The sequence below is a fragment of the Aulonocara sp. 'chitande type north' Nkhata Bay genome, linkage group LG18 (assembly GCF_057382095.1).
Source record: "Aulonocara sp. 'chitande type north' Nkhata Bay isolate Kocher_YH1m ecotype deep benthic linkage group LG18, A_spYH_male_GT1.1, whole genome shotgun sequence".
Classification (NCBI taxonomy): Eukaryota; Metazoa; Chordata; class Actinopteri; order Cichliformes; family Cichlidae; genus Aulonocara; species Aulonocara sp. 'chitande type north' Nkhata Bay.
In genome coordinates, this window is record NC_141361.1 from 14,438,657 (window position 1) to 14,573,381 (window position 134,725).

Sequence of the window (134,725 nt, forward strand, 5' to 3'; positions counted from 1 at the left end):
AAGCTGATAGGAGAACATGTAGCATTTATGTTCTATCATTCATTTGATCCTCTAACTTATTTGTGTGCATAGAATGGTAGTAAAAATGTCACAAAGCTGAAAACAGGCGTACTTATGAGTACACAAACAAGCTTAGTCACACAGATGAACTGTATATGTATGGAAGTAGAAGTATTGTCACAGTGCATTAGTATATTCCACAGAAGCTCAATAATCAGAATAATGCTTGGAATGCTTAAAATAAATGAAATCATACCTTTCCACTATAACTGTTCATGTTGTTCTCCACCTTTTCCTGAAGCAGACGATACCCTTATACTGCAGAATTAACCTGAGTGTCCCAGTCCTGGACCATTTTTTCAACCAGGAGGATCCCAGGCCTGATTTTCAGCTATGGAGGGAGTCTCTGGCAGTGTTGCTAAATCACCTGAACCAGGATCGGCCGCGTGGTTGGGGTGCCACAATTGAGACCCTGGTGTTCATATTCTGGTTGGCAAGTGGAGCATACTACAGGGTGGTTGCAAGAGTGTTTGGGATGCCTCGTTCTGCTGTCCACACCATTGTTCACTGCGTAACAGAAGAAGTGGTGGCCATTTGACACCAGGTCATCCACCTCCCAAAGACACTAGAGGACCTGGAGGTAGTGTCCCGTGGGTTTGCAGGGCTGGCACGTCACAGAGCCTTTCTGAAAGCGGTGGGTGCAATCGACGGCTGCCACATCCGCATCAAGTGTCCAAGCGGCCCTGATGGTCAGTGCTATAGAAACAGAAAACTGTTTCCATCTATCATCTTGCAGGCAGTTTGTGACCATCAGGGCTGCTTCATCGACACATACGTGGGCTGGCCTGGGTTGGTGCTCGATTCCAGGGTGCTCCACCACCGCCCACTGTACAGACAGTCAGTCTACCCTCCTCCAGGGCATTTCATCCTCGCAGATGGAGGGTACCCATGCCTCCAATGTCTTCTTCCCCTCTTCACTCCCAACAAGAGGCTAGTCCAAGGTGTAGGAGCCCAGCGCTTTAACAGCCACCATTCCAGGGCACACTCCATTATAGAGCGTGCTTTTGGAATGATGAAAACAAGGTTCAGGGCCATCTTCCTGCAAGCGCTGGAGGTGCACCACACCTTTGTACCTCACATAAGTGACCACCCAATACCATGTGAATATTCCAATCTATAATGTTTGAGCTAAAATAGTGTTTTGTTGTGAAATCAGTTTCACCCCAGTTCTTTTTATTCCTCGGGCATCCAGAGACGGCACCGGACTCAGTAGTCATTTTCACAAAAACTTGCATGTATGTGGCGGCTGGTTTAGATGCAGTCAGTAGTGCTCCTCCAACAGTAGTAGTGCTGTCAAATTGTCTGCTACAGAATTGCAAGTATTATACTAGTAGTAATATAGCATCCACCGTCTTCTGCTTGCATATCTCTGACATCTTAGTGGTGTGGCAGCTGTAGATTGAGCTGGCCCTGCAAACCCTGTGGATGGAAAATGCAGTGGACAGTGGGAGGAAGCATCCTAAAGCTCTCTTTGCAGGCCACCCTGTGTGATTCTCCACTTGCCGACCAGAAAAGACAAACCGCAGGTCTCAGTTGCAGCACTCCATCATGTCTGATCTGTCTTCAGCAGATCGAGCAACACTGCCAGAGACTTCCTGTAATTTGCTGGAGTTGTAGAAGAAACGGTCCAGGAACAGGTCACTCAGGTTAATCCTGTATGAACAAATATAAATAGCTGCAAATATTTTAGACCTACAATACTGTTGACGCACTACACGTTCTTTTTTTTTGTTGTTGTTCCTGATCATTTTGGAATCAAACGTTCCAAAATGGAGAAGAGCCTGTCGCTTCGCTCCCTGCTCTCCTGTGCCCGTCTCTCCTTGACGTCACTTTAGTGCTGCATGTCCTCTTTGATGAGGTTGCGCAGCTCTTCATCCTGATCCCTCCTCCTCTTCCTCCCTGTAGTTGGTGGATGACTGTCTTCCTCATCAGTGTCAGGTTCCGCTAGGTTTTGGTCACCCACTGCTGTGCTTGGCCCTGGAGTGTCCTTGGGGAGGGAGGAAATTAGGACAGGAGGCCTAATGGAAGGCCTCTGTCCTATCACCTCATCCCATGAGGGCAAATCAGGGCCAAGTAGCAGCAGTGGGCTTCCCACTGACTCCCTCTCCTGACCCTGGATACTTGCAATCCTAAGGGCAGAGGAAATACAAAATGACAGTTGACAAATGACACCATAACAACTCTTAGTGAATGTACATTCACTAACTTGTCTCTTCACCACTTATCTTCTTGATAATGACATACTTTGTACTTTGCCTTTAGGTTATCCCACTTTTTTCTTGCCTGCAAGGGGGTGACTTTACCCTGCCGGCCCATCTTCTCCAGTATAGTCCTGATCACACCCGAAAAATAAGAGAAGACAGAAACCTTGGCAACTATGTTGATCCCAAAATCCAAACATTTTCACGGCAGAACACCAGAGGAATACCGTCTGGACATCACAGGTTCTGTACAGCATGAGGGTTAATGAAACCATACTCATAAACATAATGTTAATTTTTATGGGGGTTATTTACATTACGCAATAACCATAGACATGTGCCCAAAGCCTAACAACACAACCGCTATACAGGTTCAACTTTGGTACCACCAGATTTTCAAATACTTACATTTGAATGTGAATTCCTCTCCCGCTGTCACGCCCGATTGGTCCGCCATTGTTCTGCTAAAAAATTCTTCTTCTGGTTCGGAATTTATGCAACAGATGGCCTGCAATGACTCCTGGGATATAGTGGGACATGAAGGATACATCGGACCATCCTTCAAATTCGGGGAGTATCTTTGGGAAGATAAACCCCCACGTATCAGCTTAAAAACACTACAAAACACCAAGGATAAAGGAGGATTAGATCTGCCTAACTTTAATCACTATTTTTTAGCCAACAGGCTTCAGTTTATCTCTAGATGGTTTAAACACACCCTCTTAGATGAACCTTGGATAGAGAACAGGCACTATCTAATAATCTAGAAATTTCAGACCTACCATTTATCAGCTCAAACATCAAACGACATGAATGCTTTAAAAGCATCAACATCAGCTCTTCTCTGACAGCATGGTGGGAGTTTCTAAAAATGACAGAGTCTTCATTAATCCCATGCAAACATACACCTATCTGGAACAATCCGGACATATTTCAAAACAATAATATGATAAACTTTCCAGATTGGAGTTGCAAAGGAATTAAATACTTGGAACATATATTGGAAGGAACAAACTTTATTTGGTTTGACAGACTAGTTACACAATATGGGATCAACAAGAAACGATTTTTGGAATATCAACAAATTAAATCCATAGTAAAAAAGAAATGTAATCCCAGTGAAGCTGAATTACAAACACCACCAAGTGTGGTACAATTTTTTAATCTAAAACCCCCCAAATTATTGTCTAAAATATACAGAACACTTTCTAAAATAGATGAATCAATATCCCTTCCTATTGCAAAATGGGAAGCAGATTTATCGATCAGAGATTTATCGATCAGTTAAGACCAAAACCTTTGGTCTCAGATATGCTTAAAAACCTTTCAGTGGATTAGAAATCCTAGTTTGCAATTAATGCAATACAAAATATTACATAGAGTGCACTATACTGGTCATAGGATGTTCAAGATGGGCTGGATGCCTTCCAACAACTGCTCACACTGTCTAGCAAATACACCGGACAATTACATCCACGCTCCTTGGTTCTGTCCACCAGTTCAGAAGTTTTGGCGTGAAATATGTGAAGACTTATCAAAGTGTCTGAAATGTAACATTCCAGCCTCCCCTTTAGTATGCTTGCTGGGCAACTTGGATGAGGTCACTGCAGAAATAAAAACAGCCCACGTTGTTTTTACGGCCCTATGCATTGCCAAAAAAATGGTCCTCATTAACTGGAAAAATAAAAATAATCTTAATTCTAACCAATATAAAAACCATCTAATAGATCACATTAGTCTTGATACAGCCTCTGCCATCACATTTGATCAATCCCTTTGGGCTCCTTTGATCAGCTTCATCACCTAGTGGGGGTGGGGGGTCATGGTTTGGTCCTGCCTTCGCTATTGTGGTTGATATGGGGGTAGGGACGGCCTTAGGGCATCTGGGGAGTCCCTAGGGATGTTTTCCCTGGAGGGACTAACCCGGGGGATGTGGCCATGACCTGGTTAGCGGCTCTGGGGGCTCTTAGATGGTGTTTTCCTTGTGGCTGCGTACAGCGGAGATGGGGGAGGGTCTGTGCTGGGGGACGTTAGTTACTGGCCTGGTAGCCTGACTGCCCCTGGGTGGGTCCGGGACGGGCGTGGAGGCTTGGGGGTCTGGGGGTGCTCTGCCCCCCAGTCTGGTGTGCTGGCTGGGCCTTGGAGGCTTGGGTCCTGGCTGTTGTGTCGCCAGAGCTGTCGGCGGGTGGGTGCAGGGGGGCTTAGCCCCAGTGCAGGGGACCTCTGGTGCATCGGCCCAACTAGGGGGCTCTCTAACTGGTGGGGAGGCTGTTATATCTTTGCAGGTGGTCTCCTCTCTACAGGAGCTCACTCTGCAGGTGGGGGGAGAGATATAGGAGAGATAGAGAATGAACTCAACCTGGGTGTCTATTGTCTTGTGTAGTTTGGGAGATGATTGGATGATGGGGTGGGTGCAGTTTTCTCTGGGGTGGTGTCGGGTAGGCTCCCCCGGACTCTGTGGGGCTGGGCGGTGCTGCTGCTGCGGGCCCCGGTCCGGATGGGCCTGGGCCCCCTTTCCCTGGTGGGTTCCAGAGTGTGGGGGTGCCTACTGGGGTCAGCGGGGGAGCTGGCCCCAGGGAGGGGCTGCTTGCCCCTCCCTTTCTTCCCTCACCATGCTCAGCTGCCTCCCTATTCCCGCTCTACCACACCCACCCACTCACGCAGGGTTTGGGGTGCAGGTATGTCACCAGGGTGCAGGGGAGGCACTCCCCCTCTGTCCCCTTCTGGCCGCCTGTGCCTCAATTTTATTCTGCAACCTAGACATCCACATTACTCACACTCTCACATAACACATACATATAGGGCCTTGGGGGTAGGCACGTTTTACAACATCCAGAGGATGGTCGGTGTACTCCAACCCACCTCTGGCGCTGGTGCCCTACCCTCAATTTTAAATGTGTTTAGACACTAAGGGTCTTCGGGAAGAGCCGTGCTGCTCTCTGAGAGGAAGCAGGAACCATGCTCTCCTGTGTTTTAAATGCACTTTAGAACAGCACACAGCAACGCTACATATGAGCGGGCGGAGGGAGGTTTGGGGTCTTCACTCACCCCGGTTCTGTTAGCCGTCAGGGCTGGGGGGCTGGGAGGAGGTGCTGGCCGTCAGACTGGGGTCTGGGATGCGGATAAGGAGGTGGTCCGCTTGCCTCCACCCCAGAGAGAAGGGTTACATCTCCTGGGTCTAGGTGCGGCTTGCCCCTCTCGGGGCGGGGGTACCTGGACCTGGGATATAGAGTATGTTTGGGGAGTGCGACTGTCTGTGCAGTGTCTATTTGTGTCTGTCTACACGTTGGGTGAGTGCCGAGTATTTGGTTGTGTATATGGGGGGTGGGAATGCACGTTTGTGTCCACGCCTGTTCGTCTGTGTCTATATGTCAGGTTGGGTCTTAGACTCAACCTCTCTGGGTAGATCTCAGGCCCTCCAAAGTACGGAGGCCTATCTCCCCTCACCACACTCCCTGCCGGTGGCTGATGCCCTCAGACATTGGTGTGTTGGTGGTTCTTGTTGACTGGGGCTGGGCGCTCACGTATGTACCGGCTCACTCCTGGTGGCCGATTGGCGGGGCCTGGCACCTGTGGCCCTGCTGGGCCCCTTCCGGGGGGTGGGGTGCCCTCAGGCCTCTGGGCCTGAAGCTCGGTCCTCTCTGGCACAGCTGGCTGCCGGCAGAACCCGCGGGCACGCCACTCCAACCCCCTCTGGCCTCTGCTCCGTAGCTGCAGGGTGACCTCTCGTTTGGTGCTCTACTCAGCTCTTCCCAGGAGGGTGGCACGGTTCCCCCCCTTTGGTGGTCCTCCTCGAGTCCTCGTACTCTGGGGCCTCTGGATGTCTGAGGCCTGAATCTCCTCCATACCTGCTTCATGCCCTGGGGGACGGGACTATGGCTCCCCACACTCCCTAGCAGATTGTTACATGGAGAAACCTTTGGAATACAAGCATGCTGATCCACACAGGTGTGCACACAGGTGTACACACGGCTGTTCAAAGACGCGGACTACACCTTTCGTGGCTGCTGCCTCAAAGCACATTGTGCACTGTCTGTCTTGCGGGCTGCACAATAGCGTTTAATATTTAGTATCTACTGTTATCTACTCCTAGCTAGTTTATTGTGCTTTATTTATTATGTTGCTCTTTTTTGTTTGTTTTCTCTTCTGTTTTTTTCTCTCCATACAGGTGATCCAGGTGTTTTGTCTGTGAAGGTTCTCAGTCATCCAGGTCATCGTAGTCAAAGGAGCTTGCAAAGAAAAGCGTCTGGACTTCTTTAAGTTGCTTGAAGACGTTTCACCTCTCATCCGAGAAGCTTCTTCAGTTCTAAGGTCAAATGGTGGAGAGTCCCAGATATAAACCTAGTGGGAGTAACCCCCCACAGAGGGACAAAAGGACCCCCTGATGATCCTCTAATCGCCTGAGCCAAGGTGTGAAATTGGGTGTGGGTCCCAATCAGCCAGAGTTTCGGGTGTGTTCATTGTGAAACCTGGCCCCACCTTATCATGCGAATTCCTGAGGTCAGATGGCCCAGGATGTGAGTGGGCGTTAAGGCGTCTGGGAGTCAGCCACTTATAACATTGCTAAACACCTTGCTACCATACTTGCTCCTCTCGTGGGGAACACCCCACACCACATCAAGAACTCCACCGACTTCACCGACAAGGTCCAGAAACTTACCCTGGATCCAGATGAAACCATGGTGTCCTTTGATGTAGTCTCTCTCTTCACTTGCATACCCACCACGGAGGCCGTGGAGACTGTCAGAAAACGACTACAAGAAGACAGCTCCTTGGAGGACAGGACCAACTTCACACCAGATCAGATCTGCACACTGTTAGACCTCTGCCTCACCACTACATATTTCAAGTACAACGAAGGCTTTTACAGACAAAAACATGGCTGTGCCATGGGCTCCCCCGTGTCACCTATTGTAGCCAACCTTTACATGGAGGAAGTGGAAAGGAAGGCTCTTGGCTCTTTCAAAGGAAGAGTACCCAGCCACTGGTACAGATATGTGGACAACACCTGGGTCAAAATCAAGACACAAGAAGTGGAATCCTTCACTGCGCACATTAACGCCGTGGATAAAAACATCAAGTTCACCAGGGAAGACACAAAGGACAACTGTTTGCCTTTCCTGGACTGCGCTGTGCACATTGAAGAGAACGGCAAACTCAACATCGAAGTTTACCGGAAGCCCACACATACGGACCAGTACCTCCTCTTTGACTCCCATCACCCTCTGGAACACAAACTTGGAGTAATTAGGACCCTACACCACCGGGCAGAACATGTTCCCTCTAAGCCTGAAGGAAAAAAGAAGGAACACATACATGTAAAGGAAGCACTCAAAACGTGCGGCTATCCTAAATGGGCGTTCTTAAAGTCAGCAAAGAGGCACAGAAAAGAAGACCAGGGAGGATAAGAAGGACAGACGCAACAACATTGTCATCCCCTATGTAGCCGGTGTATCAGAGAAACTCAGGAGAGTTTTCTCCAAGCATGACATCCCGGTGCATTTCAGACCCAGCAACACGCTCAGACAGAAACTGGTTCACCCAAAAGACAAAACGCCAAAACACAAACTTAACAACGTGGTGTATGCTGTACAGTGCAGTGAGGAATGCTCAGACCTCTACATTGGAGAGACCAAACAGCCACTTCACAAGCGCATGGCACAACACAGAAGAGCCACCTCCACAGGACAAGACTCAGCAGTCCATCTGCATCTTAAGGATAAAGGACACTCTTTCGAGGATGCCAATGTTCACATTTTGGACAGAGAGGACAGATGGTTTGAAAGAGGAGTGAAAGAAGCCATCTATGTCCACTGTGAGCGACCATCTTTGAAAAGAGGCGGGGGTTTACGACACCAACTGTCTGCCATCTATAATCCAGTTTTGAGATCCCTTCCCAGACGCCTTAACGCCCACTCACATCCTGGGCCATCTGACCTCAGGAATTCGCATGATAAGGTGGGGCCAGGTTTCACAATGAACACACCCGAAACTCTGGCTGATTGGGACCCACACCCAATTTCACACCTAGGCTCAGGCGATTAGAGGATCATCAGGGGGTCCTTTTGTCCCTCTGTGGGGGGATACTCCCACTAGGTTTATATCTGGGACTCTCCACCATTTGACCTTAGAACTGAAGAAGCTTCTCGGATGAGAGGTGAAACGTCTTCAAGCAACTTAAAGAAGTCCAGACGCTTTTCTTTGCAAGCTCCTTTGATCCAGGTGTTTTGTTTGTTTTTCTTTCTTTCTTCCCCCCTTTCTCACCGTCTCTTCTCCCCTCTGTTTTTCTTTCTCCCTCTCCCTCTCTTTCTTTCTTTCATTCTTTCTCCCTGTCCTGTCCCCCAGTCATGTCTGTCCCATTTGTAGCAATCGAAAATAAAATAAATACATAATTATAATAAAGGACAATCAAATGGACCAATATGGCAAGGCCATGATGATCCACTTGGTAAAATAAATCTGCTTGGCATCTTTCTTGGCCTTAAGACAACAATTCTGATGGCTAAAGATCCAAACGGGACAACACACACACAAAAAAAAAATTCGGGGAAAAGTAGGACAGCCTTCATCACATCGCTGTGACGTCATTGCCTCCAAATACGTCCTTCGGAACATCCTTCCACTGAATTCGGACACAGCTGTGGTCTCCTCGCCTGAGTCTGCTCCTGGGATCCACACACCCACACACAGCCTGCCCCCGCAAACCACTACAATATTTGGTTTTTGAAAGACTTAAGAAACATAAATATCAACCATAACACAATGTTCACAGAAACAACTTCCAAGGAATGTTGTGGAATTAAGATAAGATAACCTTTATTAGTCCCACACGTGGGAAATTTGTTTTGTCACAGCAGGTAGTGGACAGTGCAAAAGTTATGACGCAAAAATTTGAATACAATAAGAATAAATACAGTACACAGCTGTACAGAATAGAATAAAATAATATACTATATACAGTAGAATAAAATAGAATAAAAATATACAATAAGATAAAAATAGAATACGAATGCTATATACAACTGAGTAAAAATACAACGATGCCAGAAAAGATTATTGCACTTAGTGTTATTGCACATGTGTGGATGTGTGTGTTTGTTCAGTTAAAGTCTTTGTTGTGGAGTCTGACAGCAGTGGGGAGGAAAGACCTGCGAAATCTCTCCGTCCCACACCGTGGGTGCCGCAGTCTCCCACTGAAGGAGCTGCTCAGTGCTGTCACAGTCTGCTGCATGGGGTGGGAGATGTTGTCCAACAGGGATGACAGCTTAGCCGCCATTTTCCTGTCACTCACCACCTCCACTGGGTCCAGAGGGCATCCTAGAACAGAGCTGGCCCTTCGGATCAGCTTGTTCAGTCTCTTCCTGTCCCCAGCAGAGATGCTGCCGCCCCAGCAGACCACACCATAAAAGATAGCAGAAGCCACCACAGAGTCATAGAAGGTCTTCAGGAGTGGGCCCTCCACCCCAAACGACCTGAGTCTCCGCAGCAGGTACAGCCTGCTCTGCCCTTTCCTGTAGAGGGCGTCTGAGTTATGAGTCCAGTCCAGTCTGTTGTTCAGATGAACACCAAGGTAACTGTAGCTGTCCACAGCCTCAATGTCCATACCCTGGATGTTCAGTGGTTGCAGTGGAGAATGCTTGTGCCTGCGGAAGTCTACCACCAGCTCCTTGGTTTTACTGGCATTGATCTGGAGGTAGTTCAGCTGGCACCAGTCCACAAAGTCTTGAGTCAGTCCTCTGTACTCCTTGTCGTCCCCATCAGTGATGAGGCCGACTATTGCAGAGTCATCAGAGAACTTCTGCAGGAAGCACTGGGTGGAATTGTGGGAGAAGTCTGCAGTGTAGATGGTGAAGAGGAACGGAGCCAGAACCGTTCCCTGTGGGGCCCCCATACTGCAGACGACCCTGTCCAACACACAGCCCTGAGTCCTCACATACTGTGGTCGGTCGGTGAGGTAGTCCAAAATCCAGGTAGTGAGGTGATGGTCCACTCCTGAGTTCTCCAGCTTGTCCTTCAGAACCGAGGGAAGAATGGTGTTGAAGGCACTGGAGAAATCAAAGAACATGATTCTCACAGTGCTTCCAGCGGTCTTCAGGTGAGCGAGGGAACGATGTAGGAGGTGAATGACGGCATCATCCGCTCCAATGCCAGGCTGGTAGGCAAACTGAAGTGGGTCCAGTGATGAGCTTGTTAGGCGCCGAAGCTGAGCCAGGACCAACCGCTCCAGGGTCTTCATCAGGTGGGATGTCAGAGCCACCGGCCTATAGCTGTTGAGGTCCTTGGGGCGTGAAGTCTTTGGGACTGGTTCAAGGTTCAAGGTTCTTTATTTGTCACATGCATAGTTATACAAGTATAACACACAGTGAAATGTAGCCTGACACGCTCCTCGACATGTGCAACAAAATTGGGGGGGGGGGGGTGTAGAGGAAGAACAATATATATATATATATAGTATATACAGTGGGGCAAAAAAGTATTTAGTCAGCCACCGATTGTGCAAGTTCCCCCACTTAAAATGATGACAGAGGTCAGTAATTTGCACCAGAGGTACACTTCAACTGTGAGAGACAGAATGTGAAAAAAAAATCCATGAATTCACATGGTAGGATTTGTAAAGAATTTATTCGTAAATTAGGGTGGAAAATAAGTATTTGGTCACCTCAAACAAGGAAAATCTATGGCTCTCACAGACCTGTAACGTCTTCTGTAAGAAGCTTTTCTGTCCCCCACTCGTTACCTGTATGAATGGCACCTGTTTGAACTCATCATCTGTATAAAAGACACCTGTCCACAGCCTCAAACAGTCAGACTCCAAACTCCGCCATGGCCAAGACCAAAGAGCTTTCGAAGGACACCAGGAAAAGTATTGTAGACCTGCACCAGACTGGGAAGAGTGAATCTACAATGTGTGTGCAAACCTGGTAAAGACCTATAGTAAACGTTTGACCTCTGTTATTGCCAACAAAGGTTATGTTACAAAGTACTGGGTTGTATTTTTGTTATTGACCAAATACTTATTTTCCACCCTAATTTACGAATAAATTCTTTACAAATCCTACCATGTGGATTCATGGATTTTTTTTTCACATTCTGTCTCTCACAGTTGCAGTGTACCTCTGGTACAAATTACTGACCTCTGTCATCATTTTAAGTGGGGGAACTTGCACAATCGGTGGCTGACTAAATACTTTTTTGCCCCACTGTACATTGGGTGAATGTGCAGTAGTAGCAGTAAGCAGGTGAATTCTGTACATTAATATGAATAGACATCTGACTATTTTACAGGATAGACAATATAAACATATTTAAAATGAAAGGAATTGAAATGTACATTGTGCCTTGGTTTAGTGTCTGGAAGAGTCCTGTCTCAGTCAATTATAGATGATGTGAGAGGGCGGGTGTGTGTGTTTAGGGCCCGGATGGCTTGGGGATAGAAGCTCCTCTTGAGTCTCTCTGTCCTTACCCGGAAGATGCGGAACCTTCTACCAGATTGCAGAAGTTGGAACAGTTTGTTGCCAGGATGGGATGGGTCCTTCAGTATCTGCGCTGCTCTAGTCCGGCATCTCCTGGTGTAGGTGTCCTGAAGCGGGGGGAGAGCAATCCTGCAGCAGCGTTCTGCTGTACGGATCACTCTCTGGAGAGCTTTTTGGTCCTTCACACAGCTGTTCCCAAACCACGATGTCATGTTCTGTGTGAGGATGCTCTCCACAGCGCCTGTATAGAAAATCCTGAGGATCTTTGGAGAGACCCTGAACTTCCTCAGTTGTCGTAGGTGATACAGGCGCTGCCTAGCCTTTTTGGTCTGGACCTGAATGTGGGCAGCCCATGTCAGGTCTGAGGAGATGTGGACACCAAGATACTTGAAGGACTGCACCCTCTCCACTGGAGCTCCATTGATGATAATGGGCTTGTAGTCTCTGTGCTGACCCCTTCTGAAGTCCACCACCAGCTCCTTTTCTTGTTTTTTACCTATTTTTTGCTCTGGTTTTCATCCCAAAATCCTCTAGTCTTATAGTTTACGACAGCGGATCACTTGTAAACATCGGTGCCAAGGTTGCACATCTAATCTTGGACACTTTTAAACCTGACCCTTCCTGGCCGTCAGAGATTCTACGCGGCGCGGAGAACAACAAAGGACGGGCCACTCATCCGAGGCGCAGAACAAAGAAGCGCTGGGGGAAACGCGCTGGTATTAGGAACAGACTGAGACAGCAGGCGCATCGCGCACCACTGCCCAGTATCCTACTGGCCAATGTACAATCCATGGAGAACAAGCTCGACGACCTAAGAGCAAGAGTCACCTTCCAACGTGACATGAGGGACTGCAACATTCTGTGCTTCACGGAGACATGGCTGACCCCCACCGTGCCGGACCAGGCCGTAACTCCGTCGGATTCATTCTTTGTGCTCCGCGCTGACAGAACGGCAGAGTCGAACAAAACCAAAGGTGGGGGAGTGTGTTTCATGGTAAACAGAAAGTGGTGTGATGTCAGGAGCATTTCTACTCTCTCCAGCGGCTGTTCGCCACATCTGGAGTTCCTGAGCATTAAGTGCCGCCCTTTCTATCTGCCCCGTGAGTTCACCTCGGTCATCGCCACGGCGGTCTACATCCCACCCCAAGCGGACACAGGTATGGCTTTGTCCGAATTACATGATGAGCGAGGACTGGAACAACACAGGAGGTTTTCCAGAGCTGTGGGACTCTTCCCAACCTCAGGATCAGGTTGAAGAGGTGCTCCATCACCCCACACAGTTGGTCCGCGCAGGACCTGACGACCCTCGAGCTGATGCCATCTGGACCCGCTGCCTTCTTGCCATTAATCCTCCTCAGTTCCCGCCTAACCTGGGTGGTTGAGAGAGACAGGCTGGAGCCTTGTGTTGAGTGTGTATTGGATGCTGTTGTTGGGGGTGGGGAGGAGTGAGCAGGGTGAATAGAGGAGGTGTGAAGTGTCTGAGGTGTCAGAGGTGGAACAGCAGCAGTGGGGGTGGGTGAGTCTGCAGCCGATGTTGGAGACTGTCTCATGGTTGAATCAAATCTGTTGAATTATTCACAGTAACAGGAAGCAAACATAGTTCCTCATATCTGACAGTGAGCTTCCCCTGTGGTGTCATTATGGTTCATTTGTGCCAGCTGTTCCCCATGTGTCTCCATTTCCCCTGATAACCTCATGTGTGTATTTAAGTCCTGTGTTCCACCCCTCATGTCATGCCAGGTTTTAGGACTCTGTGCAGGTCATGTTTATGTTGCTTGTTCATGTATAAGTTCAAAGTTCCTTTATGTTCCTTCACAAAGTCCTGTTCATAGTTCTCACAGTCCCCTTGTCATTGTCTTCCTAGTTTTCATAGTTAAGTCTCAGTTTTCTGAGTTTTCAGTGTTCCCCGGTTTAGGTTCCAGTTTAGTTTTGCCTCTGTGCTTACTGCCTTGTTTTGTTGACCAGATTATCAGCCGAAATAAAAGGCTCCCTTTTTGTTCAAGTTAGTTGTGGTCTCCTCGCCTGAGTCTGCTCCTGGGTTCCACTCACTCCGCAAACCATTACAATATTTGGTTTTTGAAAGACTTAGGAAACATAAATATCAACCATAACACAATGTTCACAGAAACAACTTCCAAGGAATGTTGTGGAATTATTCACAGTAACAGGAAGCAAACATAGTTCCTCATATCTGACATATTATTCAAATCACTCCACTCCTGAACGTGAACAGATATAAACCCTGGGATAAACTCTCTAGTTTCACTTCCATTGGACATTGCTGGGGTGACTGTTTTTCCACCTTCAAAATCTTTATTTGAAGGTAATTTAAAGATTTTACTCAGTGGAAGGTCTTCTAGAAAATTCTGTGTAAGTTATAGCCCAAAGAATATTCATAGAGGATTTTCAAGAAATTATTTTTTTGTTTCTGTTGTTTAATTGTTTTTTGTAAATCTAACATGTTTGTTTTCTTTTTTCCATATTGTTTCAGTGACTGCCAATTTTTTCTCCCTTCATTAATACTTGATAACATACTGATTTCTCCTATATATTCCATAGGTCTTAAGGCTCACAGACTGAATGGTGTTATATTTTCATTGCACTGTGCTTTTGCCCAGTGACTTGATAATTGCTTCTGGTATTTGAAAGCTGTAGGATTGTCATATCTGACAGGACATTTTTCTTTGCTTAGGCAGAGTTCGACCTTCCAAGTTCAACTGGCTGGAGTGGAGGATTAATCATTTTAGTCTGACTGTAAGTATTTTAAAGTATTTTAACAGAAAAGTACAACTATAAATATTATATATATATATATATATATATATATATATATATATATATATATATATATATATATATATATATATTATAAATACAATTTTATTTATATAGCGCCAAATCACAATAGCAGTCAAGGTGCTTCTAATGTAAAGAGTCTAAAATAATACTAATAATAGAACCCCCAACAATCAGACAACCCTGAATTTATTGTCTGATTGTTGGGGGTTGTATGGGCAAACATGTGGCAACACTGGGAAGGAAAAACTCCCTTTTTACAGGAAGAAACCTCTTGCATAAGCCCAGAACAGGCCTGGTTCTGCTGGTTCTGCTATTAGTATGATCTGGTGAAGAGTGGAGATCTGCGCTGCTCCTAAAACTGCTGTGCTTGGTTAACAGAACAAGCTGCACGTGAGGAAAGGCAGGCTCGAATCCTGAATTCGCTGCCCAGAGGCGGGCAGCTCTTTCTGCAGGGAAGAATAGCCAAACCGCAATTGCCGACACCCGAGGACATGACATCAACCTTCTGATAAGTAGATGACCTACTCTATCTCCTAATCTTCAGCTACCCCAACACTTGGTGAGTGAAAAAGGGTGAGAGAAGGAAATATGCTCAGTGCATCATGAGATGCCTCGAAGCCTAAACATAACTAAGGGTGGATTAAGGATTACCTGATCCACCCCTAACTGTAAGCTTTGCTAAAAAGGAAAATCTTACGCCTAATCTTAAAAACAGAGAGGGTGCCTGTCTGAAATGGATAAATAACTGGATAAATATTCTAGGAACCACATTAGTTGATTGTTGGAATTTTCGCTTTAGGATTGTAGAGTGTAAACTACATTTGTGAATTAGTGCTGTATAAATAAAGCTGAATCAAATTGAATTGAAAGCCTTTCTGTTAAGAGATGTACTCTAAAACACTTCTTCAGTAGAGAATCAGAGAAGAGAAACACGCAGAATTTCTTGCTAGCAAGGGCAGCCTCCAGAACTGAGACTCGCACTGAGAAACTGCCCCGGTCTTTATTTATACTTCAGTGTGTGTGTGTGTGTGTGTGTGTGTGTGTGTGTGTGTGTGTATGTGTGTGTGTGACCCCATAAACCAGTCCAGCAGTTCATCTAAAGAAAAAGCACTTAGACTAGAACAGATATAGCTACGTTAATCCTACCGTAAAACAATAAGACAAGGTACGACCTCTCCCATGCTCCTAGGATGTGGGGGTGAACGCCAGAACACCCTGGAATGTTACAGACCTCCTAGGATGAGACATTCTTTCAATTTGCCACCAACTATATACACTTCTAAACACAAATGATTACATGCAGTATTCTACCATATGCAAACTTATATCATTAAAAGACTATACTGACTACTAAGTACAATTTTCCATTGACACTTTCACATATTGGTAAAGAGACAGACAGTTTAATTGTGGAATCGATAGTCAGCTGTTGCACTTTGAGTAACATCCCCATGCCCCAACTTGACTAAGAAACTGCTGCTATTTTGTAGGTGCAGCCACTGGACATGCTATCAGAGTGTGGTTATGCTGACAAATTACACAAACATAATAAATTGTAAAATCTCAGAAAAGTTATCAAAAGTGTTGTCAAATCTTGCAGTTTTCACTTTAAAAACAGCTGTCAGGTAAAGATGCGTGGCAGGCAGAGTAGGACCCAATTGCAGGACTCGGAGACAAAGGATAAACTAAAGGAAGCCCCTTTATCACCTTTATTTAGAAACTAAATTTAAAAAAATAAACAATTTCAGACAAGGAAAAAAACTGGAGCTAAGAACTAATGAAATAGGAAACCTGGAAATTATGAGGACAAAAACCCACAGAACTCTTGGAAACACACAGCAAGAGGGAGAATGCAACACAAGGAGACTTAGAAGATTTATATATACACAGGTTGATGAGGGAATAGGCAACAGATGGGTACACACCTGAAACTCATCACAGACTTAAAAGTCAAGGAAAGGAAAACTGAACATACCATAACATAAACTGAACATTACATACGGGACAAGGGACTAATTAAACAGAAAGTAACAAACACTGCGAACAGGACTTAGATATATAAACTTTAGGAGCTAAACAGTCACACTACTGAGTAAACACGGAGACAAGGCTGGCTTCCAAAGGAGACACTGAAGGAAAGACACAGAGAATACACAAAGGGAACTAACATAATCAAACAAGAACACATGAATCAGAAAAATAGATAACAAAACTCAGAGACACAAGGAAACTAGAACATAAACAGAAAACTATGGCTCGCTAACACAGAACTCATCTTTACCCAGAATGAACCTGAAGACCTTTAGAACAGGAACACAGAATTATAATACAAAGATATAAAATGAGAAAAAAAACCCAAACATGCCCAAAAATCAAATCCCTGGCTCAATGACACAGGGCACATGGAATGAACTGTTTGTTTACATCATGATAAGATGAACTAAAAGTATTTCTCTTTTCCACTCATTAGACAGCCACAACACATAGCAAAGACTTCTAGTCTTAAATTAGGTTTAATACATGTATTACAAGTTGAAGTTGTAACATAATAAAAAAAAGCATGTGTCAAGAGATGTATTCTAAAGACACTTCTTCAGCTAAGAGTCAGAGACTGGAAACACACACGCTGCAGGTTTTACTTGCAAGGGCAGTCACAGAGTGCTCACACGAGAGTGGGGAACAGAACAAGTCCTGTAGTGAACAACAGTTTGAGTCATAAAAAGGTCATCATGCAGTATTCTATCATATATAAACTTATATCATTAAAAGATTATATTGACTACTAAGTACAATTTTCCATTGACAGCATGTATGGTATTTCACACCCCTAATATTATAGATATTAACATATCAAAACATAAACTTCAGAGAGTTCAAGGCAATTGATTATTTTGGAATGAAGTGAACACTTTCAATCCTTTTTTTTCTGCCTGTAAGGGCCCGGAACAACTTACTCACCCTAACCTCTACCACCTAACCCTGAAGAGAATCAACTTTTTTTTAAGGGTATTAGCTATTAACTGTATTTATATACTTCAGGGTTCTTTTCACATTTCTTGAAACCTCCACCTATTTTCTCAGAACCTTAAACACAAATCCAAAAATTTTAACTGCATTCACAAAACCCCAGACTTTTCAGCTGAAATCAAACAATTATCTCAAAATCTGTTATTCTGTGTTCAAAACCAAACAATGTGTTCACATCATAAACACAGTAAGTAAAAGTATATTCACCACAAAACATTTGTTAGACACTACATCAAATAATTCAAGACACAGCATCCAGGGCATGTGGGCATAGTTATTGTAAGTGTATTTACAGTTTTTTCTGATTGCTTAAGCACATTTTTTGTAACTATTGGCTAATTTTGCAAAACTCTTCACACAAATAAGAAAACCTGTCACCCAATAATCAAAACATTGTAGTTCTCTTGCAAAAGCAAACACAGCTAGATTAACTCTTCACACCTTCGTAAAAATGGTGTTTCCGTATCAAACAGTACACACAAGCCATCATCTACTAAGCACACAATGCGCCAACTGCACACTGATGGTATGAATACAAAACACATCTGGCTTTTGCTTTCTCTGTGCACAAGGTAGGCTATGTCAGTTTGAGCTCATACTTCTGTCATAGATCCATAAGCATAGAGGGATCCAAACTTCAAGTACATCAAAACAAACACAAGTGTCTATTTCCAAGTATAGGATTATTTGCAATCGCCATAATGACTATATGGGTTACGTGGTCTGCAGTGAACATGCTTCCTCTGCCCCCAGCATCTGGTCATCTAGCAATTCTGTAAAGTAACAATTTCAGTATTTTTACATCAGTGGTATTGGTGTGTTTCTCATTGGCATATGGCAGTGCTACAAATCTTTGTGCGAAGTGACTGTACTAACCGATTCTCATTTCAAGATGTCCTTATGGTACTTGCTACAGTGTAGCGGCTCAAGTTAGGCTGGACCCGTTGGCCAGCTACCCTCAGGGTCATTCCACGGTTGATTACGTGGTCCACTATTGTAGCTCTGATGTCATCAGCAATTCTATTTCTTACTCTTCCTACCCTTCCTCTCCCCCCTCCTCATCTTCCTCTCCCTCCTCCTCGTCTTCCTCTTGCTCCTCCTTGTCCTTGTCATCCTCTTCATCCTACTTCTTCACCTCCACGTCCTCTTCCTCGGCCTCCTCTACTTCTCACTCTTTCTGCTCCCTCCATTGTACTCCGCACACACAGCTTACCTGTATTATAGTGCTTAGGCTGATTGCAAAGTGAACGAATTATCTAAAGAAGTTTTCACATGTGAAAGTGTGCCAGACAGTTGGCAAATTAGTGTTAATGATAGCCATACATGTGTATACTTTTGCTAGGAGTGTGTTGGAAATTTGGTAATTGAGTGTTGTGCAGTGAATTGTGCCTACAGTTTTGCAAAGTGTGTGTTACAAAATTGCAAACTGAGTGCAAAGCAGTTTTTGTGCTTTTAGTTTTGCAAACTCAGTGAGTGGTTTTGCTATAAGTCTGAATAGTTTTAGAGATTGTGCTACAGGAATCACAGTTAGGGTTTAAGCATTCAGAAAAAACTGTAACAAAAGAATTAGAATGTAGATAACAAAAATAACATGAAATATATATTTCACATCCAGCCGTAATATCCTGTAGACCACCAAGAAATGTCAGGAGATGTGTAGTGTTATATGTCCACAGGTTTGCATGATGTTGCAGAACCCCTGCCAGTGTTTACAGTTTTGCAATACACGTGTGAAATGTGTTTAGTGACTGAGCATGTGTTTATGGGTTTGATAAAAAGAGTGGATGAGTTTTGCAAATCGTCTCTAAATGGCTTAACCGTGTTTAAGGTTTGGCTAACAGAGTGTTTGATTCGAAAAATAAGTTTAGGCCACTAAGAATTTGGTTTAGAGAATGGGGTTTAGTGTTTTAGCAATTCAGAAAAACTCTAATAACCACAAAACATGTTTGGCAAGATATAACTGAAATAATCTAGGGTTACTGGATAAAACAAAGCGGAGTCTGTGATCATTTAATCACTCTTTTTTTCTTATCTTTCAGATAACTGCAACTTGTCTGCTGAAGTCATCAAAATGGGGAACCAGGTCCCAACAGAAAGTAACATGGGCAATAATCTTAAATGCTGCAAATGTTATCGAGTCTTGCCTTCATGCAAATCATTTGATGACCTTTACAAAACTGAGGTTCATGGTCGAGTCGTATATGTGTTCAATAGAGGTGAATACTACAGACCAGTTGGTCACGATGATGCATATGAGTGTGAATATTGCTTTAATAAGCCAATCAGAGATCAAGAGCAAATGAGGAGAAGAGAGGAGGAGAGAAGAAGAGAGGAGGGGAGGAGAAGAGAGGAGGAGAGGAGAAGAGAGGAGGAGAGGAGAAGAGGAGAGGAGAGGAGAAGAGAGGAGGAGAGGAGAAGAGAAGAGGAGAGGAGAAGAGGAGAAGAAGAAAGGGAGAGAAGAGAGGAAAGGAGGAGAGAGGAGGAGAGGAGAAGAGAGGAGGAGAGGAGAAGAGAGGAGGAGAGGAAGAAAGAAAAACTGAATCAAAGACTACAAGAATCTCACCAACGAGCCAAAGAGCAGCTTGAGAAACAATTGAGCAGCTACATTTCTCAGGAATATGAAACCAAGCGAGATGCTCTAATATGGCATCTGGATGACTTTGAAGCTAACTATAAATCAGGTAGTGGCAGTGATGAGCTTCTTGAAATTCTTTCTACAAAATGCAGTGTTGAGGTTTTGAGTCTCAGTCTGACTCAGCTCACAGCTGATCAGCTCAGTGAGATCCTTTCAGTCCTGGACAAACTTCTGTTTGATGAGTGGATTAATGCTCCTCCATCCATTAGCACTCTGCAGCACACTCAGGTGTTCATCACAGAGCTCTGTGCTCTGTCTCTGGAAATATCTGAAGAAGTTTCCCTACAAAGCATCTCCAATCATATGCAGTCCCATTTGGGATCCATCAGCCAATCAGCAAGTGGTGTTTTTGAGAGTTTCCTCTTGACTCAAGCCCTGTATCTGAACTTGATGCACCTTTTCAATGACAGCGGAAGATCTGATAGTGATGCCGGCTTCATAGCCAAAAAATGGGCAAAATATGAGATTTCCACTGAGAACCTCTTTATAATTGAGTTTCTGAGCACCCTTACATCATCACTGCAAAGTACAATTGGAAGAGCCTCTGTGTTCACTTTTAAGATGGAAATCCAGTGTTTAAAGCTTCTCTTATCCACACTCACAGATCTAAATGGAAAAGAAGCCCACTCAAAATCTACTGAAATGCTCCTCAAACTTGTGCAAAGAAACCAATGGACTCCAATGGAGGCAGTCACTCTGCTTAAAGCACTGTCACAGAAATATGCAGATGATGATTCCATAACTCAAATCCTTACCTTGGTACAAGTGTATGACATACCACCAGACTGGATAGATGACTGTGGGCACTCTCTAATCCAGCTCCTTGAATCTGCTGCTCCTGAGCGATTTTGTCAGGATTTCCAAAAGACTCTAAGAGGAAATGATGAGAACAGTGTAACTGCAGTTTTAGCAGAAGTAAAAATGTTGTGGAATTTGGATGACTCTGTCATTGAAATGATAAAAAACATTAACACTGGTGTCCTGAAATATACAGAAAATGTACCAAAAGAAGAAACTTTTATGAAAGATTCATTTAAATGTGAATCTTTGAATGCAGACAACATACAGAAATGTCTGTGTCAGCTCTGCAAAGCAGTGTTCAACATAAAAGGCTGGTGGCCCACAGTGAGGCAGGTGGTGCGGTGGTGTGGACTGGTGCTGACTCAGAAAAGTGGAGTGGTACAACTGGTTGGTGTGGAAGAAGACCCATGTGTTACAGCCATGTTTGCAGCCATGCAAGTCTGCATGGGAAACAAATTGGACATTGTGCTGAGCTCTGATCTTCACTCAGAGGAGCAAACAAAGGAGTGGTCTGACTTCTACAAGCACCTTGACATTTCAATCAACACAAACATGAAGAAGACTGACCCATCATTCCAGGATGTCTATGAAGCAGACATTGTTTATGGTACAATGGATGATTTTGTGTCAGATTATGTTCAACATGGCATACAGGCAATGGAAACAGGGCATACACCATTTAGTCGTGGATTTATTATTGAAAAACAAAGTCTCAGTGCTCTGCATGCTCTGGAACTTTCAAGACTCAAAGACGATGACTCCCTGGTGTTTGCTGCGGAGGTCCTGCAGAACCTCATGAGTAAATTTCACAGTGAAGATGTGGGACTGATACACATGTTTATTAAGGCCCTTTTTCAGGTCCTTCACAGTACCCTAAACAAAGACACAATCACTGACAATAAAATCATCACAATCTCAAAGAAAATCACCAGAAAGGAACTGCTTTTTAATGAGATCTTCATTTTGACCTTTCTGGAGAATCTGATGAAAAGTTTTGTTAGTGAAACAGAAGCTGTTAAAAACATGACAGATCCTGCAGGCAAGTGGTGTTTGGAGATTTTATTTGCCTGTGTGGAACAATTTCAAGACTCAAAAAAAAAAAAAACCAAAGGAGTTTTTGAGATGGTTTCAAATCTTGGGGAACAAAGACTTTGGTCACCAGTAGAGGCCTTAAACGTTCTTGAAGCATTAACTATACACCATCATGATAAAAGCTGTATTTCCATCATGAAGATTTTACATTTGGTGGAAACATATCAGGTTTCTTCCAAGTGGAAAGATGAAAACAATAAATCTCTCCTTGAGCTCATAGATTCATGCACAACTAAGAATCTGATCCAGCATCTAGAAAAGAGCCTTAAAGATGAGAAAACTGAAAGCATTGACAACCTTTTTTATGAAATACGGCAGATGAAAGAAATTGACGAACAAACACTGAGTAAATCATACAACACAGTAACTCATGTAACAAACCTCATCGAAACTGGTGAAATTAAAAAACAGAGAGATATACGGCGAGCTAGGACTCTGAGTCACAGCATGGAGACAGAGGACCTTCAGGAAGTTCTTGCAGTCTTATGCAATGCTGTACACCTCCACAAAGATGAAAGGAAGTGGTTTCCCAGGGCAACTCAGATGATAAGCTGGTGCCTGTTGGCCTTGTCTGACACTGGGAAGCTCCTGGAGATGGGAACTGGAGAAGGAAAGTCTTGTGTCATAGCGATGTTTGCAGTGCTGCGTGTGCTTAGAGGTGAAAAGGTGGATGTGGTGTCCAGCTCTTCTGTGTTATGCCAAAGAGATGCTGAAGAATGGGCAGAATTTTACAAATACTTTGGCATTACAGTCGACACAAACACAAATAAAAATGAGGATAAAGATCGGAAAGAATGCTATCAGAAGGACGTGGTGTATGGAACCATTGAAGCCTTTGCTGCTGATCACCTTCGCCAAATATTTGAGATGAAGGATGTGAGGCCTGATCGTAACTTTCAGTGCATCATTATCGATGAAGTGGACTCACTGCTGCTGGATCAGGGAGTGCAGCTGACATACCTGTCCAGCCCCATGGTCTCCATGCAGCACCTGAACATTATTCTCACCATGATCTGGAGCCACGTCAGTCAGTATGGCTTCCTATCTACAGGACATCAGACATTTGTACGAGGTCCTCCTGCTTCATTCTTCAAGGCCATCTATGACTCAATGAACACAGAAGACACTGAAATTAGTGATCCAATGGACATTTTAACTATTGCTGAAGAATCCAACATTGTGCCAAAAGGATTTTCAGACGATATCTACAAGAGTGAAAACCATGAAATTCTCAGTAAACTGAAAACAGTGAGTCAGGATGCTATGGTTGACTTTTTCAAAGAAATTGAGGACTATGTGCCTTACGGCTTTACTGTTTACACGCTAGATGACAAGGGACTGCTCTGTCTTCAAAAGTGCAGTTCATACAATGACCTGGACATCCCAGAGCTTTCATTTCTTGTCTTGGAGGAAGGATTGTGTTGTCCTCTCTATAAGTCAGAAGAAGTTCTTGTCAAGCCCATTGCAGAATTGATCTCTGAGAGTATTCAGTACACCCCATGTGAAAACAATAAAGACAAAATCAGCATTCCTGGATTCTTGAAGACTCTGGTGGAGAAGAAAGTCTCAGTGTGGGTTCAGAATGCCTTTCTGGCAATGTTACTGAAACAAGGACAAGAATATGTTGTAGAAAATGACAACGTCTGTCCAGTGGACTTCAGATCCACTGGTATTGTTGAACTGAATAAGAAATGGGGTGATGGTCTGCAGCAGTTTGTGGAGATTAAACACCAAGTCAAACTGAGCACAATTTCAACAGTGACAAACTACATTTCCAACGTTTCGTTTTTTGAGAAATACCAGGGGAAAATATACGGAACAACAGGAACACTGGGGAGCAAAGCAGACATTCAGTTTTTGCAGGACCTGTATCCAAATCTCTCTGTGTGCAAAATACCAACATTCAACAGGAAAAAGTTATTTGAGGTCAAAGGTACTCTGAAAAAAACAGCTGAAGAATGGAAATCTGAAATAAAAGATGTGGTCATGGCTCAGATTTCCCCAAATTCATACAGAGAAGGAAGAGCAGCGTTGGTGATCTGTGAAACTATCAACAAAGCCAAAGAGATCTACGAAGAGCTGAAGAGCTGCATCCCAAATAAAAAATTGATTCTTTACTGCCGCAGTGACAGAGACAGTTTGAGTAAAATAGACAAGGAGCTGCTTCCTGGTGATGTCATTGTTGCCACAAACCTTGCCGGCCGTGGCACAGACATTAAAGTGTCCACAGAGGTGAACAATAATGGAGGGTTATTTGTGATCCTCTCTTTCCTTGCTGAGAACACAAGAGTGGAACTCCAGGCTTTTGGAAGAACTGCACGCAAAGGTAAACCTGGATCTGCTCAGATAATCATTTCCACTGAACACCTGCAGCCATCTTTCAGCACAGTGTCCTCTCTGGAGGAAGCCAAGAGCACAAGAGACAGACTTGCAGCAGAAAAGATAAAACACATGATGAACGATGTTGCTGAGATGAAACTGCGGGAGGACCTGTTTTCAGAATACTGTGAAACACTTCAAGATATTTATGACACCACTGATGGAGACGAGGAAAGAGCTGTTGTTGCCATCATGAATGAGTTCTGGGGGATTTGGCTGCAAACTAAATCAGAAGAAATTGATCAGTTGAAGAGAAATGAACTGCAAGAGAGTCTGAAAGCTGATTTGTCAAAGGCAAAAAGTCAGTCTGAAAGTCAGACTTCACCAAGTTCCAGCATTTATCACTATATCAAGTTTGGAAATATTGCACTGGATGAAAAAAAGTGGGATATTGCAGCCAGACTGTTTGAAAAAGCTACAGCAGAGGATGAAAGCTGGGCAGCTGTAGCTTTTTACAATCATGCATATTGTACTATACAACAAAAGAAATCAGATTACCTCACTAAGGCCATAGATGATCTAACAAAGGCACAGGAATCTTTGAAGTTTCTTAATGAGGAACTAATAGTCTGTCTTCAGTTTGTAAAAATGTCCTCTGCAGACTCAGCCAACAGCAACACAACCAGCCTGGAAAAACAGTTATCAACCAGGTCCACAATGTATAGTTACTTTGAAAAAAACATTACTGAGGCCATCCAAAAGTTACGAGAAATAAGAGAGAAAGGGAGGGATGCAATGGCCCCAAAATCCCCAATGTTCTCACTATTTTCAGATGCTGATAAAGATCTCCAAGATGAAGCTTACAATCTCTACAGACGAGGTCTGAAATATGTATTTTCTGTGGAAGAAAAGCCTCGTTTCTCATGGGAAGGTCTGCTGGTGTTCTTTCTTGGAGTTTTACAGATTGTTGGAGGAGCACTGCTCACTGCATTTACATTTGGAACATTTGCTGAAGTTGGAATGGGACTGATTATTGAGGGAATATCAGACTGCATCACTGGCATTGAGGCCATGGTGACAGGAGAATTCAGCTGGAAGTCATGGGCTATAGAAAAAGCCATTTCTATTGGTGTCTCTCTCATTGGGTTCGGAGTTGGAAAGCTGATTTCAAAGGGCTTCAAATGTTTTAAATCCTTAGTTAAATTTGGCAAACAGCTTAAGTCAATGCCAAAATTTCTCTCTAGACAAGCTAAAGATGGCTTCAGTGTTGTTTTAAAGACAAATATGAAGAATGCAGTAAAACACACAGGTAAACAAATTGCAGAAGAACTCATCACCTTTGGATTGGGAAAGGCAGAAGATGAAATAATTAAAACAATATTAGAAGAAATCAAAAACAAGGTGAAAGAGAGAACTGATCACGAAGTGAAATTAAAAATAGAAAAAGAGCCTCCATCTTCATTAGTAGACCTCATTATTCTTTCACACCTTGAGGACAAAAAACAACTTCATGATCTCCTGAATGACGAGAGAAGAAAGGAAGAGCTGCTGGCCGTTTTCACAGACTTAAGCAAAACTGCAATACAGCCATTCCATGAAGACCTCAGCTGGCAGAACAAACTGAATTCATCCCTCTACAAAGTGATTGAAAAAGCTAAATCACACACTGGAGGAACAGCAAAAACAATTCTGACAGTTATACAAGGTGTCCACATGGTCACACTGGCAGGAGAAGCCATCAGTGCAGTGCTCAGCCTGTCAGACAACTTTTTTTCAAATTTTCACGAACAGCTGAAAATATTTAAAGAAAAGCAACGAAAATCAGAGACTGTGAATGTAAGTGATCTGTCTGCAGAAGACATTAAACTGCTGAAAGATTTCAAGCAGGATTTAGGCAGCACCATCAGTACGTTATTGGCTGATGCTTTGGTGGAAGTTTTCCACCAGACGTTCTCCAGTCACATTGTTTCTATTGTTAAAGACAAGGCAAATGGTGTTATTGGTAAATATGTGAGAAAGGGTTTAAAGAGTGAAAGAACAGAGGAAAAGCTCAGAGCTGGACAGGACAACAGATACATTGCATACATGCCAAAACACCCAAATTCTAACCTAAAAGTTGAAGGAGAGGCAGGTCAGCGCTCACGATCACATGCTGAAAAGATCAAGAACTCCACGACTGCAGGCACCATCCTTGATATCAGAGTCCTGTCAGAAGCCACTGGCACTAAAGTTGTCATCCTAACAGAGGACAGCAATGGAAGACTTACCAAAATGCAGGAGCTGAGCCCAGACACTCGACATGCCAATCAAACTGTGACCCTGATCTACAGACCAAAGAGTGACCAATACCCCGATGGCCATTATGATGTGCACATCAATAACCAGACAGTGAGCATAGACAACAAAGGCAAGAGCTGTTTGTTTCATGCTTGGGCACGTGGAATGAAACCACAAGCCAGTGAAGAAGAGATCACTGTGGAAGCAAATCGTCTTCGATCTGTGGAGGCTGATGCTCTCCTCAGTTACCCAGGCCAATGGGAGCCTTTCATCAAGCGGAAAGAATTAACTAAAACGATCAGGGGAGGGGACTGGTACATGTTAGAGGGAGCTGGAAAAGTCATAAAAGAAACCAAAAAGTTACGTCAGAAATTAGTTGGCCAAGTAGAAAAATACAAAGATTGGCAAACACATGCAAAAAAAAATAAAGGAACTGGAAAGTTCATCAATGCAGATCACCAGCCACCAGTCAGTAGCATATTGAAGGCCAGAAAATTGAACCAGAATAGCAGATTAGCAGAAGCCATGCTTGAAGTGGCAACAAACTCATCTACTGGGAACATTTCTGATGTACACAAATATCATGGCCGTGAACTTCCAACAGTTTATGTGCCTGCAGAAGTACATCGTGAATTTCCCAGTACAAAATCACAAGCCTTCAGAGACCTTTTGACTAGAGCCATAAGTAGTAATGATGTTGTGGGTACTTTCAAGCTGACAATCCTTGGTTCAATGCCAAGATTCTGGTTGGATAGTAGCAGGAACTTCAAAAACTTCCAGAATACAAATATAAGCAAAAGCAGACTTAAAGATTTTGAAAAAAGTTTTCCACACCACAGTGAAAAGATGGTAAAGGAATGGTCTGACCAGCTTAAAAACAAAGGTGTTATGACAGATGACCATCTAACTACTATTAATAATTGGATCGCTAACCAGGGCTACAAAGATCAAAACGATCCACACAGGAAAGATGTTGCCAACCTCCTCTGATGAAAAGGTAACATCAAATTTTACATCATATTATTTGTGATTCATAATGAAAGGGATGGGAGGTACCTGGAGTAGCATGCATTGTGGTAAGCATCTGACCAGAGTGGATTTCTGTTTTCTTTTCAGTTTGCGAGAGAAGAGAATGTGACTCTTACAAGCAAATGAAGTACAGTGAAAACCTGGAGATCTTCCACCTGCCTAATCATCATTATCAGATATCTCTGTACCTTTGGTTTAATTTTAACTTAATTTTTGTGCTTATCACAGAAAAAAAAAAGAAAGTCCTAACTGCTTGTTTAGCCATTATAGCTTAATGTAGATTGCTTATGACAGGTTTTGTTTTTTGTTGCGCACAAAGAGCACACTAAAATGATGCAACAAAGTCTTTCTTGTAGTAAATTACTAATCACTCTGAAAGGCTTCTAAATCATCCACAGAGTACCTGAGTGCCCCCTATTGTTTTTAAGAGACAAACTACACATGTGTCATATTACAGTTTTTCTCAAATGCTAAAACACATGTCACAAACGTTACCACCAGGTCCCCCAATGTCCAAACAGAACACCCTTCTCTAAAGCTACATAAACACAACCACACCTTCCCACTGCAAAACTCAAACTCCCACACCAAGAGAGCAGCTCGAAGCTGTCAAAACTGTAAACACTATACACAGCATTACACACTACAGCAAAACAATTGAAAACACAATGCTCAATTTGTGAGAAGGTTCTTTGTTTCATAACTGCCAATGCATATTTTTATAAACTGTACAGTAATGGATCGTCATAGAACCCTGCAGAGGATTAGGCATTTAGATTTGTGAGTTTCACATGAAGACTATAAATCTATAAAAACATCCTGCATGTACGTACACTACTGTAATACAACTCAATGCAAAAACAGAATCTATCGCACACAACAGTACTCTCGGAAACATGATCAGGGTGTGAAGTCTTTTTTATTGTCTACACGGTCTTTTTACAGTATTACACACAGTCACTGTGCGGCATCATGTCGCCGAGCTGCATTGGGCCACATCACCTCATCCACATCACAGGCTATATTGTCCCTTGCTAGGCACCGCGGGAAAAACGCCCTGGAATGGCGAATCCATCCCTGGAAGGCCTCCACTGGGATGTCAGCACAGGCCAGCTCCATTGCCCGTACGAGGTTCTCTCTTGTGTATGGCTGTCTGTCATAAACCTTCCATCTCCATGATGAGAAGAACTCCTCTATAGGGTTCAGGAAAGGGGAGTAGGGTGGCAGACAGACGTTTAAAAAGTAGTCACTGTTGGTGGTGAACCACTCTCTGATTTGGTGTGTTTTGTGGAAGCGGACGTTGTCCCAAATGATCACATACATGTGATGTGCTAGCCTAGGATGGTGTTGTTGACGGTCCAGGAGGATGTCTTTTAGCTCCTCTAGGAAGGTGAGGAGACGTTGGGTGTTGTAAGACCCAAGGACAGCATGCCAGTGGACAAGCCCCTCCGTACCCATAGCTGCACAAAGAGTAATATTACCCCCCCCCCGTTGGCCAGGAACCTCAGTGATGGCTCTTTGGAAAATGATGTTACGGCCTCTTCGCCTTCGTTTCTGGAGGTTGAAGCCAGCCTCATCCAGGAAGAGGTACTCATGGGGTCTGGCCATCGCGTCCAACTGCATTATCCTCTGTGAACATGGAAAAGCGTACAGGTGTTCAGAACGGTCAATCAGGTAGCACAGGAGTCTAATGCAGTTGTTCTCACGGACCATATCTGCAATGAGGGTTTCTTGTGCCGCTGTGAATATGGCAACCCTCCCACCTCTATGTGGCATTCTTTCAGCTCTAAAGAAAGAAACACGTGTTGTCAATTGACTGATTTATATGTAAAACTACATGTAAAGTAACAGACCACTTTCACAGGCCTGTAAAACTGTAGTGTGACAAAGAAAGCAATAGCGTACTATACCTATTGTGTTGTCTAAATGCCTTGATAATGGTGGCCACGGTGAACCTACTCAGGTTTGGATGTACTCTTCGTCCCGCTTCAGCCATTGTCATGCCATGGACAATGACATGATCAATTACTGTTGCTCGCATATCATCTGTTATGATGGTGCGAGGTTGTCTTCTTCTCTTGTTGGCCTCCTTCTCTTCCTCCTCTACTCCAAACTCCTCTTCTTAGGCCTTCACCTCTTCCTCCTCTACTCCAAACTCCTCTTCTTAGGCCTTCACCTCTTCCTCCTCTACTCCAAACTCCTCTTCTTAGGCCTTCACCTCTTCCTCCTCTACTCCAAACTCCTCTTCTTAGGCCTGCAGCTCTTTGGCCTGCAGCTCTTTGGCCTGCAGCTAGTGATGGTCCGCTTGAAGCTGAAGCTCCGGTGCGTGTGTCAAAAAAATCAACACACTGCTTCAGAAGCACTGTGTCGAAGCTTGATTCGTTTGGCCAGAGCCACGTGATCAGTGACGTCCGAAGCTTCATTTAGAACCTAACTGCTTCAGTATGTGATTCAATGGTTTATAAGGAAGCGAATCATTCGCGGGATTTGTGGAGTGTTTTGATGGTGACAGATAGCGAACCACTGATCATTCCACTGAGAGATTTGGAGCCAGCGAGGAATAGAGGAGGTTCTGTTGTGTGGGAGAATTTTGAGTTGATTTTTGTCAATCGGGTGGGTTTTCCAGCTTTGTGTTCTGGCCGTTTGCTTTTGTTTTGTGCGTGTTTATTATATCTGAAAACGGGAAAAAGGTCAAATGTCAAAAATCTGCTTCCATAATATAAATATCATTAAATAACTTTAGAAAAACTTCCACTTGATTCTTTACATGTAATGTTGTAAAAATATATATTTTATTGTTTAATTAATCTGAAAATGTTAGTCTGCCAAATGTGCAGCAATTGAATTTATTTATTCTCTTTATCTGATCGTTTGTGGGGCCCAGGTAGACTGTATAACTGCATCTCTACCAGTTTCTCTGCACTCCAGCCTCTTCTGTTCCATGTGAAGGGATGTTCCTTAAGGCAGGAGAAATTATCTCCACGAAAAGGAACAGGTTCGGCCATCGCACACTAGAACAAATTCTCTTTTTAAATAAAAATGAAAAAGGGTTACCTTAAATGCATCATGTTTTTAATTTGCAAGTTCATAAGCATTTTCCTTTTCCATTTCACAATCAATTCTACCCCCAGGTCAAAAATATGTCTGGGGAAATTTCCCTAATATAATAGCTATTATTTATAAATACACCCCTCCGGCGATTAATTGCATACCTGCATGGAGGAAAGACCTCACAGCAGAAGCATACTCCATAATGTGTTTTACATTATTATATGTATATATATGTAACGTGGTATTTTTCAATTATTGTATTTACCAACATCAAGAAGTCCCAAGCAAAGAAAGACCACACCATGGTGCATAACAAGGAGAGTTTACTGGTCAAAACTATTTATTAAACAAATAAAACACATTTTCTTAACCACCAAAAACTACACGTTCCAAGCAACACAGCGGCGGCCCAATATCAGACAGAATTCCACTCAGTAGAGTGGGCAATCATAATGAAGCGGTTGGTTTTATTTTGTGGATTCAAGCTGCTCTTCATATTTTTGGCCACCAGATGTCACCAGAGAGGACTGTGTTGAAAAGCTTCGAGTAATGAACCGTTTTTCAACACAAGCTTCAGTGCTTCAGAAAGCTTCATTTGGCCATCACTACCTGCAGCTCTTTGGCCTGCAGCTCTTTGGCCTGCAGCTCTTTGGCCTGCAGCTCTTTGGCCTGCAGCTCTTTGGCCTGCAGCTCTTTGGCCTGCAGCTCTTCTCCTTCCGCACGCTCAAATGCCTTCATCCATTGTGATTGTTTGGCATCTTCACCAAACTATGCTTTTATAGGTGGGGTCACATCATTAGCAACAGGTGTCTTCAATTTTGAGTCGTTGTGTGTAGTGACTGACGCCAGGTGTGTTCCCTGTGTTCAAAGATTGGTGACTGTGGCAAGCATTTTGCATCACATGGGCTTTCATTTGAGAATATGAGCAGAGTTGTTTTGCAACATGTGTTTTAGCAAGGAAAAACGTGTTTAGATTTATGAGTACAGAGGGTTGTGTTTTGTGAATTGTGTCTTCATGTGACATGTGTTTATGGTACTGGAATATGGTGGCTACATTTAGTAAATGTGTTTAGACTACTGGTCATTTGGGTTACAGGATTGGCTTTTGTGTTTTAACATTTGAGAAAAACTGTAAGGTTTAGCAGCTTGATTTTCTTTTTTGTTGGTTGGAGCACAAGGTGACAGCTGGAGTAATTCTGCAGAGCCTGACTGTGAAAGGAGCTCTGGAGATAAAGAAACTGCTTTTGATGAATCACAGAAGCTACAGGAAAAAAAACCTGCATGTAGTTCACTGTCAGCAGCATCCTATTCGTTATCATGCAAACGGTGTATAATTTTTGTTTAATTCAGTGTAACTATGAAGGTGGTAGTGGGGGGGTTAACAGTGAAATTATAAAATATATTATCTCTATGGAAATGTTTTTACACAATAGTGGACAATAAAACTGCAGGTAAATGTACCAATACGATATTACATACTTTAAAAGTTTATCTAAATATATTTAAAACATATTGGTGAAAACGGCCTATAAACATAATTGGCCACTGTTATGAACATTCTGAAATAAATAGAATTACACACAAGCTGGTTGTCTTTGTGAGTTTTTAATTTGTCTTTGCAAAGTGGTCAGAGCAACAATACAAATTTAATCAAGATTCAATCAACCAGGTTCATTCAAAGTCATCACTCTGTGTCATATGGAAACCATGTTGCTGTTTTTAGATGGAATAGGCACCGTTAGTGTGAAGCAACTAAGAAACAAATGTCAGGTTTACGGAAAATTGAACCCAAACACAGGGCTTCCTGATTACTCAGTTAAATTTTCAGTCTATTTCATTTCATTATTTATTTGTGTTCTATCCATATCCTGGCTGTGGGTGGGATTCAGGGGCCTCTTCCTGTAATTGAATCTAATGGCATGCTAGGTTCGAGTCTCTCTCTGATCTCTGCCTTCACCCGGGGCGGGGGGTGGTGTTGTGTCAAAGCCCCCCAATGGTTGTTTCCCATTCGTCAGGTTAAAGCCGGCCTCCCCCACTCTCTCACTGGCCGATGTTAGGGCCTTCCTCTCTTTTAATTACTATATTGGCCATAAGTCTGTTAGGGTGCCTGGCTCATTGACCCAGTGTTTTGTGTTTTTGGTTCTTTGATTTTGTTTATTTCATTATATTCTAGCTTTGTCTTATGGGTTATAGGATTATTCTTAGTTTAGATTCTCTGTGTGGGTTTTCTTAGACTTTTAGTGTTTTGGTTTTCTTTCTGTGATCCATAGTTGCTGCCTCCTCTGTCTGCTGTATCCCCGTGTCAAGTGCGAGTTTCTGTGTTATGTTTTCTGTTTTACTTTGAAAGAGCTGCTGGCCGTTTTCACAGAGTTAAGCAAAACTGCAATACAGCCATTCCATGAAGACCTCAGCTGGCAGAACAAACTGAATTCATCCCTCTACACAGTGATTGAAAAAACTAAATCACACACTGGAGGAACAGCAAAAGCAATTCTGGAAAAGTCATAAAAGAAAGCAAAAAGTTACATCAGGAAGAAGTTGGAAAAGTGAAATTATGCAAAGAATGGAAAACATATGCAATAAAAAAATAAAGGAATTGGGCATTTCATCAATGCAGATCACCAGCCACCAGTCAGTAGCATATTGATGGCCAGAAAATTGAACCAGAATAGCAGATTAGCAGAAGCCATGCTTGAAATGGCAACAAACTCAATTACTGGGAACATTTCTGATGTACACAAATATCATGGCGGTGAACGCCCAATCATTTACGTGCCTAAAGAAATACATTGTGAATTTCCCAGTACAACATCACAAACACACTTGGCCAACACAATAAGTAAAGATGATATTGTGGGAACCTTCAAGCTGACGATCCTTGGTGCAATGCCAACATTCTGGTTGGATAGTGAAAAGGACTTGAAAAACTTTCAGAACAACCCAATGAGTAAAACCAGGCTTGACACCTTCGAAAACAGTTTTCAGAAACACAGCACAGAGGTGGTAAAGACATGGTTTTCTCTGCTTCAAAACAAAGGTGTCATGAGAAATGACCATCTAACTACCATTACTGAGTGGATCAATAACCAGGGCTACAACAATCTAAATGATCCACACAGGAATAAAGTCACCAACCTCCTGTGAAGAAAAGGTAAAATTACATTTAATATGATAATTTAAAAAAACTAACATATTTTCATCATTTACATATGATTCCTAATGAAAAGGAGGAGTAGAATGGCATAAATTTGAGTGTATTTGTGTTTTCTTAACATTTCAGTTTCTAAGGCCTGAGATTGTGACTCTTACAAGCAAATCAAGAGTGGAAATTATGGAGATCTTTCACCTACCAGATCACAAAGCTCTCTGTGTTGTGAAGAAAATTATTTTCTTGATGTTTTGATCTTATACTATACTATAATACTAATACTATAATACTATATTTTCCCATCTACTGGTCATTGTAGAAAAAAAGGGATAAGTAATAACTGCCAGCAACCAGCTAACATTTGTCACCTTTGAACTCATGTTCAATGAAATTAGCAGCTGATCATGTAAGTTCTGATTCCTCAGCCAGAGAACAAAGAGCACACTAAGAATGCTGTAGCAATCTGTTTCTTGGATTACAGTAATGATTATTATATAGCCTTCTGAATTCATGAACTCCAGAGTACCAGAGTGCCCTCTAGTGTTCAGAAAGGCAAACTACACGCCTTGTACTGAAGATCTGTTTATTTTTCTTTTCTGCTACGATGCTTCTGCAATAAAGAAAGTGATTGCTAGATGACACAAACGCTAAAAAGTGAAAACCTGTATGTAGCTCCGGAGAAAGTGGAAAATAATGAATACTATAGAGTTCGATCTAATATAGGAAAATCATGTTATATTAAATGAGCTAATACAGGTAAATTAGTAAGTGGAAGTGTAACGGGCTAAAACTTATCATCTGGATCATTAGCTGGAGAGCTCGTGACTGACTGCAGAGGTGGGCTTTGTTAAATAGGTCTCATAAAAGCCCAAACACATATCGAATGACCGGGATCCTTTTAACAAAGATCGTTCCACTTGATGGATCCTTCTTACATAAAGTAATCTTGAGACATTCAGATCCACCAGGCTGTGCCCAAATATTTCTGTTTATTGCTGAACTCTGCTTTGTTTCTCCAGCATCGTGTGCATTACAGTAAAAGTGTAGCTATGCTATATAACTATATTAATGGCTGTATATCTGTATATGTTTGTTGCTAAATTCTACTTTACAGCTCAACAAATCAAGATCAGAATATACAATGAAAAAAAGCACAGTGGCACATGAGATGATGTGCTCTAACACCTGTACTTGAGTAAATTCACTTTGATTTTGCAATATATTCTTTATGGTATTTTATGCAATGCTGTTTCATTATGACCTGAAAAACGTGTTGATGCTTGAAATTTTTCTGTCATCATAAAAGTTTTCTCAAAACTACAGTGACTTCCTGTTTTCATCCGTTAGGTGGTGCAGGTTACTAGGGGCATAAACTGCAGTAAATATCAATACTATTTGGGGTTTATTTTGTTTGTGTTTTTACACAACAGACTATAAAACAGCCATTGTCAAATGATTTGAAATCTTATGACATATATATGATGGTAGCTTACTGAGTCTAAGTGAATGCAACTCAATTATTCCCCACTAGATGGCGGTGCATCATGGACACAAACATGTAGACGAGATCAAGGAAACTGCGGCACCTGTGTGACTTTATGCTAGGCTCTCAACACAAGCAGGAGCACCCTGGGTGTTGCTTTGCTGTATTATAAAATAGCTATTACAGATATATTAGCATAATTACATTAAATTATTGATAAACTTACTAAAAATAAACCCATGAACTCAGAGTATATATATATATATGACATCAAATAAATGGATATATCTCAAATACTATTGTCTTTAACTGAAGAAGCTGTATAATATTAACATGTTCAATTAGGCATTAATATGATAAAACTTAAACAACAACTGCTTTTAATTACAGTAATGCAATGCCTATTAGCCTAACAATACTCTTTGTTTATAGGCACTTTATAAAAACTCATCTCTTTCCTATATAAAAAAAAAAGCACACTTAAAGTATTGCTAAGTAAAAAAATGCAATTCACACTCCTGGTCAGGATTTATCATTAAACTGCTACAGATCAGTTTAACTCCAACCAGTAAACCCACAGAGCAGAAATCTTTCTGATTAAGGATTTCAATTTTGACACACGTTTAAGCAAGCAGAACAAAAACACATTTTTAGTCATTTAGAAATCTGCACCAATTCTTGGAAATGCAGCAGTCTTCTAAACTAGAATTCCCAAAGAGACTTGGTGTAGCAATGAATGAGACATTTATAGTTTACGCTTTTAATTCAAGAATGCAGTTCCCAAAGATAAGACAAATTCCAATGGATGATACAGTGAAGAAACCCCCCCCACTACCAGTAATGTGACTGTATTATGACAAAAGACAAAGACACTTTGTAACTTCAAAGATACAGGAGGAAAGTTAAAGGAGAACAGGTTTCGTAAAATGTAACCAACAATATAAATGGCATGATTAGGTTTGAAACTGAACAGGTCACCGTGCATTACTATTTCCAAACATAGAAAGGGTTTCCTTTTTTCTTGGTTGTTTAAGCTGTGAAATCAATACTTTTATTGAAGGGATAAATCTACTCAGAAAAAAAAAATTACTAAAAGGTGTTATATGTGTTTTGACAGGGATTACCACATTACTTTAAAAACGCTTGAACAATATGAAAATTTCCTAAAAAGGACTGATATCCAACACGCTTTGAAATGTTACTTTGTTTTTTGGCGTGCTATCGTGTGCCCTTTGTGTTGAGTAATAGGTAAGATGCAGATAAACAGGTAACTTAAAAATTTAACAGGCAAGTGGCAGAAAATAAGGCTAAATAAATCCTCAAATTTCACTTAGCATCCAAGACTGCATTAAATTGTCATTTTCAGGTTACCAATATAAACTGGCCAGATTCAGCAATCATATCCTTTAATACTGATTTTTTTTCGTCCAATGCCAGTTTAAATTCATCTGAAACCTATTAAACAGGCTTTTTTTGGCAAAGACTTTCTACATAAAGTGAGATGAGATCAATATTGCTCATATGCGTTTGGTAAATATGAGCCTACTGTTTAAAAGGTCAGTAAAGTCATTTACCAACACCTCTAGATCACTAATTAGTTAGATTTTCAGTGCTGTTACACAGAGTTTTAAATAACAAAAACAAAAAATAAAACCCAGAATCTATTGGTCACTTCAGTGGAGAGATTGAGCATGGTCAAAGAAAGAAACAACTGAAATAATTTTATTTAAAATTCACAAGATAAAGCACTGGCCTTGGTGGATTTTGATTTCTTTGAACAGAGACATTGCTGAATTCTGGTCTTAAGCTGGGTTTTTCATATTTATTGAACAGAGAAAAGTATTACCGATGTCATCCAACTTCCAGCAAGAAAGCTACCAGCATTTCCCCAAATTATTTTACTACTACTTCAAATTTTAGAGACTTCACAATCATCTCACTACCTTAAGACGCTTATTTGCCTGTTCTCATTTGTCTCAAATACATCTACACAAGATGTATTTGAGACAAATTCTTTCTACAATAATCAGGGTTTGAGAATGATAATGACAGCACCTTTGATCAAACTATTAAATGTGGATGGAAAGGATGAGGAAGAAAAAAAATGAATAGTAACACTCAATTTAAACCCTCAGAATTTCAGAAGCTCCACTTCGAAGATAAGAGTGGAATTTGCAGGGATCCGGGGTGGACATCCTCTGCTGCCATACGCGTAGTCCGGAGAGCAGGTCAGCTTGGCCACCTGGCCCAGGCTCATCTGTGGAGGAGATGAAGACCAAGTTAGATAGGTGAGTGAAATGAACAAAGTTTACTTTGTTTTAAAAGCCCTCCCAGTGATTGATACAGCTTTGAAGATGTGTTAAAAAGAAAAGAAAAAAAAATTACACAAGTGAATATAGTTCATTAGACGTTTCACGCTGGCTTAAATGAGTGAAGCCATATGAGACAGCAACAAACAACAACAAATACTAGGCCTGAAGGCCCCAGATGAAAGTTGCCTGTATTTTCTGTTACTGTAACATGCAGCATGAACAGTTTCACTGTGTGTGCAGCAGCTGCAGTTTGCATGACTGATTGCTCTGCACTGCCTGTTTGCACCTTGCACTTTTTAGTGCTTTACTACTGTGCAGCAAGTAGTGGGCGAGTGATTGCGGAAAAGGCAGTGTCTTCCTTGCAAATTTCAGGCAACAGCAGCAAGCTGCTGGCAACCAAACCGATCGCAAAGTGGGTTTTTTTTCTGTGTAGAAGATTGTGTTTGTATTTTGAAATATTTAAACTTATACACCTCATAACCACAGTAGTATTTTGGCCTTTGTGCACTTCATGACTAAGTTAATAAGAAACATGAAATAAAAAGCAAAAAACAACCAATCCTAATTACGATCTTTGACATACCTTTATGATACAATTTTACCTCATAATCTAGCCAAGCAATGAAATCTCTGGTATTTTTGGCAGACCATTACTTTATTAAAAATAAAATCCTTTTGAAATGAAAATGTAAACTAAAATAAGTATGCAAATATTAAATAAAAATCTATATGATAAAACATAAGCTCTAAAAAGCAGTACTGAAATAACAGAATTAAAATGGCTTGCTAGCAAACATCAGATAAAATGGCTCAGAGTGTAAAATGTAGATAATGGATGGCCTGGTTTCTGCTCATATTTGCAGCCTCTGATAATAAAAGGCAGAAACATCTTAACAGATTCATTTGTGACTTACAATAATCTTACACATAAACACTAAAGTAAGCCACAGTGATATTTTTTTGTTATTTTTGAGGGGGAAATGACTCGGAGCTATTGCCAAAACGAAGGCACCGAACGTATCTTCATGTGTTTAACATAACATTGATCAGTGTGCCCCTTCAAAGCTCCACTTACCTTAGCTACACCTTCATCCCAACCACGGATGACTTCACCTGCGCCCAGTTTGAACTGGAAGGGTGATCCTCGGTCCCTGGAGGAGTCGAACTTCTTGCCGTTTGTCAGGGTGCCTGTCGGAAAGCACCCCCAAATTAATAAAGTCAAAGCCTGATAGCCTCTGCGAAGCCAAACGATACAAATTAAAAGATTCGAGTGACTGTCATGTTGTATTCACACACAGGGTGACTGGGTAAAAATGTACTGCTGAGGGTACACGGTGCAGCTTAGTTTGAGCAGGAATTGTTCGACATCTTAGGACGCCGGAAGCTGCCGTCAGGATGCGGCTAGAATATCTCACATTAGCACAAATCCTTAGAATAAAGACACACGTTACCCTAGCGATAGTTTGCAGTTTCTCGCATTTTATTTATTGTAGGTATTACGAGGCAATCTTAAAGGTGGGAAGGAATTACAGAGAGGGTGTCTTTAGAGTCCGGCTATCCGCCCCCTCATTTCCAGGCGCTAAACTATGCTACGCTAAATTAAGCTAAGCTAAGCAGTGCTAGCTACAGAATTAGCTTGCTGCCACCAATCAAATTCTCATTTAATTGTCCGCAGGTCCACGAAATGAGAAATTATGCTTATTACAAACCCAGTTTATACTAATACATATTTATTTTTTCACCTCGAAGTAAATGAATAAATGGTCAAAAAGAGGCGAGGCTTACCGACATAGTGAACTGAAACTGTCGATCCTTTCTCCGGAAAATTCTTTCCTGAAGAAAGAAAACGAAGGTTGATATACACCCAAAGGCAAATATAGTTTTAAACGGACGGAATAATTGGAACCAAAGAGGGGAGGACAAAAAAAGCTTTACCGTCTCCTGGTCTGAGGGTTTCGACGTCTACTCCCATTGTTCTTTCAGCACAGTTCTCCCTCTGTCTGTCTTCCTGGTACTCTCTGATTGTGAGCTCGTTCAATGAAGCCGTCGAGTATAACGTCCCAAGTGGTTTGGTGGGCTAAAAGCCGTAAAAAAAAAACGCGGCTGTCTTCAACTGCTGCTCGATGTATGCCACGGTGGGAATAAATAAGGAGCCTTAAAGCCAATCTTTGGCTTTAAAAATGCAGTTTACTGATTTTTTCCCGACCTAGTGGGTTCGTTGAGCGGACACAGGGGCGTAGTAGTGACATTCTCAAACCCAAGCAGGGGCCCCATGAAGATCCAGTTTTCTTTTTTTTTTGAGTAATCAAATAAATGAATCACAATGGGAAAAAAAAGGGCCTTCGATGTTCTAGAAGACATTTTTTTTCTCTTGCACACACAGATTATTACGTTATGCAGACAGGTAATTTTGAAAGCAGGTGTTTCCAGGATTTTTAAAAACTGAGTAGTAAAGGATGTGCCTGCAGAAGACCAGAGTACTTCAGTCATCATCCTAAAAATTAAATATTTTTCTTTTTCTTTCTTTTTTTGTGGTAAAAGTATTTTACTTGACTTGGATGGGTTTCTCATTTTGGATAGGCAAAAATAAATTAGGATGCGCCTTGAAATAACAGAACTGAATGTTTTTAAGTTTAATTCTGTTGAACAACCTCTGGAACATGAAGTGCAGCTACTGATCAGTGTGAAATGGATTGTTGTAATTAGTCAGAATTAGCCTATGTTAACTTAATAAATTATACCTTCTATATTTGTTTTTAGAAAAGAAAACAAATGAATTCTTTTTTTATTTTGATAATTGAATATTTCCCATGGACAATCAGGATGGACACAGTTGTTAAAGTGGGTGAACTCAGGACCAAACATCATTCTTGAAAATATGCATCCTCCATAAGGAAAGCCTTTTACATGTAGCACTTCAAACACTTCAAGTGTATTTTGATGCTAATATAACCATAGAAAACATGTGGAATGGAGACCGCTGCACCACTGTATATTAGCTTGACACTGTAGTAAACCTCAGTAATGTGGTCAGAAACTGAGCCGCTACCCTGAATCTCTTGTGGGCCAAAAAACAAATGTTATAAACTGTGGTCCCCTTTTCTGGACTTTTTTTGAAAGGCCCACGACTATTGTTCCTGATTTTTGTTTGTTTGTTTTATGTTTGGTTGTGTGTTTTTCTTTGTTGTTTAATGGTCGAGGAGAGAACTAGAATGTAGAAATTCTGAAAGTGCTTTGTATTATACATTGCACTTTGTCTAATAAAAAGACTTGAAAGAAGCTGCTGCTTTTGGACATCATAAGATCCTTTATAGAAAAAGTGCCCTTACACAATGACAGGAAAATGTATAGTTTCCTAAAATAAGAATACTATAAGTTTTTGCAAAGGTTTTACCTCAGCACAGGCAGAAGCTAGAGTATTTTTTCTTCAATGTATTTTTCACTGATTCACTTTGATTTAGTCTCGACTTGCTGGCAGCAGCTTTACTTCTTGCACCTGATAGCCATTTCCCCTGTTTTAGTTTTTCCTGTTACAAGTGAATGCTAAAGATGGGAAAATGGTTCAGAAAACCAAGAGTAATGCTTCATTTTTAAATACAATGGTTGTCTTCTTTTAGTGTTGTTTTGTTTTTTTATGTGAATAATTTAAAAGGCAAAAGATTGTTATGCCAACCTGCAGTATCTTCAGGGCCCACCAGGGGGATGCATCCTACACTTAAGGAATTACTGATTATGTTCTCTCCTGAGAAAAGTCCCACATGCACATTCCAACGTAATTTACTTGATTTCATGAAATTAACATCTATTCAATAAAGAGAAAATCCTTTCGATTTTACTTATTTTATTTACTTTGACAGAAAAACATCTGTCCTAAGCGTCAGTCGATGAAGTGGTGGCCTCCCTTGCTTGCGGCGATGGATCATAAATCTTGTTAAAGAAGGAGAAGTCAGATTCAGTGCCATGTTGCGTGCCCTGAAAAGAAACATATTTAAATAATCTGATAAAAAAAAACAAAAAAAAAAAACAGGATTCCTGTTACCACATCATGTTTACTTACATCTATTCTGCAGTCATACAGGTCAAACATTGAGTTCTGGTTAATCGCATCGTCATCGTTCACAAATAGCTGCTGATTCCTGACCACAAAGTACAAATGTTATTGAACATCAAAAACGAGCAATCATTAATGTGCACCTGATGTTGAATCCCTAATCACTGTTGTTAAATTTACATTTTATTATGATTTTGGTTCAGCATAACAAGGACGATGAAGATGATGATCCCAGCAAGAACAATTAGCCCAACTGCAAGGCCGACAATCATACCTGCACACAAAGAGAACCATGATGAATGCACATTCAAACAGATGACTGTTTTTCCAATATTTAATTTTCTGAAAGACGAAGCTGACAGTATTCAAAGATGTTCTTCTTATCAGTGAAGGCAGATAAAAGCACATAAATGAGCAGCACTGTCTGGTCATTGTTTAGTCAAATACACACTGTCCGGTGGAGGTAAACATATGGGCTCAAAATGGGGTCATAAATATTTTGTACTTGTAAATCGGTTTTGTACTTGTAAAAAAGATTTGTATGTGTAAAAAAAATTTGTGCATGCGTAAAAAAGATTTGTATGTGTAAAAAAGATTTGTGCGTGTGTAAAAAAGATTTGTGTGTGGACTTAGCCCAAAAAGACCCCTGCAAGTTACAAGTACGAATTTTGACCCTATTTTTCTTCCTTTAAGCTGATTGGTCAATGTCATGTCAATCACAAATTAAACAATCCAATCAGAGAACAGATGGGTTTGACTGTCGGAGGGGCATTTTTTTTGAACTGCAGGTCCTTGAAGGGTAATCTCTATATAAATATCCGATAGCAGTTAGGTCCCCTTACTTTCAGCAGCTGTTGAAAGGATTAAGTTGTGGTATATCAGTGGTTAGAAATACCATTATTACTTTAGGATTAGTTTAACACAACGTCAGGGCTGACCCGGGACCATTGCTGTGAGTCACAGCGCGCAGCATAAAAGTCCTTTCACATCAGACGCATCGGATGTGCTGCTAATGCTAATTGCTAACTAAAAGCAAAGGATCCAGAATTTGTTGCTGGCTGCTGGGCTCTGTGGGTTTTTGCAGCAGCTCTACCTGCACTAGATGCACCTGCTCCTTGTCGTTTTTATCTCTGACTTTATGTGAACTACAAGAGTTTGTGGAGGTTTTTTGCTGGTTCTTCAAAAGTTCAATAAAAACATGTATGCTAATCCATAACGAAGAAAGCTTTGTAATGAAGACTGTCATTTCCAAAACACTGGCCCGCCCCCCCCCGCATCCGCAGCGCTGTCCGCAGCACTGTTGAAAAGGCTGTGGAAGTCCCTGAAATTAAACACGTAGTCCTGTGACACAAAAATCACCACAGACTGTTTTCCTTCGTGGTGATGAAGGTAAACGCTGGGTTGGCATGTAAAAGGGCATTTATTCCCTTCAAAGACCTGCAGTTCAAAAAAAGCGCCCCTCTGAGAGCCAAACCCATCTGTTCTCTGATTGGATTGTTACATTTGTGATTGACATGACATTCACCAATCAGATGAAAGGAAGAAAAATAGGGTCAAAATTCGTACTTGTAACTTGTAGGGTTTTTTTGGCTAAGTCCACACACAAATCTTTTTCACGCACACACAAATCTTTTTCACGCACACACAAATCTTTTTCACGCACACACAAATCTTTTTCACGCACACACAAATCTTTTTCACGCACACACAAATCTTTTTCACGCACACACAAATCTTTTTCACAAGTACAAAACCGATTTACAAGTACAAAATATTTATGACTACATTTTGAGCCCATATAGATCGCAACACAGACACTAAGAAACACAGGGCTTAAATACTCAGAGGGAGCAATCAGGAAATGAGTAACAGGAGGGAAACACAGCTGGGGCAAATCAGAACTGACGAGACCAAAGAAGCGTAAACTGAACACACTGAGAAAAGACAGAGACCTTCAAAGTAAAACAGGAAACACATAACACAGACTGAACAAAGACACAGACTCACATGCAGGCACTACAAAGGGAACAGAGACGTGGGACCAGGGCAGACACAAACACTGACTGAACACGGGGATATAGGAACTTAGGATACACATAGACGCGAACTAGACAAGAGGATGCAGGTGATAGGGGAGACAGAGCCATTAAAGAAGACAGAGACATAAACCATAAGACAGAACTCAAAGAAACCAAAGACTAGAAAGTATACATAATATAATAAACTCAAAAACCCTGGGTCAACGACCCAGGCATCCTAACACTAACTTCAAGCTGCCAAAATCAAATGATAAATATTCGTGACCCATTTAAAGTATCTTGATTTGAACAATTGGGAGTAAACCTTGCTTGGCAGTCTGTGCTATAAAGTGCAAAAGAAGAAAAAAAAAGAGACAGTGTCTGCCCCAAATATTAATGCAAGTAGGTGTTTTGCTATGGTCATTTGGGATCATATGTAAACCCACAAATAATTTGTCATTTTTTACATAAGAAAAGCATTTTTCCACAGTACAAGAAATTATTTTCTTCTAGTTTTCTATGAAAAAAATAGTAAGATGTATTCATGAAGTTACAGTTACCCTTATTGTCAGAGTGATCAATGGAAGGCTCTGTGTAGCAGCTGCCTGGGATGATGGTGATATCATCAAGAGCAACATCCCCACCTGCCATCCTGCCTCGCTGATACACAAACACAAACTGTGGCAAGGAAAGAGAGAGAAGTTTAAAGGTTACATAAATATCTAAAAAAAACCATGAAGCAGACTGTAGCGAGGCAATGTAGCTGTCAAATATATACTGCTGCCCACCTCTCAGCTCACACAACTGTGTACAAATCACATAAGAAGAATATTACTTCCATGCAAAAACAAAATTATGATCCAGACTGCTTAAATTAAAGGGATTGGTATATCACTGTATGGGTGTATATGAGTGCTCAATTCCATGAATGAAGTCGGTGAGTCGCAGGTTTAACAAAAGAACTGACAAACAATCTGTAATTTAAATGTAAATAAAGTCTTAAAGCCCATAAATACAAGTGCATTTACAGCATGTATGCCATCGCCTATAAATTCAAACGTTTGCTCCTGACATCTGTCAAAATTCCCAGACAATGAAGGCTTTGAGAGAAAGTGAAATACTCAGCCACAAATTATATAAATCCTCAGTAAACCCATTCAAATACATAATCTCTTAAGTGCTGCTTTTAGTTTAATATTTCAGTGTTTTGTTAATGCTGAGGTTCATGAAGGGTTTGCATAAAAATCCTTGTCAGACCTTCTCTGCATAACTGAAATTAACATTTTGTCCATCCATAAGTAAAATTATCATTAAATATTATAAAGAACCAACTGAGAAGAACTGTTACGCATCAAAGAGCAAAGTTAAAACACGAGGAGCAATCAGGTCATCAAATGTTCATCGACTGATAACGACAAAAGCAGTGCAATACACACGTCCACGTCGTGACGCTGAATAAGATGAAACTGAATAAGTCATAATTTTAAATATATATCATAAGAATATAATATTACAACTGTAAGTGTTAAAACAAATAAATCAAACGTAGTGATAATGCAGCATTAATTTATATAGCAATTACTCTCACCTAGCACTCAAAGCCTTTTTTTTTAACAGAAACATTTTCATGTGATGTGGGGCCCTGGGATCCACATCTGAAAAGCACATAGTTTAAATCCTGAGTCACCAGGACCTGGGTTTGTTTACGTCCATAGGTACAAAGTGGGTAACCACTGTACAACCCATACCCCTATTATTATTATATGTATATATTTTTTTAAAATGGAGTAATTTTAGACTTCTAAAGTCAACTCCTGCCTTTGTTGACAGTCATCATAAAAATTGGCTAATGGGCTTTATCAAAAAGCAGTCATAAGAGTTTTTGTTCCAAATGTGTTACTTGTGTCCATCTGTGAATCATTTCTCTGTAATGGTAAGTAATCTGTAATGTAATCTGCTGCAATATAAAATCAACATTTCATTTTTCACTTTTATATTTTGTGTATTTCTCCACATGAAACTTATCACAAGCTCAGTAATACCCAAAATGCTTCATCATGCGTGACAGACACATTTGCCATCTGCCACTTTTCTCCCTTGTTTCCTGTTTCAGTCCACTTCAATAGGCCCACTTCATCACCACCAGCCTGCATTTTCCTGCAAGACAGGATGACACCCATTTATTTTATGTAATGCAGAAAATTTCATTCGTATAATAATATTGTTTAATATTAATGATCTTCAGACAGAAGTATTTACCTGTTATTTATATAGACACGGAGAGTCCCAACATGGTTTCCAAACATGTGGTACCAGAATGTGAGACAGTGCCCTCGTGTGGAGGGCTGTAAAACATCACTGACCAGGAAGGATGAGACTCCCCACTCACCCACAAAACTGTCCACGTAAACATAGTGACCTGATGGAAACACAGCAAGCACATTCAGATTAACAATAGCAGCCAGTGTCATAAAGAACTGTGATTTCAAACAAGCATGCATATCAAAATAATGAACGACAAAAGAATTTCCCTCAGGATAAATAAAGTTCCTCTTATCTTATCTTATCTTATCTTATCAGATGGTATACTTCCTTTAGGCCAAACACAGTCTACCGATGACAAATTATTCTATATAATCAATTCTGTCTCTATGCGGAACCTTATTGGCGAATAAAACTGCTACAATTAATATTTATATTCTATTTAGAATTAATCTAATTCATCTTTTTATATATCTGGAGTCTATCATAGACTCAGGCAAGTAAGAACTCCTCCAGGTTCCTCCAGGACCAAAGGAGACCCAAAAGAGACGTAAAAAAAAAAGTGAATGTTAGATTCAAGAACATCAGGTTAATGCAAACATTGAATAAACTTAGCTCTATATTTTCTGCTTGTGTAAAAAGTGACCTCCTGCTAACAGTTTTGTCGTCTGGTTTACAGCTTGCTTCTGCATTAGGCACCGAGCCAAGTGTTTCATGCATGAAATTTCAAACAGTCAGCGCTCATTTGCTATTTCTCACGAGCCAATAATTGTAAAGTGCTTTATTCGCACAATGATTCTTTATGAATGCTGCTTGAGTTACTCATGCTGTACAGGGAGTGCAGAATTATTAGGCAAATGAGTATTTTGTCCACATCATTCTCTTCATGCATGTTGTCTTACTCCAAGCTGTATAGGCTCAAAAGCCTACTACCAATTAAGCATATTAGGTGATGTGCATCTCTGTAATGAGAAGGGGTGTGGTCTAATGACATCAACACCCTATATCAGGTGTGCATAATTATTAGGCAACTTCCTTTCCTTTGGCAAAATGGGTCAAAAGAAGGACTTGACAGGCTCAGAAAAGTCAAAAATAGTGAGATATCTTGCAGAGGGATGCAGCAGTCTCAAAATTGCAAAGCTTCTGAAGCGTGATCATTGAACAATTAAGCGTTTCATTCAAAATAGTCAACAGGGTCGCAAGAAGCGTGTGGAAAAACCAAGGCGCAAAATAACTGCCCATGAACTGAGAAAAGTCAAGCGTGCAGCTGCCAAGATGCCACTTGCCACCAGTTTGGCCATATTTCAGAGCTGCAACATCACTGGAGTGCCCAAAAGCACAAGGTGTGCAATACTCAGAGACATGGCCAAGGTAAGAAAGGCTGAAAGACGACTACCACTAAACAAGACACACAAGCTGAAACGTCAAGACTGGGCCAAGAAATATCTCAAGACTGATTTTTCTAAGGTTTTATGGACTGATGAAATGAGAGTGAGTCTTGATGGGCCAGATGGATGGGCCCGTGGCTGGATTGGTAAAGGGCAGAGAGCTCCAGTCCAACTCAGACGCCAGCAAGGTGGAGGTGGAGTACTGGTTTGGGCTGGTATCATCAAAGATGAGCTTGTGGGGCCTTTTCGGGTTGAGGATGGAGTCAAGCTCAACTCCCAGTCCTGCAGCCAGTTTCTGGAAGACACCTTCTTCAAGCAGTGGTACAGGAAGAAGTCTGCATCCTTCAAGAAAAACATGATTTTCATGCAGGACAATGCTCCATCACACGCGTCCAAGTACTCCACAGCGTGGCTGGCAAGAAAGGGTATAAAAGAAGAAAAACTAATGACATGGCCACCTTGTTCACCTGATCTGAACCCCATTGAGAACCTGTGGTCCATCATCAAATGTGAGATTTACAAGGAGGGAAAACAGTACACCTCTCTGAACAGTGTGTGGGAGGCTGTGGTTGCTGCTGCACGCAATGTTGATGGTGAACAGATCAAAACACTGACAGAATCCATGGATGGCAGGCTTTTGAGTGTCCTTGCAAAGAAAGGTGGCTATATTGGTCGCTGATTTGTTTTTGTTTTGTTTTTGAATGTCAGAAATGTATATTTGTGAATGTGGAGATGTTACATTGGTTTCACTGGTAAAAATAAATAATTGAAATGAGTATATATTTGTTTTTTGTTAAGTTGCCTAATAATTATGCACAGTAATAGTCACCTGCACACACAGATATCCCCCTAAAATAGCTAAAACTAAAAACAAACTAAAAACTACTTCCAAAAACATTCAGCTTTGATATTAATGAGTTTTTTGGGTTCATTGAGAACATGGTTGTTGTTCAATAATAAAATTATTCCTCAAAAATACAACTTGCCTAATAATTCTGCACTCCCTGTATAACTGAACTCATGGCCAGAGATGGGCAGTAACGCGTTACTTGTAATTCGATTACTTTTTTCAGGTAACGAGTAAAGTAAGGGATTACTATCGCAAAAACGGTAATTAGATTACCGTTACTTTCCCGTAAGCACGCTGTGTTACTGCGTTACTAAAACCGTGATTTTTTTTGCGAGAATGTTTCATGACAGTGACGTAAGCGAGTGCGACGTTCGTGACAACAGCTGTGTGCAGATCAACAAAGGATAATATATCGATTGTGGGAGAGAGTATGAGTGTGCAGCGTTTAAAGCGTGGAAGTACTGACCTTACTTTGAGTTTGATTCCGTAAAAAGTGACAAAAACATTAGTGTCCGTTGTGCGTGGGAAGAAAACTTCTTTTTACAGCGAGAAAAAAAACCCCTAAACTTCCAAGCAAGCACCGAGTGCGCAACCACGTAATGGGAAATTCACAGAGAAACTCGCGGATTCTTCCACTGACCGCTGTGGCACACCTGCACCAGGGTAAACCTCCGCCTACCGCAGTCCTGCTTTACAGGTGAAAATAGAGCAACAGGGCTGCTAGTCTTTGATTTTATTTATTTTCTACTGTGTTTCACTTGCATCTATTTGAAAGACTGAGTGTAAACACAAAAAAATATTTTATTTTATGTTCTGGAATGTGCAGAAAATAGGTTTAAATGTTAAACAAATTTCTTCCAGTCAGAGAATTTTACATATAATTAAATTTTTGCTTGATGCATAAAGTTAAAAGATTAAAACTAATAAAACAAGTTTTAAAAAGGGACTTTTCCATTTGATTACATTTTGTATGATGGATTATGCAAAAAAAAGTAGAATTGGGCTGAAAGAGCTATTGCTTTATCACCTATTCAGGTTGTAAATCGTGCTTTTAAAAAGTAACGAAGTAACTAAGTAATTAATTACTTTTGAAAATAAGTAATCAGTAAAGTAACGGGATTTTTTGGGGAAGTAATCAGTAATTAGTTACTGATTACATTTTTCAAGTAACTTGACCAACACTGCTCATGGCAATTGTGTTTTTTGTGCATCTGTAAAGTCTACTTTTTGTCTCTATCCGGTATAGTTACTACCTTGTGTGGAATTAGTAGTGTGATCCACACTGGGTCCTGTATGTGGGTTCGGGGAACCACCACTGCCATGGAGCCAGTCTCCCTGGTCGACTCCTTCACCCAGGTTGCTCCAGCTACACATTGTGTCCTCAAAGTCACAAAATCCACGAGGAGGACACTGATTATCAGTCAGCTGTACATCATCAATAGCCATGTCCCCCTCCTGTGTAGGGCCGGCCTTCACACCTTCCACCACAATCTGAGACACAAAGCATGTACACCAGATTTTAAAAAATCTTAGTGGAAGAGTTATTTTAGTGTTTTTTTTAAATATTTTTGTATCATTTCCATGACACTGCACTGTTGTACACTCAAAGTAGTGTTACCAATTAATGTGCCATAATTTTTGTCTGCCCAAGAAAATAAACTCTCACAGTAATATGTGTTTATGCAGTTTTATGTGATCAGGTTTTGAAATATTGGTCTTCTGTTTTTTGTAGATTACTCTAATTCACCACATTATTACCAGGAAACACTTTAGTGTTTTCGGAGAACAATTAGTGCATGCGTTTCAACTCCATTTTACAAAAACAACTCTTTTTTCTACACAACACAAAGATTAAATGAAAATATGACACCTCTTACATTATTTTGAATATTTACAGATGTTGTTTAAACACAGTCAAATTAAGCAGCATATGAAAACAACATAAAGGAAATGGCTTACAAATATATACAGTTGTAGTAATGAAAAAAAAAACACTCCCAGAGTTTACTTGTGTAACAATACCACAATGTAGTGGAAGTGAAAGTACAGTGTCATCAAAAAAAAAGAACAACCTCAGTGGTGAGTAATAATACTGATTATGGGGACATAATGACCCACAGCAGGGTTAAACCTGTATTAAAATGTACTAATATTTTATAATTACTGAATTAACAGAAAAGCATTAACTATGTTTTATATTAGAATAAGTGTGTGTGTGAAAAATTAAAAATGTATTTAGACACTGTACTGCTTTTTTGTTGTTGTCTGTGCATCTATTTGTTCACACGTGTTTATTTATGTAACTGTTTTTGTGCCTCTGATCAAGGCACTGGTTTACAGCTGGAGCGCTGCCCTCTGCTTCTGTATGTACTGAATACACAAAACTAATTTTCTCACTGGACTAAATAACTTATTTATGACTTAAATTGCTCTGTTCACTAGTTTGGATGGATCTTTGTGACTCACTCTGTAAGGATGAAGCCGAGGCAGAAGAGAAGCCCGAGCGAACCTCCACAGAAGGCCCTGGTCTCCTGTCTGAGAGAAAATCAGAGCTTCCTTCCCATCTTCACTTTGCTGGTAAACATTTAGTGTCCCCATTCCTTTGCCATACATGTGGTACCACAGCTGCACGCAAGATCCTTTGTCTGAAGGACAAAAAAAATCACATCTGAATCCCCTGAACTGTTTTGGCCCTGTTTGAACGCGGGCCCCTGTCTGCATTATATAAAAATACTGCTGAGTCTCTCACCCGCTGGGTACAGAGGTGAAAACATTGCAGCTTTCTGGCCAGCTCGGTCAGTAGACGATGAAGGCAGGTAGAAGTAGTGACCCGTAGGTGTGCTGGTGGTGTGATCGCTCTCCGGTCCTGTGTAAGGGTTGTGAGTATATCCCTGATGTCTGATCCACTCAGAATCACTGGCTGCTTGCTGCTCCCAGTTACAGCTCCCATCCTCAAAGTCACACAAATCTGTACAACATTATTACATTTTAACTTAATCTGAGGACATTAGACATGACAGTTTTTGATTAACACTGTAATATCTGTTGCAGTTAATTAGCTCCCTGTGCCTTGGATAAGACTAGTTCTGCTGCAGTTTCAGTGAGCTGCTAAACTATTTTGTATTTTGGTCAGAGAGCTCCTGTTTGAACTCTAATAGAGCAAATGAATGAAATTGGAGTCTAAACTTAAGTAAACATCTCTTTGGAGCCAAGGGGTGGATGTTGGGATGATGGAAGTTTGAAACATCAGAGAGAGATGCAGCTGACAGAGAATGAAATAGAAATTTGGCAGCTTCCTCACAAATTTTGGAGGGCTTGTTTTGGTATCTGGGGAGAGGAGAGTGTGAGGCAGGGCAACTTGAAATGCCCATGTGAAGTACCTGGTATGTTTTTATACACTTATTGCATCATTTTTTAAATGAATACTTGCAAAATGACTATTACGCCCCCATTTAGCATTTTATTTGATCTATACAGTTAGTAAACTGAAAAGGAACAATATAATTACTTAACATGTGTGGCAAAAAATAGCAAATAACAGACATTAATGTGGTTGCTTGGAATTTTTATCATTTTCAGCTCCATTACCAGAAACAGGACATGCTCCAGGACTCAAGGAGATGTCATCAATGGCTATGTCTCCAGCCTCTCCCCCCACTGCTGCCTCCAGAACAACCTGGTGGACTTTCTGCAGGTTCACATGGCTCTGAACCTGCAGCCACTCATCTCCTTGGTTTCCTGATTTTTGCCACACCTACAGGAAAGACAGAATGTTGATTCACTCATCCCAATAAGGATGTGAGGAGGATTTTTGCAACACAGTGTTATGCACTGTCTGTTAAGGTTCTCAGTGTTATGCACTGAAAGTGTGCATCTTGCATTCATTATGCCATGCATTAATGTGATTTTGCAATCAGCATTTCACAAGAATGTGAAAAGTATAATAACACAGAGAAAAACACAGTGGAAACAGCCGCAAATATTTCTCAATCGGCCACACAGACGTTTTTTTCCCTTTTTTTTCCTGCAGTAAAGGGAAGTAACGTGTCCAGACTAAAACGGCATGACTAACAAAAAGAAAAAAAAAAACCTAAGTGGCCTTCTTAAGGCCTCTGCCATATTTTTTGGCGTTCACTGGATAAAATAAATTGAGAAAATGACTAATTTCATGCATATTTTTACCAGAGTTTTCTCTAAGGGATCAGATGTTTGCAGGAACATCTTGAGGGAACCCACAGTGGCTCCAAACATGTGGTACCAAAATGAAAAACAGTATCCTTTTTCACCAGCAGGTGGAAGCAGTGAAGACTTCAGCTGGGCTGAATCACCCTTTATGCTCGGTGAGGAACTCTCGATGTAAAGGTATTTCCCTGTGAAACAAAAACAAGACAACTTCAAGGTCTCAACCTTTTAATAAAAATAAATTTGCAACTTATGTCCTAAGCTTGCATATGTGGCATGTGAGGAGTGATGCTCCACTTTCACATTGTGTCACACTGAGCCATAAAAGGTTTAAAGAGAGAATTTTAGAAACCAAAATTTGATAAATGCTAAAGGTAAAAAGAAATAGACATTTTGTAAGACTATAATTTTATGTATCATGCCACTGCTTCAAGCAATACAATACTATTTCTTTTTGGTTATATAGTCCCAAAAACTAAGCTAATGTTTATAACAATTTATGAAAACTCCCCAGTTAATCAATTTTAAGCTTTAACTGTGGAATTAAGATGCACCATCTTGCAGTTAGTCTTGCAGGATTTGTCTTTTATGTGCATTCTGCCATTTTGTGATGGACATTACTCAGTCTGTCCTGTTCACTCAGTTCTACTTGTTATAATGTCAACAGTCAATTTACATTAATGGTCTCTTGTGGTTACAGTGGCTGATGCTCAGCAAAGGTTACAAAGGCCAGCCTTGATGGACACAAGGCATCTGGCACTTGCATAAATATACAGACTAGCATAATGAAAATTTAGCATGAGGTAAAAGGACCTTTGCTGCTGGTGTGGTCTCCTGCAGGCCCGGTGTTAGAGGTTTGAGTGGGACCTGCCCCGCTAAGCCAGTCCAGCTGATCCTCAGCCCCCTGAACCCAAGCACACAGACCATCTTCAAAAGAACAGCCAAAGGACGCCAGAGCTGAGAAGGGAAGGAAAACAAAAATAATCCTGGAAGTCTGAACATGGCACAAAAATGGATATAAAATGATACATGCACCACACTCATTCCCCTACCTCTCATGTCATATATTCACTAACAGTCACTTTGAATTAACTTTATTTACCTGGAGGTTGGTAGGATTTTTCACAGTTTAGGAAAGAGATATCATCCACAGCAACAACATGAGAAGCAGCTGCATTATTCATGCCACTGAACAAAACCTGGTGACAAAAATGGTCAGGCACTTTTTAATGATTAGTATTTATTATTTATTATTATATGAAACTCATTTGTTCTCATTGCTTCCTGTGTACATTTTTCATTGTTGAGAGGAGGCAAAATCAAACACCTTATAAGGCTGCTGGTGCAGGCCGAGAGGCAGATGCTCCGGGCTCCAATGAGAGACGGTGCTGTGACTACGTGACCACAAGATTGCTTCACTCACTCCAGCTTGCTGCATAAGCACTCTGAGTGACCCAGCGCTCTCTGCACTGATGTGGAAGTGAAACCTGTGTGTAGGAAAGAAGGAAGGAAGACGCAGAGAGAGCGTTGGATTGGGAAGACACTTGCATGGTAGAAAGAGGGGAGGGGAGCTTTGAAGCATTGAGCAATTCATACACGGACATATCCATCAAATATATCCATCAAAATAACCAGGTTTAACGCGATCATTTGTCTGCGCATCACTGCTTACCGAATCTGGCAGTAGGGGGACGAAGGAGACAGCGGGGGACTCTGGAGTTGAGCTTCACTCTGTGTAGACCCCTTACTGAAATTAACTCTCATGTAGTAGCCTGAGAATAACAGACACGTGGTGATTAAACACGCTGTGAAGTGAAGCTATGACAATAACATCAATGAACTACTCAATAACAGCCACCTGTGTCTGCAGTGTGATCAGTGGGTGGCTCAGTGTTGTTACTGGCTCGCTGCCTCTGCCACTTGCTCTGTCCATCGCTAACATCAGTCCATCGGCACTGATCATTCTCAAATGTGCACGGACCTGAAGGGTTCAAATCAAGAGATGTAACACTGCTGTGGAAATCACTCGCTCGAGAGAAGTAAACCGCTTTTAAAAGATTTTGTGTTGTATGCAGGTGCGTCAGTCAAAGGAATTTCTGCTGATAAAACAGTCACAATATTCATGGTCATCACGGCCAAAGAAAAAACAGGTGCTGGGCCCAAACACAAGCCTCAAAAGAAAGAAGAGCATAACTGATCCAGTTTTCTCCTGTTAAAGGCATACAATTGGTTTTGGTGGCAATTACAGTGCTGTGAAAACGTTTTGCCCCCTTCCTGAGTTCAAAAGGCAGTTTTGATGATTTCATTTATTAAGGGAATAAAAGCTATGCAAACCTACTAGTCTCCCATATATGAAAAGTACTCACCCCTTAAACCTAATAATTGTAAGTCACCACCCTCGGCAGCGAAGTGTTTGCGATAACTGGCAATGAATCGTTCACATTGCTGTGGAGGAATTTTGACCCACTCTTCTTTGCAGAATTGTTATAATTCAACCACATTGGAGGGTTTTCTAGCACAAACAGCCTATTTAGGGTTATGTCAAAGCACTGAAATTGTCATCAAGGCTTACAAATCACAACACTGCATAAGTGTGCGAGGACTTAAATTTCTTCTTTCATTGGCGCTGAAATTGCACATGACCTGTTTGGGGATAAGTGTGCAACTCATTTCTATGCAGAGTCCATCTGTATCTGATTTCTTGCGCTTATGAAAACTTTCCCAACTATTCCAGTGCTTCTTTTTTATACAGCACGGCTTAAAAAAAAATGAATATTTGGCATAAAAAAAAGCCTGAGAATAAAACTATCTTTATACAGTGGATAAACACTGTAAGTAAGAGTGAAATTTCATAATACTGTTTGGTAATATTTACTCTACCATATTTACTGTCAAAATGTAAAAACACTAATAATGAAATTCAGCAGCACCACAACATGCAGGCTTTAAAATGGGATGAATAAACCATTTTAACCATTGCAAAGGAGGAATTATTTTAAGGACTGTCGCAGTAGGCAACATTAGCATTTAGAGGACTACAGAAGTGTATTTTATGGCAGCGTTACTGTTTTAAATGACCTCTGCAACTAGCCACATTCAGGAAAAACAGTGATTAAATGGATTTTTGCCACAACTTTGATAATAACACTTTTTTCAAGACAAACTTGAATACAATATGCAGCTCTCACCACAGCCGGCTTCGTCTTCCCCCTGCGGGCAGTCTAGATGATAGTCACATTGTAAGGTAGCCAGAATACACACTTTTCCCTGTGACTGCCAGCAAAAAAACTCATTATCCTGCATCAGGAAAAAAAAGAGACAAATACCCACTGTGTATTTAGACTTGTTTATAATTTATGTTTCCTAAGTTTGCTATCACAGAAATAAAGTCAGATTCTGCAGCTTACCTGACAGGGGTTTATTGGTGCAGTAGAGGTCAAGTGTGGAGAAGTGGGTGTGTTAGAGGTTGATGGTGGGGCAGAGGTTGACGACAGGTCAGGTAGCTCGCTGTTGTTGGGGTCAAATACACAATCCCTGGAGAAAGATACATCGTCCAGTGCAACCAGACCTCTGAGACCGTCGCCGAGCTCATACCTAAAGACAATCTGAGGATAAAACAGAGATTAGACTGTGGCCTTTTAGCTATTATTCTGCCAGGGAACTGCTCTGATACAACACATAATTATATTGTACATATAAGAAGTATTCATTCGTCTACAGATACTTTTATGCAAAGGCCTCAACAGTCTTCTTGGTCTTATAATTTCAATAATGTCTGTAAGCTTCAGGGATTTAAGGCTATTATTTAAGTTGATGTCTAACAGCATTTATACACATGAGGCAGTGGCTGCCATTCAATTAACTGCTTGTGTCCTCACTAACCTTGCTGCTGGTTGCGGAGGACAACGTAACCTCGGCTCTCTGCCAGCTGTAGCTTTGTGATGCTTCCCTGGTCCATAAAACTCTGTCGTCACTACCGGACCGTAGAGTCCTGGACTGTGCAGTCAGTCGGCCTGAAGCATCATTCAGGCTGAAGTAGAAGAATCTCACCTGAAAGTATTACAACAGTACCGTGAGCATAAAAAGAACGGGCTGACGACAGGATGGTGTTTGCTAAAGAATTCTTGTAGACTCAGCAACCTGCAGGAGTAGTTAATACTTTACTGCAATTACTCAAGATAAGAATCAGAAAGGTAATAAAAATATGTGTAGATAAGCATTGTTAATTACTGTAGTATAATTACAGAAGTGTTCAGCAGTTTTATTTGTACTGTGCCCCATAAGTGCTTCATATAGATGCTATTAAATACATCAAAGGTTATTATTATTATCTCCTGCAGTTTGTCAATCTGTCAAGATTTTGCCCCCATCAGCTATTACTATTATCTGTATTAATGAAACCACTGCAGCTTATTAAAAGCTTATTAACTGCCTGCTTTTTCTCCCCATTTGACATTTTGGTGATTTTTTTTATTTTTTAGCTTTTATGGAACTTTATGACATGACTTGTCAGTACCCTAAAAAACACAAGGTGGTGTTTTTCTGTAAACAACACTTTAATTTACATACAGTAAACTCACTTTGCAATTAAAGCTGGGCAATAAAGTTTTGGACAGAATCTCTGATGCCTCGCCACTTGCACTCAGGTGAGTTCCAGGTATAATGTAGTGACCTGTTTGGATAAGACGGAATTAAAAACTAAAATAAATCATAGCATTACTGATTCAAAGCAAAGTTAATTCAGACTTTAACTCTTAGACCTGCATCAGAATTTTGTGTGTGGTCCCTGTGAGGTCCGTGGTGGGGCCAGGCGTCCTCTCCTTTGTGATATGTCCACTCAGCTCCGGGTGTGTCCACATCGCTTGCTGCCCAGGAACACAGGCCGTGTTCGAAGCTGCAGCGCTCCAACACACCTTGTAGCTCTACGTGATTAGCAGATAAAGAAAGAAGTGAATAATTAAAAAAATAAATGTAATTAATACAAAAATTCAGTTTCCAAGTACAAAATCTACCACAGAGCATTTTTTCTTTTCTCACCACAGTTGTTTTCATCAGACCAGTCCCCACAATCATCGCTGAAGTCACAGACATGGTTGGTGTCCACACACACGCTGTTGTTGCATGTGAACACACCCTCAGGACACTGAGGGTGTGGCTCTAATAATAATTTTTAAAAAGATAAAAAATAAATGTCCAGAAGGGACAAAATAGTAAAGAGGACATCAGAGCGCACAGGGTGAGCAGGTAGCCTACCAGGCAAGCTGCAGTTGGTGAAGTCCACATCATCAATAGCGATGTATCCGGGTATATCGAAGGTCCTGGAGGCCTCAAACAGGATGGTGAAGTCCTGAGGTATTCTGCCAATCGTTACTTCACCGTGTTGCCATGAATCTCCGTGGTTACCAGATAACCACCACAGCCTGGTGGTCCTGGATCCCTCCTTCAGTAGCACGTTCAGCTCTTCTGCATCTGTTGATTGATTGTTGCAAAGGTTGGAATAAATTTTTTGAATTGTATTATTTATTTATTTATTTATTTGCTGAAGACATAGATCCTATAAACATACCCTCCCCATACATGTTGTAGAAGAAGTGCAGTATGCAGGTGGTGCTGGCCTGTTTCATAAGGGGACTCTGGAGGGTAGCAGGGCTCATTTGATCACCCTGGTTAGGTTCCACTGCCATGTACCAACCTGGACACATCAGATCAGAACCTACTTAAAACTGCTGATTGTCTACACTTATCTCAGTGTGAAACTGCATAAACACAAGTGTTGCTAAGACTTTCCAAATTGTACAAAAAGACAAAAGCCGGCTGAGATTGTAAGAAGAGTCCAGGTTTAGGAAAAGTAATCTGAGACAGTTTGATTTGACGCTTGGTGTAAATGTATTATTATATCTTTAGTGTGTGTATTTGGCCTTGCCTAGATTAGTGCCCAGAGTGTGGTCCACGGGTGGTCCTGTATTCCCAGTAACGTTCCTTCCTCTCATCCACCGACACTGGCCAACACTGATGTCCTCCCAGTTACATGTGCCATTCTCAAACGAGCAACCCGCAAACCCCAAATCTGTTTCATTAACTGTGTCAAAAAGAAAACAAAATATTTTGTGTAACTTGATTTACTAAGAAAAAAGGGAATGCAACAAAAAAAAAAGAATAGCTGTACCTTGACAGAGGCCTGGTGTGAGAAAAATGTCATCAATGGCAATGAATCCTCTGCTAGTCTCTGCCTTGATCAGCAGCTGTTTTTGAGAGAGCATGTAAATATGTATATAATATTCCTGGGTTCTAATGTAACAGCTAAATCTGTTTGCAATACCTGGAAAGGTTTGGATGTCTCTACAGACTGAGAGAACTTGCCCCAGCGGCTCTCACTGCTGTTACTGTGGAACATCAGATCCTCGTCTGACGGCCCTGAATGTATGAACACCTGCAAAGTCCCGGAGTCGCTGATGGACAACAGGAAAATTGTTTTAGTTGAGAGAAAAAAAAGAGAGATTCTTGTTAAAAACAAGAAATATACACTTTTCATTTCCAAAACTAATAATGGCATCTTTCTGCTACAGGGTTAAAAGGCTGCTGGTTTCACTGTTGGTAGTGCAACTCTTTTTGGAACAAACTGAACTCTGCCACAGAATATTCTCAGTCTTGCACAAAGTAAAGCAGGTGATTCACGAATACATGACATTTGTGCACACTTCTTGAGGAAGTCAGTGAGGAAACTACACAAGATAAACAGGATAAAGTGCAACCTGATTTTTTTTTGCTGACCTGTTGTCCATGTGGTACCATAAAGTGAGACAGGATGTGGTGTCTTTAAGTTGGATCCATTCAGACACTACCTGTGCAACACTGCTGTGACTTTGGTTTGGTGACGAGCTCAACAGGAACCGACCTCCATGCAAAAAGAAAACAAAATTCACACAATAAATAAATACAGTTAATATTTAATGCTGCTCCTTTTGCTGTTTTAACAATTCAAACTTGGGGTACACCAGCATAAACGTTAAAAGATTAAACATATTATTTTCTAATGATATTAATGCAGTTGTTAAGGTTTAGATATTTATAAATAGAGAGCATCTAGAATTTAGAAACATTACATCTAGTCAGGGAGGAGGTTAGGTCAGCAACAGGACATAAGTCAGGGATAAAAAAAAGAGAAGTATGTTTCAAGTAACTATGTTATGTCAGTTAAAAATTAACTTCAGTTCACATAGATCAGGTTGCAACATCAACAGGTTGCAACATCAGCAGTTTTTGATTATAATTAACTAAGTTTCGGATGATTCACACCATCTGTCACATTTTGAAACTTCAAACAAAGACAAAATGTTCACTGGGAACTGAAATCCACACCATTGGTTGACTTTCTGAGTGTTTAGCTTTAGCTATTTGTAAGGCAGATAAGAGCAGTAAGGGTGAGCTTAAACTGTAACGCTAGTGTCAGCTAGAAGACATTTAAGTAGTGCAGAGCTGATGGGAATCCCAAGAGTCACCACTTTAATATTATACATAAAATATGTAAGCAAATAAAAAATGTTGGTCAGTGCAGTTTTAAGGATTTAAATGTATTTTAAATAAGTCTGAATACTGTCTATGCCAATGCGGATATCAATGAAAAACTGAGCTGTCAGCCACTAGAGTTTGAACCAAAATAAATTCTTTCTAAACCAAGAGTGGTTTCTTGATTGTTTTATTCAATATGCACAAATATGCAAAATGTGCATGCAAATCTCCCTAAAAGGCTCAAAAAGCTGATATCATCAGACTAAAATGCAATGGAGGTCATATAAATCCTTGTAAGTCCTGTACCAAGTCTTGCAAGACGATGGAAAACCAACCCAACATGTAAGAATCTTTATCCAAATGTATCAAAGAGAACTGTTGGCTTATCTAGTTTTTTTTTCCCTGTATATCACATTTTTGTGGCTAAAACCTTGACTCAGTAATCCTTGTTTAAGGCCATACCCTCCGGGGTTTGAGTGGTGTGGTCTGTTGGTGGACCGTGGAAGCCTCCTCTGGCCAGCACCCAGTCATGTCCATCTTCTTGGAGGATGTTGACCCAGGTGCATTGTCCAGACTCAAAGTCACAGCTACCCAGAGGACTACAGGCTCCGTCCCTCACAGAAAAGTCATCAATTTTCACTGTGGTATTCGTGCCATGCACATGAACAGCCTTAAACACCACCTGATCAAGCAACACAGCTGTTTTAGGTAGAATTCCCACAGAAGATAAAGAAAAATACAAAATGAAACATACTGGAAGAATAAGACTGTCTGATTGTCAGAAAAGAAAACAAATGCTTTTACATTGAATTTTGTAGGTGATGACACCATGACCTCTGCCACCTCCCAGCCTGCAGAGAGCCCTCCAGTCTGCTGCCAGAGGACATCACCAACTTCTGCACTTTGTCTTATATGGATAGCGAGGTTGCTAGAGGAGTCTGTGGGTAACCAGTACCTAAAAATAGTACATTTACATTAAATGTACAGTAATATGTGCACCAGTCTTCAACCTCCAATTGTAAATCTGTGATGGATCTTTGAACTCACCAGAAGCGCACACACATTTCTTTAACTGAAGGTAAATCTGGTGTGAACAGCTCAGCGATCTCATCCTGTGTAGAATTTGATGTTACCATCATGTAGAAACCTATAAAAACAAAATTTGTTTTGTGACAAAAATGCAAAGACGACTGTTGACTGGGACATTTCTGAGAAACGATGACTAAAATCTGAGGCAGAGAACAATGCTGCTACTTTCAGACAATTTGTTGAACTTATGACTGATTGTGAAAATCAGCTTATGGCAATTTATAACATTCCTGCTTCAGTGGTAAAATATTGTATTGTATTATATTGTCTGTAACAGCCGTCTAAGCTTTAGCTGCCATCTAAAAGGTGTCAAACACTGCAGAGGATTAGCTAAAAGAAGAGCCTACACCTCGATAATCCTGCAGGCCTGTTAAGTAACAGAATCCTTTTTTTAAACAGAGTTGTATGAAATATTAGATATAACACATCAAATACAGATGATTGGATTGAGTAATAAAGCTATGCAGTATTTTCGCATTAAAACAATGTGTTACATTATGCAACATACTCCTTCTTGATAATTATTTTACAAGATGATGAGTCGCATTTTTATTGTGACTTATTATTGTAGAGCTCTGATCCACAAGTTGATATCAAGGGACAAACTTAGGACTTACAATATATTACCATTATAGTTACAGCATAAATATTGTCCTGTAGGAGTGAGACCATGACTGCTCAGCTCTGTTAATCCCACATTGTGCAGTGGCACTGTGGCACAGTTCAGCACTCACCATTCTCAGTTCCATATGTGTGATCCACATGATGCTTTGTTCCTTTTCTGCGAATCCAGCGACCCAAATGACTCACATCATTCTCAAAGCCACACAAGTCCGAGTCAAACCCACACACATCTAAATGGTGTTTAAAACAAAAAGGTTGCAAAGTTTTATTTTATTTATTTATTTGATATTGATTTGATGTTATTTGACGATAACTGGGAGTACTGAGTTAATGTTTACATACCGTGATTACTGCAGGCCCCCTCTTTAACTTTAACATCATCAATAGCAATGAATCCTTGACTGCTGGTGTCTCTTTGACCACTAAACACAATCTGTGAATTAAGGATGATGCAAAGTTTAATGCTGCCAAAGTGCTACATTAAATGTTTCTGAATTAGAGACATTTCTATTCAGAGTCAGAAGCTAAAAAATTACTTGAAAATTGACTGACATTTTTATGGCAAGGTGAGGTTTACCTGTACTATGTCATTCATGCTGAGGGTTACTTTCGCATTCATCCACTCTGGATTCTGCGTTCCCCGACGAGTCCAAACTAAGAGTTCAGATGATTGCTAGAAAAAATTATGTAAAGGAATGTGAAGAAATCTGAAGATGATATAAAGCACAGCCTGAAACTGAAGGTTCAGTTGTGTTAAAAAGGTTACATACTGTTTGAACCAGCAGATCCAGGTTTGACACTGAAGGCCCGAGCATGTGATACCAGAAATCAACACAGATTGGTGACGCACGAGTAATGACAGGAACAGAGATGACTGCTTTTTCACCATTCTTAGATCCAAATCCATTAATAAGTAGAAAGAAACCTTGATAGAGAGGGGAAAATGGATGAAGATGAGAATAAAAGGCCGGGCTGTTGTGAAAACAGGAGAATACTGTATAGGCAGGGTGGAGTGGATGGAGATGGGTGTCAGAGGTGACAGAAACATACCAACAAGAGAGAAAGGAAATCTTTACAAGTTGGTTGTGAGATGTATGATGTAATCATGTATGGTTTGAGATGGTGACCCTGACAAGAAGACAGGAGGCTGAGTTGAAGGTACCAAGATTTTCACTGGGAGTGATACACGAGATTAGAAATATGTACATCAGATGGACGGCTCAGGTTGATCAGCTTGGAGAAAAACCTAGAGAGGCAAGGCTGACATGATTTGGACATTTGCAGAACAGGGATAGTGGATATAGTGACCGAATGGTGTTGAATATGGAGCTTCTAAACAGGAGAATAACAGAAAGAGAAGTAGTGATGTAGTGAAGGATGACATGCAGAAGGTTGATGTGACAGGTGAGGATGGTAAGGACAGGGTGAGTTGAAGGCAGATGAGACACTGTTGTGACCTCTACAAGGAACAGCCAAAAAAAGAAGAAGAAGAAAGAAAGAAAGACTTTCTCTAGAAAAACAAGACAAAGGATAACTGGGTATCAAAGTTGTTCATTATTTTTCAGCTAAGGTGTATCACTAGACTTCTGTTATAAATGCACTGCCTCTGTGCTTATATTACTGTCAATAATGAATACCTTCATTATTCCCAACAGTATGATCATACTGAGGTCCATCCCATGGTTGCTCAACTGGAAGTCCAATACTGAGAGTCCAGTTCAAATCATGATTGGCCTCCTGGACCCAGTTACACAGACCTGTTTTTACAAGAGAGTATTCAAACACGATATAAGTACATGAGCAGGAAAGAAAAAATTGACATACTCAAATTGAGAAAAATGCATGTAGGAGTGGTTACACATTCATATCTATAATATTTTAAAATGTTATAGATAGATCATATATAGTTATAGTTATATAACTATATATGTTATAGATCATATATAGTGATGGATATAGCCAATGCATACTTAGCGAAGTCGTGTTATGAAGCCCGGTGTTTTGAACTGGGCATGAAGGAGATGGGATACCAATAATACCAACAAATATTGTAAATTCATTTATATTTCTTTATTGTTCATTGAGCTAAGTTGTGTCCATATATTTCAAAGTCACTGATGATTAAAAGAAAAACACAATGGCAATGATTATGAGCTTTTAGTTGTGGAAAAAGCTCTTAAAGGTAATTTTATGTCTAACATTTTCATTATCATGACCATGATTTGTAAGCTCTAATGCCAGTAATCATAAGAACTTGAATGGCATTTCATTTTGTAGCATACTATTAACAAATGAAGCTATTTCTGCTAAATTTCTGGTAAATTTTGCACTTTTACCTTCTTCAAAGGTGCAGTCCATGGCAGAGGCAGGAGCGCTGGTCATGGTGGTGGTTGGGTATGGTGTAGTGGTTGGAATGAGGTCATCACAAGACATGTTCCTGATTATGTGAACGTCATCCAGGGAAAAGCTGTCATCTGTTGAGGCGGGACACCTGGCTTGCAAAATAATCTGCGATAAAGAACAATAGAAGTTTAAAACTCTGCGCTGATTTATCATTGGTCAATATTTTCATGAGAAAATCAACATCAAAATGATGCAATTCTTACCTGGTGAGGGCCTGATGCGCTATAATCCACCCTGTCTCTGATCCAATTGTTATTAGAAAATCCACTTGTATTCCACACAGCACGCAGTCCAGCAGGCTCATTGACAAACACCGTCAGTGTAATGGCTGAAGGCTCTGGGTCATCAAGAGAATAATTAAGTGTTATTTCTTTGTTTATACTATGTTTGTTATTAGAGGTTCTCTGTTTGGTTCTTAGTTATGTTTACTATTTATGTATAAGTTATTTAAAGTTTTATTATTATTTTAGTATTTGGAGCCTTTATTTGTTTCTTAATTGTGGAGTTTATTAGTTCCCTTACTAGTTTCCCTTTGTTTCATTCTCCTGTGCTATCCCTTCTGTTGAGGAGATGCTTAACAGAGGAGTTATTTCTTTGTCTCTGCATTCATTACTGGTTATACTTTATTAATTAGTTAACTGGTTATACTTTATTAATTAGTTAACTCTTGTGCCTGGTTTTGGGTTTTGCTCCCTCCCCTGCTGTCTTGACTATTTGCAGCTGTGACTTGTTACTTTGGTATTTCCACCCCTTATGTGTATAAACAGTCTTTCCTCTCAGTTTTTTTTCTAGAGTTGGTTGAACAACTTCAGTGTGCTGTTTTTGACTTTAACTTCAGCCTCAATAAATGGCTCTGCCTCACTTGTCTGTATCGGATCCAAGCCTCAATAATCAACATGTGACAATTTATTTAGGGGTTTAAATAACGACAGCAATTTAATTTTCTAACACAAAGCACCACTAATGATAAGACTTTTGTTTGGGTCTTTTAATGAATGTAAGTGAAGGTTCAACTGCATGCTAATTTTCACACAAATGCTTTTGCTACTTCAATTTATAGCTGCTAGTAGTTACATTGATGCTATTATTTTGTATCCACATGTTACTACAGTAGATTCACTGATCTCTTGACAGGTTGAAATAAATTTTCCACTTACAATGTCAATTTTGATAACTGTACTAAGATCTGGATTGAGTTTTTTCATGACTGGCATTGGACTTAGCATGAAATTACTGTTACACTGTGTAATTAACACTAACATGGCATGACTGACATTAATGTTGGTAGTTTCTGTCTTTAAGTTATTGTAAAGTTGATAACTATTCATGTTTGACTGCAGAAAAGCAGACCTTATCTTGTTTACACCACATATTTGCAGATTGTTAATAAAACAAGATTAATATAAAGTAAAAAAAAACCAAACTGTACTCACTACTTGATAGCCATGTTCCAACATGGTGCCACATCTCCAGACAAGCTTGGTCAACAGCTGCCATTGATTCACTCTCCAGTTGGGCAATTTCTTCTTTATCAGAATCGGATGCCATGAAAAATGCAAAGTGGCCTGAAAAACATATTTATTTTTTAAAAAGTGGCATCTTCTGACATTGCCTAAGAATTTGAAGGATATCTTCACTTATAGAGCAAATGCTATAACAGTAATATTGAAGTGAGCCTGCCATTATAGTTAAAGTACATGTGTGACATGTAAATTACCTAAAGCAGATCCTGTGGTGTGGTCTCTGGGTGGAATCATTAAGCCATCACTTTTGCTAGAGAGCCAATCCCACTCAACTCCAAACTCTGGGGGAGGATTGTTGACCCAACCACAGAAGTCCCTCTCAAAGTCACAAAAACCTTCAAAGAAATACACAGACACATTATACAGCTGGATACACACAGTGTAATCAAATCAAATCAATCGAACAAATAAACACTACGATTAATTTGTTATCTAAAATCTACAGTGGCTACTTACCCGTCGGAGGGCATGCATCATTCAGGACTATGAGGTCGTCAATGGCTATATCTCTGCTTGGTTCATCCCCAACTATCGCCTCAAAAATCACCTCGAATTCAAAAGCACAAATGTCGTGTAATAGCTCTGTCTTTTACATGACATCCTTTAAAGTATAATTGCTAAAATGATGAAAGTAAGTGTTTTTTTAAGTGTTTCATTATCCTTGAAATATATAAAATGTTTGAACACAAGGCACAAGTAAAAAGCCATACAGGAGAAAACATAACTAAAAAAATCAGTTAATCGACAGTGGCAATCTTTATAGATATATATAGTATTAGATGAAGCGTAACAATATTGTGCCAGAGGAAAAAACCTCAAAACAGTATATATTTTATATTATATTATTAGACAAACTACAGAAAATATATAAAATGACATAAAAAACAAAAAACATTGTGTCTATGTGTACATACCTGATATGTGCTATGAGGACTGAGAAGTGTCACTCTTCCATGCCTCCAGTGCTTCCCCTGATCACCTGCTCTGGTCCAGAGCTGGACGGGATCTTCATGGCTGTCGGGGGTTTGAAGATACACATTTAGCTCTCCCACGCCACTTCCCTCCATGTAGTACCAGAACATTAGGCATTCCCCCTTTGAAGGGGTAGGCTCGAGCACCGCGCTCGTCATTGCACCTCTGGACCCCACAGGATGGCTCCACAATTGGGCGCTCAGGTAATAACCTACAAAATTTGTGGCGTTATCATACATTCTGCTTTATTTTGAGGAAATGCATAGTTATCTTTGTGCACAGGTTGCTTAGCTTGGAAAGGCACCGTGTTTATGAAATCACTAACTATATCATGTGTGACAATGCGTCATCCTCAAAAAAACATTGCAGGTACTTTCAAATAAGATCAAATATTTCTACTGAAAACGTATCATGTGCCAATAAACACAACACATGCACTGCATCTCTATTCCTGCCTTAAACTTCAAGATTGGAAAGGAAACAACAAATACTGACAATAAAGTGGACTTTGGCCTTGATAAAATGTAATTCATTCATACTCCCCAGAGGATGAATCATATCACTTCAACTGATCTACTGAGCTTTATTCCAACAACACAAAACATTTAATATATGTGTGGTTTTGAAAATCAACCGTATATCGTTATTCTAAACATTTGCATACCTTGATCTGTCCCCAGTGTGTGATCCACTCTGGGGCCTGAAGAGAGGGATGGTTGGGACTCTCCGGTGATCCGATCCCAGCTGAAGTTTGCAGATTGGTGAGGCAGCAGACCACAAAGGGAGCCCTGGAAGGTGCACTCTCTCTCTGGTGGACAAGAACCATTTTTGCCACTGAACACCACTACGTCATCAATGGCTATGCTCCCTTGTTCACCTCCGGTAACAGCTTCTATAATAAACTGGAAAACAGGTATACATCAGATTTTGTTGCACAAAATATTTTTCCAGTAGTATTTCTTGAAAAAGATTTTGCCAACAGACAAACAAACAAGCTATAGCAATTACAAAAGCATCAGTTATACCTGTATTGGTTTGTTGCTGTTGAAGGTAAGATCAGCATAATGCCATTTGTTTCCTTGGGTGCCGCTTCTCATCCACATAACTGTCTCTGGCTCACCAGAATGCTTTGCAATAAACTTGAGTGAGCCTGATGATGAGAGAACAGCAATACATTAAATGTATCTCAATTCATTAAAATACATATTGTTATCTCTCTGTGCATTTAGATAAAATTTGCCTCCAAGTGCAGTTAGGGACAGCGGTTCACGTACCAATGCTGTTGCCAAATATGTGGTACCAGAAACTCACACAAAGCACTTGACCCGCAGGCTGAGGAAAGCTAATGAGTCTGGCTGCTGATGAGATGTTTAGGTTTCGTTTAGCTTCTATGAGCATGTAGTAGCCTGCAGAAGAAAAACAAAACACAACAGGAGATACACTCAGAGCAATCTCATAAACTTTGAAGTGATGAGTGAGATGCAAAAGTCAAGTTATACACTCACTTGAATTTACTGCAATTTGTAATAGATGATACATAAATCTTACACGTGAGCAGATATTTAAGATAATGACTGCGTTATTAATACTACAGAAGATCACATGACCTAAAAGACACATCAGAGGCCATGCATAGTACTCTGGATGGTTTTATAGTTTACTTAAACTGTGTTGCTACAGTGGGGCAAAAAAGTATTTAGTCAGCCACCAATTGTGCAAGTTCCCCAACTTAAAATGATGACAGAGGTCAGTAATTTGCACCAGAGGTACACTTCAACTGTGAAAGACAAAATGTGAAAAAAAAATCCATGAATCCACATGGTAGGATTTGTAAAGAATTTATTCGTAAATCAGGGTGGAAAATAAGTATTTGGTCAATAACAAAAATACAACTCAATACTTTGTAACATAACCTTTGTTGGCAATAACAGAGGTCAAACGTTTACTATAGGTCTTTACCAGGTTTGCACACACAGTAGCTGGTATTTTGGCCCATTCCTCCATGCAGATCTTCTCGAGAGCAGTGATATTTTGGGGCTGTCGCCGAGCAACACGGACTTTCAACTCCCGCCACAGATTTTCTATGGGGTTGAGGTCTGGAGACTGGCTAGGCCACTCCAGGACTTTCAAATGCTTCTTACGGAGCCACTCCTTTGTTGCCCGGGCGGTGTGTTTTGGATCATTGTCATGTTGGAAGACCCAGCCTCGTTTCATCTTCAAAGTTCTCACTGATGGAAGGAGGTTTTGGCTCAAAATCTCACGATACATGGCCCCATTCATTCTGTCCTTAACACGGATCAGTCGTCCTGTCCCCTTGGCAGAAAAACAGCCCCATAGCATGATGTTTCCACCCCCATGCTTCACAGTAGGTATGGTGTTCTTGGGATGCAACTCAGTATTCTTCTTCCTCCAAACACGACGAGTTGAGTTTATACCAAAAAGTTCTACTTTGGTTTCATCTGACCACATGACATTCTCCCAATCCTCTGCTGTATCATCCATGTGCTCTCTGGCAAACTTCAGACGGGCCTGGACATGCACTGGCTTCAGCAGCGGAACACGTCTGGCACTGCGGGATTTGATTCCCTGCCGTTGTAGTGTGTTACTGATGGTGACCTTTGTTACTTTGGTCCCAGCTCTCTGCAGGTCATTCACCAGGTCCCCCCGTGTGGTTCTGGGATCTTTGCTCACCGTTCTCATGATCATTTTGACCCCACGGGATGAGATCTTGCGTGGAGCCCCAGATCGAGGGAGATTATCAGTGGTCTTGTATGTCTTCCATTTTCTGATGATTGCTCCCACAGTTGATTTTTTCACACCAAGCTGCTTGCCTATTGTAGATTCACTCTTCCCAGTCTGGTGCAGGTCTACAATACTTTTCCTGGTGTCCTTTGAAAGCTCTTTGGTCTTGGCCATGGCGGAGTTTGGAGTCTGACTGTTTGAGGCTGTGGACAGGTGTCTTTTATACAGATGATGAGTTCAAACAGGTGCCATTCATACAGGTAACGAGTGGGGGACAGAAAAGCTTCTTACAGAAGACGTTACAGGTCTGTGAGAGCCAGAGATTTTCCTTGTTTGAGGTGACCAAATACTTATTTTCCACCCTAATTTACGAATAAATTCTTTACAAATCCTACCATGTGAATTCATGGATTTTTTTTTCACATTCTGTCTCTCACAGTTGAAGTGTACCTCTGGTGCAAATTACTGACCTCTGTCATCATTTTAAGTGGGGGAACTTGCACAATCGGTGGCTGACTAAATACTTTTTTGCCCCACTGTATATAGTTTCATGATGGCTTTAATATTATTTATTAATCACAATATTTCAATCCATGTCACCCAGGAAGATCCAAAATATTAAACCTATATGTTAATGCTCAGTAGGCTACTCACCATTCCCAGTTGGGAGATCATATCCACCTTTACTCTTTTCCCACAAGAGACTGGCTCTGTAGTCATGGTACCATGCACAGGTATCCTTTTCAAAGTCACATGAAAGGTTGTCTATACCTCCAGCTGGGACTTCCCCTTCTTTACAGTATTCAAAGTTGATATCATCCAACATAACATCCAGTTTTTCCAAAAGTGAAAGACTGAATAAAAACAGTAGCTGCAAAAAGAAAAAGACCTTTACTCTTCATTTGTTCTGAAAAGTCAGTATTAAATTCATAATCAAAAGTTAGAAAGTATTTTTTCACCCTTATAAGAGAAGATTACTGCATTTCTTTGAAGACACCCCCCCACAATCTCTTAGTTATGATTGCAGAGGGTCAGAAATGAAGAAATAGTTCCTTAAACTCTCTGTACTGTTTGTACACTGCTGCTTTTAAGTACAGTAGGAAATTACTGAAAACATGACACTTTCATCTTGCCATGAAAACACGGTTGAAACCCTGATGTGATCTACTGGGTTCCAGTATAGCTGAAAAAACTGACGGATGTTGACATTTTTTACAAGTAGAAAAGACGTCTATTGGGTCCATACATGACAAAATGAGAAGAATAGATTAGATTACTAAATTAAAAGAATTAAAGGCATATTTTTTAACAATGACAACTACTTTGGTCGATACGTCAGAACAAACAGCCATAAAATTAGTATTACTGTAATCTCTTTTTTTAATAACACTTTAGGTCACTGACATTCATGTACATCTAAATTTTGATACATTTGTTGCTTTGATTAATGGAAAGCATCCGGATTTTACCTGGTTGGCCTGTTTGCTTAAGTTCACCTGAAATTATGATGTGTATTTTAATTTACAAAAGCATCTTCATCATTCTGAGTGCTATGGTGTTGCATTTTTAGTGAAAAAAATGCTTTATTGTTGCCCCAGATGCAGAGGTGTTCCAGAAGAACATGAAACAGTTAAAGATCAGATAAAGATCAATATAATATGAGGGAGGAACTAAAAAGATATTAACCTTAATTAAATGTTTGCTGTTACTTTCTGTGTATTGGTTAAAGTCTACAGGATGCTTTGCTAACCTTGTATCCTCCTGGCTGATTCCCAATTAGCGCTGTGGCATTCTCCCAACCATCTGTTTCACCAGAAATCGTCAGTAAATCTGTTTCAGTGTGGTCTCTGATCACTTTTACTGTAAGAGCTGATCCTGATGGGAGCGATGATGATTCTTGATCATAAATATGGTACCAAAACCTGAAACATATTAACAGACAGATTACATAAAAACAGATAACTGCTGGCATGGGGCATACTGATATGCACTATCAATCAGGAACTCAGCTGTGGGACTCATATATTAATGATTAATTTTTAGTACCTAATCTGGCATCCCAGAGCAGCTCCCTGGTCAACAGAATATTCCAAATTAGCATCTGAAAAAAACCCACCTCCTTCCTTACCATCTATATGCATTACATGACCTGTGGCAATCAGAAAAAAAAATCCAGTGTTAACAGGCTAAATCTCATAATCAAATGAAAAATGGATCTCAGTAGTTTTTGCATCCACTTTAAAATGTGCCATCAACAATATGACAGGAAGTTATACTAATCACCCCATGCACTTCCTGTGGTATGGTCCTGTCCAGGTATTAAGGTAATGTTTGCCATCTGCCTTCTCCAGGAATAAGAGGTCTGACTAACATCTTTCCAACCACAGGAGTGATCCTCAAAGTCGCATGAGCCTTTTAGATGATATATCAAATTATGGATTTATCATTGAAAGCTACAAACTAAAAGTGCAAAGAAAAAGTTCTGATATCAAGCTTTTACATAGCATCTCACGACCAGTGTTTGTAAATTAATGAACAAATTTACTCATGTAAAAAGAAAAATAGTCACTTCAAAGTAGAACAGTAAGTAGAACACATGATCGCTTATATTTGTTTATTTGTGCTTTAATTGTGTTTACATTTCTCACAGACTGCAACAGGTCTGAAAATAATGATCATGATGTAGTCAAAGAGTTAAAAATCTTAACAGATGCACGAGTTACTCAACACATGTTAAACTGGCCGTGTGCATGAGACAAGGACATCACAATTTCTCCAGTAATGTCTGGTAAATTTTAAATAGCTGACACTAAAATATAAATTTAAGCTTCAGCTTAACTTGTGTAGAACGACCACATACCACAAAATTCTTCATCAGAGCCGTCGCCACAATTCTTTGAAAACACAGTTGAGGCCAGCAGGAACACATTCACCAGAATTACTGTTAAATTCCTCATCAGGACGAGACGAGACGATGACTAACAGTACTGTGAAGACAGTTTCATTACAAGAAGATATCAAGGAGACATGTTTATTGGTGCATATTTATTTATATTACTCTTATTCATACATTTTAAAGCGTCTACAGCAAACATTGCACAATTTGTCAGAGGTTACACAAGTCATGAGTGCTCTCCCTCACTGTTATACCCCTTATTTCCTCAGGATGTACAAAAAATATATTGCAAGCAATTTCAGATTAGAGAAACATACCTGAAAGCAGAGCAAATATTTGTTTCACATCTAAACAAAGATGACAAGAGAAACGTGAGGAGTCCAAATAAAGAGAAACATCTCAACATCATAACCAGGTTACAGTGTAAGTCCAGTATTTCAGTTTGTACCTGAAATACTGGACATCAGCTTTTATTACCACAGCTGAGCTGAGACTGTGAAACCTTATCAAACACCAAAGTCCAGGGTGTGCTCAATGAGCGACACTGCATTTCTATCATTTGCTTGTAAATCATAACTCGTAATGCATGGCTAACTTATATTTTGTAGATTATAAAAGCATTTAATGGCTTGAGAACATGGTTTATGGTCAAGCATTTAAGTGTTTTTTTTCTTTTGGTCTTACTAATGTGTCTCGTTGTTATTAAAATTGATATAAATATACAAAAGTGGAGACCTCTCACTTTTTTTGTGAAGTAAACTTCCTGTTTAAAAGATGTAATGGTCAAGCCTGTTGGGTCTGATCTGACCTTCTAACTGGGTCGGCTCCAGGAAAATCTGGACAAACTAATATAAGGATATAAGGATTGTTTTTTATACTTGGATAGCAATTGAAATAACACACCTTTTACCCTTGTACATCACATGTAATTATTCCCTAATAATGCTCTGCCAGGCCTTTAAAGCAGCCACCATTAGTTGCTGCTTGCTTGTGAGAAGCATGCTCTGTTGGGTTTAGATCAGCTGACTGACTTGGTTATTTAAGAACATCTTAAATAACCAACAGCTTTACTTTATCCATTTGTGAAGCTCTGTCCGATCAGTTTTCCAGGATTTGGCTAAATCTGAGCAGAGAGTTCATCCGGATGCTTCTATCATCAATAGCATTAATATCATCAATAAACACCAGTGACCCAGTCCCACTGGTAGCCAAACATGCTGATACCATAACACTGCCTTCACCATGTTTGTCGGATAATTTTTCGGATCGTTAATGTTTTTCTCTTTCTTTGCATTTTTCTTTTCCCATCATCCAAATTTATCTTACTTTCATTTCTCCAAAGATTTTTTTTTCAGAACTGTGCACTCTATTTTAGATATTTTTGTGTCTAATCTGGGCTTTTTGTGTAAACAATAGTTTGCACCTTGTTGCAAAGCATTTGTGTTTATATTCTTGAAGGTATTTCTTTTGATTTACCCTACAATAATAGTTTTGTTTCTAAATATGTTGAAAAAAGTATAATTTTATTTTTTGCTTAACAAAAGCTTGAGCTTTATTAGTGTAGCAGCTTCATCCAGGCATCATAAAAACATCATCGTGGTAACAAAGGTTCATACTTCAGCACAATGTGCCACCACAAAAAGGAGAATAACCAAAGGGGAAGTGAAAATACAAAATGCAGTGATAGATATTAAGGAAGAACTGGAAACAAAACACAACAAACCAAACAAAAAGAAAAACATCTGAATGCCTACTCCGTAAAGCAGGACATTATGTTACTACACTCAGGATGCACACAGCCCCCCCCCCCGGATCTGTCATAACATCATGAATTATAGCATTGGTAGCATCAGTCACCTCAGCTTCATTGGGTGAGACACAGGGTAACCATTCACTTGCACACATTTGCACCTACAGCCAATTTAGAATCACAAGATAAGCTAACATGCCATTGGGTACGTTACTTGTTGGCTTAAAAGCCAGAAAACCTGGAGAGACTCCACGCAGCCTTGCAGTGAACATGCAAACTCTACACAGAAAATTCATTATGAATTTAATATATGTGTACAAATAAATAGAAGCACATTTCCTGCCTTTGCCTCTTCAGAGCAATATTCTTAATTCGTAACAAATATATCACTGAGTGTGATAGTAGACAATCTTGGGCTGTGTAGAATATTGCTGAATGCCTTTATCCTGATAACATTGTTACAGTATTATGGTACTGTAGTACTGTGAGGAACTTTGTGATTCTGACCCTTACTTAATCATAAGGAAGATGTCAAAGGCAACACTATAAATCCATATGTACTGCATCAAAGCTTGTGAATTACTGTTTCTCTGGATCACTAATGCTGATTCATGAAACATGTTTAGCAAATTGTCTTACACATTTCGTTCTTCCTATGGAGGGGAAGTGAATGGGACAGCTTTTTGCCGTGTCTGGAGTCTAACAGAAAGAGTGTGTGTTTGTGTGCTTTTGTGTATGTTGCCCTTCCTTCCTTCCTGTCCACCCACGTACCAGTAGCAAAATGTTGAAATGTGCCAATGTGAAACATGAGACTTTCTCAATGAAGGGGGGGAAACAAAGTCATGTCAGAGATATTAAGGTTGCCTCCTTTTCATGTTCAGGCACATAAGTCCTCTGCTTGCAATGCATGGACATTGTCTGCTGCTCTGAGACTGATTGGAGGAATGATGCTCCCAAGAATATCTCTAGCAGTCTTTGGCCTCTTCATCACAACATGCCAATGCTCAACAACTAATGGTACAGTATAAGCTCAAACATTTGATTTAACGATTTGTCATGACCAAGCCTTGAGAAACCCCACAATTGTTTGGGAAATATATTTATATATTAGGATGTTTATTGATTCAAACACGGCTTTCATTAAAGGCTTGTTTGAATCCATACTGGAATAAACTTTGTGCAACAGGCTGATCTTTTTTTTTAACTTTCCCCTTTGCAGATTCCCCGTTTTCACTCATGAACAAAGCCACTGGTTTTTGTTTGCTGAAAAGGGTTAGCCGCTGCCTTGACCTACGCTGGACGACTGATGACCGGCTTTATGTTACCACAACTAAAAAATGCCTGGGAGCTCAGGGCAAAAGTATAGGAAGTGAAGTGAGCCTGTATGACTGTGATGACAAGAGCGACCTGCAAAAGTGGGAATGCAGGAATGGAACTCTGCTTGCCCTCAAAAATAATAATTTATTCATTGAGATGAAAGCTGATGAAACAATTGCTCTCTCAAAAACAACAGGACCAAATAACCAGTTCACAATTACAGGGACCTCAAGCGGTGCTTGTACAAGAACATACAGAGGTATAGTATAAAACATATGCTTTTATGTGTAAGTGTGCATTTGTCTATAGCCACTTGACCCAACCTGAAGCCTTTTCTTTTCACCTCCAGAGTTATTTACCATTGAGGGAAATGCATTAGGAAAGATCTGCATGTTTCCCTTCCTTTACAAAGACCGGTGGTATGGAGACTGCACTACATTTGACTCCTCAACAAAGCGACCATGGTGTGCAGTTGAAACAAAATTTGAACGTGAACAGTGGGGATACTGCCCAACCACTTGTGAGTTTGTCAAATTTCAACATCACTGGAGTGAAAATGTAAGAATTATTTGAATTAATTTTTTTTTCTGTCAAAATACAGCCACAGATCACTGGAGAAAAAATCTCATAACAGGAGCATATTACCAGCTGAACATACAGTCATCTCTGACTTGGGGACAAGCTGATACCAGCTGTAAACAGCAGGCTGCCTCCTTGGTCAGTATTGTGGAGCCCAGTGAGCAAGCTTTGATCTCAGGTGAGGTGCCACCTGGTGGATATTTGCCAGAGCTCAAACAGATGCAGCTTTTTGAATTTTAAATGAAATAATCAAGATTTTGGATTACAAATACTTTTGATGTTGCATGAACCTGCACTATATTTTAGTATTTATCTGTGTTATTCCTACCAACTGACTTTTGTAAAGCTGATATTTTAATTCAGGAAAGAAAAATAAGTGCTTTTCTTTTTTCGTCCCGCTGTCTCGTAAACACTTGAACACACAGCATTATTGGGAGCAGGGAGAAAAAAACTTTGGATTGGGTTAGTTTTGGACCCAGAACATGGTTGGCAGTGGACTGATGGCAAACCTTTCCGTTATCTGCGATGGGATTCTGGTAAGTCCTCCCTGCAAGGACAAAGTTCCTTTCAGCAATAATCCTCAAAACATCTGAGCGATCTGGAAATTAACTGAAAAGTTGCAGAAAATTACAGTGTTAAGCAAATATAATCTGTTAGCCTAACTCCTGTGACAACTAGACTCTTAGGGTAAAAGGTTTTTCAAGAATTCATGTACGTAAGAAGTACAACAGTCTAAACCTAAAAAAACCAACAACTAAATATTCATTCATGTCTCCAAGTTTCGGCTAATTATTACACATTTTTATCTTTTTAACAACTAATACAGTATTTTCATTTTCTATCCGTCTTTTGTTAGTTTTTCTAAATGCTAAATACTACCAATATTGTTACAAATTACTCAAAGATTTAAAGTACTCCTAAAATTCTTATTGTGCATGATTGGGTAATGTGTGAGTGTTAACCATCATCATTATTATCTTGATTTAGGGAATCCACTTCCTAATCCAGGACACAACTGTGCAATTCTTGACACTGCTGGAGAGCACTCTTGGCAAAGTTCATCCTGTACCAAGAAAATGGGCTACATCTGCTACAAAGATGGGGTCCCACCAGCACCTCCACAAAGTATATAAAAAAATTCGATTCTGTTTTACCGCGATTTGAATATTTCTCTAGATTGCAGTAGTTTCTTGGGGGACATCAGAAGTGAAGTTCTTATATATTTGTTCTTTTCATCATCAGTTGAACAAGGATTTTGCTCAGCACCTTGGATTCCCTACAATGGCCACTGTTTTCATCTTCAGCGTAATGCTCAAACATGGTCTGGCGCTCAGAAAGCTTGTCGTGCAGAAGGCGGCGACTTAGTGACTGTCCGAAATGTGGAGGATCAAAGCTTTGTGATCTCTCAGCTTGGATACGGTATGTGGCAATCATATCTCCAAGAAATAATGTTAATATAAAACAGATTCCCAACAGCAAATATATTTCATACATTTGACAAGGTGCACATGTGCTGAGATTGAACACATCAGTTTCCAGTTTGTAATTCACTAATAGCATCATTAAACTCTTTATTGTTGTGGCAGGATATGGTAAACTTTAGGGATATTTTGTGGTTTAAAAAAAGTACACAGGCTAGGTCACAACATCTTTATTTGCATTTAATTTAAATCGTGTTTTTTTAAACTCTAACTAAACTGTCTATCTCACCTAAACCTAATCAAAATGTGTATTCCACCTAATCCAGTTTCTATTTACACCTACTGAGTTTATTCAAGTTTGTCTTTAATTAAAACCAAAATGTTTACTAATACATAAACAGCCAGTGATATATGAATAACAATATATGAATAACAGTTTCACTTTGTAATATCACTGAGAGAGTGCTGTATTCATCCCTATATCATAATTGTTTTTACTCTGGCAAATAATAAAAAAATACTGAATTTTGTATAAAAGACTAATTATTAAGAAAGCCTTAACAGATGAGAATGACATGCACACTTTACACATAATAACTGGCAGCATGACTGTACATTTAGGAGTGACAATAGAGATCATGTCATTCATTCAGCTCTAGCTTGCTGCGAGTCTATGTCAAATATTTCCACGCATGTGTGAGCTGTTGATTTTTTCATATGTTAAAGTACGATTTAGACAATGCCTGTCGCTCTTTACCAGTCTATGAACTGTACAAGTAATTTTCAGTGCAATGGGGAAATTTGAGCTTCTGGCTGATATTTGGTCCATTATTTTTCTGTAGCATCCACTGATGAGCTTTGGATTGGACTGAATGACATTAGGACAGAGGGACTGTTTGATTGGAGTGACCAGTCTCATGTGTCCTTCACCAGCTGGGAATATGGAAAACCAGGACTCTCCACTGATGGAGATGACTGTGTTCTCATCAGGGGAGAGGTAAGACCTTGTGCATATTTATTCATCTATATGTGTTTAGCTAGACAAATCATGCATGGAGGAAGCATAATCCACTACCCTTGATGTATTGATCTTCAAGAAAAAGTTTTGCAAGAAATATTAAACTGTATTTTTTGTGCTATTTCTAGAGTACATGTTTTACAATACTGATATTTTACATATTTTTCTACCGTTTTAACTTAGTTGTGAGCTGCAGAATATTTTCTTCCGACATTTTTCTTCATAGTTTCCACACTGGTTTACAAAGTTGAATGTTATGAAATCAGTATCTTAGGTGTGGTAGACTGGTAAAGTAGATTCACTGTGAGAGAAAACACGACAAGACTCCTTTAGAATTAGAAGGCAATGCATTTACTTCTATAGCCATGTGTCATTCTTACGAAATATCTAAACTTTAAAACCTTTCATGATTTAAAGGTTTTGGGCAAGTTACAGGCTTTTTGGATGTGATAGTGTTTTACTGCAAATATAAGCACTTTGAGTGCTTAGCATTCTGAGAAATATACCAAAGAACCTTGGAGTAACTGTAATTACAGTGCTTTAAATATTTGAATTTTATTGATTCAGCAATCCAGCCCACAAATCTGCAAGTGTTTACAATGCTTTTGTTCTTGCAGAACGGGAACTGGGCAGATCGGTCATGTGATGAGCAACATGGCTTTATCTGTATGAAGCAAAGTTCCACTGAAAGCACTGGAAATGAACCAGATATAGACATCGGATGTAAAGCCGTGAGTAATAACAAAGCATGATTAAGGTTCAAATTTCACTTTGTGAAATCAGTAGTACATTCTAAAAAACAGATTAAAAATAGATAAATGAAATTTTAATGTACTCCTCAGTTGTGATGTATTTACTCTCCTATAGGGATGGAAAAAACATGGCTCCTACTGCTACTTTGTAGGCACTGAGACAAAGACTTTCAGTCAAGCTAGTGAAGACTGCAAGAGTTCAAACTCATACTTAGCTGATGTTTCAAATGGGTAAGAAAACAACCAGTTCATCTTTGTTATAAATCACATAACGACTTCTTTGGGAAATCCACAAACATGCATGCAGATGCATGTGCTGCACGGTATATTAAAAATGACAAGAAATCCATGAATTGTATACATTTTTGCAGGGTGGATAATGCCTTCCTTGTCAGCTTGGTGGGGTTGAGACCAGAGAAACACTTCTGGATAGGGCTCTCAAATCAAAAGAATATTGATGTTTTTGAGTGGACCAACTCACCCACAGTAAGGTTCACTCACTGGAATAGTCAAATGCCAGGTATGGATGCATCTGAATTTCTGTACTTAAATATCAGGAATAAACTGCAGCCCAATAAGTTGCACATGACTATTGCTTTCCTCAATGCCCCAAGGTTACCAGCAGGGTTGTGTTGCCATGACAACTGGGGTTTTGGCTGGACTTTGGGACCTGCTTCCCTGCACCAACAAAGAAAAATATATCTGCAAGTACATGGCAGAGGGGATGGTTCCAACTGCTCCACCACCAACTGTAGCTCCTCCTAAATGTCCAGAGGGTTGGACTCGAGTGGGAACGAGAGCTATGTGCGCTAAGGTACAACCTTCGGTCAGCCTTGAGTGAACTCAAAGAAACTTTGTCTATTGTAGAGTATTTAGCACTGGCACTTTACAGCAATGCGATGTCAGCCAAAATATGCTATAAGTGTGAATGTGAGTGTAACTGGGTCTCTGTGTGTTAGTCCTATGATACACTAGCAACCTGTCAGTTTTAAGAATCTCTTCATTCATCACGATAGGGACTTGTTCTTCGTGTTTTGCATTCTATTTCTCCTTATTCCTCAGGACTCCATTCAGTGTTGTGCTCACAAAATTAAATTAAATTCAATTACCTTCAATTGCATGAACTATCTGCGGTTGAGAAATTTACAGAGTTGTTGTCTTGCGTTTGAAGTTTTTTACAGGTCCTCGCTCAGAAGAAAAGACTTGGTTTGAGGCCAGGGATTACTGCAGGGCCATTGGAGGAGATCTGCTTAGCATCCACAGTTCTGCTGAGCTACGACTGTTCAGGTACAGCATGACTTAGTCTACAATAACAACTACTGTTTATAATATCTTCTGTCAATTATTTTCCAGTCTAAATCATACAACCATTAGTTTATCCTAACATAAGATCAAACTCTAGACAATGATCATCTATGTGAAATAATCCTGTTTAAAAATATTCAGCATGCTGGCAAATATGTTTCACATTCACACAACACACCATGTTGGTGTTTTAACCTACTGAAAAAAAGCATTCATATAGTAGTACATTTCACACCTACTTATCTGACCTGTGTTCTATGCCAGCGGTCCCCAACCATTTTTGCGCTACGGACCGGTTTATACCCGACAATATTTTCACGGACTGGCAAATACAACAAAATACAACTAGTACCGGTACCGAAAAAAAGAAGATTTATTCATAACACACGTGAAAAGACCCAGGAAAACTGAGTTAACGATAAAAACGATAACAAAATAACGCTGAAAACCATACATTTCACACCTGAGCCTCAACTCTCACGGACCGGTACCGGTCCGAGGCCCGGGGGTTGGGGACTGCTGTTCTATGCAGTAGCAAATTCAGATGCACCATATTTTCGACTTTCATCACCTGAAGTACCACATCTTGCCTGTAGGGTGAAAACATATGGACATGTTTTAGCTTCTCTGATGAGACTGACACCATCAGCTAACTGCAAATGTAGCTAAAATGTTTGTTTTAGTACTTTAGAAGACAGTGAGAGTGTCATTTCCTTTTTTGTACAGCAGAGGTGGAAAAGCCTGGATTGGACTTCACATTCCTGAAACAACCACTGGTTATGCCTGGACTGATGGAAGCCCAGTAAGTTAATGGCATTCTGTTCTTGTTGTTCTTTTGTTTTTGGTCATTAAATCATTAAATGTTATTTTAATAAAATATTTACAATAACTCAACATAATATTGTTGTTTCTTATTGTTAACAGCTAGATTTCCAGCACTGGCAGGCAGGAGAACCAAACAATTTCAACAATGCAGAATCTTGTGCTGAGTTTGTGATACATAACTGGGATGAAGAAGGTTCCTGGAATGATTTGAACTGTGACAGTTACAATGACTGGTTGTGTCAGATCCGTGCAGGTATAGTTGACTGAATGCTGACCAGTCTCACTGCTGGAACATTTTTTAACTAACTTTCATATGCATGTTCTTTTCTGTCTTCAGGGGTGAAGAGATTATTGTTAATATTCACAATATTATGTAATCTCTTCTTGCCATGATTTCAGTGCATATGATTGGAGAAATTGTCACTATTGTTGAAACACATTTCGGACTAAAAATAATGACTGCATTACAGTATACCGCAGTGTAGACTACAGAGTGCCACCACATGTTTACTGTTGCTTTCCTTTCCTTTGAATAAAATGGACTTCTGTCTGTGTTCTTGCAGGAGTGACTCCAAAACTACCTTCGAATAATACTGTGGTGGGTAAGTTCACATGAATTAACCTTGAACATAACCTGGGTGAATAACACATATGCACTACAAAACCTGGATTGCGGATTTGCCCGAGTACAGCTTCATCCTTTTTGGTGGTTTTGCATTGTAGCTCAAACTTGCAATTTCCCAAAGCAGTCTGATAAATCATTTTCATTGTTACTTTTCAAATAAACAAACTTATACTATAAATTATAAACAGTATTTTTTATAGAGCATGAGACCAATATAGAAAAAAACTAAGGAGGAAAAAGAGAGGTTATATTTAAAGATAAGGACTGCTTAGTGACACCTCATAAACTGATTGCATGTAATCATCAGCATTTTTACATATTGGATTTGTATATGATGTGTTTTGATAATTTCTATCCATTTTCATATTGTGGTGCTCATGATCAGTGTTATGTAAATGTAGTATATTAATTTGCATTTAAGCATGTGATGCTTAGATTAAGCATCCACCTTTTTACCATCTTTAAAGGTCTAGTATAAGGACAATATACAGTATACTGTTAGTATAGCTGTGAAACATCTGCATACATCATGTTGAATTCAGTTTTGTAAATCCACAAAGTGATGAAGTGATCAAACCCTGCACATTAAGAAAATCTACTGGAGAACACATTAAAAATTATTTGGTGGTGGTGTGGAGGCAAAGTCACGCTCTACGATGTGGACAACTGAAAATGGTTATTTTAAAAAATGTTTTTTAACTACTTGTGTCCTACATAAAAGATTTAAGCAAAGTTCATTCATTAGGTTTAGATTTAGATTGGAATAACATTTGTGTTCTCATGTAATAATAATATTATTTTAGAATGACATTAATACAGGACAAGGTTCAGTTACCTTTGCATAAAAAATAGGTGGTAGAATTGAGTGAGTGTGTAATGAACTTGAATTAGTATTGAATTAGTACTTTTTTTAATTAAACAAATATATCTGTACTTCTACTTGGGTAAAGAATGCTTGTACTTTACTTGCTCCACCTCTGATAATGACATCACTGAAGAAATTAATGAATAAAAAAAAATTTTAGTTGAAAAATATTTGGGATGATCTGAATATCAATGGGATAGATTTTACATTTTATACCTTTTTATTCATTGTGTACCTTCAGCCCTCTTCAAAAGTCTGATGTGGCCACCAGGTGTTTTAGTTGCTCTTTTTTAAGGTTGGGTCTCCTTGGACAAACGGATCTGACCAAAAGATACGGTAGAACACTGACAAGTCTATCAATGTATTTCTAAACTTTTACAGAATTCAATACCACTTCGGATGGTTGGCTGGAGCGGAGAGGGAATCAGTATTATATTAACAGAATGTCAATGCCCATGGAAGATGCTCGTCACTTCTGTCAGCAGAGGCACAGTGACCTAGTATCTATAACCAGTAAAGAGGAAAATGTTTTCTTATGGAAACAGGTAAATATCTATGTATTTAATTTGTACTTTTTTGTTTTGTTTTATTAATACATTAGAGCAGGCTGAAAACATTAGAATGTGACACACACTAGAGATAATTGTGCATATTTATGTGTGTGTCTACAGATATCCAGAAGCTATGGGCGTTATTATATAGGTTTGTCTGTGGATCTTGATGGGTCAGCTTGGTGAGTAATCATTAATGCCATAAGGGGAAAAGGGAGCTTTTAGGCCAACTCATGATCATTGATAAGAAGTGCATTTCCTATTAGATTTGTAATGAGGTACATTTCCTTTTTTTAACTGGTTAAGTTTCAGATATCAGTTCAAAAGACCTGTCATTTGATCTAAAGAAGATTTTTCTTTTTTAGCCATCAGTGAACTAAATCCATGTGGTCACATGTTTGTTTATTTATTATGGAATAGAAATAGTGACACCATAATACAAAAAAGTCTAACATCAAATGATGAATATTTTCATATGATACAATTAAAAATTTAACCATAATTCTCTACATTAAGGTGGATGGATGGTACTCCAGTGTCATTTCGAAGATGGGATGAAGATCAACCCAGCACTAGTGGCTTTGATCAAAACTGTGTTTTTATGTCTTATCACATGGGTGAGTAAAAATGCGCTGAACGCTTGAATTGAAAAATGATCAAATCTAGACACGATGTCTGGATTAAAATAATTGATTAATGGATTAGGATAATGTTCCTAATGAATTCTTTGTTGATCTTATAGGCTTCTGGAGGACTTCTAATTGTGGAAGAGAGCTTTCATTTATTTGCAAGCGAGGAAGGATGTTGCCAACCAACACCACTGCAGCCCCAACAGTTGCTCCAACAGGTGGCTGCCCAAAAAGATGGATGAAATTTGGCACAAAGGTCAGACTTTTAAACCTTTATTTCAGAGAAGTTTTTAAAATGACAACATTACAGCAGAGGCCCACCATCAAATTTTACATTGAGCCTTTATTTGGCTTCAAATGTCAAGTTGATTCTTTAAAATGTAATAAATAACTAAATAAAACACGAATGAAGGAGAATGAAGGAAGCAGAAAGAAGTTTGTCGAATGTGGAGTGGCATTAAAAAAAGTCAGCAAATTTTGACCCCTCCATCTGTGTACTTCATTCAGTACTAATTATAAATGAGATCATCTAAAATACACAGGTTTCAGTGGTGAAATGTTTCACCTAAGTCTTATCATAATAATAATTACATTTCTTTTCTGCAGTGTTACAACATCTTTAACGAAAGGCAGATCACCTGGGAATATGCACGGTCAAAATGCACTGAGGTGGGAGGCAATTTAGTCTCTATACCTACAAGAAGTGTGCAAGGTTAGTTCTAATTGTGTTTTATTCAGATTTGGATTTAAACTTTAACTCTTTCCCCCTTAAATACCTACTAGGTGTATCCCTCGTTTCTCTTTTCTGGACTCAATGGTTTCTGTTATATTTTAGGTCTGCTTCCAGAACAAAATTACTGGGTGTGCTTCTGAAGTTAGTGTGGTTGATCTCTGTCTGTACTTAGCGCTACATATTTCTAGGGCTAAGTTTGGAAAAACCTAAAGCCCATTCAAATGGTTGTCAAACCACATTTTTATTGGTGTATATTAAGGTTTCAAAACTCCTCATTAAGGGCACAGGGGAGGTCATTATGGAGGAAAGAGTTAAACATATCATACAGCTTATGAAGATGTGAATACTTTACCAAAAATGGAAAAGAAACCAGAAACCTACATTTAATATCTTGTGTCTGTATCTTCAATTTTCAGCATTTTTGATCACCAGAATGGTTCATACAGCATCTACAGACCTGTGGATTGGTTTGAATGCTATAAGCCAAGAGGGATTTTTCTGGACCGATGGGAAAAAAAGGCAATACACCAACTGGGGCTATTCTGTGAGTTCATTCAATCTCATACAGGTGTAATGTGAAGCTAATCCTTTGTACAACTATCAGTAGCTGTATTGTCATTTTACAGCTTGCTTTTGTATCATGATTTCACATTTTCAATTAAATTAAATTAAATTTCATTTATATAGCACCAAATCACAGCAGCAGTCGCCAATGCGCATTTCTTGTCGAGTTACAGATATATATTCAGTGATGCTATGATTTAATTGAACTACACAGAATTTAGTGTCAAGCTTTGACCAGCTTTTGAGTTTTCACTGACATTTTAAAGAAATATTTACACTAGCAAATTTTGATTTCAGAGACGTGAACAACCTTTTGGGATGGTGTATCCGAGATGGAATGAGGTAAACATAGTTTGAGCTATGCGTTGTGATTTGACAGGTAGGTGTGGTTAGAGATGTGTCCAGTGATGCTGGGCTTGGTCAGAGGTCAATGTCAAACTCCAACCAAAAGTTTTTCTTCTCCCAGGAATAGAAATGTTAATGAAATATTAATAATGATCATTTTGATTGCAGAGACATCATCGTCATCCTGGCAGCTTTTATAAAAGATGGAATGAGGTAATGATTTTCCATATTAATTTAAGCATGTCACCACTGTTTGTATGCAACAAGTAATCTTAATTAATTGCGCATTTTAAAAAAATAGATTTTAAAATCATGTTCACTTACCATTCTTACCCAGGATGAATGTGTTGTATTGAATGGAAATCCTGTTTTTGGGATTGGTAAATGGACAACAAGGTCTTGCAATGACACCAATGGATATATATGTCAACAGAATCTTGGTGAGTTCATCTCTTTGGAGTAGACATTTTCAGAGGCTAAACATAGTTCATAAAATATTTTGTTCTCCTGCAGTCTCACCATTTAGGGGTAGTGTTAAGTAGCATTTGATCCAAATTCAAAAAGAGCTTCATTTCAAACATAAGCCTTAATTCTATTATTATATTTACATTTGAGCAAACAGGTGAAAATGTTATAGAGAGGTTGATGTAAACCCAGCTCTAACCCATAATGAGGTCGTTGGAGATCTGGTGGATGTTAAGAAGTTAAATTGTTGTTGTACAACTGCATTCCAGTGGTAGTTCACTCATATCAATGTGTTTGGCCTGCTATGGGGAACAAATTTGCAAATAATGCACAACAAAATAAATAAAAAGTCCTGTTGACAGTTATAATGTTTGCAGTGGTGCAAAAAATGTGAATTAATCTCATGTCTAATTTTATTTTTGCTCTTAACAGATCCAAACATTAAAGCACCACCTGAAACCATAGATTATAATATCTATGAGACTCTGGGAAATGACAGCATCAAGATTAATACTCAAAATCTGACCTGGGATGATGCCCAGAAACGTTGTAACGCTGAGAAAGCCAACTTGGCCAGCCTGCGAAATGACTGGACACAGGCATATGTTGAGCTACTGGCTATAAAACTCAATAGTCCTCTTTGGATTGGACTTAACAAACAGCAGGTACAAGGCTGCAACTATCCAAAATTACTATAAAAACTATAAAAAGTACTATAAAATGATTAAACATACAGGACACCTGAAAATAAGAGTTATACAGGGTTCTTGGTTATGTATGAAATAAGATGTGATAAAGTTATTAAATGACTTATTTTGGAAAATCATGACAAATGGCATATGACCCAAGATTGCTGACTTCTTAATAAAATCAAAATTTGTAATCTATATAACACATATTGGCAGAAGCAGTTTTAACAAGGTATGACAGACAGAAAACATCCCCCACAAAACTATTGATTTGACAACATCTGATCCATGTTTATTTTCAGACTGGAGGTTATTTTAAATATATTGATGGTTGGCATCTGAACAATGCCGGCTGGGCTGAATTTGAACCAAGCAGGGACAAACCTTGTGTGTATGTAGATGTGGATGGAAAATGGAGGACCGCTTTCTGCAATGTGACCATAAAAAGTGCCTGTATGCAGTCTACAGGTATGTTTTAACAAGTTAATGATTTTTCCTACATCTTTGGCATCTTGATTATACGTCTTAACGTCTATATTAGATATCACTAAATTGGCAACTGCTAGGTAACTGGCCAATGTCAAGCAATCTGTGCTTATTAATGTCTTTAGAAGGATGTAGTTAAAAGTAAGAGGCAGGATTTTCAGTGCTCTGTGTTCTGATCATGTGAGAGTAACGAGAACAGAACTTTGATGGCCTGTGAGTGTTTGAGACCCATTACTGTCCATTAAATAAGAGCTATTTCAGAGGGCTTTTTTTCCTTAGCTGGCTGTTGGTCAGCTCAAGTGTTCTTCTTTTATTATTTACATTAATTTACAGTAACAGACATCGCAGAACATTTTGATCCCAGGAGATAACCGTTTCACCAAGTCACAGTAAAACATTTTGTGATTCATTGAGCATTATTGCTTCTATTCTTCACAGAAGTGGCACCAACTGAGTCTACAATATTTCCTGGAAATTGTCCTGAAGATACAGATCTAGAGTACCAACAGAGCTACACATGGCTGCCGTATAGGGGTTATTGTTATTTGTTTATCCAAGATGAAATTGAATGGGCAGATGCAGCTAGCAGCTGTGTAAGGCATGGTAAGATACATGCTGAATAATTTTAGAATCACTATACAGTAAATATGTGGTGTTAAGATTAAGCCTAATATGTGTTTTCAACATTGTCACAACCAGTCGATTTTTGTTTTTAAGGTGGAGTGTTGGCTAGCATTGAAGATCCCTCCGAGCAAGAATTCATCAAAGGCTTTGTGACAAATTTCAAAGACAGACACAACTCTTTCTGGATTGGTCTGTTTAAAACTCATAAAGGTATGGCCACAATAAGTGTAATCTTTTAGTGTTTATAGAAAAACTATTTAATGAAACCATATTAACAATTTATTGACTTAATTGAAGAAACAAACTATAACCTCAAATCACCACTAAATCAGTACTATTTATCATGTCTTTCTTGTCAGCAACTGTGTAGCCACATTCAGTGGGGTATTGGTAAATTAGCAAAGTGAAAAAAGGAATACATTTCTGTTTGTCTCTAGGGACATGGCTTTGGTTGGATAGAACTATTTTGGACTTCACTAACTGGGCTCCAGATGAGCCGGATTCTGATTTTGGAGCAATCCAAACCTCAGATGGGACTTGGAACTCGGGTCGCAGATGGCACGACAGACCATATATCTGTAAAACAGCCAAAGGTAAAATAATTGTGTCAATGTGAAGTAATTATATCCAATTATTTATTGAAGTAAAATGTTAACAAATGCACAACTATAATAATTTATAATTAATAATACTCATTACATGTGTTACTAAGCAGCTTGTTAGTACACCACACAGATGCCATCTACCATTGGATATCTTACATCTTACTTTACATTAATGCTAAAGTTTTATGGTTTACAGGAAAGAGAGAGCTAATAAACCTATATGTTTGCATTTTTACCATTTCTTTCTTTCTTTTCCTTTGTTTTTTTGCCACTAGTGATGCCTCAAACTTCAGGATCAAAAGATGGTAAGTTCTGTCTTTATATGGCTCTGTGTTGTTTAATTATATAACAATACTACTACTAATAATGTGAAAAATTTAGTGAAAATTTGTGAAAATTTAAATCATGTTTTAAAATCTGAACTTACTTGCTTAAACCTGCAGGATCTAATGGAGATCAAGCTCATCAAACTCGTGTCCACACTACTGTGGTAGTTGTACTGGTGATTACGATCACTTCCACACTGGTAGTCATTGCATTTTTCCTCTACAAGAAGTCTCCTGGTCCCTTCCCCACATTTGAAAATCCACTGTACTTCAATGGTGAACGATCGCAACCTGATGTGCTTGACACCAATAAACTAATAGAGAATGCAGAAAACCCTGAACCAGTTTTAACTTTGTGATTTTAGGTAGGGTCTATTAGGATATAAACTTTACTGTGTTCCAAACTGATGCATTACACTTTGATGATTTATTATTTGGTTGTTTACTATATGCAGTAAATACATGCAATTATTTAACAGTAAGTCACTAACTGTGAGTTTCAGTGGAGGTGGCAACCTCATTACAGACCAATTTAAGCTCTAGGATGTCTGTATGAATAGGATTATTATTTGATTTGTGTCAAGGATATCAACAATTATCAAACACTCAGGTGAAGAAACAACACTTAGACACTTGGAGAGATTTTTAACGTGCACGGGTGAGAGCTCAACAGAGAGACTCACACCGAGTCGCAGGCGTTTCCTTTATTTAACAAGCATAGCAGTTCCTGTTTTTCATGTTCGTGTGTGGGTGTTGTTTGTGAGTCAAATTCTGCAAAACTCAGCTTTGTGTGTTAATCTCATGTGGTCTTATCATATGGCTTATATGGCTTACAGTTTACTGTTTAGAAGCTGGGCTGCACAGTGTAAAATATGAACACTATTATTATGAAGCGAAGCATAAAAACATTTCCCCATAACAATTTGTTTTTCTTTATCCCTGTGATTGAATGTATATAATTATTACATGTGGTGCTTAGATCCACTAGTAGCTGTTCATTGCTTGTAGTCTTGAAATACATAAATGTACTGCCTGTTGGTATTGAATAAACATTAAACTTGGCAATAAACAATTAATGTGTATTTAGTATGTTTAGTTGCTATCTTTCTAGTTTTCAAAAGCAAAATTTGTGTTAGCGTTACCGTGTAATTTGTTTTTTCTCAGGCACACTTTGGACTAACAGATTTGATCTACATATGAAACAGCATGGTGTTGGTGATTAGTACTTAGTACCTCTTGCCTCTTGCAAGTAGTTCATGGGTGTAAAGTCAGGGCTTTCTGTGTGGTGTTCGCATGTGTCTGAGAGGTTTCCTCCCACAACCCAAAGGCATGCATGAAGTTAGGTTAACTGGTGATTCTAAACTGACAGTAGGTGTGAATATTAGCATTGGATGACAGTGGGGTACAGATTGGACAGGTTATTGGAAAAACAGACAAACACACACACAATAAACTAATGCTTTTGTGCCTGACATTGAATAAGACCAAATGCAGACTAAATCCCAAATTTTGTGCCTAACCTGTCAAGTAAATTCTGATTTAAAATTACAGTCGAAAAACCTGCAAAAATAACTGTCTGTGCCTTTCAGTCATTGTAGAACATCTGACTAATATTGTTCGTTAATGCCGCTTTCATATACCTGTTCCGAGTAGTACGCTGCGCACGCATGCAGCGATACAGCGCGAAGGTGAGACCCCCCCCCCCAGTGTTACCAACTTAGCGACTTTTTTTCTAAAAAGCAACTAGCGACAAATCTGGTGACTTTTTCTGGTGTTATTGGAGACCCGCCCCGGGTGTGGAGTTGCTTACATGTAATGTCTGCTCAGTTACGTAGTAAAACAAAGCTTGCTAGTAATCACGAATCCAGAGTCATTGCTGAACATCAAACATGGTGTCAGAAGTTGTGGTTTGGTCATGTGCTACAGCCCTGCTGACAGAGTGGTAAGGCCAAAGTTTTCTCAGCACTTTGCAGACGAAGCAAGCAAGTAACCAGCTAGCGTTGCTCGGCTATCGCAGGAAAGGCTATTAAGCATCAATGACCATGTCAGACGGATTCCGTAGACCAGAACCATTGGTGTTCAGTGGAAACATCGCCGAGAAGTGGCGTGTTTTCGAGCAGGAATACGACATATTCATAGCATAAGGATGCTCGAACTAGAGCGTTCATCCTGCTAAACCTGGCCAGCTCTGAAGCCATCGAGCGGGAGCGCGCCTTCGTTTATGCACCCGCTGTGCACGCGGGGGAAGGAGAACACAGACAATTGGTGAGAGAAGCAGAATCGAGAGAAGACCCGGAATGTCTCAAGCGCAAATTTCGGAAACTGTGTAATTCCCAAACAAACATAACAATGGAAAGGCACAAGTTTAACGCTAGAAACCAACGACCAGATGAAACAATTGAGTCTTACATGAGCGACTTGAAAAAGAAGGCAGGCAGTTGCAGATTTGGCCAGCTTAAAGACGAGCTCATCAGAGACAGACTCGTTTGTGGCATAAATAGTGACAGCATGAGAAAGCAACTGCTGCGCAACAGTGACCTAACTTTGAGCAAAGCAATTGAAATGTGCCAGATATTCGAGCAGACAGATCAACATACAAAAAAGCTCTAGCAGCTCCAGAACAAATGGCAGCAAAGGTGGACACCTTGCATCACATAATAAAGAAAAAACATCTACACAAAGTCAAGACGAGGACAGGCAATGAGCGGCGTGCAACACAACAAGAACAGAGGCCCGCTCACGCAATAACAAACTGCAACAACTGCGGGGGCAGCCACAGGGCAAAAAGAGACAAATGCCCAGCATAATAATTTCAACATGTTGTCGCCTCTTGGCCAGGACTCCCTTGAAAAAGAGGTTCTTAATCTCAATGGGACTTTTCCTGGTTAAATAAAGGTTAATAATAATAAATATGGCCAGCAATGCCATAAGTGCCAAAAATGGAATCACTTCCAGAAATACTGCAAGTCATCACACACACGGCAATTCAAAAAGAGACCCATTAACCACACTGAGATGCAAGCGCCTAGCAGCGATGAGGAAATGTTCTATGTGATTGGAATTAATATAGACACTATAAATCCCTGCTTTCCATACAAGAATGAAATTTTCACCACAGTGTATATTAATGGAAAACCCATAGAGCTCAAGGTGGACACTGGCGCCAAATGTAATGTCATGCCAGCTGACCTTTTTGAACATCTGAGACAAGATGAAAAACTCCTGCCATCACAGAAAACTAAACTGGTGGCATATGGAGGTGAGGAAATCAAACCGCTGGCACAGCAACACTCTCATGCCACTCTGCAGGCAAGGAATACCCTCTGCAGTTCTTCGTAGTGAAATGGGACGTACAACCCCTACTTGGCTTACCAGGCTCACTCCGCTTACAATTAATCACATTGAACAAAGAAGTCCACCATGTAGCCATGGATGTGGAAAGCACCTTTTCAGAAAAGATCTTCTTAGAGTATTCAGATCTCTTCGAAGATAAACTTAGTAAGCTTCTGGTTACCTATTCCATGAAAATAGACCGAGAAGTCACACCAGTAGTAAAGCCTGCACGTAAAATACCAGTTCCAATGCAAGACAAGGTTAAAGCAGAATTAACCCGCATGGTCAAGTTGGGTGTGATCACCCCTGTCACCGAGCCAACAGAATGGGTGTTGTCTATGGTGGCAACCCACCAAAAAAAATTCAGATGACATCAGACTCTGCATCGATCCAAGAGATCTAAACAAAGCGCTGAAATGCCCGCATCACCCTATGCATACTATAGAGGAGGTAGCCGCCCAAATGGCTAACTCCAAAGTCTTTTCTGTCCCGGATGCAAAATGCTCCTTTTGGCAGGTAATGCTTGAACACAAATCATCCATGCTCATGACTTTAAGCTCTCCATTTGGCAGATTCCGCTTTCTCAGAATGCCGTATGGAATAAACTCAGCCAGCGAAGTGTTCCAGCGTGCAATGGAGCAGATCTTTGCTGGATACCCCTGTGCTGTCATCGTCGACGACATAATCATCGGCGGAAGAGATATGAAAGAGCATGAACAGAATCTCAGAAAGGTACTTGACTGTGCAAGGGAAGTCAAGCTGAGACTCAACCCCCTAAAGTGCAAATTCCTTCTCAAAGAAGTCTGTTATGTTGGTCATGTCTTCACAAGCAAGGGCTTAAAGCCTGACCCAGCAAAGACTAAAGCAATTAAGGAGATGCTCACACCTGAAAATGTCACAGGTCTCCAACGCTTCTTAGGGATGATTAATTACCTAGGAATGTTCATTCCTAATTTCAGTGAGCTCTCAGCCCCACTTCGGGAGCTAACGTGAAAAGGCATTCAGTGGTGCTGGCTGAAGCAGCATCAGGATGCATTCGATGCTTTAAAACAGAGCCTAACCAGTCCACCCACTCTCAGCTACTACAACGTCCAGAAACCCGTCACGCTAACGTGTGATGCCTTGGAGTATGGACTCGGGGCTGCATGCCTCCAGGAAGGCGCCCCAATCGCCTACTCCTCTCGTACTCTGACACAGACCGAAATGCGCTATGCGCAGATCGAGAAGGAACTTCTTGCAGTTGTATTTGCATGTTCCAAGTTCAATGATTACATCTATGGAAAGCAAATCCAAATCGAAACCGATCACCAGCCGTTAGTCACTATCCTGAACAAGCCCATACACTCAGCTCCAGCCAAACTGCAGCGCATGATGCTCAGACTGCTCAGACTGATGCTCAGACTTTCATACTGCATGTATGAAAGTACAACTTTCAGATGGTGTACAAAAAAGGCTCACAGATGTACCTCGCCGACACTTTGTCCCGTGCTCCCACAACCTTGACAGGTCAGCACAGTGATGAAACAGCAGACTACGAGATCATGTCGATCCAACAAATCTCTTCTTCTAGGCTGACCCAGCTGAAGGAACACACTGCCTCTGATCCAGAGCTACAGAAACTGAGAAATGTCACAATGAGTGGCCTTGCAGACAAACTCAGCTGCCCACAGAAATTCGTCAATACCACCCATATCGAGATGAACTCACCCTAGAAGATGGCATTGTCATGAAAGGCCCGAAGACAGTGATCCCAAAGTCTTTGCAAAAGGGCCCGTGGTATCGTGTTTTGGCCCACAATGACTGAAGATATAGAGCAAGAAACAACTGTGTGTCCAGTGTGCAACAGCACCAGGCCACATCAACAGAAGGAGCCACTCAAGCTACATCCAGTGCCGGAGTTACCCTGGTCAACCGTCGCCACTGACATCTTTGAGTGGAATGGTCAACATCACCTGGTTGTAGTTGACTCTTACTCAGGTTGGTTCGAGGTAGGGCTGGGCCATATTATACCGTTCACGGTAATACCGCTACAATGTTAGGCAACGATAAGAAAATGAAATATCGCAATAGAATATGGGTAAAACGCGCATGTGCAGTGCCTTTGTTTTCATACGCACATGGCCAAACAAGCATGGCGGCAACGGAGAATGAGAAGGGAGAAAGCAGATCGTTGAGTGAAGCGGATGAACCAGCATTAGTTTGTAAAAATGGTGCCACTTCAGTGATGTGGAACTGGTTTGGTGTTTCCCCGTCAGAGACACTACAAAGCAAATTTTTTGTAGAACATGCAAGCGGGCCGTCATTATTGCCGTATTTGTTGGACTAAGGCGCTCATAAATCTGGGAGTAATCTGGGTCCTAAACTCAGTCCACTTAAAGTCAAACCAACACTGCAGCATCACTGATTAGGTGGAAACTAACAAGCTAACTTCCTGCTAACTTCGAACTCCATTAAATTTAATAAATTCTGTTTTCATGGATGCCTGGATGTTAAACTTAATTGTTACACCTGGTGAAGCAGCAACGGTGATCCTTTTATTAAAGATGAAAGAATTTAGGCAGATTTTAAGTCTAAGTGATGCCGCAGTGTTTGTTTGACTTTGGGACCTTAAGCAGAGTTTGAACTCTGTTTACTCCGCAAAGCTTCTGACAACGGTAGCCATAATGCTCCGACAATCCATCAAGCGGTGCAGCTTCGTAGCTCACCAAAGTTGTACTAAAACATTTTTTGAGAGATTTTTGAGCACCGTGTACCACACAAAATCGGTTCGAGGTCAGTAAGCACAACCAGAATTGATACATAAGGTGTGTAACCGATGTGTTCCTGCGTTGTGTCTGACAAAGAAAGGTAAAAGAAAGAAAGACCTCCAAGTAAATAACTTGCCTGCTCCAGCTCCTATGACCAAATACAACAGTGGGGGAGAGGGTTAGCTCAACCCATCACAACTTCCAAGCTAGCCAGAATTATATATTAATGCTAGTGTTAACGGCGCCTAAAACACATTTATGACACACACATACTACACATTTATAGCATCTAACAAAAACAGGCACAATGATGACAATAATTGAACTAAAATCACAATCAGAAGCATCAGGGTGGATAAATATACATTATATGATCGCTTTACAGTGTTGGGAAAGAAATTACACCAACCTCTCCCACGGGGGAATTGTAGAAAACGGGAGAGGCCAAAGGGGTACACTGGGGGTGTCTAAATTCATGGAATGCATCCTCCTGAGGCCGCATTTGTAGGCCGATTACATCACAGTGACGCGACAAAGGCTGTCCAAATTCGTAGACTCCTCTAAATGCAGCCAACAAATGTATCTGTCACGGTTTGCCGCTGCAAGCCGTGTGGAGTTGGAGAAAGGACCCAAAAGGCGGCAGCTCTGGTGCAGGTGAGTATTTATTTACAGGAGTGGGTACAAACAGCAATGGTGGGTGAACATGAAACCGGAAACCTAAACTGGGTAAAACTAGCAAAACAAGCCAGAAACGAAGATGCAGGGAGGTCCGAGGAAATACATACGGAGAGACGCAGGGAGACGAGGGGAAACAACACAGACAAACCAGCAACTACTATGACAGAAGACACAACTTAAATACACTCAGAGAACACAGGGAGATTACACACGGAGATTACACACAGGTGGGGAACACAGCTGGGAGTGATTAACGTGACGAGACTAGGGAGGCAAACTGAAAACACTCACATAGGACGCAGACCTTCACAATAAAACAGGAAACACATACACGCAATGACATAACACACCAACTTAACACAGACTGGGGGACACAGAACATAGGAACATGAACCATGAAACAGAAGAGTACAAACACCCAAGGTAACCAAAACCACAGAATACTAATAAACTAAACATAAACACGGAGTCACAGACTCCGGACCATGACAGTATCCTCCTTTTCCTTTTCCATCATTTGAAGGATGGGTCGTGTATATCCTTCATGGCTCACCATGTCCCAGAATTCATAGCAAGGCCCAGCCAATTCCAGTTTTCAACAATGGCGGCCGCTACTAAGCTTTTAATATTACTCTTATTACTCTTTCCAGGTCACAAAACAAACTTTTAGCATATTTTCAGGCGAGAATGTAGCTGTGTAAACTTCAAATATCTGCTTGGTTTATCAAGCTCTCACATATTTGCAAAAGTGCTCCGACGTATTCGGAGACGTCCGTTATCCACCAGCTTGATAGCTAGCCAGGAGCTCGAGGGTTACTAGAGCCGCTGAGAATGGCACAACTCCAGGCACGTCATTTTCAGATCACTGCAGTCTTTCGCTACTCAGGTTAAACGTAATATATGTCACTTAGATAAACTAAAATTGTCATTGTTTGGCTTTTTTCAGTGTTTTATTTCATTTGTGAGTAAATCGGTTTGGCTGAGATTAAAGTTATTAGATTAGATTAGATAAAATAAAACTTTATTAATCCCCCAGGTGGGTTCCTCCTTGGTTTTCACTCAGCTGAGTAAACGTCAAACAGAAAACTGATTAAACAGAAGTGTGAGATGGTCGAGAATTTACACCAGTGTCCTGTTATATTTTAGATAGCAAGGAGCAGACGGCTGAGTTTATTAAACTCCCTCGAGACAGTGGTGACGCTAATCAGAAGGCTAGACTGTCCAATTTCACAGCCATTTACTTCCGGCCTACCCGACCTTCTGAGGACCCGGCTCACGTAGACCGCGCAGGCCGGGTCTTCAGGAGGATGCAGCCCAAGAATTTGAACACGACAACTGTATTTATACGGTTGCACCAAAGAAGAAGAAGAAAAAATGAGGAGATGCTCTAACTGATAATGAATATAACTACAAGGCTTGGAGAAGAACACATTTTGTGTAATTATAACAATATGTAATCTATGACCGGGTTACGTTAAGGTGCACTGTCGATTTTTGAGAATACTAAAGTGTGCCTTATAGTCCAGAAAATATGGTAGTTTCTAAATGCCGAAACCCTGTTTGTGCTGTTAAAACCATTGCTTAATCTGGGTATTTGAGAAAGGGAATAGATGCCAGAAAAGAGATACATGAAAAGATGTTTTTATGAACTCTGATATATTTGAGATTTGAAAAACTGCAGTGATTGTTCCAATTATATATATATATCAGGGGTTTTCTTACTGTGGTAGCAAAGCTTCATATATTATCACAATGTTGTGCTAGAAAGATTGATAGCAAAACAGGAACTGAAAATGCTATGACAGACGTTTGGGAAGAATTTAAGAGCAAACATCTGACTGTTTCCATCCCTAAACAGGATATTGTGTTGCTTCATTCAAGATGGACACAGTGTTCTAACTTGCCACAGCATTCTTTTCTCTCAATCTCACAAGAGATCTTTGCCTACTTCTGTTCATGACAGTGTTACTAGTTTAATGTATTTGTTTCTTTTATTTATTTTTAATATGTCTTTGCCATGCCATGTCATGTCACAGATGGCTTAGTTTTTGATTAATTCTATTTATAATATAATATAATATAATATAATATAATATAATATAGAGGCAGCACGGTGGCACGGTGGTTAGCACTGTTGCCGCACAGCAAGAAGGTCCTGAGTTCAATTCCACCATCAGGCCGGGGTCTTTCTGTGTGGAGTTTGCATGTTCTCCCCGTGTTTGCGTGGGTTCTCTCCGGGTACTCCGGCTTCCTCCCACCGTCCAAAGACATGCAGCTTGTGGGGATAGGTTAATTGGATAATCCAAATTGCCACTAGGTGTGAATGTGCGAGTGAATGTGAGTGTGAATGGTTGTCTGTCCCTGTGTGTTGGCCCTGCGACAGACTGGCGACCTGTCCAGGGTGTACCCCGCCTTTCGCCCTATGACAGCTGGGATAGGCTCCAGCGCCCCCCGCGACCCTGAAAAGGATAAGCGGAAGCGAATGGATGGATAATATAATATAATATAATTGGCCTAATCATTTGATTCAGGTGTGTTGACCCAGGGTGAGATCTAAAGGCCCTCAAGGCCGGAGTTGCCCACCCCTGCTCTAGGCTCTCATGCTTCTGCCAACCTGGTTTCCACTTCTCATTTATCGTTGGATTTTGTTAGTCTTTGTCTGTCAGTATACCTTAAAGGAAATAGTTACAGTCACTGTACAAAACTGAACAAAACATTTCACCACCAGTTTCATGAGAAAGCATTAGTGTAGCTGCCCTTTAGTTAAAAAAAAAAAAAAAAAAAGCAAGAATACATGCTCCTCATGAATTCTCCCTCTTTTTTTCACGTATGCGCTTTGTGTATTCTTTACAGAGCGAACAAAGGCTCAGGTTCTATTGTGTAAGCCTTCCTACCCGCCATGGGTACAGGTCCTACTATTTGTCATTGTTTTGAAGAGGCTGGGACTCATTCTTCACGTGTATGTGAATGTCAGCTTCAACTTGAACATCTATCTTATCTTTGTAAAAAAAATTTAAAAACAAATTCATCCAAGCACTAATTTTTCCTTAATTTTTGAATTTTATCTGTGAAGTAATGATTGACAACAAGTCAATGATATGTACAATGTAAATTAAATGATGAACGCTATTTTGGTTCAAAATCAGTCATTATGCTCCATGCTGCTGTTATTTAGAGTTGTGATTTCTCCTTTTTTCTCCTTACACAACTTGCATGTTGAGCTCGCAAGAGACAGCTGAAGTGAGATATTAAATGTAATTAATGAAAAATGTTTCATTAAATGTTCATTAACCAGATGCTAATGAATGAGACACACCCAGAACAGCTAACTGAAGGCCAAATGGGCCTGATCCCCAAGGATTCCACAGAAGGGACCTATCCCATCCAACTATCAACCAATAACCTCCCTCAGTACCACATGGACGATGCTGTCACGCCTGTACATGGATCAATACATGAGTGGGGTAGATAAGGAAAAGGCAAAAACACCAGAGGGGCAAAATACCAGCTACAGGTAAAAAGATCACTCGCTTGAGACTGTAAGACCCGTGCACCACCTGAATTGACTACAAGAAATTGAATTGAAGTGAATTGCCTCACGCATGGATCCTGGAATGCCTAAAACTATATAAGATCAACAGGGATATGGTGAACAACACTGGCCAACTTCAAGCCTATAGCACAAGTCATCATGCAGGATTTACCAAGGAGATGCTTTGTCCACCACTCTGGGACTGTATGCCAAGCCGGAGGAAGGAGCATACATTCATTGTTATTGCATGCATTGTGTTTTAATCCTGCAGCTTATCACACATTTGATTTCCATGTATGAAAACTGCAAGTGTCCAGATTCAGGACATACTCAGAAACACAGTGCTGCAGATCATCTGTGATCATCTCTGACGGAGAGCTGATGGGACGGAGGCTGTCCACCCCTGATAATACACCAGGACAAACTCAGCAGTGTGTAAGGAAGAGGAGGTCATGGTCCGTGGGAGCAATCATGCGGGGAGTGTTTCGGGATCGCTCTTTGGCTACGCCCTGGGCCAGGGCCACCAGCGTCACACCTGAATTCCATCGACAGGCAATCACAGGAGGAATACTTCAGGCAGCATGGTCTGCTGCTCAACGCCAGTCTGTTCAGTCACTCTTAGTGGTAACTAACTGCTCTGTACCCATTTTGGTTTTTTGCTCGGGTTTAATTCTACTCCCTTGTGCTCAGGTCTCCGTCCTGCTCGCTGGAAATACTACCTGCCTGTTCACCTGCCTGTCCTCCTGCCTGCCCTGCATGCTGGATAACACTCTCTGTCAGTTCATCCCTCTAGATTCTCCCACAGTTAAGTAATTGTTTCCTCTTCTGTTGCAGTTTTCCCACAGTCCCAATCATGGCTTCTCTCGGCACTGACCTCCATATTTGCTCCGTTTCCTCTGGCCTGAATTTAAATTTCACTTTCATAGTTTGCTATTGTTTTCTCATACAAGAAACACCAGGTCTCTGTGGCTTTTAAACCCCAAAACATGCTGCGCCAAAAATTGGTCCACCCCAAGGATCGGGTCCCCGACACAAACAGAGTAACATAGTGTGCGCTGTTAAGTGCCAGGAGGATTGCCAGGATTTATACATCGGGGAAACCAAACAACCTCTGGCGAAGCGGATGGCACAACACAGAAGAGCTACCTCGTCAGGCCAGGACTCTGCAGTCTATTTACACCTACAGGCCAGTGGACACTCTTTCAATGATGAGGATGTACACATCCTGGACAGGGAGGAACGCTGGTTTGAGCATGGAGTCAAGGAGGCCATTTACGTGGAAAGGGAAAGACCATCTCTGAATCGAGGAGGGGGCCTAAGGGTACATCTTTCGCCATCTTACAATGCTGTGATTGCAGCCATTCCCCAACTCTCTGTGAATGGTACTCATGGTCTTTGATCAGTGGGTTTTGGTCAGTGGTTGTTGATCAATGGTCATGAGAATTTGCATAATTATAATTAAGGAACTGACCTCCCAGTCCATTGTTCCTTCAGTGGTGCTAGTTTCAGTCATTATGCAAATGTACTGTTTATAAGATTGGGGAAACCTGCAGTCAGCTGAGACTGAAGAAGTCACTTGGATGATGACGAAACGTTTCTCCCACAAAACGCTACGTCCAGATGAACAGAATCAACTTTTGGAGACATACATGAACTAAACTTTGTATATAGTTTGCTGCTTAATTTGTTTTGAGTCTGTTTCTGGGTCCAGTAATTGTGAGAACATCGGCTCATGACACAGTATCAGTCAGAAATAAGAGCTTCCTCTTTTTGAAGAACAATTAATCAGTGCAGCAAGTCATTCTATTTACAGTCAACTCTGACATGATCAAATGCATAGTACGTCACTTCTGATCATGAGAGCAGGGTTGCTAAACAGGAAAAAAAAAGGTAAAAGAACTGTGCACTGTAAAAGAAAATCCTAATATAAAAGTATTTTACTGTGTATTTTACAGTTTTGTACTGTTCTTCTAGAATATCATTAAATTTACATCAATAGACTGTGATTTCACATTTCAAATGTAAATTAAGGTAAAATCACTGTAATGTAATAAAACATAATTTTCTTGTTTTTTAAATGTATTTGTCTGTACATATGCATATTTAGATTGTTAAAATACATTCACAAATGTATCATAATTTCACAAATATTTTTCCGTTATTTGAAAGGTTGAACTGTTAAATTCAAATGTAAAAAATGTGGAAAAATATAAAAAATGAGTCTTATAAACTTTTTTTACATCAAATAATAATAATAATTATTGCTATTTAGGGCGATCGTGGCTCAAGAGTTGGCACTTTGCCTTGTAATCAGCAGGTTGCCGGTTCGAGCCCCGGCTCGGACAGTCTCGGTCGTTGTGTCCTTGGGCAAGGCACTTCATCTACCACCTACAGGTGATGGCCAGAGGGGAATTATAAAGTGGAATTGTAAAGCACTTTGAGGGTCTCAAAAAGTGCAATATGAATGCAATCCATTATTATTTAAACCAACTGTTAACTGTACATTTAAGTATTATTATTCATATTGCCGCATTCATTGACCTTGTTTATAGGTAATTTCATTGTTTAATCACATTAAATTGTTCCTAATTTAATGTTTAAAAGCACTTGAAAAAGGCAAAATCCCATGTAAAATTAGGGCAACAAATTGTATTTTCATTACTGGAAAAAACCATATTTTTATGAGTTATTTTCTGTTATTTTACGGTATTATTTTGGCGCCCCAGCTGCTGGAATATTACTGTTTTTTTAAGATGTTTTTTCTAACAGTGTGAGCAGAGGATTTTCTAACAATTTCACAGTGTTTTTACATACAGTAGTTCACCCATTTAAACTTATCGTCATACGGGTGCCTTATAAGGCATAGGAGAAAAAGACCTAATTGAAAGTCTAAATCCAGGCAGTTTCACATCCTTACATGACAAACTATTTGCAGCTGAAGAGATTCATATATCATATATCTTTTTTTACGTGTGTTTTATTATCATGCTCATTCAAGCCATTTTGATTTTTTTTTATTGCATTACGCGTCATGCATCATTATGCCTCATTATGCATCATTAGTCTTGACATTACATACAGTTGTGGTTATTACAACAGAAAACCAGAGCTGTTTTGAAACTTCCTATGTGTGTCATCCTTTGTTGGCCTCTATACTTCTTATGCATGTAGATTCAGGGAAACGTAGGACTATATAAAAAATATAGCTAGCTCAAAGGGTTTTCTATTATCAGACATTTTAAATGTTGAAACAGTTTTATTAAGCAGGTATTTTGATAACTGCATTAAACATATAAGCCTTAACATCACCGATGCAGAACTTGGTGATCAGAGCTTGTGGCGAATTCAGTGAAAAAACTAAGTACGAACACAAATTCTAGATTAAACAAACAAACAAACAAACAAACAAACAAACAAACAAACAAACAAACAAACATAATTTAGAGTGATATTTAAAAAAAAAAACTTCATAATTTTCCACTTTAACAAATTCTGACCATCAGAATAATGAAAGCTTAATTTTTGCAATTATTACCCTATGCTTGGAGTTGCCAATCATAGCAGCTGTGGATCATGTTTTGCTGTGCTTAAATCACAATTTGAATCCCTGTATCCTTCTAACACAATTGGTAAATCACAATGTTGAATTAAATCAAAGCGCTAAATCAAGGTCCTGAAGAGTCAGCTGAATGGGGAAAAACAAGATCTGAGGATAAGCACAACTGGATCATAAGATGCACTTATGAGTGGAAATCCCAATCTTCTTGATTCCTTACTCTAGCATGGCAAAAATTAGCAGAGAAAAAAACAAAAAATACAAAACCAAAGGTTCACAGTCTGAGCAGTGGCTCATTCCGCTGGTACTAAATATGATCCCTTTTAATCCAGCTATACAGCTATATATGAATACTTTATTTTACTCCCCCACCCCCCCTTTAAAACTCTGTTTGCTAACAACAATTAACTTAATTCAACTTCTTTTTACTAAATCATACATTTTTTTGAGTTAAATCTCCCTCCGTCCTACTTCTCTTGACTACAGGGAAAATGTCTACATTTTTGTTTCTTTGGATAAGCTAGAAAATCAGTATACAAGTCAGTGAGGCAAAATTCACAGTAACCCTCCCCTCCTTTTTCTTGTAAAACATCACTCATCATGATGACCCAAGACAGGATGATATAAAGAGTCATGGTTGACAATCATTCACACCCTGTGTTTTGCTTCTGTGCAACTAGCTTATATGAAAATATAAGACACAGGAATGGGAATACTAACAATGAGGATAACTTCTACAGTCTTTGTGCTTCTCATCCAAACATTTCTTTGTTTGGCTTCAGATGGTAATCAACTATTTCTTGTATTTTTTGCTAAGGCTTTTAACAGACTATCGTGCGTCCTGCCTGTCTGCACTAAATGTAAGATTGTTGTGTCCTCCATCGTTTCCTGTATTTATGTTTGGTTTTTTTTACAATTCTACAATGAGTTATTCGTGATTTTATCATAAAAACTGTTCTTTAAGTAAACTTTCCGCAATTATAAATATAAAAATCAGTTGAAGCAAGTATGATAAATGGATGAAGATTTTCTTTGTTTTTTTACATCTCCAACAGTACTGTTTTTCAATATTTTTTTCTCTACAGATTCCCAATTTCAACTAATTAACAGGGCCACTGGTTTTTGTTTGGTAAAATTAAATAACCACTGCAATGACATTCGCTGGACATCTGGGGATCGACTTTTGGTTCAGAATAAGAACAAGTGCCTGGGTGTTCAGGGAAAAACTGTGGGCAGTGAAGTAAACCTGTATGATTGTGATGAAACCAGTGAGCTCCAAAAGTGGGAATGCATGAATGAAACTGTGATCGCTCTCAAAGGCCAAGAACTTTACATTGACCTCACTGCCGATAACACAGCCGTGCTCTCAAATAAAGTTGTACCCAGTAGCCACCTTACAATTTCTGGGACTTCCAGTGGTGCTTGCACAAGAACATATACAGGTAAGTGAAAACAAAAAAACAAAAACATTGTAAAGTAATTCATAATAACTTTTATGGAAATAATATTAGTGGCATAATAAATTTGTAGATTTTCATATTTAGTTCCAAAACAGTTGTAATGCAAAGATAGTGTGTCAAATGATTACAAGATGTTGATAAATGATAAAAGTATCATTTTGCTTAAACTATTCAAGCTATTCTTTGTTCTTTTCTTATATGTTTTCCTTATTTTGGTCCTTCAGAACTTTACACCATTGAAGGAAATGCAGCTGGGAGGCCGTGCATGTTTCCTTTCTTTTACAAAAGCAATTGGTATTCGGAGTGCACTGCATTTGACTCTCCAGGGAACCGTAAATGGTGTGCGGTTGAAACAAAATATGATCATGAACTCTGGGGTTACTGCCCAACTAACTGTAAGTACACAACAAATTCTAATACAGGTTTTCAGAGTAATAAGCAGAACCTGGACATCCAAATTTAAATGTTGAGGAACGCCATCTTGAGGTACAAGTTCAGTGTAACACTATAATACCTTAACTGTGTTTGTGTCACAGCCAAAGAAACCTGGAACAAAGACCCTACAACAGGAGCATCTTATCAGCTGAACACACAGTCAGCGCTGACCTGGGATCAGGCTGATGCCAGCTGCAAACAGCAGAGTGCCTCCCTGCTCAGTATCAGCAATCCTCATGAGCAGGCTTATATTTCAGGTAAGGAGAAAAGTCTCCACACTACACTGAATATATTGAAAACAAAACAATTCGTTTAAGCTGAGAGAGTTTTACAAATAGCTAAAACTTGAAACATTAAAGTTGTTGTGGTCTGTAGACTGTAGACACTGCTCCAGCTGATGATTATGTTTTGAGTATTATACTTGTAAACTTTTGTTTTCTCTGTCTCTTTTGTCTGTTAAACTCTACTGACAGCACTATTAGGGACAAATTGGGGACAGGAGTACAAGCTCTGGGTTGGACTGATCTTCCAGCATTTAGATTATGTGTGGAAGTGGTCTAATGGGAATCCTTATGCATATCTGAATTGGGACTCAGGTAAGTTTTCTTTCAAGTTTCAGGAGCTTGTGTTACCATTCTGATGATAATTTACATTACTGTTGTTAAAATATTTCAGCAAGTCATCTTGATCATGTTTGTCATCTTTTTTTATTGATATAAGAAATGTTATCTGTCAGCAAGTCAATATTTTTTTCCCTATTTTTTATAAAATGTCTTCCACGCAGGCGTGCCAGTCACACTGCAGATATAGCAACAATCAGAGAACCTCTTATTGTTCAGCAATTTCAACAACCGCTAAATTATTGTGGTGGCGTTGTGTGTCACATAACCTTATCACTCTTGGGTAGAAATCATAGGCTTCTATTTTATTTCCACGAAAACTAAAATGCTCATACACAATACACACCATGCTTCTAAATATCTTGAGAATCCTGTGAATTGAAAGTTGCCGAGTCTCATCTCATAAGTGACAAGTTTCATTTACCATCACTGCTCCGTAGGACATCCAGTTTCTAATCCAGGATATAAGTGTGGAATTATCGATGGCGCTGTTCAGCTTTCTTGGCAAAGTTCAAAATGCAACAAGAAACTGGGATACATCTGCTACAGTGAAGGACCTTTGGATGCACCTACTGAAGGTATAGAAAAAAATCCCTTCTCTACCCTTCTCTTAAAAAACTTGATTGACTCTATTTCTTTGATCTTCTTTTGTTCTTTTGGTTCATAGCTCCCGAGAGTGGATTTTGTACAGCACCCTGGATCCCCTACAATGGCCACTGCTTTTACCTTTATCGTAATGAAACAAAAAAATGGTCTGATGCTCAGAAAGCTTGCCGTAAAGAAGGAGGAGACCTAGTAACTATTCGTAATGTAGAGGACCAAAGCTTCATCATCTCTCAACTTGGATATGGTATGGCAATAAAAACTTCTGAGCACCATTTGCATTCCTTTAACATAATCTTCACCCTACACTTTTCATATTTATGCAATTTTTATGCAATTGCTGGTGAGTAACTGAAATATTTTTGAGGCACGATCTAATATGATTGTGTTGGTATGTTCCTGGATCAACAAAAGTAATGTTTGTCCAGTTTCAACATTGCAAGTTATCAATCACATTGCAGTGATGTCATAATGTTGTGATGTGGAAACACCATCACACCACACACCAAACCCTAACCCTACACCCCAAACCTTAACAATGATCACATACCAATGCTGAACGCAAGTTTTTTCCAAGTTGCAAAGTTGTGAAATCATAACAATGTTATTTGTCATATACAGTGTGAATCCTAGACAAACAAACATGTTGATCTAAGAAAAAGACCAACAATTTAGTTTTATGTAATTTATATACCGCAAATCACAGCAACAGTTACCTCTCTGAACCATAGTCGAGGGGGCTTGGAAGCTGAATGAAGTTTAACTTTACTGTAGGAGCCACAAGTAAGCCAGCAGGCTGAGAGCGAAGTGCTCTAATAGGGTGATAAGGTCAGTAAGACAAGATGGTGCCAGATTATTCAAGACCTGGTACATAATGAGAAGGATTTTAAATTCAATTCTATTTTCGATTTAACATGATTATATCAGATAGTCCATTTCTGAGAACACATTTAACCTCATAAAACTAAAGTCACAAGAAGTCAGGTGATTGAATATTGAACAAATTTATGCTCCTTTATACTTCAGCCCTAAATTCACTTCAGTCCATTTAACTGAAAGATGCAAATCCCACATAAATATCAAGTTAACTGTTAAAGTTACAGGAAGTGTTCAGCTTGTAATTAAGTCATTAGAAGTTGTCTCTCCTTAATTGTTAAAATGTCTAATTTGAACATCACACTGAAAAGTTAAAAACACACTCAAACACAGATATTAATGAATATCTTATTTTATAGCTACACACATAATACAATTGTGAGCAATCTATTCTTGGAAATGTATAGCCGTCCACCACCTTCAGAAAATCCAGGGCTCTCACCACAGCTAACAGTCACTTCAGACCTACCATGCAGACTACCTCTTTAGAATAATGACCGTTCATTAGTCGGTCACTTTGGGAATCCTGCTATTTTGGACACAAAACTAGGTTTTTGATTTTGTCACTTCATAAGCATTCAGTCACTTTCTGTTGACTGATCCCTGTATCACTGCACATCTCACATATGATGAAGTTTGTTTACAAGTCCAGCAATTCTGGCAGACGATTAGCAGCAGTCTAAAACTTAAGTGCAAAAGTAACATCTAAAGAGTAGCAAATGAGCAGAATTTATCAAGAAGATTATACAACAATTAATGTTATTTTCTGTCTGCAGCATCCACTGATGAACTCTGGATTGGACTAAACGATAGGAACAGAGAGAGGCTGTTTGTTTGGAGTGATCATTCTCCTGTGAGTTACACTAGCTGGGACTCTCGGGAACCAACTGTCACCTCTGAACAAGAAGACTGTGTTCTGATCAGAGGGGAGGTAAGGTGCACAGTGTGGGAGAGATTATTAATGAATGTGACACGCCAGCTTTTTTCTGTAAAACTATGCAGTTCTGTTAAAGAACACTGGATGCCAGGAAGGTCCATTAATATCCAGGAAAATTAGGTCTTTGTTTTATGATATGCACCGTAGCCTGTCTATCTCTTGTTAATTTCAGTTTCCACATATATTTTGCTCTTTTCATTCTTGCAGAATGGAAACTGGGCTGACCGTGTGTGTGATGAGAAACATGGCTTTATCTGCATGAAGACAAGTGACTCTGAACCCTCTGGAGATGAAGTGGAGCTGAACGCAGGCTGCAAAACTGTATGTGAACCTTTCATATATTTTCCAAAGAATGTCTGCATCTGGTTGGTCGAATGCACACATTCTGTTATCTGTTTCTGTTTTGTAAAGGCTGTTGTATATTTCAAATGGCACAATGTCTAAATTTAATTTTGTGCCTGTGGTCCATGAAATATCTAGGAAAGCAGCATACACATAAGGTATGATGCCTAATGAAACATTGTATTTGGGTGCTGTTTATAGTAAAAAGATTAAGAGAACATCTTATTTAGTCATTGCATTTTTAGGAAAAAAAAAACATTCCTGTAGAGTAAACAAGTAGTCACACTGATGCAGTGTGATTCTGCATTCTGGTGTTTTACTCCTTGCTATCACAAAAAGACAGAAAGACAACATTTAACGACAGGCTTGAATAGTTCTCCAACTTGTTTCTCTGCAATGCAGGGTTGGAAAAGACATGGATCCTACTGCTACTTTCTAGGGACTGAGACAAAGACGTTTCATGAAGCCAACGATGACTGCAAGAGCTCAAACTCTTACTTAGCTGACGTTTCAACTGGGTAAAATAGTTTTCATAAAAAAAAAATTATATGTAATTTTGCATCAGGCTGCCTCTAATGTGACTTGTGTAAATATTTCCAGGGTGGATAATGCTTTCCTTGTAAGCTTGGTGGGGCTGAGGCCAGAGAAACACTTCTGGATAGGTCTCTCAAACCTGAAAAACAGAGAATATTTTATGTGGACCAACAATGCCTATGCAAGATATACTCACTGGAACACTCATATGCCAGGTAATGCAAAATGTGAATCGCTATGTAAACTATAGTTGGGAGATGACTTCACAAATGACAGCTAACAATTTCTTTTATAACACAAGGTAACGTGCAGGGTTGTGTTGCTATGGCAACTGGGCATTTTGCTGGCCTTTGGGATGTGTTGCCCTGTACCAATAAGGAAAAATACATCTGTAAACACCTGGCAGAGGGGGAAGCTTTAACCCCAGCTCCACCAACCACTGCCACGCCTAACTGCACAGATGGATGGATTAAGATGCAATCCAGAGGCATCTGTTATAAGGTACTGTGGCTGCCACAGTGGTACATGACTTAAGTATTCTGCAGTCTCTATTTTTCACAAGCCCTTTACAAACAGTAGAGTTACCAAGGGCAGCAGTATAGTAGCACTATAAACAAGTAAGTTACCCTGAGCTCCTCCTGATTCAAGGCAGTAGCAGAGGACCAATATTAACTGGTTTTGTTAAAAGAATAAACGGGTAAAGACATGTCCGATGTTATTTTACTCCGAAAAATTATTGAAACCAGAATGCATTGTGCTGCTATAAGCCCCAAAAAACCAAACAAATAAAGAAAAGCCTCACAACCTTGTGATCAGTTTTATGTAGGAAAGATTTCATTCCAACCAAACTACACTTGTCATTTGCATCATTTATGCAAAAGAAAGTATGCATTGACACATGACAAGAGGCTTCTACTTGTGATAACATCCCAGAATGTAAATATAGATGGTATTCCTCTTAGCTTAGCTGCAACATCACCGTTTGGATTGCAGAGCTAACTTCAAAACTGGCCAAAAAAAAAAAAAACAACCAAAAAACTCTTGCTGAATAAGCAGAGGAAAAACATGTTAATTTTGTTTTGAGCGTGTGTCCCATCAATTTCATAATATCTGTGACAGTTGTGACTTTTTGCCAACAACTTGACTTTCCTTTTTGTTAGTGATTTCTGATCATTTCTGCACATGGGTTTCTGTCACTTCCATACTCATAATCCTTTCTGTTGTAGAAGGATATGATTATTCTGTTGATCTTATTCATAACAAGGATGACATAAAAACAGAGATGACGGCCCATGTTTAGCATGTAGTTCTGAATGTACAAATATTATTAAGCTTCAGATCACAACTCAGTTTCTTATATTTTGTTTATAGATCTTTCCAGAGGCTTCAGAAAAGAGAAAGACCTGGTACGAGGCTAGAGATTACTGCAGAGCCATTGGAGGAGACCTAGTCAGCATTCACAGCAGTGCTGATTTACTACCAAGGCAATTTTCATGGTATGGTGTTATCTGGTCTACAATCAGAGCTACATAAGATAAAAATCTTTCGTAAAGTACACCTCCAGCCTAAGTCACACATTAGTGGCAGTCATAGATTCTTATCATTTTCAAGCAATGAGTTGCGTATTAGCATAATCACTGATAGAAAAAAGGAAACATGTTTTTACAAAATATTTACACAAAATAAGTAAATAAAAGGTCTTTGAGCAAGAAAAAGAAATTACACAAGTATAAACATTTGGAACATACATTTGTCCATTATAGGCATAATCAATACTGGATTGGACTTAGTGCTCCTGACCCAGACACAGGTTATGTATGGAGCGATGGATCCCCGGTGAGTTTACAGTTTTTAACTCTCTACAATGGTTTATGTAGCCAAAATGATGATAACGATCAAGATGATGATTATTAATATTACTGATGTTACAGCTGCTATTACTACTGCTACAAATACTACTACTACTATTCATAATTATCTTATTTTTGTATAAAGGTAAACTTTCAAGAGTGGAGTGATGGAGAGCCAAACAATGAAAATAACGCCGAATCATGTGCTGAAATAAAACCCAATTATTGGGAGAAAACTTTGTTTTGGAGTGATGTGCACTGTGAGAAGTACAATAACTGGATTTGTCAGATCCACGCAGGTACAGCATGGTCACAGTTATACAATTCTTTTGTAGCATTTTTTTTTGGACCAGAAGATTATTGTATGTATTCTCACAATGTCAAGCTGGTCACTAGTAACTCAACACTATTCTGTTTTTATTCCTTCACAGGAGTCACCCCAAAGCCGGCTCCAGACCCTGTCACCCCTGGTAAGTGCACCAGTGCGTTGAGGAATTTGACCATACTGCCATACAGCATCTTTACATGACTGTTGACTTTCTATTGGGATTACCAGGCTGAGACCATTATTCATACTATGCTGACAGGGAAACTGATGTCTCATGGATGCTGATTTTCTGCGTGGCAAATATTTGAAACTAGTATAATATAATAAGTATAATAATAATAGGCTGAATAATATTATTGTGTTTTGTTTTGTTTTTACCACTAAGCTGTTAAAGGCTGATGGGGTACTGCTGTGACCCCCACTGGGCAGGCAGATGGGATGGATGGGTGTTGTGTTTGTGAATGCGATAACTCAAGAAAACACTTTTGATTTTTGAAATTGATACCATAGCTGTGTCTGCTAGGACACATGTACAATGAATATATGAATGTATGAATGTTTATGAACTCATATGAAATGCGTTTTTTATATAAAGTGCTATACAAATACAGGCCGTTTACCATTCATAATCCAACAACAAATCCAAAATATGTTACAGAACCTAGACTTGCTCTTCTGAAATCTCAAAAGATAATGGAATAATGATTTCAAAAAACAAAACAAGATAAAAACCTGTGAGAATAGTAATAGTAAATAGAAAATCAGTTCTATGAGTGTGTGAAGCCCATTGAAAGGATTTAATGGCTGACCATCCTTTATTTTTCTCTGTATCTGACGGTGCAAGGATCAGTTGAATTAGACTGAACTGTTTTTTCATAGTTGAACTGTTTATTTGTTTATCAATTCAATTTTATTTATACAGCACCAAATCACAACAATAGTTGCCTCACGGTGCTTTATATTGTAAGGTTGACCCTACAATAATACATACAGAGAAAAACCCAGCAATCATATGAGGCCCTATGAGCAAGCACTTTGGCGACAGTGGGAAGGAAAAACTCCCTTTTAACAGGAAGAAACCTCCGGCAGCACCAGGCTCAGGGAGGCGGGGCCATCTGCCACAACCAGATCTCATTGATACTGTATGAGCATAAACCTCACAGTGAAGAAAGGAAGATTGGATTGTGTAGTTTGAGGAAAAGATGGAAAACATGCAGTTGTTGTTCATAATTTTAAAGCCTCACTGTGAACAGCTGGAAAAACATGAGCTTGTCATGAAAAAAGTTATTTTTTTAAGACTTGCTTATCTAACACATTTACAGCAGTTTCCAAACATGTTTTTATAACGTTTTCTTTGAAATTTTTGAAAAAGAGGGTCATACTATTTGCACATTTACTGAAATAGATTGCGCATTTCTTATCTATTCTCAGAATATAACACGACATCTGATGGGTGGCTAGAATGGAATGGGGCTCAGTATTACATTAACAAAAAGGCGATGGCCATGGAGGACGCTCGTATGTTCTGCAGACAGAGGCATGGTGACCTGGTATCTATCAACAGTGAAGCAGAAAGGATATTTTTATGGAAACAGGTGAGCAATGGCATTTGTAAAAGATTTACCAAGGCAATGGGTATTTAAGTTATAATTGCAAAAACTTAAACATCCAGACACCGACAGTTTTTTCCTATGTATCCATGTTTTTGTGCAGATTTCAACAGGTTATCAGAATTCTTGGATTGGCCTATCTGTAGATCTTGATGGAACATTTCAGTGAGTATGAATTTAGTGACAAAAACGTAAATGCAATTTACAATTAACTTAAATTTATGTAACAGCAAGTTAAAAAGTACTTAGTGCAAGGCAGCATGTCAGATAAGTATACCAGTTTTAATTTCAGTCAGTCATATCTTGAGTGTTTGATTTAAAATCTACTGTTCTGATACACAAAGGGGAAATTAAATGTGTCTTATTGTCCAAATACTTTAAGCTCTAACTGCAAATGCAGATCTATTTGCATTTCTATTTGCGAAGCTTTGTCTGTATTTGTAAAATTTTGGAGTTTCCTGTTTGTAATCTTTCCCACCAATTTTACTCAGTTATTACAGCTAAAAACAACAAAAGTGTGACCAAAAAGAAGAAGGATAAGAGTATCTTTAATGAACCCAGTATGCCACTGTCTTGGTATTATTGTCACAAATCTTTTACAGATATATTTAAACAAATTTATTTTTTGTGTTACATTAAGGTGGATGGATGGTTCTCAGTTGTTGTTTCAAAGTTGGCAGGAAAATCAACCTGACTTCAAGAACTTTGATGAGAACTGTGCTTTCATGACATATCACAATGGTGAGTGTACCGAAATACGATTCAGTTTCACTGAAATACATACAAGTGGTATCACCCAGTGATAGCACTCAGGCCATCCTGTCACAACTATCCCTTCAGTTTTACTGACACCCTAGTTTTATCACAGTAATACGTATCCTTTACAGCCCATACACACATATCAAAGAACAGCAAAAGTACAGACATCCTAGAAATACTACTATTAGAAAATATAAGTTGAGTTGAAGTAAACATTCAACTTCGTACTCAAGTAAAAGTTAAAAAAAAGTGAAATGTAGTCACAGTCACACACTGTTTTACTTTAAATTCATCACAGCAGCTGGACCTTTAGCTTGCAACACACTGTGTAAAAAACTGCACACAAACAGTTTGTGTGTTTGCTGATGTTTGCTGAGCTGATAGAAACATTTGAAATTTGAAATTACCTGCCACTTAAAAAAAAGTCACTCCCATTATGCTCATTCCTCTATTGTAGCACTAGCTATGATGCTAAAGTACCTAAACCGCAACGTACGGACACCTGCAGTTGTTGTGGTGTTATGACAAAAAAAAAAAGAAAAACACCATCCCGCCTTTAACCCCTGACTTTGGCACACGTCATCTCTTTTTACGAGTCATCCTCTGGTGATAAACACATGAACAGGATTGACTTCTGCTTCAAATCGGTTTGATGTTTTGAGGCTCGCAGGGACAAAATAATAACTTGACCCTAAAGCGTTAAAGCAATAGTAATGAGTCTGTTTTGAAAATGTAAGAAGTAGAATACAGATATTTGTTTAAGAATGTAGGGAGTAAAAGTAAAAAGTATGTAGAAAAAGAAACTACTCAAGACGACATGCTACAAAAGATAAAATGAGTGTGTGATATCAAAATTGATTGAAGTTGATTTTTTTAATTATTCATTCAAGTCAATAATGTTATTAATTTAATATGCTGACCTGGCCTGCAGGATTCTGGCATGACTCCAGCTGTGGGCTTGAGTATGCGTCCATTTGTAAGCGCAGCAGCTCAACACCTGCAAACACCACCGCCGCAGTGCCTACAGTGTCCCCAAAAGGTGGATGTCCACACCCCTGGAAAAAATTTAACTCTAAGGTCAGATGTCTTTTCATGTCTTTTAATCTTTCTATTATTTACTGTTGAAGCAATATGTTCTTAGTGCTTGGAACACTATATTGATCTTTTTCATCTTTCAATTTTAGTGTTACAGCATCATTGACAATCAGAATTTAACATGGCATGATGCAAGGGAAAAATGCAAACAAAAGGGTGGAAACTTGGTGTCTATTACTTCAAGACAGGTGGAAGGTTTGTTTCATTTTCTTTTCACTCAAATAAGTATTTCGATTTTGTTACCTTCTCGTCTTTTGCGGTCCATTTATGATACTACCACTGAATTTCTTTTGTTGTGCAGTTTTGGCATACCCACAAGTTAGAGCTGATACCACGGTGCACTTTTATTTGCAAGAAAATATCTTAACCATAAATCTTTGTCTACATTTTCAGTGTTTCTACTGTCTCAAATGGCTGATGCGCCTACTACAGACTTGTGGATTGGTTTATTTCAGTCACAGTGGAGAACTTACTGGACTGATGGACAACCAAAGTCATACATCAATTTGGGTAATGATGTAAGTGGGAAAATAATAATCTGTTCTCAGTGAGTAAAAAAAATCATGCTGAAAATCTGTAGCTATATAGACTGGGTAATGTGTCAGGAACGAACAGATGCCACCTGGCTTGACAAAAATGAAAATGGTCAACCTAGAGAGTGGCCAAATTCAAATGGGGTGATACAGTACCATAGGTCATTAACCTAAGATGGGGGCTCATTATTTAAGACCTTGTATGTGATGAGAAAGATTTTAAATTCAATTCTGGATTTAGAAGGGAGCCAGTGAAGAGAACCAAATATAAAAGAAATGTGCTTTCTCTTTGTAGTCCCTGTCAGTATTCATGCTTCAGCATTTTGGACCAACTGAATGTTTTTCAGGGAGTTTTTAGGACATCCTGACAATAAAAAAACTACAGTAGTCAAGCCTAGGAGTAATAAATGCATGAACTAGTTTTTCAGTGGAGAGTCCCAGAAAGCAGTCTTACATATCTGTTTAATATCCTGGTAAAAACAACTCTTAAGATTCATCACAGTGTCTCTGGAGGCCAAGGTAATGCTATCCAGAGTAAGCATGTGGTTAGATACCATATTTCTAATATTTTTACCAGTATCACACTAAGATCTAGGAGGAAAAGAACAGAGATGACTCAGTAGCTTGTATGGCCCCCGCATGTTTGTATACATGCTTGATGATATTGGGGCATGTTTCTAATGACACGACTGATAGTGTTTCAGGTGTCTCCCACCAGATTTGAGACATCAGAACATTAAGTGAGTAAAAAACACCCTAAATGCATTTAGAATATATTTAGAACTACACATTCAATTCTTTTAGTAATTATAGTTTTTTTTTGGTCACAATTCCAGCCCACCTGCTTTATCTGGGCTTGGAACTGGCAAAAGTGACCTGAAATACGCACTCTGGTGGAGTTATTTTGTGTGTGTGTGTGTGTGTGTTTTTAAGTAGTTTTAAACCTTGTGATCCACAAAAAGTAAAAGTAAAAGAAGAACTGACTGTGTTACAGTCAGGGCTGGAGCAGTGGCTTCGCTCATGCGCGATTCATTGCAGTTTGGACGCGTAGGGGTTAACATCTGCTCTGACACCAGCTGGGGGACACTGCTGTGTGAGGATGATCTGCTGCCTGTGAGCGCTTTGGCACGGGTGAGGTGCCCATGGCAGCACCCGCTGCTTGTTGAGAGTAAGAGCGATACGTGCTTTCACATCACAAAGTGGTCATAAGTCTTCCTAAAAACACCAGCAAAAGTCGCCAGATTTGTCACTAGTCGCTTTTTAGAAAAGAGGGTCTGAAAACTCGCTAAATATATCGCCAAAGTCGCCAAGTTGGCAACACTGGTGCCATTGCCAAACCTATAAAAGTCTTTGCATCCTGCCATGGATATGCCTCTCCAGACTGTCACAGAGCCACAACCAAACTAGTCATGCTGAACGATTTAACATTATGGTATTCTATGGCAAATACCAATCAAATTCAATGAAGTTGGACAGTGAGCACAGGCCACCCTACATGATGTAGTGATCTCAGGCTACTCTTACGAATTCTGCTTCTGATTGTTTGGTCAGAGACATTTACACCAGTGCCCTGCTGGAGATGACTTGCTGGGCTCTGACAGTGCTCATCCTGTTCCTCCTTGAACAAAGGAGCAGATACTGGTCCTGCTGATGAGTTCAGGACCTTCTACAGGCCTGTCCAGCTCTTCCAGAGTAACTTCCGGTCTCCTGGAATCTCTTCTATGCTCTTGAGACTGTGCTGGGAAACACAGCAAACCTTCTGGCAATGGTACATATTGATGTGCCATCCTGGAGGAGCTGGATTACCTGTGCAACATCTGTAGGATCCAGGTATGGCCTCATGCTACCAGCAGTGACACTAACTCTAGCCAAAGGCCAAACTAGTGAAGAAACACTCGGAAAAGAGGAGCAGGGGGAAAATGTCAGTGTCCTCCACCTGTAAAACCATTCCTGTTTTGGAGGTTGTCTCACTTTTGCCCCTCTAGTGCACCTGTTGATAATTTCATTAACCCCAAAGTTGCTGACACTGATTAACAACCTGCTCTGCTATCCCAGAACTTTAGCTGACTCGATGCTATACTTTGGTTAAAAAGTGTTCCATTAATTTTTTGAGCAGTGAACTTGCACCATGTAGATACAGTCTATATTACCTATTGTGGAGGGTCAGACACATTGAAATAATCCATAACTTTATATTTTTGTATTTACAAATAATTAAAATCTTTGTGTTTACGTTGCAGCATTGGTATTGGTATTATAAACAAAAGGTAAGTCGATTTTAAAGATCCAAGAATGCCCCGTGTTCCCTGACACAGTTCCCTGTATCATCACGTATCATTATTCTCTGTTGACCCAACTCTGTTTCCACAGAAAAACTGTTTTGTGATCAATACCAAGCCTTTAATTGGTATTGGGAAATGGATTCAAAAGTCATGCAATGACACCAATGGATTTATCTGTCATCGAAATCTTGGTGAGTCCATTTCTAACCCCAGGCCTGTTGCCACCCAACTTCAGCTGCAGCTCCATCACACTCTCTCTAGCTTTTCTAAAACAACTAAAAATTTGCTTTGACATTTCATTCCTGTAATTAATATCTATATATAATATATAATAACGATAATATCTATGATCAAGGGTATGATTCATCACTGGAAATAGCTATAATAACTTTTTAAGAATGATTCAGAGGGTTTTATTATGTAAAAAAAATAAAATAGTTTCTATTCTCATCCTAAACAGACACATCTCAACCAGATTCTCCAGAACCAACAATTTCTACTAACTACATCAAAATACTCAATGACTCCATTAAGGTTGTTCCTCAACAAATGAATTGGGATAAAGCTGCAGAGTACTGTAAAAATGACGATGCCCTCCTAGCTAGCCTGAGGAGTGAGTGGACGCAAGCTTATGTTGAGCTCCTGGCGCTGAATCTCAAGGCTCCTCTTTGGTTTGGATTACACAAAGCGCAGGTAAACTTTTGAAGACATATAAAAAGTTCATAACTCAATAATAGGGCCAACCACTTCGAAACTTCTGACTGCAAATTCAATCAAAAATCTACTTATGTGCACAAAAAATTATTTCAACAAAGATTTTATCTAACGAAATAATCTGTAATTATGAAAATGAAATCTTCGTTGATGGATAAATATACTGGCCTAGTTATTTATCCAATCATTCGGTTATTTGTGAACTGAGATTAATCATCCATCCATTTCAGTTAAATCTAGCTATTGCTTTTCATAATACGTCTGCCAGCACCACGTAAACACATTTGAAGTTGCTGTGTAGCACTTGCTAACTTGATTACAAAGATGCCAATAAAGGTCATATAAAGAAGCAGTTGCACATTATGCTGCATTAAAAAATAAACACTTTTAAATGCAGCAGTCATTAAATAAGCATTGTGGAAAGTTTCACTGTTTTACTAAAGTGCCTACCTTACCCAGGGCATGATCAGTGCAGCCTCCCTAATCCAGCAGGGAGATGCTCTGTGTTAGGAAGGCATGTTGAGCAGCAGCACTTCTTATGTAAACTCTTAAACTGTTACTTTAAACTCCATCATTTTACCTAGCTCCGGCTGTCTTAGCTAAAGGAGCAGATACTGATCCTGCTGATGAGTTAAGGACCTTCTAAAGACCTGTCCACCTCTTCCAGAGTAACTGTCTCCTGGAATCTCTTCAATGCTCTTGAGACTCTGCTGGGAGACACAGCAAACCTTCTGGCAATGGTACATTTTGATTTGCCATCCTGGAGGAGCTGGACTACCTGTTTTTTGAGCAGTATAGATTATCATGTTAGTTTGAGTCAACTCCGTTCAACTGTTATATCCTCTGTGCAGCTATGCTTACTAAGGGAAATATTCCTAAAAGCCGAATTAAATAGATAAAAACAGGTGTGGGTCACAATCAGCCAAGGTTTCCGGTGAACCCACTGTTAGATCTTACACCACCCTATCATTTGAGTTACTCAGATCAAATGACCCAAGATGTGAGAGGGCATTAAGGCGTGTGGGAAGGGATCTCAAAACTGGATTACAGATGAGAGGGTTCCTATGGTTCTGCTAGTTTTCTTGATTGGTAACTGCTGTCTCATTAATCTTTTCTTTCAGATCAATGGCTCTTTCCGCTATGTTGATGGATGGCATTTAATATTCAGTCGATGGGGTAAAAATGAACCAAGCAAGGACAGAAGTTGTGTATACATGGATGTGGATGGAAAATGGAAAACCACTCACTGTAATGAGACACTAATGAGTGTTTGCATGAAGTCGACAGGTACGACCAAACACTGGCTAATAGATACCCTATAACCCTGTAATGACTGGCATGTCTGTTTCATTTAAACTTGAATCACTGTTGAGAAGCTTAAATTACAGATCACAGGTACTGATGTCCGTAAAATTTCTCTCTCTCTCTCTCTCTCTCTCTCTCTCTCTCTCTCTCTCTCTCTCTCTCACACACACACACACACACACACACACACACACACACACACACACACACACACACACACACACACACGTTTGTTGTCAAAACAATACATTTAAGAGTTTTAAAAGATGTAATTCATTGATCTCATTGACATCATTGTCTCATTCACAGATGTGCTGCCAACAGAGTCAACTCTTTTTCCAGGAGTTTGTCCTCTAGACCCAGAGGCAACAATAGAAAACAAGAACTATATCTGGGTACCATTCAGGGGTTATTGTTATATTTTTATTACAGAGCAAAAGCGCTGGCAAGAAGCATCTACCAGCTGTGTAGCACATGGTAGGCGACTTATCTGAAAGATACTTTTATGCAATAAATTGCTGTAGTTTCATTAACAACTGATTTGTTTTGTTAAGGTGGAATGCTTGCCAGCATTGAAGATTCCTCTGAGCAAAAATTTCTAGAAATTAACCTGAGAACTTTTCAAGATGGCTACACATCTTTCTGGATTGGCCTGTTTAAAAAACAACACAAAGGTGAGTCATTATTTATTTTTATGGTAAATAATAATAATAATAACAATAGTAACATATTTTTTGATCATTTGTTTTTAAACCAAATTTTCAGTTCAAAATAAATATTTTTTTTAAATGATGTACACTGTTGTTTTTGTCTATTTGCCTGCAGAGGAATGGCTCTGGTTGGATAAAACAGTCATTAGTTACACTAACTGGGCTGAAGGTCAACCTGTTAATGGCAGCAGATTACCCCGCAGAGGAGAGATTAGTACATCAGATGGGACATGGACAGATATTGGCATGTGGGTTCAAAGACCTTACATCTGCAAGATACAAAAAGGTAAAATAATCTTTATTTATAAAAGTGTTTTCTCTTTTTCTTTTCTGTAATGATATGAATCTCTAGTAAGATGTTCACAACAGACATGACACAGTCATATGAATCCAAAAGGAATAACTCTTGTTACCGTGTTACAAATGCAAATACCTGTTTACGCCATAGCAATTTACTTTTATTTTTAAATGAAGTAGAGTTACTTTGTGATAAAGTGTCTTATTTGATTGTTCTTTTTTTCCCTTTTGTAGTATTGCTACCAAAGCCATCACCATCATCGAGTAAGAAACACCTCTTTTAACTATTTATTTTACATATCTTGTTTCAAATTATTACAAATGTTTTTTAGCTGATTACCATCTACTTTTTCACTCTGTACAGAAACTGGATTACCTCATCATCAGCGTGTCTATATAACCACTGCAGTTGTGTTAGTCATTACTGGAATTGCAGTGGTGGCAGTCACTGCTGTCTTCTTCTTCAAGAAATTTGGTCATCAGTTACCCGCCCCTAACACTTTCGATAACCCGCTCTTCTTCAGTAGTAGGGTGTCACAGCCTGAGCAAGCTGACACCAGTATACTGGTAGAGAATGCAGCAGAAGAGAACACTGGAGATTTAATCAGTATGTAATTTAAATATTTTGGGCTCATTTGCATGGCCCATGTGATTCCTAGTATGTTATGAAAATTTGAGCTGAGGTGGCAGTAAATGGCTAAAAGCATATTTGAAACAACACAGGAGAATGTTTAACCAAATATGTATGTTATGACTGTGAAAATTGATTAAATTTGCTTTTGTTGCGAAATCAGTTTTACCCCGGTTCTTTTTATTCCTCGAGCATCCAGAGACGGCACCGGACTCAGTAGTCATTTCACAAAACCTTTATTCATCTTTACTCATCTTTTACTCATCTTTACTCATCTTCTTTACTCATCTTTTACTCATCTTTACTCATCTTCATTTAAGCATGCATCTTCTAGAAGGGAAGACGAGGCCGGTGTGTCCCTCTCCAAATCTTCACTCCTTTGTCTGTGAAACACAGTTTTGTAGGGGCGACCCTATCATAAAACCCCCCACGGTGTGCTGCAAACTCTGTCTGTGTCTATGTGCACGAGCACATGAATGCCTACATGTGCGCGTTCCCGCGTGTCTATGTGAGTGCTCGTGTGTGACTGTGTACGCATACCTGTGTGTATGTGTGTGCACATGAGTGAGTGTGCGTGTGGATGTGTGTGTGCACATGAGTGAGTGTGCGTGACAGTTAAAACACTGTGGGTGTAGGTGACTCCCTAGGTCATAAAACCCATCTCCCTTCCAGACCACAGTTATCCAGTTACAAATGTTGAGACTCCCACCCAAACATCCTCTGGGGAATTTCCACTCAGCATTAACTCCTCTCTGTTTTACTTTCACAGTTCAAGTGGGGGAGGGGTCTCCTACAATCTACTCCTAAGTTCACAACACAATGAGGCCTTTATTATATTAAGGTCAGTGTCTCTACAATAGTTCTACATTCTATGTTAACACATTTCTAAACTCTAAATCAGCTAAACATTCCTACACTTTATTTTCTGAATGTAAATATTTAAAACATTGTATATGGACGGTGGCACAGTTTCCTCACAGTATGAAGGTCCTGAGTTCCATCCTTTCTCCCATAGTCCAAAGACAAGCAGTTAGTGGGGTTAGGTTAATTGGTAAATCTAAATTGCCCATTGGTGTGAACGTGAGTTTGAATGGTTGTCTCTGTGTCTATAGAACCTGTTCTAATCCGGTCTTTAAGTCTGACGTCATTAGCCATGTCTGCAGTATTGCCAACTTAGCGACTTTGTCGCTATATTTAGCGAGTTTTCAGACCCCTTAGTGACTTTTCTTCTAAAAAAAAGTCGCTAAAAAAAGACGTGAAAGTGCGTATCGCTTTTACTCTCAACAAGCAGCGGGTGCTGTAACGCAGTCAGTTCTTCTTTTACTCTTTTACTCTTATGCTGTTTTGTGGACCACAAGGTTTAAAACTACTTATAAAGACACACACACACACAAAGTAACTCCACCAGAGTGCCTATTTCGGGTCACTTTTGCCGGTCCAAGCCCGGGTAAAGGAGCAGGGTTGGAATTGTGACATTAAAAAAACAGCAATTGCTAAAAGAAATTTAATTTGTAGTTCTAAATAAACTCTAAATGCATTTAGGACATTTTTTACTCACTTTATGTCTCTTCCACGATGTTATTTCGCTCTCCAACAACATAGGTTACAATTAGATTAGCATGACCAATTATGCAAATTAGGCGATGACGTCATTTAGCGACTTCTAGCGACTTTTAGGACAACCAATAGCGATTTTCCTTACTGAGGAGTTGGCAACACTGCGTGTCTGGGCCCAAACTCCGCTGCAGGTCCATAAGTCAAGCAATCACTGTGGAAAACAGAGTTAAAAACTGTCTAAATCATGCCTATTCAACTACGAAGTTAGTTGGGCCAGATTTTCAAACCGAGGACTTTATCTGGGCCAGATATTTTTTTTGCAGCCAGTAAGCAGCAGATCATGATCAATTTCAAACCCACACAACTGTACTGAAAAACAAGTATTTTTTTATTCCTTTTCCCCTGTAAATCTGGTGGTGACCTCTCACAAATGCACACCAAAAGGTCCATTTAAAAAAAAGGGAGCTATAACTAAACTATTTTTTGCACATTTGAAATAATAATAATAATAATAACAAAAAACATTTTGATAATTTCCTTTCAAATTAAAATAAATATTTCGCTGACCACTCACTTTTCCTGCCATGGATGGAGCCCCATCGGTCACAAGTATACAGACACGCTTCATATCCAGACCATTTTCCTCAAAAAGAGCTTAAATCTTCTCAAACATCATTTCGCCAGCTGTGTGTCCCTCTAACGGTAGTAAACCGAGCAATTTCCCATCCAAAAAACGGACATATACGCATAACTGTGCATTATCAGTTCTGTCTGTGATCTCCTGCTATAGACATTACATCAGTTTTCTTCAGGTCATCTAACAGCATTTCAAACTCGTCTGACGCCAGAACTTCAATTCTACGAATATTTGAACTGTCCTACAGGGGTACGTTTTTAATAGCAGATGTCACACTCACTTTTCACCGCATCCACCACGGCCAGCATGCAGTCTTTCATTGTTTCAGAATCTGTGAAAGGCCTTTTCTTCTTCGCCAAGAAGCAAACACGAAGGGAAGATGCTGCAGCTCTATCTTGGGCTGTACAGGACCCTCACCATGGTAGTACAACTCCGGTTGTAAGATTATTAAACTCGGTAAAATGAATAAGTATTTGTCAGTCCAGGCAGGGTTAAACCGACAGTTTTCATTGTCAATTTTGCGCTTCTGGAGTGAGAAAGACATGCTGTTGTCGCATCATATATTACGATGATTGTTTAATATGTTTACATCACGGTGCATTGTGGGTTAAATATTGCTAGGCTACTAGGAGTGTTGCATTCACGGTCTACACTACGCTGTAGGAATTTTTAATTTTTTTAAATTAATTAATGAATTAATTTTTTGCGTTTTCTCTGTGTTTCTGCCAGGACCACAGGCAGGGCCACTCGCAGGTTGCTTCTGGGCCGCATTTGGCCCGCGGGCCGCCATTTGAATAGGCTTGGTCTAAATCCTTTCATCTGTTATAAAATGATCAGTGTGGCTGTTCTACCAGGTGTAACAATTAAGTTTAACATCCAGGCATCCATGAAAACGGAATTTTCATGACATTTTGACATTTAATGGAGTTAGAAGTTAGCAGGGAGTTAGCACGGTAGCTTCCATCTAAATACAATATAGCATGTCCTGACTGAGGGATTTCAGAAACTTTTAAAATGTACAGCTATCACTTCCGACATTCAGTGGGGCAAAAAAGTATTTAGTCAGCCACCGATTGTGCAAGTTCCCCCACTTAAAATGATGACAGAGGTCAGTAATTTGCACCAGAGGTACACTTCAACTGTGAGAGACAGAATGTGAAAAAAAATCCATGAAATCACATGGTAGGATTTGTAAAGAATTTATTCGTAAATCAGGGTGGAAAATAAGTATTTGGTCACCTCAAACAAGGAAAATCTCTGGCTCTCACAGACCTGTAACGTCTTCTGTAAGAAGCTTTTCTGTCCCCCACTCGTTACCTGTATGAATGGCACCTGTTTGAACTCATCATCTGTATAAAAGACACCTGTCCACAGCCTCAAACAGTCAGACTCCAAACTCCGCCATGGCCAAGACCAAAGAGCTTTCGAAGGACACCAGGAAAAGTATTGTAGACCTGCACCAGACTGGGACGAGTGAATCTACAATAGGCAAGCAGCTTGGTGTGAAAAAATCAACTGTGGGAGCAATCATCAGAAAATGGAAGACATACAAGACCACTGATAATCTCCCTCGATCTAGGGCTCCACGCAAGATCTCATCCCGTGGGGTCAAAATGATCATGAGAACGGTGAGCAAAGATCCCAGAACCACACGGGGGGACCTGGTGAATGACCTGCAGAGAGCTGGGACCAAAGTAACAAAGGTCACCATCAGTAACACACTACAACGGCAGGGAATCAAATCCCGCAGTGCCAGACGTGTTCCGCTGCTGAAGCCAGTACATGTCCAGGCCCGTCTGAAGTTTGCCAGAGAGCACATGGATGATACAGCAGAGGATTGGGAGAATGTCATGTGGTCAGATGAAACCAAAGTAGAACTTTTTGGTATAAACTCAACTCGTCGCGTTTGGAGGAAGAAGAATACTGAGTTGCATCCCAAAAACACCATATCTACTGTGAAGCATGGGGGTGGAAACATCATGCTATGGGGCTGTTTTTCTGCCAAGGGGACAGGACAACTGATCCGTGTTAAGGACAGAATGAATGGGGCCAATGGGGCAACAAAGGAGTGGCTCCGTAAGAAGCATTTGAAAGTCCTGGAGTGGCCTAGCCAGTCTCCAGACCTCAACCCCATAGAAAATCTGTGGCGGGAGTTGAAAGTCCGTGTTGCTCGGCGACAGCCCCAAAACATCACTGCTCTCGAGAAGATCTGCATGGAGGAATGGGCCAAAATACCAGCTACTGTGTGTGCAAACCTGGTAAAGACCTATAGTAAACATTTGACCTCTGTTATTGCCAACAAAGGTTATGTTACAAAGTATTGAGTTGTATTTTTGTTATTGACCGAATACTTATTTTCCACCCTAATTTACGAATAAATTCTTTACAAATCCTACCATGTGGATTCATGGATTTTTTTTTCACATTCTGTCTCTCACAGTTGAAGTGTACCTCTGGTGCAAATTACTGACCTCTGTCATCATTTTAGGTGGGGGAACTTGCACAATTGGTGGCTGACTAAATACTTTTTTGCCCCACTGTAAATGAAGACAGAAAACTAAACAACAGTGACGTTTGTAGGGTTACTGAAGTTTGGCTAGCTGGTATATAACGATGTTCTTTGTGATCACTAGCGACACAGCTATGTTAGCATATTATAAACAGTGAAGCTGGAGGATGAACGCTAACTTTTTCCCACTCAATAAAAGTTAACGTGTGGATTCTCGGTGGTCAGGGACCAGAGTTGGGACTAACGCCTTATTAAGTAACGCGTTACAGTAACTACGTTATTATTGTGGTAACGAGCACGGTAACTAGTTATTATGCCAAAATCAGGAACGCGTTACTCGTTACTGGGATTTAGATAGGCTCGTTATTCGTTACTTCTTGCGGTGGCTATCGCGGAGCTTCCACAGATTCAATAACATTAGCAAGTGGTGGAGGCCAGCAGGTGGATGAAAGAAAGGGGAGGCAAGAGGAGAGACCCGAAGCGGGCGCTGGTCCGAGAGTATCAGGTGAACTGAACTTCAGGTAAGAAGTTATGACCTGCAGTCCATCTGGGTCAGATATAAACCAAGTTTAGTTGGAGTTTATTTTCGTTGTGCTGACTTTTTCGTACTGCATGCTAGCTAGCATGACAGAGTTTCTATACAGCTGGGTGGGTGCTATAATGTTACTGATGTTGAACTTTATTTTGTTCATAAGGTTAATTATTAGAGTTGCCAACCGTCCCGTAAAAAACAGAATCGTCTCGTATTCAGAGAAAATATTACGTGTTTCGTATTGAGGTGAAAAGGAACAGTTTGTCCCGGACTTCAGCTACAATGAAAAAGACACAAAGCTGGATTTATTCTGTGTTTACGCTGCACAGCTGCCTCTTATTCTCTCATTCTCTCCTCTCCTGTTTCTACTTCAATCATAAAACTGATCAGTGATCAGCGTATCGGCTTTTCTCTCTTGTCTGTTTATCGCCCACTTTGCGCCAGAAAGAGGAAACCGCGCTAAACAACAGCAGCACATTTAAGCTTGATCAGCTGATGTTAGAATTTATTTAATATTAATTTCTAGTACAGCTGATGTTTGCTGGAGCCACAGCTGTAAAGCTGCTGGTCATGATATGGTTTGGTTATCTGGTGAGACGGAAACATGAAGATGAAACCAGGAGATGTCCTTACTGAATCATCAGAGCTGAACAGGTGATGGAGAAACAGGTTTACCTTTTAGGTGACATGAATGAGTTGAAGGGAAGTTATGAACTGTTTCTGAGAGACAAATAACACCAGGATCCTTTTCTATGTAGCTGACATCTGGTAACGGTGCAGGGGCGGATCTAGCAAAGTGTTGCCAGGGGTCCATGTAGGGCATTAACAGGGAAAGGGGGGCACAAGGAAATACTTTTCTTTCTTATTCTCATTTAAAATGTCTAGCTTTTAAAAAAAATAATTATCTGAGTCTTACATCAAACGATTGATAGATTGCTACATATATACATATATACCATCAGAATAGTGAACATCACTGTCACAACAGCGTTTGTTTTCATTCAAAGGCTTTATGATTTTTCCTATAATGGTGGGCCGGTCTCTAGTCATATTCCCCGGGACGATTTTTTTTTGTTCCAGTCCAGCCCTATAAGCAGCTCATCTGCAGTCTGGTGTTACCTACATCTTCCTATTCAGAAGGCAGAATTTCCGAGTTCTGAGTACAATCGAAAGCACCTCGACTGCAGTTTTTGTGTTGGATGTAAAAAACAGGCTAGAATCATGCGGCGGTCAAAGACGGTCCAGGCGTGGGATTTCTCTTGTGGAAATGTGCACATTATTTTTTTCCTTTCTATTGGTAGGTGGCACAATGCACTTGTGGCAAGTAAGCAAGCTAGAAGACTGGCAAACTTGCTGGGTATCCAGTTACGGAACCAACACATTAACAAGAGAATTCTGAGTAAAACCAAAGTTACTTTCCCTAGTAACTAGTTACTCTGAAAGCAACGAGTAACTTGAAGTAACTGAGTTACTTTTGATAGAAGTAACTAGTAATGTAACTAAGTTACTAATTTAAAGTAACTTACCCAACACTGCTTATCATCTTTGTCCTTTATCTTTGGTTCCTACATTGGCCTCTACATAACTGCATGCATTGGTGAAATGGAAATCTGGAGAATGTGCAAACAAAATGGGGAAGTTATAAAAGGAAAAAGTGAAGTGTAAGGACAGGAAATTCAAAGCAATATGGGTTGAAAATAGGAAAAAAACATGAAACATGCTTAACATTGTAGTTTCAGATTGGATATTACTTTTTATTACTAGGTTATGATTTCATTTTGATCTTTTAGTTATTGAGTTTTTCCTGTCTTCCTATTTTCCGAATGCCTAGTCTCGCAATAGTCCAACTGTCACGGTTCTGGGTCCGTTGGACCCAGTATTTTGAGTTTATTATGTTTTGGTTTATTTCTGCTTCATGGATTGTTTTCTTCTCGTAGTGATGATGATGATGATTATTTCTTGTTTCTGTTTATCCGTGCTTAAGGATTTGTTCTCAGTTATATCTCACGTTTAGTTTAGTTCAGATTCCATGTGTCATTCTGTCTGTCTCTCAGTGTAAAGTCTGCATGCTTGTTTTGTAATTCATGTTTCCTGTTTTATTGTGAAAGTCTTTGTCTTATGTTAGTGTGTGCAGCTTAGCTCCCCCGTCTCGTTAGCCCTGATCTCTCCCAGCTGTGTCTCCCTCCTGTTGCCGATTCCCCTGTTACTACCCTGTGTATATAAGCCCTGTGTTTTCCCATGCTCAGTGTCGCGTCGTACCCTCAGAATTATGCCTGTGTGTCCTTGGTCTCAGTGTTCCATCCTCACTCCATGTTTGTTTTTCTGCCAGCAATAAAGCTGAGGTTTTTTGAGTTTCAATTCTGTGTTTGAGTCCTGCATTTGGATCCTCATCTCTGCCTGCCCGCACACAGAGCCCTGACACCATCTGAGAGATGATAAATTAATGGTTAACAGTTTTTAAGACCTTTAATGATATAATTTGCTTTAATTTAGCAAAGGTTCTTTTTTGGTAAAAACTGACCTTTACAATATTTTGCCATTAAATAAAGTTTTGATGTATGTTCCTAAACAATTAAGTTCTTTGGAGAGGATATTTGTGGAGCTTGGATTCCAAATAATGTGACTTCCATTATGCTATTTGGATAGTACAGATTATTAGTTTGACAGTAGTGTCTTGAAAGTTTTTTTTCCACAGTATCATTTAAAAATAGGAACTTCCCCTTTTTGAATAAGTATTAATCACTGGGCCAAGTCATTCTATTTGATGGTAACTCTGACATGTCTGAGGGCACAAGTACATCACTTGTGATCAGAAGAGGGTAGAGTTGCTACAGAGGGGGGGGGAGGTAAAATAGCCATTATCTTGCACTCCATAACATTTGAAACAATCCGGAAGTGTTTTTACAAGCAGTAGTTCACCAATTTAAACTTATAATGACACAAGTCACAGAAGACAAAGATCTAATTGAAAGTCTAAATCCAGACAGCTTTCACTTACTTACACATCAAACACTATTTGTAGATGAAGAGTTTCATATGTCAAGGATCTATTTGTAACATGTTTTATTTTAGTACTCATTAGAACTGTTTTTATCTTTTTTGAGTGCATTATCAGCAATCTTAATAGTCTTGACATGTATACACAATAGTGTTTATTACAACAGAAAACCAGAGATGTTGTTTTGAAACTTGGGAGTAAAAATTACCGCTATTGGAGCTCAATGGGACATGTTAGCTTCAGCCTCGCCACCTCTGATGCAGAGATTCGAGGAAACATGCAATGGGTCTACATAGAACATACAACTAGCTCAAAGTCTTCTCTTTATCAGACTGTTAAATGTTCAAAACCGTTTTATTGAGCAAGTATTTGCTAACTTCATTAAACTTACAAGCATCACTGATACAGAGATTGTTGAGTACAAATCACAGCTTGTGGTTATCTGCACTGTTGTTTGAAATCTGAAACTACAAATTCTAAACCCAATAAGGAAGTAGCAGATATAAATTGAGAAAGTTTGATACTGTTTACTGAGAATTTTACGTCCTTCCCTATTCCTGACAATGTTCTGACTCACAACAGGAAGCTTTTATGCTGGGCTGTGAGACCGCTGTAGAGGACACTGGCACTTATATCATTTAGAGTTCTAACTTTTTAAATAATTGCACAATTTTGCATTACAACAAAATCTGATGGTCAGCAAAATGAAAGGGTAATTTTTGCAGTTGTTACTGTCTGGTAACTCCGTGTTTATGTTTATTAATTTTTTAGAGTTTTGTGTTATTTTTCTTCCAGTGTTTAGGTGTTCTCTGTGCTTGTGTTCATTTTACTTTGACGGTCCCTTGTCTCATGTCTGTTTTTGTGTCCAAATTCAGGGGAAGGATGCTCCGAAGGATCCTACCTACGTCATGTAGGTAGGATCCTCGAAGGCTGGGTATGCAGCTAGAAGCAAAAGGAGCTAGAAAGACTTTATCATCATCGCCGGCATGTTTTGTACCTTAGGCTCATCAGAGACAATCAAACAATTTTCTTTAATTGACACGCATTTAGGAATTACTTAGCTAATTTCATGAATAATTTCAGCGAATGAATTATTGCCGGGGTGTTGTGCCAAAAAGTGTTTGCCTGCCAAAAACTGATTTCCAATGTTTCTGTGTGTATTTTTATGTGTGATATCTTTATCTATGTTGGTAAATAGACTTCAGTGAACAGGGTTTACAAAGGGGTTATATATATAATTTAAAAATGACCTGTTTTTAATTGCAGACTGGGATTTCTAATCAATTTAAAGGTTTTTAAGCATACCTGAGACCAGAAGTTTTGGTCTAGGCTGACTGATAAATCTGCTTCCCACTTTGCAATAAGAAGGGATATTGATTCATCTATTTTAGAAAGTGTTCTGTATATTTTAGACAATAATTTGGGGGATTTAAGAGTAAGAAAATGTACCGCACTTGGTGGTGTTTGTAATTCAACTTGACCGAGGTTAAATTTATTTTTTACTATGGATTTAATTTGTTGATATTCTAAAAATCTTTTCTTGTTGATCCAAAATTGTATAACTAGTCTGTCAAACGGAATAAAGTCTTTTCCTTCTAATATTTAATTCCTTTATAACTCCAATCTGGAAAATTAATCATATTATTGTTTTGTAATATGTCAGGGTTATTCCAGATAGGTGTACGTTGGCATGGGATTAATGAAGACTCCGTTATTTTTTAGAAACTCCCACCATGCTGTCAGAGAAGAGCTGATGTTGATGCTTTTAAAGCATTCATGTCTTTTGATGTTTGAGCTGATAAATGGTAGGTCTGAAATCTCTAGATTATTGCATAGTGCTTGTTCAACATCTAGTCAGGGCTCATCTAAGAAGGTATGTTTTAACCATCCTGAGATGAACTGAAGCCTGTTGGCTAAGAAGTATTGTTGAACGTTAGGCAGATCTAGTCCTCCTTTATCCTTGGTTCTTTGTAGTGGTTTTAAGCTGATACGCGGGGGGTTTATCTTTCCAAAGGAATTTAGAAATATACAAATCAAGAGATCTGAACCAATCTTGTGATGGTTTGTTTGGGATCATTGAAAATAAATAATTTATTTTTGGCAAGATCATCATTTTTATAGTGGCGACCCTTCCCATGAGTGATATGGGTAGAGATTTCCATCTAGTCAGATCGCCTTGTACTTTCTTTAGAAGTGGGATGTGGTTTAATTTAGTTAAGTCTGAAAGCTTAGGAGAGAAATGAATACCTAAATATTTAATATTTCCAGATTGTAGTGGGGCAGAAGAAGAATTATGGAAGGAGCAGTTAATGGGAAGAACTCTAGATTTTGACCAATGAATTGAATAATCTGAAACTCTTGAAAACCTGTTTATTAGTGTAATTACCTCAGAAAGGTTGGTTTGTGAGTTTTGGAGAAAAAGCAATACATCATCCGCATAGAGACTGATTTTATGTTCTACGTTCTTACATTTTATGCCCTTAATTGTTGTAGCCTGTCTAAATGCTGCTGCTAGTGGTTTGATAAAAATTGCAAACAGTGAAGGGGAGAGTGGGCATCCCTGCCTGGTGCCCCTCAGGAGACAGAAGCTGGAGGATGTCTGGTCATTTTTTCTGACACAAGCTGTTGGGGAATTATAAAATATTCTTATCCAGTTTATGAAAGAGTTTCCAAAACCAAATTTGTGTAAAGTTGCAATTAAAAATTTCCAGTTAACTCTGTCAAATGCTTTTTCTGCATCTACAGATAATATTGTGGTTTTAGTGTTTTTACTGCATGAGTAGTCTATTAAATTAAGTAATCTACGTGTATTTGTTGATGAGTGCCTGCCTTTTATGAAACCAGTTTGGTCAGGATGAATTAAAAGGGGGGTTATCTTCTCTAATCTTTTTGAGAGAGCTTTGCAGATTATTTTGAGGTCTACATTTATAAGGGATATTGGACGATAGCTTGAGGGAAATAAAGTGTCATGATCCTGGGTCCTTTTGACCCAGCATTTTGTGTTTTCTCTTCGATTTTGGTTCTGTTCTTCCTTTGTTTAGTGTTTACTCTGTTCTGCCCGTGTGTTCCTGTTTTATTGTGAAGGTCTGCGTCTTATGTGAGTGTTTTCAGTTTGCCTCCCTAGTCTCGTTATGTTAATCACTCCCAGCTGTGTTTCCCACCTGTGTGTAATCTCCCTGTGTTCTCTGAGTGTATTTAAGTTGTATTTTCTGTCTTAGTAATTGCTGGTTCGTCTGTGTTGTTTCCCCTTGGTCTCCCTGCGTCTTCCCATATGTATTTCTCCGGACCTCCCTGCATCCTCGTTCTGGTTTGTCTTATTAGTTTACCCAGTTTAGGTTTCCAGTTTCATGTTTTGTCGCCACCGCTGTTTGTACTTACCCACCCCTGTTAATAAACACTCACCTGCACCAGAGCTGCTGCCTTTTGGGTCCTTCCTACATTCCACACGGCTTGCCCCGGCAATCCGTGACATAAAGGGTCTTTGTCTGGTTTTAGCAGGAGACTAATGTTGGCAGAATACATATTTGGTGGTAGTCTGCCATTTTTCTTGATTTCCTGCAACATTCTGTGGAATACTGGTGCCAAAATTGTCCAGAATTCTTTGTAGAATTCTGCAGGATAGCCATCTGGACCTGGAGCCTTATTATTGGGCATACTTAGCGCTTCCTGGAGTTCACCTGGTGTCAGTGGCGAATCCAGTGCCATTGCTTGACTGTCTAGTAATTTTGGAAGAGTAGACAAAGAGTAGACAGTAGCGAAATAAAAACAACAAAACAACTCTTTGTAATTGCACATTTATTAAAGTGTGTTCTTAAGAATTATCTTCTTGATAACACAAGTTATCCCATGTCTTCTGGCCTGCAAGGCGGTGACTTTCCCCTGCAGGCCCATCTTCTCCAGAATTGTCCTGATCACACACAACAAATAGGAGAAGAGAGGAAACCATGGCAACTATGTTAATCCCTAAATCCAAAAGTTTGCACAGGATAACATAAGACAAATACCGTCTGGACATCACAGGTTCTGTACAGCAAATAAAGTTGTACCCAGTAGCCACCTTACAATTTCTGGGCCGATACCAAGTCGTTTGGTATCGGGCCGTGAGAGTTGAGGCTCGGTTGTGAAATTGATGGTTTTCAGGGTTTTTATTGTTAATTCGGTTTCCCTGGGTCTTTTCCCGTGTTGTAGTTGTGTCTCTTATTTCGAAAGAAATATTTACACGTTACCATAGCGACCAGAGAGCGTTAAAGGGCAGAGAGGAAGATGTTACTCTCAATGTTGTTCGTGCATTTTCAGGAGGATGCTGCTAATAAAGTTGCGCAATTACACAGTGAATTCACATTTATTGTTATATTTACAAAATACCACAGTTTTTGTCTTGGTCCTATCATTTTATTTTGTTGTTTTTTTCCACGACACCTTAAAGGCCACTCCGTGTCTGACATTAAACCGGTCCATGGCACAAAAATGGTTGGGGACCGCTGCTATATAGCATGAGGGTTAATAAAACTGTACTCATATGAATATGATGTGTAAATTGATTTATTCTTGTACCTCCATGCCACAGTGGCTGAATTCTTCACCCCAGTGAAGAGGTGATCATTTTCTCCTTGTTTTAATAAAATGAGCCCTTTGGTCTTTGTTCCCTACAACATATCACAAAAAGGTTAATTTGCAAAAATCAAAATTGGCTGTATGGAAGCGGTAATATAGGATAAACTGTGGGACCCACCTTACAAGCTAGTTTACGATTATTTTAATTAAAAAAAAAAACACGTCTATGCAGATGCCCACTGCTTAACAATACAACCACTATAACAATTTAACTTTTGTACCACCAGATGCTTCATTTTAAATCATGCTTTTTATTGGTTTTTGTTTTTTATTGTCTCTGTAAAGCACTTTGAATCACCTTGTTGTTGAATTGTGCTATTTAAATAAACTTGCCTTGCCTTGAATTTGGACACAGCCTGTGGCTGTATCTCAATTCAGGGTCTGCAGCCTTAAAGTACGCAGCCTCAATGATCCTCAAGGGCCGCGTACGTCCTTAAAATTCAGGGAAATTAAGGACGCATTTGAGGGCCGCATTTCGAGCAGCCTTCGAATTGGGACAGCCTTCGTTGCGTCGCGGTGACATAATCGGCCTTAAAATGCAGCCTTTAAGGCTGCAGACCCTGAATTGGGATACAGCCAACGTCTCTAGCCTTGTCTCCCCTTAGTCTCGTCAAGTGTGATAAGTCCCAGCTGTGCTCTCCTCCTGTGTCTCATTCCCTTGTTATCCCTCAGTGTATTTTAGCCCTGTGTTTCTCTCTGTCAGTGTTGTGTCGCCCCCTCATGCTGTGTGTGTGTTTCCCTCTGTGCTCCTAGTCTCTTGTCTCCAGGTTTCTTAGAGTTTAGTTTTAGTTTCTAGTTTTAGCTTGTTTTTTGCAAGTTTATTGTTTTCGGAGTTTTGTCCTATAACTGCAATAAAGCAGCCTCTTAGAGTTTACTCCTCTGTCTGAGTGTCCTGCATTTTGGGTCTTACATCTTGCCTGCCCCAGCTGTTTCATGACAATTACCCTATGCTTGTAATTATCAGTAATAGCTGCTCTCCGGAACAGATGTGAATCATGTTTGGCTATGCTTATGTTATGTACGGCCCAAAATGGCTTAAGTACCAGAACGTGGTAAGCTCTAATATCGACCAGTAAGGGACCACCACACTCACACTGCAATGGGGTACACAAGATTTATTTTTTCCCTCAGAGTCAAACTACTGGCTGAAGACACAACTCTGGCCGCAACTGTTGCAACTCCGCAACACTTAAATCACAATCTGAGTCCCTGTATCTTTCTAACACAACTGATGAATCACTCAGATGATGAAAACCTATCCTAGCTTCATGTCGATATCTACTCAGATGACTACATGACAAACTATTCTGTATTTTTATTGTTAGTGTTTTCTTTAGGGAAAATACTGTACACCACAAATTTATGTTGAGTTTTTGAGTTTGTATCTATCATAGTTGGAGAGTTCACTTACATGTATCTAT

The 134,725-nt window shown here is 39.8% G+C and overlaps 5 protein-coding genes across 8 annotated transcripts; 3 read left to right on the forward strand and 2 right to left on the reverse strand.

Annotated features, from left to right (window-relative positions):
• Window positions 1-19,631: 19,631 nt before the first annotated feature.
• On the forward strand, window positions 19,632-27,674 carry LOC147308192 (uncharacterized). 2 transcript variants are annotated; one of them, XM_086271985.1, is made up of 2 exons: window positions 19,632-19,873; window positions 20,021-27,674. In XM_086271985.1, exons 1-2 carry the CDS (start codon window positions 19,632-19,634, stop codon window positions 27,672-27,674), a joined length of 7,896 nt encoding a protein of 2,631 aa, XP_086128111.1. The 2 variants fall into 2 exon arrangements, with proteins under 2 accessions (XP_086128111.1, XP_086128110.1); XM_086271984.1 differs by having other exon boundaries at window positions 19,632-27,674.
• Window positions 27,675-36,132: 8,458 nt separating this feature from the next.
• On the reverse strand, window positions 36,133-39,912 carry LOC147308193 (uncharacterized). The gene is made up of 4 exons (XM_086271261.1): window positions 39,643-39,912; window positions 39,493-39,540; window positions 38,783-38,895; window positions 36,133-37,652 (listed from the first exon to the last, which is right to left on the reverse strand). The coding sequence occupies exons 1-4, from the start codon at window positions 39,677-39,679 to the stop codon at window positions 37,527-37,529; spliced, it is 324 nt and encodes a 107-aa protein (XP_086127387.1). The 5' UTR covers window positions 39,680-39,912; the 3' UTR covers window positions 36,133-37,526.
• A 1,619-nt stretch (window positions 39,913-41,531) lies between these two features.
• Window positions 41,532-72,653, reverse strand: LOC147308194 (MAM and LDL-receptor class A domain-containing protein 1). 2 transcript variants are annotated; one of them, XM_086271259.1, is made up of 51 exons: window positions 72,534-72,653; window positions 72,181-72,307; window positions 71,604-71,732; window positions 71,367-71,469; window positions 71,071-71,242; window positions 69,975-70,191; window positions 67,853-67,984; window positions 67,604-67,728; window positions 67,243-67,480; window positions 66,521-66,789; window positions 66,063-66,153; window positions 65,801-65,941; window positions 65,517-65,648; window positions 64,287-64,420; window positions 64,017-64,188; window positions 63,318-63,437; window positions 62,451-62,605; window positions 62,258-62,353; window positions 62,023-62,113; window positions 61,791-61,910; window positions 61,015-61,114; window positions 60,772-60,922; window positions 60,430-60,649; window positions 59,230-59,353; window positions 58,778-58,907; window positions 58,625-58,700; window positions 58,382-58,537; window positions 58,025-58,150; window positions 57,712-57,927; window positions 57,496-57,615; window positions 57,219-57,380; window positions 57,039-57,130; window positions 56,341-56,508; window positions 55,866-56,063; window positions 55,647-55,755; window positions 54,317-54,439; window positions 54,131-54,230; window positions 53,786-53,945; window positions 53,561-53,657; window positions 53,272-53,415; window positions 52,459-52,646; window positions 51,865-52,030; window positions 51,026-51,244; window positions 50,743-50,921; window positions 49,530-49,767; window positions 46,036-46,195; window positions 45,819-45,933; window positions 44,337-44,454; window positions 41,939-42,032; window positions 41,765-41,843; window positions 41,532-41,679 (listed from the first exon to the last, which is right to left on the reverse strand). In XM_086271259.1, exons 2-51 carry the CDS (start codon window positions 72,275-72,277, stop codon window positions 41,578-41,580), a joined length of 7,164 nt encoding a protein of 2,387 aa, XP_086127385.1. In that variant the 5' UTR covers window positions 72,278-72,307; window positions 72,534-72,653; the 3' UTR covers window positions 41,532-41,577. The 2 variants fall into 2 exon arrangements, with proteins under 2 accessions (XP_086127385.1, XP_086127386.1); XM_086271260.1 differs by lacking the exon at window positions 72,534-72,653 and having other exon boundaries at window positions 72,181-72,208.
• A 2,155-nt stretch (window positions 72,654-74,808) lies between these two features.
• LOC147308195 (macrophage mannose receptor 1-like) lies at window positions 74,809-89,757 on the forward strand. Of its 2 annotated transcripts, none has more exons than XM_086271414.1 (32): window positions 74,809-74,983; window positions 75,186-75,542; window positions 75,633-75,803; window positions 75,885-76,040; window positions 76,288-76,398; window positions 76,850-76,987; window positions 77,105-77,281; window positions 78,126-78,280; window positions 78,919-79,032; window positions 79,169-79,284; window positions 79,425-79,573; window positions 79,668-79,867; window positions 80,225-80,340; window positions 81,085-81,160; window positions 81,283-81,436; window positions 81,747-81,785; window positions 83,055-83,218; window positions 83,345-83,406; window positions 83,741-83,841; window positions 83,967-84,109; window positions 84,460-84,565; window positions 85,003-85,130; window positions 85,448-85,492; window positions 85,664-85,708; window positions 85,833-85,935; window positions 86,393-86,625; window positions 86,952-87,117; window positions 87,574-87,738; window positions 87,853-87,969; window positions 88,197-88,352; window positions 88,640-88,669; window positions 88,808-89,757. In XM_086271414.1, exons 1-32 carry the CDS (start codon window positions 74,809-74,811, stop codon window positions 89,047-89,049), a joined length of 4,410 nt encoding a protein of 1,469 aa, XP_086127540.1. In that variant the 3' UTR covers window positions 89,050-89,757. The 2 variants fall into 2 exon arrangements, with proteins under 2 accessions (XP_086127540.1, XP_086127541.1); XM_086271415.1 differs by having other exon boundaries at window positions 74,837-74,983; window positions 81,088-81,160.
• Window positions 89,758-103,551: 13,794 nt separating this feature from the next.
• Window positions 103,552-120,519, forward strand: LOC147308196 (macrophage mannose receptor 1-like). The gene is made up of 30 exons (XM_086272031.1): window positions 103,552-103,978; window positions 104,221-104,391; window positions 104,533-104,688; window positions 104,905-105,027; window positions 105,492-105,629; window positions 105,719-105,901; window positions 107,307-107,461; window positions 107,675-107,788; window positions 108,212-108,327; window positions 108,410-108,558; window positions 108,645-108,844; window positions 109,715-109,839; window positions 110,107-110,179; window positions 110,339-110,492; window positions 110,625-110,663; window positions 111,953-112,116; window positions 112,235-112,296; window positions 112,772-112,872; window positions 113,822-113,967; window positions 114,075-114,180; window positions 114,379-114,503; window positions 116,759-116,785; window positions 116,889-116,991; window positions 117,261-117,493; window positions 118,636-118,801; window positions 119,129-119,296; window positions 119,374-119,493; window positions 119,645-119,815; window positions 120,061-120,090; window positions 120,191-120,519. Exons 1-30 carry the CDS (start codon window positions 103,552-103,554, stop codon window positions 120,439-120,441), a joined length of 4,296 nt encoding a protein of 1,431 aa, XP_086128157.1. The 3' UTR covers window positions 120,442-120,519.
• Window positions 120,520-134,725: the final 14,206 nt, after the last annotated feature.

What these genes read in the sequence shown, in the direction of transcription:
- LOC147308192 (XM_086271984.1), top strand. Translation starts at nt 19,632, where the DNA reads ATGGGGAACCAGGTCCCAACAGAAAGTAACATGGGCAATAATCTTAAA.
- LOC147308193 (XM_086271261.1), bottom strand. Translation starts at nt 39,679, where the DNA reads ATGGGAGTAGACGTCGAAACCCTCAGACCAGGAGACG. An exon ending in AACCCTCAGACCAGGAGACG is followed by an intron (nt 39,541 to 39,642) that starts GTAAAGCTTTTT and finishes TTCTTTCTTCAG; the next exon opens with GAAAGAATTTTCCGGAGAAA. An exon ending in AGTTTCAGTTCACTATGTCG is followed by an intron (nt 38,896 to 39,492) that starts GTAAGCCTCGCC and finishes GCTTTCCGACAG; the next exon opens with GCACCCTGACAAACGGCAAG.
- LOC147308194 (XM_086271259.1), bottom strand. Translation starts at nt 72,277, where the DNA reads ATGAGGAATTTAACAGTAATTCTGGTGAATGTGTTCCTGCTGGCCTCA. An exon ending in CACTCTGGGCACTAATCTAG is followed by an intron (nt 58,151 to 58,381) that starts GCAAGGCCAAAT and finishes TGATGTGTCCAG; the next exon opens with GTTGGTACATGGCAGTGGAA. An exon ending in CCTCCGCAACCAGCAGCAAG is followed by an intron (nt 56,064 to 56,340) that starts GTTAGTGAGGAC and finishes TTTTATCCTCAG; the next exon opens with ATTGTCTTTAGGTATGAGCT.
- LOC147308195 (XM_086271414.1), top strand. Translation starts at nt 74,809, where the DNA reads ATGTCAGAGATATTAAGGTTGCCTCCTTTTCATGTTCAGGCACATAAG. An exon ending in GTGTTCTCATCAGGGGAGAG is followed by an intron (nt 78,281 to 78,918) that starts GTAAGACCTTGT and finishes TTGTTCTTGCAG; the next exon opens with AACGGGAACTGGGCAGATCG. An exon ending in TTTTATGTCTTATCACATGG is followed by an intron (nt 83,842 to 83,966) that starts GTGAGTAAAAAT and finishes TTGATCTTATAG; the next exon opens with GCTTCTGGAGGACTTCTAAT.
- LOC147308196 (XM_086272031.1), top strand. Translation starts at nt 103,552, where the DNA reads ATGGATGAAGATTTTCTTTGTTTTTTTACATCTCCAACAGTACTGTTT. An exon ending in TTTGGATGCACCTACTGAAG is followed by an intron (nt 105,630 to 105,718) that starts GTATAGAAAAAA and finishes TTTGGTTCATAG; the next exon opens with CTCCCGAGAGTGGATTTTGT. An exon ending in GATCTTGATGGAACATTTCA is followed by an intron (nt 112,297 to 112,771) that starts GTGAGTATGAAT and finishes TGTTACATTAAG; the next exon opens with GTGGATGGATGGTTCTCAGT.